This window comes from Platichthys flesus, chromosome 21 (assembly GCF_949316205.1).
Source record: "Platichthys flesus chromosome 21, fPlaFle2.1, whole genome shotgun sequence".
Taxonomy (NCBI): Eukaryota; Metazoa; Chordata; class Actinopteri; order Pleuronectiformes; family Pleuronectidae; genus Platichthys; species Platichthys flesus.
Window position 1 is genome coordinate 5,253,608 of NC_084965.1, and position 141,277 is coordinate 5,394,884.

The 141,277-nt window shown below is 42.8% G+C and overlaps 9 protein-coding genes across 14 annotated transcripts; 5 read left to right on the forward strand and 4 right to left on the reverse strand.

Moving 5' to 3' along the window:
- Positions 1–16,079: 16,079 nt before the first annotated feature.
- LOC133932399 (delta-type opioid receptor-like) lies at positions 16,080–21,563 on the forward strand. Its single transcript, XM_062379063.1, has 4 exons — positions 16,080–16,221; positions 16,414–16,681; positions 18,569–18,921; positions 19,286–21,563. Exons 2-4 carry the CDS (start codon positions 16,434–16,436, stop codon positions 19,813–19,815), a joined length of 1,131 nt encoding a protein of 376 aa, XP_062235047.1. The 5' UTR covers positions 16,080–16,221; positions 16,414–16,433; the 3' UTR covers positions 19,816–21,563.
- Positions 21,564–22,694: 1,131 nt separating this feature from the next.
- Positions 22,695–25,643, forward strand: chmp5b (charged multivesicular body protein 5b). Its single transcript, XM_062379608.1, has 8 exons — positions 22,695–22,854; positions 23,397–23,501; positions 23,988–24,034; positions 24,119–24,212; positions 24,304–24,375; positions 24,552–24,660; positions 25,065–25,180; positions 25,270–25,643. Exons 1-8 carry the CDS (start codon positions 22,786–22,788, stop codon positions 25,318–25,320), a joined length of 663 nt encoding a protein of 220 aa, XP_062235592.1. The 5' UTR covers positions 22,695–22,785; the 3' UTR covers positions 25,321–25,643.
- Positions 25,644–25,685: 42 nt separating this feature from the next.
- Positions 25,686–29,068, reverse strand: fastkd3 (FAST kinase domains 3). The gene is made up of 7 exons (XM_062379607.1): positions 28,978–29,068; positions 27,221–28,662; positions 27,050–27,135; positions 26,512–26,686; positions 26,355–26,424; positions 26,135–26,249; positions 25,686–25,953 (listed from the first exon to the last, which is right to left on the reverse strand). The coding sequence occupies exons 2-7, from the start codon at positions 28,626–28,628 to the stop codon at positions 25,855–25,857; spliced, it is 1,953 nt and encodes a 650-aa protein (XP_062235591.1). The 5' UTR covers positions 28,629–28,662; positions 28,978–29,068; the 3' UTR covers positions 25,686–25,854.
- Positions 29,069–30,173: 1,105 nt separating this feature from the next.
- myl12.1 (myosin, light chain 12, genome duplicate 1) lies at positions 30,174–33,645 on the reverse strand. The gene is made up of 4 exons (XM_062379612.1): positions 33,524–33,645; positions 31,384–31,583; positions 31,033–31,194; positions 30,174–30,739 (listed from the first exon to the last, which is right to left on the reverse strand). The coding sequence occupies exons 2-4, from the start codon at positions 31,565–31,567 to the stop codon at positions 30,567–30,569; spliced, it is 519 nt and encodes a 172-aa protein (XP_062235596.1). The 5' UTR covers positions 31,568–31,583; positions 33,524–33,645; the 3' UTR covers positions 30,174–30,566.
- A 3,887-nt stretch (positions 33,646–37,532) lies between these two features.
- Positions 37,533–60,707, forward strand: myom1b (myomesin 1b). 3 transcript variants are annotated; one of them, XM_062379458.1, is made up of 40 exons: positions 37,559–37,674; positions 37,991–38,200; positions 40,347–40,472; positions 40,589–40,751; positions 41,690–41,847; positions 42,028–42,120; positions 42,978–43,066; positions 43,263–43,304; positions 44,090–44,104; positions 44,844–45,005; positions 45,208–45,369; positions 46,900–47,041; positions 47,131–47,330; positions 47,561–47,614; positions 47,699–47,823; positions 47,953–48,136; positions 48,345–48,519; positions 48,602–48,723; positions 51,667–51,863; positions 51,947–52,073; positions 52,165–52,349; positions 52,441–52,555; positions 52,636–52,792; positions 52,869–52,975; positions 53,057–53,101; positions 53,200–53,336; positions 53,435–53,579; positions 53,977–54,036; positions 54,357–54,424; positions 54,524–54,637; positions 55,509–55,596; positions 55,683–55,721; positions 55,820–55,925; positions 56,073–56,236; positions 56,449–56,485; positions 56,651–56,673; positions 57,045–57,100; positions 57,224–57,439; positions 60,140–60,260; positions 60,348–60,707. In XM_062379458.1, the coding sequence occupies exons 2-40, from the start codon at positions 38,034–38,036 to the stop codon at positions 60,506–60,508; spliced, it is 4,647 nt and encodes a 1,548-aa protein (XP_062235442.1). In that variant the 5' UTR covers positions 37,559–37,674; positions 37,991–38,033; the 3' UTR covers positions 60,509–60,707. The 3 variants fall into 3 exon arrangements, with proteins under 3 accessions (XP_062235445.1, XP_062235442.1, XP_062235443.1); XM_062379459.1 differs by lacking the exon at positions 44,090–44,104; XM_062379461.1 differs by lacking the exons at positions 37,991–38,200; positions 40,347–40,472; positions 40,589–40,751 and having other exon boundaries at positions 37,533–37,674.
- A 1,665-nt stretch (positions 60,708–62,372) lies between these two features.
- LOC133932676 (phosphatidate phosphatase LPIN2-like) lies at positions 62,373–74,076 on the forward strand. 3 transcript variants are annotated; one of them, XM_062379463.1, is made up of 20 exons: positions 62,373–62,433; positions 65,783–65,983; positions 67,392–67,478; positions 67,566–67,858; positions 68,186–68,299; positions 68,498–68,624; positions 68,725–69,178; positions 69,487–69,610; positions 69,794–69,981; positions 70,277–70,370; positions 70,456–70,525; positions 70,602–70,685; positions 70,964–71,043; positions 71,375–71,525; positions 71,625–71,773; positions 71,873–71,959; positions 72,050–72,202; positions 72,720–72,834; positions 72,956–73,059; positions 73,140–74,076. In XM_062379463.1, the coding sequence occupies exons 2-20, from the start codon at positions 65,792–65,794 to the stop codon at positions 73,282–73,284; spliced, it is 2,811 nt and encodes a 936-aa protein (XP_062235447.1). In that variant the 5' UTR covers positions 62,373–62,433; positions 65,783–65,791; the 3' UTR covers positions 73,285–74,076. The 3 variants fall into 3 exon arrangements, with proteins under 3 accessions (XP_062235447.1, XP_062235449.1, XP_062235448.1); XM_062379465.1 differs by having other exon boundaries at positions 69,511–69,610; XM_062379464.1 differs by lacking the exon at positions 62,373–62,433 and having other exon boundaries at positions 65,117–65,983; positions 69,490–69,610.
- A 180-nt stretch (positions 74,077–74,256) lies between these two features.
- LOC133932675 (EMILIN-2-like) lies at positions 74,257–83,767 on the reverse strand. Its single transcript, XM_062379462.1, has 9 exons — positions 83,585–83,767; positions 83,320–83,445; positions 82,609–82,787; positions 80,706–82,493; positions 75,488–75,697; positions 75,347–75,400; positions 75,215–75,265; positions 75,021–75,134; positions 74,257–74,794 (listed from the first exon to the last, which is right to left on the reverse strand). The coding sequence occupies exons 1-9, from the start codon at positions 83,710–83,712 to the stop codon at positions 74,457–74,459; spliced, it is 2,988 nt and encodes a 995-aa protein (XP_062235446.1). The 5' UTR covers positions 83,713–83,767; the 3' UTR covers positions 74,257–74,456.
- A 357-nt stretch (positions 83,768–84,124) lies between these two features.
- Positions 84,125–101,863, reverse strand: smchd1 (structural maintenance of chromosomes flexible hinge domain containing 1). Its single transcript, XM_062379311.1, has 46 exons — positions 101,622–101,863; positions 100,035–100,110; positions 99,725–99,883; positions 99,523–99,605; positions 98,821–99,048; positions 98,577–98,696; positions 98,294–98,460; positions 98,103–98,193; positions 97,808–98,024; positions 97,601–97,721; positions 97,185–97,368; positions 96,890–97,078; positions 96,687–96,800; positions 96,083–96,189; positions 95,825–95,907; positions 95,623–95,736; positions 95,317–95,394; positions 95,103–95,222; positions 94,870–95,014; positions 94,098–94,200; positions 93,836–93,908; positions 92,848–92,987; positions 92,528–92,662; positions 92,212–92,436; positions 91,778–91,920; positions 91,536–91,621; positions 91,338–91,456; positions 90,541–90,702; positions 89,959–90,087; positions 89,773–89,852; positions 89,497–89,654; positions 89,287–89,402; positions 89,131–89,192; positions 88,873–88,960; positions 88,618–88,749; positions 88,375–88,530; positions 87,790–87,916; positions 87,335–87,454; positions 87,085–87,164; positions 86,866–86,988; positions 86,601–86,782; positions 85,827–85,936; positions 85,199–85,269; positions 84,945–85,113; positions 84,533–84,691; positions 84,125–84,437 (listed from the first exon to the last, which is right to left on the reverse strand). The coding sequence occupies exons 1-46, from the start codon at positions 101,778–101,780 to the stop codon at positions 84,346–84,348; spliced, it is 5,895 nt and encodes a 1,964-aa protein (XP_062235295.1). The 5' UTR covers positions 101,781–101,863; the 3' UTR covers positions 84,125–84,345.
- A 291-nt stretch (positions 101,864–102,154) lies between these two features.
- mettl4 (methyltransferase 4, N6-adenosine) lies at positions 102,155–112,372 on the forward strand. 2 transcript variants are annotated; one of them, XM_062379312.1, is made up of 8 exons: positions 102,156–102,540; positions 103,142–103,207; positions 106,109–106,466; positions 106,704–106,773; positions 107,518–107,692; positions 107,774–107,880; positions 107,966–108,057; positions 112,038–112,372. In XM_062379312.1, exons 1-8 carry the CDS (start codon positions 102,322–102,324, stop codon positions 112,226–112,228), a joined length of 1,278 nt encoding a protein of 425 aa, XP_062235296.1. In that variant the 5' UTR covers positions 102,156–102,321; the 3' UTR covers positions 112,229–112,372. The 2 variants fall into 2 exon arrangements, with proteins under 2 accessions (XP_062235297.1, XP_062235296.1); XM_062379313.1 differs by lacking the exon at positions 103,142–103,207 and having other exon boundaries at positions 102,155–102,540.
- Positions 112,373–141,277: the final 28,905 nt, after the last annotated feature.

Below are 141,277 nucleotides of genomic sequence, written 5' to 3' on the forward strand. Positions count from 1 at the left end.
TTGATGATACATTAAGTAAATCTTCAATATCTCTTGTGTTTGGTGTCACTGAGCTACAAGACATCAGCGCTGACGTTTCCTGTGATCCTCGATGTCCTGAACACACCGCCGTTTCTTTATTTTCATGCTGTTTTTTTAACATGGACATCTTATGATAATTTGTTTTGATGGTTAAGCTATACATTTGAAGGCCTGAATGGATGATGAAAGAGATGATGGAGGATTCAAATGCAAATGTGTGCACACAATGTGTTTTGTACAGATTTGCATATTTGCAATGCACTAATCATGTTTTGATAGAAGGACTGTAATTTATTTTAAGTATATTGCTTTGGAATACGATTTATTCTTTATTTTCAAGTTATTATCAATCAATCAATCAATCAAATTTTGTTGTGAGACATCATCTGTCCTTATCCCTCAATAAGAGTAAGGAAAAACTATTAAAAGACTCTAAATATTAGTATTAAGATTGTTCTGCTGGTGTAACATGAGAAATCAGAAACACCATTTTCTACATCTCAAGTGTCCTTTTACACTTAGAACTCCAATCCATCTCCTTTCAGGCCCTAACTGAGAGAAACTTTATTCCTCAAAGGTCCATTTATTTTACCTGAGTGGTGATAAACAGCGATCGCTCTGTGTGTGTGCAGACGTTCAGGGGATAGTTTTGTTATTGGCTGATTGATGGGCGGCGTGTTCCGCTCTGACGGGGCTCATTAGTGAGATTAACGCCTGCTGTCTGGACGCCTCCTCTGGCCTGCGACTGATTATTGCCGTGTGGACGTCCTGGTCTTTGGTTTGGTCGTCACTGTCTCGCCTGCGGGAAGACGTGGGAACACATGAGAAGAACGTCTGGTGGCTCCTCAGCTGGAACACTTATAAAATGACAAGGAGACTAATTGCGTTGGCATTAAAATAGAAATCCTCATCTATAATTATCGTAAAAAAGACAAAAGGAACAGATTTTCAAGACGTCGCAGGAACAGATCTTGAGTCTTTCAAGTTTAATCTCAAGATCCCATCTGCTCTACCGCCTGGAAATCAGTGATACAGCTTTTATTGGACCAAACAAACCCAGTGAATCGTCTCAGATCACAGAACAAGCCAAAGCATCTGCCCTCCTCTCCCTCCACTAGAGTTAGGTTCAATCTGTGCCATGTTTGAGCTTGATTCTCTGCAGGGATCCAGTTATTAGAGGAAGACCTTTAAATTAAATAATTTGAGACAGGTTCGAGGTTTTGAAACAAACACACAACCAACTCAGTCAAAACTCACAAGAGCAATGTCTTTTTTTTTTTACAGTTGTCATGTCATCAAGTGAATTATCAACGCAAAATGAAACCTCTGTCTAACAACACAAACTGAGTCACCATAGATTCACCAGGTGTGTGACGTGTCATCCAACCGCCGGCGCACCTGGCACACAGCTCTGTCAAACACACACATACAAACACACACACACACAGCGTTAGAGATCCACACATTATCTCAGATAAAAACTTTATAACGCTTTGGTTCTGACATTGTGTTGATGTTGTGCTCATTAGTTTAGATGCTGTTTGCATTGTGTATCCTCCTGTAGCTTTGTTAGAGGACCGGTGATGATGGCGTCGGCACAAACTGATACACAATCTGATACACAATCTGATACAACTTTAATATTTGAAACGAGTCCGCTCCTCGTTGCTTTTTTTAGCATAAAACTTTCAGCTCGGTGGAACGGACGCTGCATGGATTCAAGGAAAAGTGACATTAATGATTAATTATGTGAAAGACACATGTTTCTGTGAAGAACAGAAAGATGTTCACTGTCACTGTCCCCCCCCCCCCCCCCCCCCCGGAGCTGCCATCAATCCAAACAACAAGGAGGGGATAATGGCCACTGTGGGATTGTTCTGCTGATGACTGATGACTAATGAGCTCCAATCATCTCGTCCTCACAGTCAGCTGCTGCCTCTTCTCTCTGCTGAGAGCGGAGAGCCTCCTGCTGTCATAGTCACCAGGTGCGATGGATTTCATTTTGAATTCAGCTGCAACACGAACGACCATTTCAACGGTTTTCATTGGATCCAGTTACTGTTAATTTCCCAGTTGTTACACCATATTAAATCAACGTGTAATGTTTTTGCAGGTTAAACTGGTTCAGGAGTTTCTCTACTGGTACTGAATTAGCTGTGATAAAAGAAGTTATTTTGGACGAGTGCAATTTGGTTAAAGTGGTCCAAATAACAAAAAGTTTAGTTTATAGCATCGACTCAATTATCCTCGACCAGATCCGGGGATTAGAATAAGAGGCAGGAGTTGATTCCGATGTGTTACGACAGGGTGGGAAGAAAATAAAACAGAAAAGAGTATAAAATAAAAAACGAGTCCGAGACGACACCACTTAATTGCACCCAGCAGCAACTTAACTTTGTTTATAAACCCAGGCTTCAGTAGTTTATTAGCTGCTTTATTTGGTACCACCTTGATGACAGCGGGGGGGGGGGGGGGGGGGGGCGTTCATCAGCGCACTCGAGCTCAGCGGGGGGGTCTGGGCCAATCTTTGATGATGATCTCAACTGTGGCCTTAATGAGAAGTGACCGGCAGAGGAGGGTGTGGAGGCCTCGGGGGTTTAAACTGAGACCTTCAACTGGGACAGGACGACCAGAACAATATGTCAGGGTGCACGGTTTATACCTCACAATCTGGATCGCCCCCTGGTGTCTGGCCGCAGTACTGGTCAAAACCCCGGCTCCCTCCGTGTTAGTGGATGGGATATGGATCACACTTTCATGTCAAAGTACATGTTAGATGGTTTCTACCATTTTAGGTGTGATTATTTTCAAACTGATTAGTTCAAGTGATCATTTTTGTAGCAGGTCTGGTTTTAATTGGTTATTTGATGTTATGAAAACAGGGTTTGACAGCTGAGACTGAGAGTTTCCAGACGACTTAATTCGTTAATGGCTTTTCGGAACGTGGAGGATTCCAACAAATAACTCCACCACTAACACATGAAAATCAATATAAAGTCTCCGTAATACGATAGAAGCATAAATGCCACCTCACCGGGATACATTTTTTATACTTTGAACATTTTATCTTTTTATGGTTTTAAGGTCAAGTGTTAATGTCACATCTTTTGATTGACCCCCCACATACACACACACACACACACACACACACACACACACACACACACACACGCCCCACCCAGCCTCTGATGAATTCAGATTCTCAAATGCGTGCACACTGGCTCAGTACCCTCTCAGGTCATTTATGGCTCCCAGCAGCCTTTCAGATGAGAGCCAGAGTACTCAGCGCTCCGTGGCAGATGCAGCTGACGTGTCAAATCCGTGTTTAGATCTAATTGTCGCAGCAGCTGGGCTTTTAGCAAGACGCATTGTGCAGAAAGTGACTCCAAATATTCCAGACTTGATTGGAACGAACGCTGCGGAGCCTCCAAACAGCCGCTCTGCCTGGACGCGTTCCAGAGAGAGAGAGGGACGGGGATCAGGATCTGATTCATCACATCACGACTGTCCACCGTGATCTGATTGAAAGTTTCCCTTCAGGAGTAAGAAGAGCACTTCAACTTTAAAAACCTAGAGGGGGTAAAAAATGAGCAGGGTGGAATTTGGTGATGTGTCGCCCGTGCTCCCAGATGAAAAGTGAAATAGAGAAACGTGTGGGACACTGCAGGAGATTCTCAGGAGGCCTGGGCTTCATCCTTTTGTTGCAACATCAAAGAACATTTCCCACGGGAATGTCCTTTCCTCTCTCCTCCTCCTCCCCTCCTGAGATCAGTCGAGTTCTCCTGCCGAGTGTTGCATTCAGGCACTGATGTTATTCTGCGGCTGATTCAAGAATTGACCTGTTTAGGAGTTGGAATGTGGACGGAAATCGAACCGTAGATATTAGGATTGTGTTGGCAGTTTAAGTTGATAGTTTGATTCACAGACCACTTTTAATTCCAAACATACTGAGCAAACCTATGAATAGTATCATCAAAAGTACAAATCTTTAAATCAAAATGAGTATTAACAAGTCTGAGTCTCAGTTGAGCAGATACCTCAGAACAGGTCCTTCAGATTCACTCAAAGCTACACACACTCATAGATACCAGTCTCCTAAATGTGCCTGATTTATTTAATCAAGATTCATGAATTATTCTCTATTCTGCACATGTGAAGAAAGTTCACTCATATTGCTGAAGAAAGGGGAAAAGAAAGTTATGTGGAAATCCGTTTGCTAGTTTTTTGTGTAACCCTGCTGACAGACGAACAAACAAGAAAACACAACCTCAATTAGCGCAGGTAAATATCCTTAATTCCTACTATGGGTTAATTCGAATTCTCATCGGACTGCACATGATGTATGTGACCGAAGTGGCTGATCAGATGGATCCATGACCCTTAAGTCAAACAAAAGCCATCTTGAAATCTTGAAATTTCAGAAAACCTTCCCCTCAATGCTTCGCCCTGTGAAGCATCAGTCTGGTCTGATTAATTCATTTCATATTGAGGGCTCAGAAGCAGGATAACCAGGATGTGGTGGAGGTAACAAATTACAGAAACTGGGCTCTAATTAGGTTTTGGCGATGACAGGCCTGCAGGGTTGTTTCAAAAGCAGCAGGTTGAATCACTCCTCGGTTCAGCTCCGGTTCAAGTGCCGCCGATGTGCCCTGGAGCAAGACACTGAGCGCCTGAAATCTCCTTCGTGCACTGAGGAAAGATTCAAAACAAGAAGAACATGATGACACGATTAAAGAAATGTGCTCAACTATGTTCAACGTTCAACCACCGGCCTGGTCACAATCTCTCCCGGTTGTTTTTGTCCTACACGAGCAGTGGTTTTAATTGGCTCGTCTTTTTTTTCCTGATTTTACGATCAAAGTATTCAGGTGCTGCTTGTTCCTGCTGTTCAACAGAACAACTCCACGCTACACAGGCTATGAGACTCGGACGGCACTTCATTAAACTGTAGCTGTTGGCGAGAAAGCTTCCTCCAACTCTCCACTTACAATCCACCATTTAAACCAACTGCATCTCTCTCTCTCTCTCTCTCTCTCTCTCTCTCTCTCTCTTTCTCTCTTTCTTTCTCTTTCCATATTGCAATCAATGAACTTACATCTCTCTGCTCTGATTTTAGTGGTGTGTGGATCTATTGCGAGACACCAAACCAGCCGCCTAGCGCTCATCTTTACGCTCTGATAATTTATGTGCCGCTGACAGGACTTAATAGAAATGCATTTCCAGCACCTTAAACATCCTCCTCTGTGTAGCTGATGTATTTATTATGTTCTGTTCCCTGCAGCTTCCCCAGACGCAGCCATAAAAATCACATTCAGATACGTCTGCTTCCCGCCACGTTTCCCTTTCATAGAAATCACGTCAATCATTAGAGGGAATGGATCGTTAGGTTTCTTCATTATGTGGTTAAATTAACAGCAAGTTGGAAGCAACTTTGCAGAGTTACTAGGAAGCAGCATTAAAGAGAGAGGTTGTTTTTGATTGTCAAAGTTTCAGTCAAAGTTTGACTAAGTTTCTGCTACAACGAATTCCAGGGTGGGAAAGAATAATCTTTATAAACAGATTCTGAATTTGAGATTTTGTGGACGGTGGCCCTCTGGTTTCTGTTTGGCCAGTCACGTTCAAACAGATAAAAATGTCGTCTGGACCTCTAACACCAACAGAAAGTGCTGCTGTTTGTGTTTTATGTTGAATACTTTTTGGTGAGATAGAAAACTAGCCGGACTGTAAACCGTGTACAGCAGAATGAAGATTCTTGGCCTCAGATATTCGCTGTCTACACCAGAAGCCAGAAAATATTGGCCGTTGCCCCCAGAGGATAATTCGATATCAGACTATAACCAATGGGCACCAAGATTGGGGAAGGACCGATCGAATGTTGGTGTGAATTGTGAGGTAGGGTGTTTTTCCACGATTTTCAGAAAATAATTGATGAATCTCGATGCTGGCACATTTGAGGGGACTGATATTTAAGGGGCCTGCTTGGGCTTGGCAGAGGTATACGCCTGACTGACTTCCATTCCAGTTCTATTAAACAACTGGAAAATAAGCAAAACCCCACAAAAAAAGGCTCAGAGGAACAGAGTGTGGTGTAGTGACAGTGTCATTAAATCAAAAGTTCTCATCTCGGTTTTATAATGAGAAAATGTCCCTCAAACTTTGCACCGAGTTGAAGGAACAGTCCTGACATCAGTAACACATCGTATTGTAGAAATCAAATCAACACAACAATGGAGCAGCAGTAGAAATCCTCACAGCGTCAGACGTGCTCCCACTTCTCAATGATACTCGCTCTTTAAACCCCTCTGACATCATGTGGCCGGTATGGAAGCTCCCTGCGGACACAGTTAACACACACGTCCACGAAGCCTTTGTGCATAATCCTGATCTATTCTCCGCTGTTGACTCGTGTGTGTGTGTGTGTGTGTGTGTGTTTTTCTTTTAAGTGCAAGGTGCCCCGGCCCCCTCCGCACGTCACCCAGGGGTAAATGTAGCCTTCTCGCTGTGATCCTCCACCAAGTTGCACCATGGGAACTGTTTGACGGATGCCTGCGACTTAATGAGAAGTGAGACCCGTCAATACACACGATCAATGGGCGCACACTTCCACTGTAGATTCCCCCGACCCCTCCACCCTAAAGAAACAGGGGGGGCTCTTGACCTTGATTGCTGTGAGACACAAGTGAGCAGCGTAATCACATGCAATAGATTGGAAACAAAAACTCATCGCCAGTATTCAACGCTGCGTATATCAGGAGTTCTGCTTTTGAAGCAGGTAGTGATTTCCTAACTTTTCAATAGGTGACACTTAAAATCGATATAGCGTGCGTTGTGTCCGGGCATGAATATGTAAACAAATCGACGTTTTAACAACCTGTTGTCATGTTGTTGTCTCCGGGCAGAGCCGGGTTCAGTCATTTGACACTGATACAAAGTGGCACCTCGAGAAAATACACATTATTATCAATATATAATTATTGTCTTGAATAAACTCTTGTGTCTTATCAACAGAAATCAGAGATCACAACCATAATTAAATGGTCAAATATGTATAGAAGTATATATGTTTATATCTCTTGCTGCTGTGGTTTGTATGTGATTGACTGTATGTTTTCAGATTCAGGTAAATGGATTTTTCACGTGATAAGAATATAAAGTACGTGTTTTTCTCTCATCTGTATTCTTCTGTGAAAGCAGGAACTATCTGGACGTGTTTCATGTAAACATCAAATCCCAGCAGACGTCAGGCTTTGTATGTATTTGTATGTATTGTGTTCTTATCAGGCAGTTGTATCACAGGTCCAGATGTGGTTATAGAAAATATTCCAATCGTAAAACCTCACAGCAAATGTTGAAAAAGCTTGGAAGAGTATAAATAAATAAATAATAAATAAAAAGACAAATAAATTACAATCCCATCATCAGCAGAGGAGAAAGTGTCTCTGCAGAAAAATACGATTTGTAAACGTGGGACATGCTGTAACACACACTGTGAAGTTTGCATCGGGCATCAGGTGTGTATCTGTGCTATATGTTCTGATCAAAGACAGATGGTTAAAACATCGGTCACCTACTTTGTGCACAGAGTCCTCCCCCACACCACATGAAACAACCCCCTCTGCATTCGTCACATTAATCGGATAATCGCTCCGACAAACAACGTGGAAACATGACGGCGATTACCAATCTCCCGTCTCGACCGGTAATATATGAGGAAAAAAGTCAAACGTGTTTCTGCAAGAAGGACGGAATTAATTAGATCTCGCTCCCTGCGGATTGTACAACGGATTTTAATTACTGGTTTACAAGACTCTTTAATGGTTTAACAGGTGATTTGTCTTTTCTTTTAATGCAACTTCAGCCTAATGCATTATTTGATGTTGTTAAATTGTAAAGTCAAGACAGAGAAGAGAGGAAGTTATTAGGTTCATGGACCAAACACATGTATAAGCACATTATCATTCATAGTAATAATGGTAAATGGTTGGTTCTGGCCTAATAGTATGAATGAGCATGTGATATCTGGTGCTTATTGATTTAGTTTAAGAGAACTGTCGGGCCTTGGCTTCTCAATGATATATATCAATTTATCACAACATGGATCTGTCGACAGAGATAAAAGCTAAAAAGCTGAAAGTACAATGGAAGCATGTCAGTGTTAAATCAAATGGGATGGAACAGATAATAAGTCGAGGTCACGATCAGGTCACGACGCCCATTATCCTCATCAGAGTGCAGCTTCTCAATGTCTCTCTTATCACAGCACCAGAAACAGGGAGGTGACAACCAACACAAAACCTGTGACATCTTATTTAAACCAGGTCAACCATGAGTGAAACATTATTTTGAGTCAGGCATAATATGTCATACACAATATTAAAGGTATTAAAGGTATTAGAAGTCAGAGGTTCCATGACAAGGACATTTCCATCACCAGGAGCAGAGCCGACTCCAGCAGAAACTGAAACTACGAGTCTGCCTTTGGAAGATGAAATAATAAAACAAACTTATTCTTCATTTCATTTCATGGATGTTTCTCGGCAGTAATATCACAACTTTTAATTTATGTCTCGTATTCAGCTTCATTTCTGAGTGAAAACTGATTCAATCTCAGGATTTCATTAAAATGTGTCTCATTACTTTTTCCGGCGTCAAAAAAACCTGTAAATGAATCCCTGTGAACCAACAGTGCACCACACTGCTCTCTGTAATGAGCCGGTTCCACACTCAGACCACAGACAGTCGGTGAGATGTCGCGATGGTTTTTCTTTTAAAAGCCCGATGATCCAGTGTTGCATGTGGATCCCTGCAGAAGCACACGGACGGACAGACGAACAGATAATGAGTTGAAGGAGCCCTCCGCATATCATTCATGTCGGCCCTGTGGTTCCTGTGATAAAACAGAAGCCTCGTGAGCATCAGACCTGCTCGCTGCCTCGCCTGCAGATGGATGCTCTCGGCCGGTGACACACACCAGACAGATGGAGGTGAAGTGAGGGAGTTCTGCCGAGTGCCGAATGAATCGCTCGCTGCTCAGTCGCGTTCCACGTCGCCACAGTTACCATAAGCGGCGGTCACACCTGGAGAGAGCGGTGACCTTTGGATGGGATTCACTCTATAAACATTTGGAGGAGCTCATGAGGGAAGTGTGTGAACTGTGAAGGATGAAAGAGAAACACAGAAACAGTCGAGAGGCCTCAGCGAGTCGTAAATCACAGACTAACTTGTCGAAACTCAAATATGAAAATGGGATTCGCACAATTTATGACAGCTTCACCATAATTGTTACTCTATAATGTGGTTCTGCTGAATAATTAATTCTCTGTTACTTGTGCTTTATAAAGTAACATCGGGTTTGTCGCTGGTGGTTCTCGGTTCTTCATAAAAGCAATTGCGGATTGCATTAAAGTGATTAATCACTCTGACGCCTGCTGAGAGGCTGCAGGCTGTTTCTCCAATCTGCACATAATAACACACAGCTGGAATAACACTGATTTGACTTCACGTTTTATAATAGAGGCACAGAGGCTAATGCCGCTGCATCAGGCCAAGAGAATAAGTGATTAGTCCGAAAAAGCTTTTGTGCTGCGACGTTATTAACACGGTTTAATCAACGCTGCTGATGCACCGAGGCCTCCAGGGCATTCTCAGGTGCACATATTAATACGAGTCTGCCACACTGTGCTGCAGAGTATATTCTAATGGTCCCATTTTATCAGTCAGATCAATTACCTCAGGGAAAATGAGTGCAATGATAATAGCTGTCCTGAAATGTCCTCCAGAGAACGAGCTTGATCGGGAAATAAATTATAAAATGCATCCTTTGTTTTTGTGAAAGAGCTTTTGGATTGATCTGTGCAGATCTCCCCTGAGTCATACAGGAGGAATCAGAAGGAGTGAAGTTTAGTGCACGAACTTAATTCGTCCAACAGAGTAGTGAAGTGAGAGCGATGCCAAAACTGTTCACTAAACAAAAGCCCTATTTATAATGTGTTGTGACTCACTGATGGAGCTACAGCTTGGATCAGCACGAAACTCCTGTGGTTGGATGGTCGGTACAACACGATCACGTGACTCCGGGTACGACTGTGACTCATGAGTAGTGTAGTCCCAGTGAGACCATCTGCCATGCCAGACTGAAACAACAACTTCTTCAGCCCATCAGGAAAATGTTCAGACTCAAATCTGTTCTGGAGAATACTGCAAATTTCTGCTAAAATGTGTCTCTGCTGTCACCAAATGACTGTGTAGTCAATCTTCACCATTATTTGGCGTTTTTATATTTCTGTGGATGTTCTAACTGTGTCGGCTGCAGATGTTTTAGTCACTGCAGATGTTCTGGTAGCTTCTGTCAAAATGAAAGCTAGTCAAAAATAAAACAAAATGTCTGCTTCTGGAGGGCGAGTGATAGTTAGTTTAACTATGACATTAAACATGATCAGGATTAGATCCTTTTGACATATGTTTAAAAATCAGCTGTTAAAGTTAAACTTTTCAGCAACATCATTAAATATAGTTTGTTAACAGCAGGACAGATGAATCATGGGTAAAGGTTTGAAGTCTCTTGTCCTCACCTGCCTCATCATTTCTGGCCTCCGTCCTCACCCTCCATCACCGCTGCCTCCTTCTCCAACCCCCCCCCCCCCCACACACACACACATCAACCCCTAGATTTTACAACTTTCCTCGCTCCCTGTGTGATGTAGAGGACCGTCTGTGTGCCGCCCAATCCCTCGGCCATTGATTGTAAATGTCCCTCTGTGCACATTCAGCATTTTTTCGAAGATGATCAGCTGTTCCTGCGACTCATAGATCAAGTACAGTGTTCCCTGCTGGCTCCGCAGCTCAAGGTGCAGCACATAAACAGCCACAGTATGGATGTGCATCAGGGGGACTTTTTCCTAGCAAGTTATATATCTGTGTATGAAAGTGTTAGTTAGAAAATAGGATACGTTTTTAGTTTAATGTTTGATCGCAGCCCTTAAGTTTTGACGGTAAAAACATTCCTCTAATTACGATAATCAGAGTCTTGAGTCCGCAGCATATTCAAAAGATATCAAAGAAGATTTATCAAACACAAACTAAGTTACCCTCATGTAGCCATGAAATAGTAAAGCAGAAAATCCTCATATTTAAAAAACCCGAAACCAGCAAATGTTTGGTGTTGTTCCTGAAAGATCGTGACTCATTGATGAAGTGAAGTGAAGAGTCTCGTCCATTCTGTGGATGTGTAGCCGGTTTTTAATGTTCATCATTTAATATCATCATGTGTCATCCCAGTGTTTAATAAGAGCAGATTCTCACCACATCTCAACCAAAGCATGAGGTAGAATTTACTCACATCGTGTCAATGAGCCACATTCATACATTCATCATTCTTTTTTATCACCACACACAAGTTTCAAGTTGTAACAATATAGGAATTTATCACGTTATAACTTAAAGATGTCAAATGTCCCCAATTCTACCTTTTTGTAACATTTAGTAAGTTTATAAGTTGTAAAAACATGGAAATATCTTTTTTTTGCGTATATTACAATACACTTTTCAGGTTATAACATGACACTGATCGTTTTTTCTTTTTCTGACGTAGCAGTAATATGCTTTCTTAGCATTGAGCTCATGGACTTTTCATTCGTTTTAATCAGATGTTTGACTCCAAAAAGAAACAGGGTGAGAGCGTCTGATGTGTCTGAGCATGAAGAAACATTATTGAAACGTTTTGTCACCACCGACTCTCGAACAACCAGCCAATAACAACATTTTCCACGTCAGTCCACTCAAAGACAAATCCCTGAGGTTCATCCCACACATCCCTCCTCGGTGAGAATTATATCAGCCTCAGTTACTCACAGAGTCTTTCTACCTGTTTTTTTTTCAATGTCACAAAAATGCAATACCACTGTGCACACACATCGCGCTGGGAGGAAGTCGACCGACTCCCCACAGCAGAACAACACACTCAATATCCCACACAGCGCCGTGAGTATCCAGCAGGGACCGCCTCCAGCTGCTCCTCTGAACCTACACATTTTCCATCTCTGCTTCATGCCTCGCGTTACCTGGTGCAGCTCGGACACCTCCTCAAAACAATACAACTCACAACACCCAACACTGTACACACGGCAGACACACACAGAGGTGATTTATTGCCTGGCATCACAGCGATGACCTCTGCTACTGCTCCTGGCGATAGCAGGGAGAGAAAAGGAATCAACAGTTGAAGGTGCTGAAGCTCGAGGAGTTTAAAAATATGAGATGAAAAGGACATTATGGTTTTATCACCTTTGTCTGAGACATGACCCAAAGGAAAACAGACAAATGGGCTGATTCAGAAATGGTTTTCTCATCCTTTATAAAGCAAGATTGGATATTAGCCTTGGGGGAGCTTGGTTTTCTAAATTACTCTTTGATCTAATCTTGATTCGAAATTAGGAGGGGTCAGCAATTTTATGTTCATGTCATTTGGTTTGGTTTGGAGATAATTGATATAATTGGTGATGACGATGGGGATGAACAGGAACTTGGATGTCCCTGAAGGAGGCGCTGGAGGAAATGTCAGGAGATCTCTCGAGTACATCTGGTGCATCCTCTGGAAAGTGAACCAAATTGGTGGATAGATTGACAGATTGTGAATAAAAATGTTAAACCTCAGACAATTGCTGTAGAACAAGATCTTTGTTTTAATCCACTGTAGACCCCCGCTGTAATCCTCTGTCCGCAGATATGGATCTCCTTTGTGTCACAAGAGATTCAAACAAATCCGGTTCAAGCCGCGCTCGCAAAAGTCTCCCTGGAGTAAAACCATTAAATCTGCATCGCCTCTAGGACTCTGCTCCTGGCCATGACCCCTTGACCCCCGATGAGATGGAGCAGGCCTTGTTCAGGATGAATATGAAAAGCTTATCATCAACCACGTTTATCCTCTAATAAGCATCACAGCTTTGACTTATTTATTTTAGCCCAATTACCAGAAGGTGGTGAGAAGGCACATTGATCCTCTCCTGGTTAGCAGATGACTAATGTGCATCAGCGATGATGACATTCACAGTTTACTCATAGTTTGCAGCTCTGGTGACGACGTGTGGGAAGCGGGGGAACATCTTTCACAGCTTTGTCTTTATTCAGAGCCCGGAGAGGACAGATGGATGACATCGCGTGTTTGTGATGTTAGGGAATCTTGGATCTAACTTGAGCTCTTGGAATTACGTAAGCGCAGTGACGACTCGCTCAGTTTTCCTTTTGGTCATAAAGGATTTCCGAGTAAGTCTGTTCAAAACCCAGAAAGACACTGAAATTCAACTTGAAACCTGACTGTTTTTAAAGATGGACGACATGACCGCTCCCTGAAAGTGAAGCCAAAATATTTCAATCAACCCCTGGTGGCTGCCTGCAGTATAGCTCATGAACCCGGCCTCCTCCATGTTATTAGCAGGAAATCAAACTAAAAAGTGAAAGTACACATCAAATCAAATGTTTTTTCATGTATCACACTGATCTTTGTTCAAATGTTCAATTCATTGATAAGTTTGGTTTGAATTAGTTGATTGATGCACGAAAAACAAGGTGAATCGTCAGGATTGACAGCTGATACTGACTCCTGATTGGTCGAGCCTATATAAGGGAGTATTGACTTGTCGAGTCTGAACATTTCTTTAAAAATAAAGACAAAAAGATACAAGATTTGACAGAAAAATAAGGTTATTGACTGAATTAAAAGTCAGTGTGGATGAATAAGAGAATAAATCTTTGAAAACTTTTCAATCTCTTTAACTCAAATAACCTTAAGAGCTCTAAGTCATTGACCTTAAAACCATTCAGAGAAAATCCTGATTTCAAAGAAACATAATGAAAGCAGATAGTGAGCCGAATCATTACTTCATTCGAGTCAGCAGCTAGACTGTTTAAATCATTTTCTTGCTGCTGTAATGGCTCTTGACTTTTCATTGGTTTTTCCTCCTTATATTTCCCATGATTCCCGACTCACAGTTCTGCGGCTGCTCCTGAGCCCTGGGGACGTTTTAATATCCTCAGACGTCAGCTGCTCTGGATACTTCACCGACCGATGTCATGCTGAGTATAACTCACATCATGATAACATTCGGAAAAAGCATCGGCCTAATGCATCTAATGTAAACATGTGTACGTTTTCATATGATCCACGAGTAAGAGCAGCCTGCATGTTAGGCATAGCTGAATAACACGATATGTGGTGTAATGCATATATCTGATTGTATTCCTTTATATAGTTTCTCCTATTTATGACCTTATCATAAGCAGTTTTGTACAATAGTAAAAGATAGTATTCTTCCCTTCAACATAAATTGAGCATGTGTGTTTCTTTTGAAGGGGATAAAATCCATAAAGATCTTTTTTAATGTCACAAAACATTATTAAATACTTAATGTTATATGTTATTTATTTAATGACTCTATAAAGAGGTTATGTTTTGACCCGTATCTCAACAAGATTACACAAAAAGCGCTGATTTGTAGAAAACGTGGTGGAGGGATGAGAGATGTACTGAAGAAGAACCCATTTAAATTCAAGGTTAGTTCTGAGTCATTACCTCTGCTGAGGATTGTATGCCTCCACTGCTTTTGGTAATTCTATTAATTCATCCACTGAATTTGTCGTGGTCTCTAATCTTAATACTGTTAGTTATTATAACACTTTTGTGTGCATCTGCCTCAAGTTATTGCAAAATTCATATTTGTATTTGTCAGACACACATTTTGTGCAACTCTGTCATCTAACACACTTCAGCAGCTTTCATCAGACTATGTTTAATAATGGCGTGTGATGCTGGTCTTGCAAAATAAAGGAGAGCTTTACATCATGGCTTCTGGGTTCAAAACAACGCGTCACAGTGTGCTATTAAAAAATCTCTGCACTTATTAGAGTAGAATATAACTCCTGCACTGCATGTGGCTCCTCGGACCCTGACAAGTCGGGACAATTTGCATTTTTCACTCTTGAACTCCTTTTTAAAAAGCAACAATACAACCTACATTTGCTCTTAAGAATTTGTTGATTTTAAGTGACGTTAATAAATCATAATCTTGAGATCAATGACTTTAATGATCCAGGGTTTGGTTTTTAAGGTTAACTTCAATAGTGAAATTGTGGGTCATTCTGCTGTGAATGTGTTGAATCCCATCTGTGTTGGAGCGTGGTCATACATCATCTCCCTCTCCCGTCCCTGAACTTCTCTCTGTCCACTAAAGAAATGTCCTGAACTGTGCAGCGCTGAGAGTTGTTATGACTCTTAACTGCGACCACCCAGGGCTGAATGTCTCCAGATTCATGTGAGACATCCCTCCAACCCTCTGTCCTTCATTTATTTTTAATATGGAGTAAATTGGGACGTCCACAAATGAGGGATGTCTCTGTCAATGATGCTCAACACTTGTTACTCCGCTGTGTCATATGACTGTGGGAAACCCAGGGTCTGCCTGAAGGTGACTGTCATTGCTCTGTCGTCTCATATTTTGGGTGAAGCTTGACAGTCGTGTACATGTGCATGTGAATGTGTGTATGTGTGTGTGTGGAGTGTTACCTGTTTGTGCAGGAGCAGGGGCGCTAATGGGGACCAAAGCCTGTTTGAGACCAAATATAATTTCAGGGATGTGAATCGTGGTTAGGTTAAGTGTTGCCATGATCTGTCATAGTTAAGGTAAGGGGTTAAGGCTGTCCGTAATGAATAGGAGTCAAAGCAAAGGATAACTGCACATATCTGTGTGTATGATGCAGGTATTACTCATGTTGTGAGGACCTGTATGTCTATGATTATGTTAAGGTAATGGGTTAGTGTTTTAGCTTTAGGTTAGGGTTAGGGTAAGGGTTTAGGTTAGGCATTTAGTTGTGATGGTTACGGTTACGGAAAGGGGCCAGGGAATGCGTAATGTGTCCTCACAACTATGAAAAGACAAATGTGTGTGTGTGTGTGGGTGCATGCGTGCGTTTCTATCCTGATTGCGCGCCCCCACCTCTTCGCCATCAGTGCGAGTGCACGAGTGTCCGCAAAGCTGTTGGCTGCTCCTCTCCAGGCGCGCAGAGCCGTCCACAAACTTTGATGAGCTGTTACCTTCAGCAGGACAACAAAAACAACCCGGGCTGAATATCAACTCCGGGGATACATTATTAAATATTACATATTGTGGTTAATTTAACGGGAGCGTGCGCTGATTCCTGTTGATAAAGGTGAGTAACCTGCGAGCTTCACATCACAGTGATATATGATTTATTCCTGATTTGTTCCGGACTGTGTTTGGCATCATCCACAAAGTGTCTCCTGCTGCAAAGTGAAGTTTGTCCCTCGTCTTTCTCCATTTTCACCATCAAACATATTTTTACGCATCTAGTTTTTACGCATGTCTCCTCTTTTTTACGCAGCCGGACAAACAAGTGCGACGATGGAAAACACCCCGGTGGAAATTTTCAAAGAAGACAGCAAGTGCCTCCCCACGCTGCTGGAGGACTGTCCGCTCAATTCCTCCTCCGCCTGGGTGTCCGGGTCCTCAGAGAGCCGCAACGTGAGCCACGACGATGGATGGGAGTCGGAGAGCATGTCCCCCATCATTCCCATCATCACCGCGGTCTACTCCGTGGTGTTTGTGGTGGGTTTGCTGGGCAACTGCCTCGTCATGTATGTCATCATTAGGTAAGGTCTGATTTAAATGAATATAATATGCCTCATGAGAAATTAGAAATATGTATCTAACAGAGATTTCAAATGATAATAATTGTAAGGGACGATATCTCTGTTGGCACGTGCAGAGAAGTAGAATTCATATGTAGGTGATAAAAAACAGAGGTCCAGGTGTTTTATTGTTTATACAGAAGCCACTGGCCACAGTCTATGGGCGGTCTGGTTTGTGTCAGAGTTCTTTTAGTGCTTGTATTTTGTTCCTGAACGCTCTCCAGAGACAAGTCCTACACAGGATCAAACGATATTGCTCATATGTCCACTTATGCTGCGAGTTTATTAGAAGAGTGAGTATGTAATGTACTTTCAAATGACTGACCACAGCATCTAAAGTTGAAAAATCGTTTTATCTATAAGTCACAAAACTGGGGTTCAAATTAATGCTGCCATTTCACACCCAGCTTTAAAAGTGTGAAACACTGCAATATATACAGAATTGATTTCTGCCTCCTCCAGTGCCGGAAACCTTCAGATTGGCCCATTTTATGAGTCTAATAGCCCTCAAGACCTCCAAGGTATAATAACAATATACAATAAATCAGACCCATAGTGGGGTGACCATGATATTAATTATAGTTGAAACCAGCGGCGCTCTATCAAGCTGATAGTCGCCCTGCACCTCATTGGGGGATATTTATGGCGTATGAGAGCCACAAATCTCCTGTGATGTAATGTGAAAAGCAGCAGTGCCATCCAGAATGCCGCGGTCCATGGACGACAATTACCTCAGATCAGACTGATGGCGTCGCCCTCTCGGCAGCAGCTGATGCTATCACAACGGATTGAGAAAATAATGATAATATTTTACTGTTCGGTTGCTCAGTTAACTGAAGGAGGAAGAGGTTTATGTTGACTTAGGTTAAACAAATTACTCTCACCCAAAGTCAACATAGGCCATGTAAACACTGAACCTCAAGCCATTAGTGGAAGTAATGGAAGTGCACGTTGTAGGTCTTTAAAAATGCTCTAATGGATATTTTGTATTGACAATGAATCGAAACACAATGGGTGTCAAAGATAGTTCCTCAGCCCCACAGAGTGTTTAGGATCTTTCAGCTCATTGTTTCAGTTTGAGGACAGACAAACTTTACAACTTTATTTAGTCTCATTGCCCTTATTAGCGGTCCACACTTTTTACACACTTTTTTTTCCAACTGAAAATCTCTGATAAACCAATTGTACATTAAATCCAACACTGAACCAATCTGCAGCAAACTAGCCCTGGTGTAAACATGCTGTGAAGCACTGAGCCACTGAAAAGCCAAAGTGTTTTCTCCAGTAGATGGTGGAGACCAAAACAGAGCATTGATACAAGAGTCAAGACTATACGCTCCATTATGCTAAGCTAAGCTAATGGCCTGTAGCTTCGTATTTAATGTTCAAACAATGGGTGCATATATCCAGTTATACTTTATACTGCAAGAATGACATTCATTGATTGGATCTGTGAGTCATGACTGTTTAATGTGGCAGAGCAACTTCAAATGAGAATATTTTAATTCTAAAGGATTAACCTCAGTGTTATAGGTGCTTGTTAAAACTTTAAATTAGACTTAGTCAAAGTCATCACACAGAGCTCTAATGCTTTGACAATTTAATGAGGTGAAAACGAGTTGATTACACATTGGCCTCCAATCGGCAGTCAATATACATAACAATGAAGCTTGAGTCTGAAAAATAACATTACAGATTCAAGGGAAGCCGTGTGGACTAATGATCGATGTTTAATTCATAATGAGCGAGGTCCGCCACAGAGGCAGGAAGTCTGGATGGATGTTTGGCTCTGGTCACCTCTCTCTCCTCACTAATTAAGGACAACCTGGTGTTGTGCATGTTGAGCAGGTACACCAAGATGAAGACGGCCACCAACATCTACATCTTCAACCTGGCCCTGGCCGACGCCCTCGTTACCACCACCATGCCCTTCCAGAGCACCGACTACCTGCTGAACACCTGGCCCTTCGGCGAGGTTGTGTGCAAGGTCTTCATCTCCATCGACTACTACAACATGTTCATCAGCATCTTCACCCTCACCATGATGAGCGTGGATCGCTACGTGGCCGTGTGCCACCCTGTAAAAGCCCTGGACTTCCGCACTCCCATTAAAGCCAAGATGATCAACGTGTGCATCTGGCTCCTGTCGTCGGCCGCAGGGATTCCTGCGTTTGTTCTCGGTGGCACCCAAACAAACAGCGGTGAGGAAGCGCTTTCACCATCCACCCGATTAAAGCCTCGAGGTTTCTTCCTGTATTCTTAGGCTCTTGACATTCAATTCAAGCATGTGTTAATAGCAGTGGTTTAAAAGCAGTAATATATTCTATCTAGTCAATCCATCAGATTTCCATTAGCCACACATCACTGCGCCGCCCTTCCTGAATATAGATGGTTTTAGAAAAATTAAGTTGTCTCGAGCAAAATGTTCCCTGTAGATTAAGAACATCTGTACCAGCTTGTTAACTTGATAATAGAAAGGCACAGAGTGGAATGTATTTATGGTGAAGCACAAGTGCACTTCATCACTTAGTTCTCATTTTCCTCCTCCCTCCCCCCCTCCTGCAGACATAACGGAGTGTGCCCTCCAGTTCCCGGAGCCGTATGTGTACTGGGACACTGTGATGAAGGTCTGCGTGTTTGTCTTCGCCTTCGTCGTGCCTGTGCTCATCATCACCGTGTGCTACTCCCTGATGGTGCTGCGGCTGAAGAGCGTCCGAATGTTGTCCGGCTCGCGCGAGAAGGATCGCAACCTGCGCCGGATCACCAGGCTGGTGGTGGTGGTGGTGGCCGTGTTCGTGGTCTGCTGGACGCCCATTCACATCTTCATCCTGATCAAGGCGCTCGTCAGCGTGCCGGAGACCACCGCCATCATGGCCGCCTACTTCTTCTGCGTGGCTCTGGGCTACACCAACAGCAGCCTCAACCCGGTGCTCTATGCCTTCCTGGACGAGAACTTCAAGAGGTGTTTCAAAGACTTCTGCCTCTCGGCCAAACTGAAAGGGGAGAGGGTGTCCGGGGGCAGAAAGGCCCCGAGCACAGTGAGGGAGGCCTCCGTTCCCCGGGAGAACCAAGGTGGGACTAGTAAACCGGCATGACTAGCAGTGGAACTGTCTACAATTTCGCACATCGGAAAAGAAGACTCACAAGACCTGGGCTTAACCCACATCACGTCAGCCATGTAGAATCTATGACTCTATTGCCAAGGTTGACTGTTTACTCAGTGATTTCAAATCATACATTGTATATAATCTTTTCCATCAAACCACATAGAATCAAAAACACTGACCGGCTCTGCATGAAAACAATCTGATCGTCCCCCTCTGCTCTGACTTCAGCCTCTCGAAGCAAATTACTTCCTCCTGGACGATTGTGTGTATTTATTATCTCAACGTTCAGGTGGATTTAAAGTGGTGGAGGGTTTGTTTATGCTTGAAAAGAAAACCTGATGGGATGAAACATTTTTCTTTCTTAAGATTAATATTAGGATTTATTGAACTACAATGATAAACTTTATAAAAGATTAAATCTTCAACTAGTTACATTTATTGGTTCAAGTTTAAGATGGGTAATTGACTAACTTTGTTCTTTTGATTGGACGGAGAAGACGGTTTTTAAGGCATCGTTTCGGGCCGAGGGAAGTGATTAGAGGCTTTTTCACTATTTTCGACCGCCAAAAAGTAGCATGTCCCAAACATACTGCATAAGAGGTCAGAAGAATATAATTTGATATACATTTATTTTGGTTGCATTTTCTTCACACCTCTCTCCTCCTCCTGTCAATTCCGCCTATATTCTTTTTCTATGACCAAATGTGCCTTTAATAGTCCAGGAGAAGATGTTTGTAGCAGCGGGAAATGATTTCAGGGATGATTACTGAATAGCACGTTTTCAGATCTGTGCCAAAAGCTTCTGAAATCATTGGGGGAAAAAATGTTGAGCAGGTGAATCCTGGACTTGAATGTGCATTTACAATTTGACAGAGGGCTCTCTATCCGCTTTGACTCTGGAGTTGTGTCCAGATGGATAAGTTGTTAAATTATACATATATATATATACATATATATTTCAATCAAGTGTGCTGTGTATGGCTTTTACCATGATACACATAGTCCTGTTGAAATGCTCATGCTTTTATTGTCGAGACCTATTCAATGAGTGCAATCTGAAAACATGAATATCTCTTAACCAAGTTGAAACAGTTTATCTGTCCAATGTACAGCATTGTAATTACGTATGTATTATTATGTATAGATGAGAAAAGAAAATCTTTGCACAAGCATTATTGAGATCAACTGTATTTGTAGCATGTCAGTAACCATTGCTATGATAGTAAATGCAACATCAGCTGCCTATATGCTCAATGGACCGTGCTGTTATTTTGAATGTATTTGCAAATAGACTATGTATTATACAAACATGATATTTAATCATGGGATGAACTCATCTCTCTCATTAGAAAGAAAGACGACAATATTTAAGAAATGAATTAACACAAACACTTTCAGTTTCTCTTGTTATGCTTGAGATAAAAACGTTTTTCAAATAGTTAATCAATCTTTCGCCACAAGGTGTCCACTGGCATAAAGATGGATAAAGCACAGTAGACCAGAGCATCATTTTAATATTTCTTTTCAGTCTGTTTTCCTGGTTCATCCTGCGACTATACATAGGCTTCGTCTGCTGTCGGCCGAGCAGGAGATATATTGATCAAAACATCCTGCCTGTGAAGAACTCAATATTAAAACCAGTTAAAACAAATCCACATCGATTGTCTTCTCTCGCTGTGACACAATCAGCTGGTTGACGGTTGGAATCTATCATGTGGCAGCAGTGATATTCACCTTTCGCCTCATGCTCACTACCATTAAATATGTGATTAAAAAACAACAACTTTGCACAACGGACTGTTTTATTTGAAGAAGAGCCTTTTTTGTTGTCAATACATTTCCAGCACGGGATGAGTTTTAATGACGATTCTTTGGTTTTAGTGTGAGTTCCTCTCCAGGTTTAGATTTGATTTTATACTCTATGACAGCAGCTCCCTCCAGAGGACAGTAAAAGACATAACTATAGATGAGGTCCAATTAAAAAAATAAAAACAGTGATTGATAGTTTCATACACAAAACGTGTCCTGTGCAGAAGCTTCAGATTCTTTATTAGCCGATTACATGATTCCCTATAGGGAGTTTATGATTCCCTGTGTACTGGACATATATCAGATGTTGAAATCGATTGGTCAGCTCAATTTGTACCCATTTCTTTACCACTTTAGTACTTTCATTTGTATTCCTAGTTGAGTGAATGTTTTTTCATTGTGTAGTTTTCAATGGAATGGCGTCTTTTGTTTCAAAGGTTCTTTTAAATGTGCAAATGACATTATGCTACTTCAGTATTATCTCAGGCAAGAAAAAAACAAATATCACAAATTAAATACACCTGAACAGCCACAAATAGAGCAACAAATAACATAGTATGGTTCTCAGTAAGATACAAGTATTACATAGGATTAAGCTTTTCAGTGACAATAGAAAAGATAGAAAGAGCCTTTAATCCAGTATATAGGAACTCTTCATCATCGTTTAAAGATCTAATGAGCTTTGATGGATCAATCTTTTCCTACATTACTTAACCTCTGGCTCGCTGCACCCTGGTCACCTCCTGCTAACTCAGGGTAGTATTTTAATCAGTTTGTATTACTAGTCTAAGGCAATCACACCAAAACACTATATATCAAGTCAATAACAAAAAAAACAGGCACATTATTAATAATTTTACAAAGTACAGGGCCCTGGTACCAACAGGTGAGGTGAGGAATTAATAGAAATATAAACAGAAACAGTAAAACTTCACAGACAAAAAACTTGAGGCTGAAGCAGATAAAAAATTAAAAAATCCATCAACTCTGAACACAGAGGAGGGCGGGGTTGAGCGAGGAATTAACATGTGACTCTCGTGACGTCACACAGAAGGCTCTTCCGGGTGTTTTCCCCTCCCCAGTTGGACTGTGACGGCGAGCGAGCGAGCGCCGCAGTTTTTCTACTTCTGAAGCCTCAACTCCGCCGACATGAACCGCATCTTCGGCCGAGGAACCCCGAAGGCGCCGCCGCCGAACCTCTCCGACTGCATCGGAAGCGTGAGTGTCGCGTTTCTGACGAGTTCTAACCGCTGTCTCGAGCAAAGTAAACAAAAGATGGAGCCCTGCTGCTAGCTGCTAGCTAACCTGCTAGCCGTGTTTATGAGCAGGAACAAGGCCAGCGTTTGTTTTGTTTAACACCGTTTTCTCAAAATAACCGAGTTTAATATCTTACAAATTGATAAATACAAACAATAACTCGATTGTGTAAAGTAGGACGTTCCCTTTACACTCTGTATCTCACCTGAGGTTTCCATAAAACAATGTGTATCAGCTCAGATTAGGAATCCGCGTTATGCAACTGAGCAGGAATTTGAGTCACACAGCTGAGACTGTTTTATTCTCTCGGTGAGGTGGCACACACATCAACCAGTTATACAGGTTACCAGTCACAGCTATTGTCAGCTGTCTGGAGTTTACTGGGAAGGAAGAAACCTGATCAATTAGCTTTCATACCAGCCTACAGAAATAGCAAAGTCATCGATGAGGTCATCTCTTTCTCACAAAAAGCTGATGCCTGACGTTCTGTTTTCTACTTTAAGGTTGATTCCCGGGCGGACTCCGTGGAGAAGAAGATTGCCAAACTAGATGCCGAACTTGTCAAGTACAAGGACCAGATGAAGAAGATGAGGGACGGGCCCTCGAAGGTGAGAGTTCACGTGGGAATGTTACTTCCTGGTACCGAATACAATACATGGACTATGTGTATTGTCAATTACTGAGTATTTATCTGATGCCTGTGAATTTAATAAAACATAACATAAAACATAGTTTAACACATGTATGCTTCTATCACTGTATGATGTGACGATTGCCATCATCGTTGTGTGGCCTTGCTCAGGGTAAACCTTTTGAAAAACAAATTCATACAGAGAATAAAGGCCAAAGAACTTATCTAGTTTCAGAGTCGTAACTGAAATAAAATAGAAGAATTATTCTGTTAAATTTACATGTTTTGTCATTATTATGACCTCTGAAATTATAAATACTGTCGAAAACATCTCATAGAAAAGTAATTCTGTGAATAGGACATCTTCGGGGGTTTTTTTGTGCTAGGCAAAGATTTTTGGCTGTATTCTCTTGTTTGGTATTTACATGTTTACTAAGTACTTTCATTCCTTTTCCTCTATTAGAACATGGTGAAGCAGAAAGCATTGAGAGTTCTGAAGCAGAAGAGGATGTAAGTACCTCCGGGTTTCATTATTGACCATGTCAAATGCATTTTAAACTCGTCAAGGCCTAACTTTATCTTTGTCTCCTCCAGGTATGAGGGTCAGAAAGATAACCTGATGCAGCAGTCGTTCAATATGGAACAAACAAACTACACAATATCGAGCCTTAAAGACACTAAAACCACAGTAAGAAGAATTATATTTGAATCCAGAAAACTTAATATTGTGTTGAAAAGTAATGAGTTTAATTTCTGCTAACATCTGTTTTTATTTGTAGGTTGATGCCATGAAACTCGGCCTCAAAGACATGAAGAAAGCTTACAAGAAAGTGAACATTGATCAGATTGAGGTAATTCATTTTTTTTGGGACCTCAAAATAATTGTTTGAAGCGTTGTTTGTGGCTAATAACCAGATCATTTTATTATTAAGTGAGCTCGTGGACTTAAATTTGGTAAACTTTCCGCACAGTTTTCACAGGGAATGTGAATGAAAGAGAATCATGAACTCTGTTATTTTGTATACAGGATGTCCAAGATCAGCTGGAGGACATGATGGAGGACGCCAATGACATCCAGGAGGCACTGGGCAGAAGCTATGGCACACCCGACATCGATGAAGATGACTTGGAAGCAGGTTAGGAAAAAATCTTTCTCTTCATCGGTATAACTATAGTATTCAGTCCAAAGCTGCGCTGGTTCTAACAAATGGAACTTTGTTATATTTGCATTGTTTATAAGGTGTTTAAGGAGTTTATTGATACTGCTGTCCCCATGTTGAATTATAGTCTTTTTTGACTTATTAACAGATTTAATTGAAAAAAATTATGAAAGTGGTTTGGCTAATATATAGATAGATATAGACTATAGGACATATTTGTTAAAGAGTGACAAAGAGGAAGTGATTTCCAGTTACCTGGCTTTGTTAGAGGCCGTGCAGGACTAGACAATGGTTTTGCAGTAATGCAGATGTTGGCATCATGATATCATTGCTGAGTGATAGACATTTTGTGATGGTACCTTACACTGCTGTGTCCACAGAGCTGGATGCTTTGGGAGACGAGCTCCTGATGGACGAGGACAGCTCCTACCTGGATGACGCTGCGACAGCTCCTTCCATCCCAGAGGGTATGCCTGGCGACAAGTCAACCAACCGGGTACGTCACAGCTTTGGGATTTTTCAGTTTCACATCTTCCAAATTATTCATTGGCTTGATTAACGAATATTCTTTTCATTTTCTGACAGGATGGTGTTCTGGTGGACGAGTTTGGCCTTCCTCAGATTCCTGCTACATAAAGAAGTTATCGCTGCACTCATGCTGGTTTTATATGTATCATAGCCTTTTTTTGTATTTATCCAAATGACACTCCCAGCCTTTAGAGGGAAGCCTTGAAAATCAGAGCATCTACTGTACAAGGAATGATGGAAAATTACATCAAATCAGGTTTCTTGAATAAAAGTGGATTATTAATTACTAGTATGCTTCTTTCATATGTATCTAAGGTGATTGGTGGAACTGGGATTCTCTCTCGCTCTCTTTCTCTCTCGCTTCTCTCTTTGTACAGTCTCTGCAGTTTGTGTTTACCAACAACCAAATAAATTATATTTTTCAATCCATACTTCAATTGTCGTGATGCATTCGAGTCAATCAAAAGTCAATATATACTCAAAGTAAATTTATTCAAAAGATAAATATGTGGATGTACAGAATCAATAACTTAAACACCTTCATTTGGCAACGACTTATTAGCAAAAATAAATATTGATTTATTTTAATCAAAAGAAGCCACAATTCATGATGTCACATCTTCAGCAAAGTCCTTTGTGTCATCACCAGCTCAGCCTGTACGTGTGAGGGAAGATCTTCTGGTGCAGGTACTCGACCACATTGGTCATGCTTTGGAGTTCTTCAAATTCATAGTAAGGAATCTATAAGAAAAAAAAAGATATAGCAGGTTCAGGTTTAACTGATAATTGTGTTTTTTTGCCACTTAGCATTATACAAAATGCACAGATGTTACATTTGGGCGGATAGAAATGTGGCAGAACTCTCCCTGAGGAAAACAAACTGATGACTCTAAAACATAAAAAGGGAAAGTGAGGGTCTAACCTGAACAACTTCATATCCCAGGAGCCTCAGGTGGCGCTGCTTGATGGCCTCTTTTCCCAGCAGGTGCCTCTTGTTTGTAGTGAACCTCTTTGATCCATCGATACAAAGAGCTACCCTGCAATCACATGTCAGCTCTAAAAGATTAACTCCAGAACTCTCACAACTAATTCATGAAAAATCTTGTGCATCGTGACCATACGCAATAAATAACACAATTTACCTTTTGTACACCTCGTCAGTTTGACTGGCAGTCAGCACATATCCCTCCTCATCAAGTTTGATCTCCACGTCTACAAGAACAGAACCAACCTTAAGTTATTTGTAGATATAACTGTGGGAAACATTGAGACGATTAACAGCTGTTTTGTGTATGTTACCGAGTGTGTAGCAGTAGGGCGTGAGGACATTGGATCCAAAGAATGCACGAGCCCCGAGCAACTCGATCAGTCCATTTTTCACAGAGTTGTACAGATGTACATCCACCGGTGTCTCCAGGGAGCGCCCAGACGTGAGGAAAGACTTAACACAGAACTTTGGAAGCAGCTTGGGACCCTGATGAAGGAAGAATAAACACATACAATCATTCACATGAGAATGAGATATCAGATTTAAATGTCTATTTATGACCCAGCCAAGAGAAAAGGAGACAGTGGGGATCTTATGTCTGAGAAAACTTTACTTGATTAGTTGTACCTCTGCATCTCAAATCCAAAAGAAATCATTATGGGCTTAGAGATGTTTACAATAAAAGCAAAGACACAAATTTCTTGTCTTGCTGTCAGTTTGTTTTTATCACAGGTAACGTGGATCGCACTGAACCTCACGTATTGACTGCATGTTACTAGAGGGTTTGTTTAAAGGCTTCTGCTCATCCATTGGTCACATTAACCCTTCACATAGTTTAAAATACTTTACCTGATAGAAAGGACACTCCAGCTTCACTGTCATGTAGAGCTGAGTCAGCTGTGCCAGAACGATCCGATCCATCCCTGTGCCTTGCTCTGCGGCACAGAAATAAACAATCATACATGTCAACAATGTTTTTAATCTCTTATCATGTGTCAGCTGCCTGTTGAGGTGTTTTACCTTGTAGTTGCTGCAGGAAGTAACTGCTGAAGACCTTGGAGACAAAATTAACGGGGAACCTCTCCACCAGGACGCAGGCATGGAGCAGGTTGAGCAGTGTTCGAGGTTGGAAGTGGGAAAAGCGCGTGTGCAGGATGGATTCAACCTTCCTGAACACCTCGCCTGCGTTTGGCGGGAGGTACCCCAGCTTCCCAAAAGCCATGATCTGCCTGGCCACCTGGCTGGTGGTGTAGTCGTCTGCTCGGTACACAAAGCTCTCCGCGATGGCGTCAAACACCGTTGGGGAGAGGATGTTCCTCCGGCTGAAGAACTGCATTACTGTGGTAACCGTTTCTGGGTTGGAGGCGAATGCCATGGTGGGGACATTCTTCTCCATCGCCTCCACAAAATAATGATCGCTGTGACCAAAGTATATTAGCGCCCTTACCACAAGGGTGAGCTCCTCATCAGTGAAGTGAGGTACATGCCGCACAGCCTGTTTACACAGACCGATAACCAGAGGCATGGCCTGGGTCTGGTTCAACGTCACAAGAGCACTGAGCATCCCGCTGACAGCAGCAGGGTCCATACGGGAGGTGAGTCTCAGAGCCGGCGTGTGCATGGCATTCAACAGGTCTCTGTATTTCCCATCTTCACCCACACCACCCTGCAGAAGCCTGTAAACTGCACTGAGGTCTGAGAGGCTCCACTGGGCAGGCTCCAGCTTCTGGATGTCCTCCATCACCTGCTCCAGCATCACACAGCCAGGGCCCTCCACGGCGAGCATTGCCTGGCCCAAGGTACACAGCTCAGCTACAGTCATCTTCCCACTGTCGAGCCTCTCCTGGCTCTCAGACACCAGCCGAACCATCAGAGTGCTCCAGGGATCCAGGAAGAGGCGAGTGCATGCCAGGAGAGCTGATACCAACCCGGCATCCGTCAGCCGTCCGGAGTCCTGCTCCAGCTGGAAGCACAGGGCCCTGATGGTGTCGTTCTCCAGCACGGCGGGGTCCTTCAGTGACTTTCCCCCCTGCTCCAGGTCGGCCACTCGATGAAGCGCTGCAGCAGCCATGGTGTCAGACAAGATCTCCACCGAGCGCAGCAGTCTGAGGACCTGCCGTGAGGAGGAGCAGCTGGCCAGACCCTGCTGGAAAGCCTGCTCCTCTGCAGAGGTGGGTCGGTGCAGCTGGGTCAGACGGAGCCGGGGGATGTCCGCATCCTTGTGGAGTCCGACAGAGCTGCTGGCGACAAATGACGGCTCCCTGATGATGGTGGTGAGGCCCCTGGTCCCACAGCCCGGCTTGAGCTGTCTGCTGCCCGGGCCGGTTGCACACGAGGGCCGACCCGCACTGCTGGTTCTCAGGAGCCGGGTGCAGGGGCAGACGGAGGGGAAACGCTGAATCCCGAGCTGGCCAAGTCTCCGGATCATCTTGAGACCCTGGTCCAGGACCCCTCAAGACCAGCTTATTCAGAAACAACAACAACAACAAACACGTTCATAAATAAAACAAAACGTTTACACAACCAAGTTAGAAGATAGTATATCAGTAAATCAGAGAATAGAACAAGCAGCAATGACAGAACTCAGCCTCCTCCTCCTGTTAACTAACCAACCTTGAGGGATGCTGTTAGCTAACGTTAGCCTTAGCCGCTAGCGCCCTGGTTAGCACAGGAGACTCGCACTTTTCCCGGTTATTAGCGCTTTCTATGACTGAAGCTTGAGCTTCGTGTGATAAACAGAATAGAGAAGGACAACATGGAGTCAGTCAAGTTCATACCTGGTCCTGTCCAGCAGCGGGAACGTGTCACAGAACCTGCGGCAGAGAGGAAGTCAAACTAGCGTGGTTCCGTAAGGAGGGAGAGACGTTCAGGGGCATGTCGGTAGTTTGTATACCGTAGGTACACTAAATCAAACCTGGTGTGAAATCTTTTTTTATAAATCAATAACAAATTGGATATTAACAGATAAATCGCTTCTAGAGAAACAGACAATGTTTAACCTTCACTGCAGTAGGGTGAATGCTTGATTAATGCAATATTTAGCTATAAAACATATTTTCAGGTCAAGTCATATTTCCCCACAGCACCTGAAGGCATCACCCCCTGTTTTCCTTAAGCCCGTAAAGAAAGTTCACGTGAGGAGAGTCTTCCATAAAAAGATTATGTCATGATTATACACAAGTTTATTGTGATTGCCGTGTACTCATGTATGAATTTTTTGACCCCTGTCCTTTGATTTGTATGTTTGCTTTATTTTATGATTACTGAAAAAATACTGGCTGGATGACTACAAAACATGGTGGAAGGATGTGTCATGGTCAGAGAACAACCATTACATTTTAATGCAGATCCAGGATCACTTTCCTTAGCATTTTGAGATAGGGAATTTTTTTTTCTGATTCCCAGGGGGAAAACGTATGGATCTTGATGAAAAAAACTGAATCTATTGTACTTAATTGTGACCTCATAAGAGGAATGTGGGGCTGTACTTATTCAAGTTATTTGATAATGCCTTCTGTAGAGAGCAATATGATAATGCAGGACTATATAGTAACATTTCTATTATGAACCGAAAAAGCCTCTTGGATGAGAGGTGAGTTGTCTTCAAGAAAGTTGTACATCCCCTGTAGGTAGAACTTGTATTTGCAGAATTTTTTATATCCTGTATGAATTAGCCGAGTCACCACCACATACAGCCAATCATAACATAGGGACACTTTCCTTTCCTCTCCAAGAGGTTCATTTTAAATATGCCGCAATAATACTCCTGTTTTCTGTGCAAGCCGTATCCATTTAAAGCCTGAACTTTCCCTTTCAGAGAAGGAATTCAGCTGATGCTCGTCTGCACACGCTCAATGAATTTTAGGAGGAGGGCGAGTGGACTTGTCAGGACTTGACAAGCTCCTGAAAAAGTTGGCCTGAGCATTTGAGATCAGTAGCCCCAGGAAAAATAAAGACAGAGAAATGCAACACGTATTTTAGTTGTCGTTTATGGAAGGGAAACAGTCAGCAGAATATAACTTGATAAAGGGCTTTATTTAAAAAGTTTTATTTTATAAAATGTAAAAATTCAGCTATACCCGATCACATGAATTGCAAAGACTTATCCCCCAAAGAGCTTCCAAAGTGCTGCCACATCTTTAAATGACAGAAGAAAAAACACTTTAGACGCATGTTAGAATATTTTCTTCCAATTAGAGACGTGCAAATTTGGCAGTACTTGAAGTTCACTACAAAGAGATTGGATAGTTATTGCTTTGGTTTGGTTGAAAGGATTCTATACTGGAGAGTTGAGACATGCAGCATGGTCATCTAGCTGATGGTAAGAGGCAAAGAGGGCGAGGAGGTCAATGCAGGGGGTGGCTCTTCAATCGTCCTTATCCTTGGCACCGTGCTTTAGGATGCGTGTGAACTCCACGTAGTTGAAGTTGTTTTTCTTGTCAATGGGAGCCTCCCTGAAGAGCTCGTCCACCTCCTCGTCTGTAAACCGGTCACCCATTGTTGTCAGCAGCTCTCTGAGGTACTCATCCTGGATGAAACCTGACGAGGAAGAACAGAGAGAACAGATAAGACTGAGAAAGAACTCAACAGAATCGTCTCCTGGAGAGATTACCTTTGTTGTCAAAGATTTAATTACACTTCATTTGTATTGATACAGCTGGATTGTTTTAGGCAAGCAGTCTGCATTACACCTTCCAAAATACACCTCAAATTAAAAAAACAAGTGGGCTACTTTCCTTTAAAACATATCTATCATCTATATATTAGCCTACGCCACTTGAACAACACAGGATACACCAATTGGAGAAAAGAATCATTTCATATATAGTTACCTGTGCCCTCCTCATCGAAGCAGGCGAATGCATTTCTGATCACATCCTCGGGGTCTGTGCCATTGAGCTTCTCTCCAAACATGGTGAGGAACATGGTGAAGTTAATGGGTCCAGGAGCTTCATTCATCATGGCCTCCAGGTAGTCATCAGTTGGATTTTTTCCTGTAAAAAAGTAAAGTGCACGCAATTAAGTTTGCGCCTTTACAAATGCATGGCTGGCTCTACACTAATGATGGATGAAAAACTAAATCAGTATGCCTCAATAACTACTTTTCTAACAGCTTACAGCTTAACACCGATATGTTTGATCTTATTTTCATTCTTGAGGTTTCGTAAGACTCCCCCACTCACCCAGTGAGGCCAGCATGTCGTGCAGGTCCTCCTTGTCGACAAACCCGTCACGGTTCTGGTCGATCATGTTGAAGGCCTCCTTGAACTCCTGGATCTGAGACTGGTCAAACATGGCGAAGACATTGGAGGTGGCGCGCTGAGGGCGCTTCTTGGTGGTCTTTCCCTTTGCTCTTTTGCTCGACATGTTGACGGTTTTGTGTCTGTAAAAAAAAAAAAAAATCAACAACACATGATTATTGCAGACAACTAGGGAAGTACTCCTTAAGTGTCAGGAGACTCCTGAAGAGAACAGCTGTAGCTGGGACTTTAAAAAAGGCGGTTCCTTTCTTTTGAGTTCCTGATCAGGTGTGTTGTGTTGAATGTGCGCGCATGTCTGTCTGTGGAAAGATTTTAATCACTGTAATGGTGGCTGTTGTCCAACCCATGAATACCAAGCAGTCATGCAGTAATGTTTTATTAACTCCAGAGTAATCATGGGTCAAATAAAATCCAGTTGAGGGACGTTGCAGCTGGTGTGAGTCTATCACAAGATTGTCTCCAATTTAATTTCCCTAAATAATGATTGAGCCTCATTTTAAAAGGAATTAGTGGCTCATGAAGAAAATAAATCAGTCGACAAATTGACTATTAGTTAAGCAACAGAAACAATATGGAAAACTACGTTTTAGTTGCCAAAGCAAAAGTTACAATGAAGAACACAACTGAGCTGCAGCCCTATTTTGTCTCAATGACGTTAACATATTTCACACAATATAATCCTATATATAATATTTCGTCACCCGTGCCCACAACTCGGTGGCAGTCATTTCATTCTCTGGCAGTGATTCCCCAGTGTGGTGTCCCTCTCACTGAGCTATAAATGGGAATGTTCCTCATCTTTCTAGGTTGATCAGCTCACTGGCTTCACAGAGGGCGAGAAAATTACCTCACAGAGGGCAGGAAAGCTAGTGATGTGAGGACACATGTCCTTATCAGGCAATGTCTCGAATGTAGACTTTTAACTTTCCAACTGTCACAAATTTAAGTTGACAGACACGTATGATTTAGCTACACAGCACTGATGGAAAAAAGACTCCACCATCTCGGATAGCAGGGATTACGCAGAGCCGGGTCATGTGTTAATGCCATGATATTATCTGACACGTTGATGAGTATATTGAGTGATACAAATCTGAATTTGGGATTAAACACTGTTTTAACTACACTCATATTTTAATACTCAATTGGCTATGAAAAGGAGAGCAGCGAATAATTTTGATGAAAAAATGACAAAGAACGGACGTATTAAAACAATTATTGTTGAATACTACTGTGTCTACTGATCATTAGATAAGGATAAAAAAACAGGACTATATTTCTAAGATCTTTGAAGCTATAAAGGCTCTTTAGTTCATGCTATATTTTATTAATAACATTAATAAGCTTATAACTCTAATTTTGCTGATGATTAGTTTTAAGAATTAAAAAAAAAGATGCTGTTTTCCAGCTTCTCAGATCTCAGGATATTTTATTTGCCTTGAAGCAATACATTGAATTTAACACCAAAACGAATACTCGAGTAGCATGTTTACATTTATTTCTTTAACCACTTTATTGATAATCGATTAATCGAGGACACTAATTGTTATTCCCTATACTAATTTACTACCATTTACTATAATGATTATTACTTTTGGACTTTGCTGACAGTTCAAGTCTAGAATCAGCTTTTCCCTAAACCGATTGATCTCCATGTTAAAATGTTTGAAGAAATAACTTTAGCACGATACTTTATAAAGTACGTACACAGTCCTGGGGTTTCACGGCCTGGTTAAAGCTTCCTGACACAGTTCATGTTCATCCATTTGTGAACCGCAGCTCATTATTAAAAATATTACACGGTTTAAATTTACTGAAAAATGCCACTATACAGGTCTAAAACCTACGAGTTGAAAATACCTACGCTAGCTCCTGAGGTGTTAGCCGCGCAGCTAACAGTTAGCCGTGTTTTCAACGCTATCAAGCGAACACTCAAAATGGCAGGGGAGCATCTAATCTACGTAAATAGCTTTAATGCCACAGCTATATGTTAGAGAAGTTTTAATAACTCAACTAACTGTTTTGTAAAGACCCGGAAACATAGATCAAAACACGGTCTTACCTGACTACGAGGAGAAATGTTAGTTAGCCCTGTGCTGCTCGTCTTCTCAACCACCGCCCTTCACTTCCTCATCCTCATGTTGGCTTCCGCACAGAGCAACCGACCTTACCAAAGCAGGAGAATAGGGGGGTTCACCATACATGAAAACCCTTATTACTTGTTTTAAAAGCACGTCAATCCTTACCATTATCTTACTTTTACAATTAAAGATCATCTACTACACTATATTTGAAGAAACTGGTCTTAATATGTCAGTATTAACGGTAATAAAACACACAGTGTAGATTCAACTCCCCCGCGCGAGTAAATGTACATTCCACAAACGCTCCCTTGACATTCCTGGATTTGTCCTTTTAAGGAGTGAAAGAACACATCCTGCTTCGTATTGTGCAATTAAAGGGAAGGGAAAGTTTAAATAATGGGAATGAATGGAGTTACTTTCAATAAGACAATATATTTATAATTTTATTGTGTAGTATTGACCCATTTAATCATGTTGTTAAATATTCCAGTCAGATGCAAATAATCACACTCTCTCTGATAAATGTGTAAAGGGATATTACTATATACAAGAATTATGGTATTAATGTTTTTTTTCTTACTATTAATAAATACATGTGCAAAAGGTGACGTCAGAATTTGGCTTGGATCTGATACAAGCTATTATGAGGACCAGCATCACAGATGTCAATACCAATATCAATAACTCTAAATATTGTTAAAGATAGTGCTAATATATAAGAGTGGTTAAATATAAATGTTGTTTATGTTCGTTAATCTGCATCCGTATTCCTGACAGGTCTAAAAGTGATAAATTATGACAACCCTCACGTACTAAAGCAAAACAATAAGTTAAAAATGTTGATAGGATGGGTAATAATAGACAGTGACGATCCAGCGTGGTTCAGACAACAGTTGGCGTCCAGTTCGTTACTGTGAAGAGAGGCTTACTGCTGCAGGGCTTCAACAGTAAGATGTGGAACCGTTGACTCACAGGTTAAAACAAGCCACATCTGTCTTTCTGTCCAGCGCCCATATCGCTTTCAGAGTCGATAAGAAAATTGTTGAACATAAGCCACGAGCCATTTATAGTTAAGCAAACATATTAGGTCAAAAGCGGCATATTCAGAAAACATCATGACTGGTATTTCTGACCGAAATCAATAGAAGTTGACAGTTTGAAAAAAAGACTTTGGAACTAAACATTGTTATTGATATTTTTCTGGTCTCTCAAAGGCCTAAATTAAATCCATTTCCTTACATAGTGTTGTTTTTAACAGACAAAATTAAAGATCCTTTTTGAAAAACCAACACAAGTCAGGTACTTTAACCATTTCTGGTTTATATGATCGATTTTAAAAGATCCATGAATTATTCCCTGAAAAATCCCTTAAAATATTGAAACATGCTCTGTGTTGATATGCTAAATAGTGAAATTGGTTAAATCGTTTGTGTGTAATCCAGCTGAAAAATAGACCAACACACAAATACAGAGGAAAACAGATCCTCCTTGGCAGAGGTAAACATCATTTGATATTGTACTGCTGCATTAAACCACTAGAGTGTACTAGTTTATATGAAACATTTAATTTCCTCAGTGTCATAGTGACTTTCTTGAGCTAATGAATAGATTGTTTCTCCTGTGTGTGCGCTGAATGAATTTCTCTATGTCTACAGTTATTATCTTAAATGTGCATACAGCAACTGTGTAAGGAAATGATTCCAAACAATACTTAAAATAGTCCTATAAATCCCTTGAGGAGGCCACATAGTTGGGATTTCCTGGACAGCTGAACTCAGACACATAACTGGGACCATGAAAAAGATTCATTACATGGACTTGGAGAAGATTTGGAGGGAACCAAACCACTTGTGTATGTGCATGGGATTGAAGAGAATAGTAGAAAAACCTCTCATGCAGTTTATTACATTACCATTACCATCTATCTAATACACCTTTTTGTCCAAGCGTCAACCAAATTGATCATTACAGGCCTTTACAGTTTCAGGGTTCCTTAGATTGAACTGATGCATTTGATGTTATAAAACAATAACTGAGTTTAGGTGATGATATTCTCCTATTAAGCTGCAGACATTGTTAGAGCGCTACCGCTAAAATAGATTTATACTCCTCAAATACCCTGGGATACAAGTGGATAAGGTCATTAGGTGTCTGTGTTGTCACATTACAGTGGAAATATTTGGGCTACCTCAGGTTTTCTTATGAACTGCAGAGTTTCATGGAAGGGACTTTTCTATACGAGCTGCTATTGGCAGCCTTTTTGTTATTTGGACTTAAAATTGGTTCAGTCAAAAGCCAAAGATGTTTGTAATAAAAGCTACAGAGGCCGTGTGGGATTCTTTGACACTCAGTCATTAATCCTGTTGGTAACTGTACCTTTGTGCCAGACAGGGTACTACAATATGAATGTATCTAATGTGATTAACTTTTTTATTACGTCAATTTCTCTTTCACTGCATTTAGAAACAATTTATATACAGCTAATACGTGAAGGAATTTAACTCCTAATTTTAATAAAAATTAAAGGAGGCTATTTATTGGCATCCATTGTATGACTGTCCTTGCCAGCGAACAATGGAAAGGTATTTATTTGGTTTTATGCATTTGAATTTCATATACAAGCTTTTAAAGAGTCAACTGAACACATATGTTTATCACTCTCACTTTTTTGGGCTGCGGTCCATGTGGCGAATTATGTAGCATTAGATTCCATTTCTTATCAGCCAGCACGTAGTGTTGTAACCCTGCTCACTGTCTCGTTTTAGCTCCCCTCACTCACTGTTGATCTCTTGTAACGAGCTTACACTTCAGACTAATGCCAGAACATTTTAAACATGTTGTCGTGCCGACCATCATGTGGGATGGTGACGGTGGGTGAAGACCAAAAAGGTTCAGCATCTCTTTGGCTTGGAAAATGCAACGTGTTTGTGTTCCAGACAATTTCCAGAACGATAGGCAAAACATCTTTAGTGATTTGAATTATATCTTACTGCCAAACAACCTTTTAACATGTACGTGTTCTCAAGAATGTGCTTTTATAACAACTGGAATCAAACACCAGCCACTGGATCACGAGTCTTTCATCTATTTCCACTTTTGCTTTCAGTAGCTGTCAATGAGCCCAGGCCACAGGAGGGGGCTTTTGTGTACCTCCACAAATGAGCGAGACATAAAGAGAGAGTGACAAAGAAACTGTAACTGGCATTTGTTGAATGTGAAGCAAGTAACAATAGCATAGCTAAAGTTAGGAACAGCCACAGCTGAGACTGCTGCGAATAAACCTCCGTCTGTATGTCAGTGAGGCTTTTACGGACAATAACATTCAATTAAATATAAGTGAAATAAAATGTATCACTAACCCTTAGAAGGTTGGATATTGAGGTATTTGTATTCTGATCCAACCCTTTGTCATCTTCTTTCTGTCTATGGTCATATTCATAAATGGTGGATGAATATTTATGTCTGTGATACAAAAAAGTATGCAAAGGGCGGCTGTGGCTGTGGGTTAGAGCGGTCCGATCCCCAGTCTGACCCATCTGCATGCCGAAGTCTCCTTGGGCAAGATGCTGAACCCTGAATGGCCCCCCCATACAATAACAAAGTTCTGTGAATAGATGCACTGTATGAATGGGTGAATGTAAAACTGTACTGTAAAGTTTTCTGAGTGGTCATCAAGACTAGAAAAGCGCTATATAAATAAAAAAATACAAAATTCCAATAAAATTAATATATACAATATATTTTTTCCATACAGGTAGCAACAGGAGGCCAAAAGGGAGATTAAAAGATTAAATGCTAATACAAAAACGAACCCTGTGTTTACCTGCATATCAGTCATTGCTGTTCAGAGGCAGAGACCCTCACCCAAAAATGCACTGCACTACAGGAGCTGACTTGCCCCCCCCCCCCCCCCCCCGCTCTGCTCCCAGCTATATATATATCTCCACCCTCACCATAAAAGGATGCGACTGCTGCTGGACACTCTGGCAAGGGCCAATATTATTTTTGTTGTGTAGACCACAGCCCTGTACGCACCTACCTGTGGGACTGCTGGGATATTGACCTCGAAGTGTGGAGTTGGACCATATTTTCCTTTAAAGCTTTTTGAGTCCGAGGGGTTTCGTCTGGGGTAAGTGCGACACATGCTGTGCAGGGATAAAATGTGATAAGGCTGGTTGTGTTGTTTCATATGTCTGTGTAAGCATGAGGAGAATGTGCCTGATCGCCTGGATCTTAAATCATGTCTTGCAAAAACTCTTTGCAAGTAAATTTAATTTCTCTTGCTGTTTTCTTTTTTGATCAAGGGGATATTATACATTTTTCGCTGGAATGTTTTCATTACGCTTATGGCACGTGTAATGGAGCCAGTTTTTAAAAAGTCATGATGAGCCAACAGTGTAATAACGATAAATCAACCTGCTCTTGAACATCAACTCACCGGACAGATAAACAAATAGGTGAAACTCGTTACCAAGAGCGGCCTGCAGCATGTCTGGATCTTTACCGTTCTACCAGAAGCACCACCGCCACTATGACCGTGGCTACCGCAACAAGGAGACGGCATCTAAAATGAGCCAGTACCAGTCCAGCAGCAGCATCAGCAGCAGCAGATACTTTGCGGGCAGCAGTACCTCCGCCACCAGCAGCAGCAGAGGGTAAGGAGCAGGAGGAAGACGATGAGGAGGAGGATGGAGGGGCCTTCATCAACCCATGTCTTTGTCACAGGAAAGCTCTACCTCCCCACCACCACCGCCATCCTGTTAACACCATCACCCCAAATCCAACTGATCAAGTTCACCTCCATCACAGTCACACGGTCGTCTTTCCTGCTCTGCTGACTCATTGACAACCAGTAACCTTCATCGTCTTTTCACTTTCTTCAACCCTCAGTTACACCTGAGGATCCCTCACCTGAATCCTGCACGACCATTGCATGTGGGCTGATATGAGTCCAGTCTGCTCTCATGCATGCCGACCAACTAATACAACCACAACTCAATGGAGTTGGGCAACATAACAGCTCTGAGCAGGATACCCTTGTTAGATACACTGTATGGAAAGTTATGGTATAGGGCATAGACCGAAATAGACTGTTGACCGGTGAATACCAATGATGTAGGGAGCCGTGTCCTCTTGAAGACAGGTCACAATCTTTCTTAAAAGATCTCAAAACAACGAGACACACATTGTTTATTTTTTTTTACCAGTGAACTTAAGTTATCCAAAGTGTTTTCAACAAAAAACAAAACAATCCCCAGTTTTATTGAAGGATACAGAAGCAGCAGGTTTCCTTTGCTCGTGGTTTGGCAAAAGAAAAGACACACTGCTAGCCTGTTAGCCAGTTGTTTTTATTGGTCACACGTAATGGATCAAAATTATTCATCGACGTTTGCTACGTAAAATTAATAAAACTTTTATATGTTTCATTTTGAGAACATGATTTGCACTCGGGTTGCATCAGACAGATTTTCATTGGCAATGGTGTGAAGACAGAAACTCCCATGATCCAACGCTTCTTCACCACATCACCAAACTGAGTCTTTTGAAGGTCTTCACTTTCTTTAAAACCTGATGGTATTCACATTGATTATCAGGTCTTAAAAACTTGATTGCTTTCTGTAAATATCCAATAAGCAAGAAGACAGTTGTTGGCAGTTGGGTTTGAGATTTGTTCGCTCCCTGCTGAATGCACAGTCAGCTGCCTTCTGTTTACATGTACCTGGTTAAAATCTGTTGATAGAAGGAAGATATGTATTTTCAGATTTCCTGATATTTAAAGGAGGACGTGTACTGAGCTTTATCTTTTACACCAGGATTCTGGTCGGTTTACATGTAACAGTGTCTTTAAATACTCTGGCCTGGAAAGTGTGAACAGGTCAGAAGGCTTAGGTTCTACTAACATCTGATCTTTACTCTGATACTGTGGAGTGCTGGGCAACACACCAGGAATCTGTGCTGCAGTGAGGAGAGGAGGATTATGATGTGACGATGATTTAACAGGCAGGGTGGTTATAATAATGTGGTCACTGCAGAGAATCATGAACGTTTCATTGGCTTCACCCGTACATAATAACACATCGTCACAGCCCTGGTCCTGGAGAGTCAAGTGGATGTACACGGTGTGAGCTAAATGGACACTGACCCCTCCTGCCCCCGCCTCCTTATCGTGTTCATGTTATCTCACACCATGAGCTCCTACCCCCGACTCTCCAGTACGACAGATAGTGTTTCCCCTTCCTGCAAAACGACAAAGTGAGAGGAGTCTGACCTACATTCTACATGCTATGAATATTTCATAGCATTTTTCTAGCTTAAACACAAATTGATTGCCAAGTGAAAAGTACAGAGTAGAAATTAAGATCAGAAGCCTATCTCTTAAAATCCATTAGGACAGGTGAAATTTCCATAAAGTAATAAATTGTCTTCATTTATCTTGGGGCAGTCGTACATTGAGTTGGATTGATGCAACATTACTTTGAATGTAGACTAAAGTAATGTTATAAACGTCGCATTAAGAGGATGAAGCTCAGTATCAGTTGTATTGAGGATCTGGAATCCTAATGGACTATTGAAGGCAGTTGCAGCAGTGTTGTCAGGGTGTTTTAATGATTCAGTAATACTCGTTTTCAGTTGTCTTTGATATTACAATCATGACTAAACCATCCACACCTCCCTCCCATTGAACACTAATCCACCACTCATCTACACCTGACCCGAGTGGCACCTCCCACATGTTGATGCCATGTTATTTGTTGCTCTGGCTGGCTGTGAGCCAGGCTGATGGTATTCTGTGTGTCTCAGACTTAGACTGTCTGGGCTGGAAGAGAGCCGACTGAGCCCCATACCCAAGAGAACCAAGCCAACTTACTTGGCTGTGGATAGAGAGAACCAAATCATCGGCTATGTAGTGCCTATCTTCAGGGGCAGGTAACAAAGTTCTCGCCGTCTGAAAGTGGAACACTGAAAATGCTGCTCTCTTGAAGTTATTTCAGTTTTAATATTATTCCTTACTCCCCTTCAACATCGATCCACGCGACTCCCAGTCAAGAGTTTGCTACAGGATATTCGGATACAGAGGAATCAAGGGTGAGGGACATGGCCCGCAGGGATTTGTTCAGCAGTGGCCTGGAGATGGAGAGGTCAGAGCTGATCTCCAGGAAGGAGGCCATGCGCGAGTCAGCTGATCGCATCTGTCTGAACAAAAGGGTCAGTGAAGGGGTTTCAAGCTGTTTCAAGGTGCTAGAGGAAGACACAGTCTTTTATAAAAATTGAAAACACATCTATGACACTGTCGTGACATCATTGTTTGATCTTGATTTGCTCTGCGACATTAAAAGTTAGCTTTTCTTGCCTATGACATCATCGTAAAGAATTATTATGGGAACAACACAAACCGACGGACATGACGAACATCAATGTGACATCACTGATGTTGTTCTCCTTAATGACATCACAGAGGACATCGTCCTTCACGACAGCATCAGTTAATTTATTACAGAAGTAGATCATCTAGCCCATCACAAAATGTATTTTCTTTACGACTCCATTCTCAAGCATTTCAAATGTATTCAGCTACGTAACCCAGTCAGGTTATCTGCATGGTTGTGTATCTGAACAACTAATTGATTGCAGCATGTCTCAGGAACGCCAAGTGCCTGTGGCTGAGTGGTCGGGTTTACTATTCCTTACACAAGGGAGTTATTTAAGACTGAGTGATTATGTGAAGTACACAACCATTCACTGATCATCATAAAAGCCACAGTGAGCTCCTCACTGTATTTATCTGTCTGCCCTCTGCCAGATATCTGGGTGACAAATAACTCAGGAGATTGTGTATCTTGAGAAAGAGGGGAGGAGTTGTCCCGTGGGTGTCATCACATTATGTGCTGAGTTACTGGTCGCACAACTAGACAAGACCTCAACTCCACTAGCTATTCATAGAACAAAATGAACAACACTTTGTCACACTGGTACTGTGACACATGTAAAATGTGCATGTGTCATTTGTAAACAAGTGAGGATATGATGGGAAAGCTTTGATTTTGCTTCAAGCATGCGTTCTGAATTCTGAATTTTTTGATGTTCAACAGTTTATGCTCTGGAAACGTCCAGTAGCCCTGAGTGACTTACTCTGCTGTCTCTAGATCCATGATAAAGAGGAACACTCCAAGCGTATGAACGAAGACAGCCTGATGCATCCCCCGGAGTTTTTGATTAAACCTCGCTCCCACACTGTGTGGGAGAGGCAGTGTGTGCGGCTGCACTGCACCGTGACTGGTTGGCCTGACCCCCGGGTCGTCTGGTAGGTCACCAACACACAGCGGACTAACACACAACCTCAAGTCTGTCCTCTGTTCTCTCAACAACATGCTTCTTTCTTAGGCTCATTCTGTTTTCCATTGCTTTCCTTTTTTTTTGTTATCCTTTTCAAGCTTCTTCCCTTTGTCTTTCCTCTATCGTGTTTTCTGCCTCCCTCCAAAAGGTACAAAAACAATGTGGCCATTGAATCGATTGCAAACCCTGGCAAGTATAAAGTTGAGAGCAGATACAGCGTCCATTCACTGGATATTAACAGGTGGGTGTAGCATTACCTAAAGTAAAGGCATCTTGTAACATCCCTCACATTTAACCACCTTGACTGTGTCTTTTGTAGCTAGTCTGGATCACTCTCCTGGATCATAATTCTTTACCACTGATTATTTTAAAAAGGCCTCTGGCATAATATCTTTTTATTTCTTTCAATTATCGAATGAACAATGAATCTCAGATATTTATTTCGGGTAGTTAGCTGCAGCATTAGCGACATTGTCAACCCGAATACTGTCCAAAGCAAGAAACAACGCAAAAAACAACTAGAACTGGATGCCCCGATGTTACTCCTAATATAAAGAGTAGAACATCCGATTTTGTTATGTTCTGATTTGTATTAATATGACTAGATGTCCATCTCTCTACTATCATTTGAGACTACGGCGAGGCAGTGGATGGTAAAAAAATCCATAATGATTTTACCATCCTTACCAACCCTCTCTGCCTGTCTCTTAAAAAACAACAAAAGAAAGAAAAAGCATCTACTGCCTCTTTAAAATGTCCTTTTAATTTTAAATGTATGAAAATATACTTTAGAGTACAATGCTTTGGGGATATTTATTGTGGTTCCCATCATGTACAGCACACATTAGAAACTTCAATGTTCAGATATTCATACCCAGTGGTACAAATGACATCACCAGTCGTGTCTATTTATTGCTGCAGTATTCCTGGCCAGGAGCTATGGAACACTTCAGAGTCAGGCCTCACATAGTCGGTATTATTTACATGGTTCAGAGGGCTGAGGTGTGTGTGTGTGTGGGGGGGGGGGCTCCGTGCACACAAATCCTTGAAGAATGTGTGCATCATGGACATTGATCACCTGATCCTCTGCTCTTTCAGATGCGATTTTGATGACACAGCTCAGTATCACGTCTCTGCCATGAACTCCAAGGGGGAGCTCTCTGCGTTCGCCTCCGTTGTTGTTAAAAGTAGGTTTTGATGAGCCCCAACTTCAGACCTTAGTTTTCCCACAATCACCCTTATACTTAAATCACGATAAAAAAACAGATCTATACCCAAATTTTGATATTTTGTTAAACATTGTACATGCCGTCCATCAGTAGAGTTATATGTTAATATATATTTGTTAAATGTATTAAAAGCAGCCTCTGCTATTCTCCACAGGGTTCAAAGGTGAAGTTGATGAGTACCTGCCAGCTCCCAGACGTAAGTGTTTATTCACTGTATTCATTGTTCTTATGTATATTTAACAATGAATTTTCCAGTAGGGTGTAAAAATTCTCCGAAACAAGTTGAAAGACACATACATTGTAATTGTATTATTTTGCTACTATTAAAATTCTAGCATTTGGCAATCACCTAGTTCAATCTTTTGTCTTCTGATCAAGAGACGTCCACAATTCATTCCCCTTATAGCTCTGGTTTGTTGTCCACCAGTTCTTTAGCTCAACTGCTCAACTTTCGTCCCCAGCTAAATGTGCTAACTGTTGTCTGTCTCCTGTTATCGCAGCAACAAACCCTGCAGACAGTAAAACCAAATGAATGAGCTCAAAGAAGCTGTGTGATCTGTTTGTTATTACAAGTGATCACTTTTGCTCTAATTTGGTTCAGTGTTAAAATTATGCCACTTTTACTTTGTCTTTATGTATATTTTTGTTCATCTTAAAGGTCCAGTTTGTAAGATTTAGATCTATGGGCAGAAATTGAATTTCAAATAACTCTAGAGATGTTATCACTAGTGCGTTTCATCTAAATTGTACAAATTGTGGTGTTTCATTTACACCATAATGAGCCCTTTACATTTACATCTAGAGCAGGTCCTCTCTACGGAGGCTGATGTCACTAAATTCTACAAACTGAACCTATAAAACATATATCTAATCTTTCAGTATCTAAGAAGATGTATCTGTTTTTAACATTTAACGGAGATCAGTGGGAGCTTCTGCACTAACAACCTTTTGTCTCTCTGATGCTGCGGGGCGACAATGCAGGGGCCAGTACTCAAGGTAACAGGTTCAGAGGAATCTGGTTTGTTGAAGTTGATGCTTCCTGCATGGCCACTCACTGTAAAGTCCACAGTGTTCTCCAGGAACTGTGAAGTTTGATCTGAGGGTTCTTTCAGTGTTTCTGGTAGAGAAACAGCCTGTGTTCCTCATCAATGTTGCTAGTGGGCAACATTGTAAGATTAAGTTGTCCTAGTTTATACGCAGAGAGTTCCTAATGAAGCATTTTGCAAACCCTGGCTTCAGGGTGAGAATAGATTTTAGTGCCATTTGAGATTGTTTGCTATAATTAATGAACGGAGCCGTGGAGTTGGCTCAGTAAGCTCCTCCAGGTAAACCAGGGGGAGGTGACTGGCACAGCTGACACTGGTCACACCCCCATTGCCACTGGAGCCATGGAAGAATGTAGCAAACTTTTAAAAGATAATATTACTTTTCATTTTAAAGTATTCATCCTGTATACTCTGTGGAATGTTTTTATTTTTTATTTCAGCATTTTTCACTTGCATTTGTTGTGCTTCACTGTTTTTGGCATGTAGGTTGTCCCACACACTTTTTATGAGCACTGTGTTGCACACCTCTGATCCACGTTTTTTTCTTCTTCCTCCGTCTTCTTCTTTTGGATGTGATTTGATCTGCTCCCTCTTTTTTATTTAAGAGACTGTTTGGTCTTTTCACTTTTTCTTTGACTTTAGTGCACCAGTGCAAACTCTGACTCTGCTGTGTCTCGCTTCCTCTGTAGATGGCCCAGTGTCTGAGTATGGCATCAACTTCCAGACTCACATTGTTGATAAGTTTGGTGTGTCGTTTGGAAGAGAGGGGGAGACCATGAGCCTGGGGTGCACAGTCGTCATCTACCCGGCCCTGCACCGCTACCAGCCAGAGGTCCAGTGGTACAAAGACGGTGAGTAGACAATTAAGGGTTGTTTGTCTTTTGACTCCAGCAGCATGATGTAATTTAGACTCACATGTTAAAGCCCTTTCAAACCTGCTTCCTATATTATGGGCTCTAGAAAATTGGTTTAAAACTCTTGTTTTATATAAGACTTAATTTCTGTCTTTGGTGTTATTTTAACCTTCCTAACATTCACTGGTGTGTTTTCCAGATGTTCTGCTGTCTCCATCTAAATGGTACCAAATGCACTGGAGCGGAGAAAGAGCCACACTGACGCTCGCGCACCTCAACAAGGAGGACGAGGGTCTCTACACCCTGCGAGTCACCACCAAGTCGGGATATGAAACCTACTCCTCCTATGTCTTCGTCAGAGGTGAAGGAACCTTAATTACACCCTAAATGAGGCATTATGATCTATTCGTATGATTCTACATGTAAAATCTGAGGGATAACATTCTTTATGCTGTGTGTTCAATGCATAGTTTCAACGCACCTACATTTCACATCATGAATATTCCCCAATTTGTCTGTGACTTGCCCAGGACCCTAAGGACTTTGACCTCTTACCCTTGTTTATTCAGCGGCATGCTAAATATCAAGCCACCAACAATGCCTGTTCCAAAATCCTTCTCCAGTGCCCACTCAAGCCCTTAATTCCTGAAAATGTTGTGTATCTAAGAAATCTCCCCTCAGACATTTTAACTGCAACCATCAGGCAACACAAGATAAATACAACCCCGTGGCCCCGGCTTTGTTTTGGTCAAGTGATGTTATCAGACCGAGGTCGAAGTCACAAGAGGAAGTCCCCTGGTACCTCGTGACCGAACGGCATTTAACGGTCAAAGTGTTGTGAATGTGAGTGGCTGGTTTTAAATAGGATGTCTCCAATAGAGACTCTGCAAAGTGGCAGCTCCCTGGCATCAGTTTGAATGTCGTGGAAAAACAGCGAAGCTTATCTCTGCTGCCTTCAGAGACAATCTGACCTTTCAGGCTCCGAGGAGCCATGTTCAGTATGAACATGCTAGGAACTAGACCCCAGTTAAGAAGAAGCCTGCACAGAAAAAAAACACTGCATGATCCTGGCTATTCTCAGAGAGCTCAGCTGAGGAATGACTGTGGGCACAGAGAGATACTGTGAATATCTGCTTCAAGGAGAAACAATAGGCTGCCCACTTTCCTTCCTGCGCACTTGTTCCTTCAATGAGCCAAAAACATCTCTATAATTACTCTTTCTTGAATTGTCCAATCTCTTCCACCTTCCAGGGAGCATGTTAGATAAAAATAGAATATAATGTTGCTGTTTTTGCCTTAAAGGCTGTAACAAAGGCTACACTCTCACACACACACACACACACACACACACTGTTTATACGTGCTTTTCGGTTATGATGCAACTCATGCCTGCAGTGACGCCTCTTGTAGACGGCCTCACTTTACCTTGATGCTGCTCATAAGAGTCTCCGCTCTGATCCCCTTTCACTCGGGGCTGGGCTGCTGCTAATTCGGTCCCCCTGCCACCGACTGCTCTAGGCTTGTGTTTGACTCCAGGACCCAGAGACATTCCTGGCATAGAGCCCTGCAGCTACACAGATAAACTCAGGGCAAAACGAAGCACACTTAACAACTAGAATGTTTAAGTGTAAACTGTTTTGTAGTTGCATCTTTGGGTCAAAGTTGAATAAATGTAAAAACTAGAATGAAACTCATATTCAAAGAAAGTACTCCCCATCCCTCCATCAAGTTTGGTTGAAATCAGTTCAGTAATTTTAACATAGTCTCGCAAACAAATGAACAAACAAAACCAAACACAGGTGGAAACCTCCTTGCTGAAAAGACACCTTAACACAAAGGCTAAGCATGTAAATGAGAGAAGGCAGATCTTTAATAATCAGGTTTGTTTCAGATTCTGATGCTGAGATGGAAGGCGCTCCAGGAGCCCCTCTGGACGTTCGCTGTCTCGACGCCAACAAGGACTACATCATTGTCACTTGGAAACAGCCGGCTGTCGATGGGGGCAACTCCATCCTGGGCTACTTCGTGGACAGGTCAGTCAGGGCGTTGCTGCCTGAGCTGTGCGTAAGTCGTTGATTTGAAAAGCTGTTATATGTGATTTAAATGGTTAATATGCATTTAGGTGTGAGGTTGGAACCAACCACTGGATCCAGTGCAATGACACTCCGGTCAAGTTCGCCCGTTTCCCTGTGACCGGTTTGGTGGAGGGTCGCTCTTACGTCTTCCGCGTGCGTGCTATCAACAACAGCGGCATGAGTCACCCGTCCAGAGTGTCCGAACCAGTGGCCGCCATGGACCCGGCTGACCGCGCCCGCTTGAGAAGTACAACTGAACTGCATGTGTGATAGACGCTATCCTCCAACTGTCCAACAGCTTTGTTACTTGAAAACCGTAGAATAACAGCAGTAAAATATTATATATCTTATAACATTTAAGGTTTTACAACTACAATGGCAACAAATACAATTCTCTGCAGAATTACTGATTTGAAAATGCACAAAGTAAAGACAATATATTTAACATGACAATGATAATGATGTCTTTGCTGACAGGTACTTCTGCTCCCTGGACCGGCCAAATCATTGTCACAGAGGAGGAACCTGCAGGTAGGATATGAACATATTTATAGCCATAAAACCCAGTGACAAGACTGCTATGTTACCTTATCCTTTATATCTTGTGACCAACAGAGGGCATTGTTCCTGGCAGACCTCTTGAACTCCAGGTGACGGAGGCGACCAAGAATTACGTGGTGCTGAGCTGGAAGCCGCCAGGAGAGAAAGGCCTGGAGGGAGTCATGTACTACGTGGAGAAGGTAAATTATATTCTTACGTGTTACGGTAAAATCTGAAGTAAATAGTCTAAACTACTCACTTTTGCTGTTTGGATCAGTGTCTGTATGTATAATGGCTGACGGATTGATTCTTGTGACCATGTTTGTCAGTGTGTGTCGGGCACAGACAGCTGGCAGAGGGTGAACACAGAGATCCCAGTCAAGTCCCCTCGCTTTGCGTTGTTCGATCTGGCCGAGGGGAAGTCCTACAGCTTCCGTGTCAGGTGCTGCAACCCTGCCGGGGTCGGTGAACCCTCCGACCCGACGGAGGCCACCACAGTTGGCGACAAGCTTGGTGAGAATCCGTACATAGACCATAAATAAAGATGGATGACGCATCTTGTCTTCCTCCCATTGAACAAGCAAAAAACTACTGAAAAGAACAATTAAGCGGGAAAAATGTACCTTTTGATCAGTGCTCAATGTCCTAACCGCTAACGTGGAGGAGGTGAGGCTTAGTTTCATTCTCAGTTCAAGTATCTGAAACATACTTTGATCTGCAGATATCCCATCAGCCCCAAGCAAAGTAGTCCCCATCAGAAACACAGACACATCAGTCGTCGTGTCTTGGGTAGCGTCCAGTGATGCCAAAGAGTTAGTTGGGTACTACATCGAGGGGAGCATCGTGGGCAGCAACGTGTGGGAGCCGTGCAACAACAAGCCCGTAAATGTGACCAGGTAAAACGTCACCTCGAATTATTGTTTTTAATCCGGTTATCGGCCTTTAAGATTAACTAAACATTTACATCTATGTTCACAGGTTCATCTGCCACGGTCTGACGACGGGAGAGAAGTACGTGTTTAGGGTGAGGGCAGTGAACGCAGCAGGGCTCAGCCAGTTCTCCCCAGAGTCTGAGCCTGTGGAGGTGAAGGCTGCTATTGGTGAGTGAGATGTCGGGTTCATAGCACAGACATGGTCATTTCATTTTGAATTAAACTTAACTTTGGTTAGAAAGGGATGTAAGATTCAATATTTTTCTTGGTATTTTGCTGCTGTTGTTCTCTGAGACATGTCTTCAGCTGTTTTTATCATCAGCATCTACTGTACACCCCCCCCCACACAATTTTTCCCATCATGGTCCCACCCCTTCACCCTGTCACCTTATTTTGAGTGATCCCCCCTACCCCCCCACCCTGTTCAGCCGCACCTCCACCCTCCTCCCACCTCCTCCACCTCCTCCACCTCCCTGCTCAGCCTGAGTCAGGACTTGTAGACTTCAATGTCACACACCACCCACCCCACCTCCATTACCCTGGTTCCCTCATCCGTCCTGGGCACAAAACGTGTCGGCAACCCCACGTGGTGCTAAAGGTATCAAGGCACACTCTCTCCCACCCTCACCGGCACCTTTAAAAGAAGTAAACTCTCTCCTAACCTCTTTCTAAGCAGCTAACCTGGCAGTGGTATTGTTCTGTTGAGTAATTATCTGAGTTATGAGATGATAAATTATTTATTAAATCAGTAAGAAATAGTCTGACAGTGAGAAGCTATATTTTTTCTTCTAAATCAGAATTAATGGCTCAGACACAGAGCAATTACTCACGTGTGTGGCTGTAGAGGGCGCTGCTGCACAGTTAAAGTTATATAGTGTCCACTTTAAAGAACAGTGTTTTGCACAAGTTGGGATAGAATTAATGTAATCAACAGAATTCAGTAAAAGAAGAGTAACTAAACATCTTCATGTTATCAAGATATGATTGTACTGAAAGTCGATCAATGATTATATTGATCTGGAGCCTGATTCCAAAACAAACAATGCAAAACAGAACAAAGCTGCCTTTGTAGTAATTGTCTCTTTCTAATCTCCTGCACGTGTTCCCTAAGTTCTCTTTGCATTAAAATTAACACAACTCTCAAGCTTTGGATCTCACTCATTCACTGGTCGACTTTGTGCCACATGATCTGTTTCCATGCACTTCGGCTGTTCTTCTTCACGCAACTGCATGCTCTCATAAACCTACCTGTCACATGGATGTCACTTTTTGATCATCTTGTCTTCATTTTTCACTTCCAGTCAGATGAAGACATTTTACTGAACGTGATGTAATGACTATAGATGTTTTTAGTGTTTAAAGCCTGTTTCTATCTTGTGGGACTGAGATAAGAGCTGTGATTTCTTGCCTGTTGTTAAAGAAGCCTCTTCTGCTTTAACTCCTGTAGGGGGCGGCATCCGTCATGGTGTGTTGCCGGAGACTGGGCCGGGGGGTAACGTTGGCCAACTAACTGAGCACAGGCCACGCTGGACGGGCGCGCATGAAACTGTCCAGTCCTCCCCTGACACTAAGCAAAAGTGCAATAAAAAAGCTCAGACTGACACCGGAGCCAGGGAGGGGGCCGGGGCGGCTGGGCCCGACCCCTCTGAGGGTAAAAACAAGGGGGCAAAGAGAGGCAGTGTGTCCCAGGCCCCTGACCTGGCAAAAGACCCGGTCCCAGAGTCCGTGTCAGGCTCGGTTTCTAACCCAAACACTGACAAAGACACAGCTACATGCTTAAAGCCAGTCACTGCTGAGATTCAGGATGTAGAGACAGCCGACGGGCCTGAGGCAGCACAGGCACGTAAGTTCTCTGTAGAGGCTGACCCGGAGCCAGCGAGGCCGAGGAGGGAGTCGACAGGTGAGCACCTGTCACAGATGGAAACCCTCAAATACAACAACACCCCCCCCCCCATAACCCCCCCCCTACAATCCAATAAATACTCTACTCTGACTTTCACAATAAGAGTTTCCGATGTTCCATCAATTCTACAAGGCCAAATAATCAATAAACAGAAGGTGTTCAGCTCTACTGGTATCCTCCAATCACAGGTAAGTCTTTGTAAAAAGCAGCAAACCGTAACTGGTCACTACAGTCACGCTTGTCAATGCTGGACGCCCACTTTCCCACCACCTCCTGCACTCGGTGGTCTGGCGTCAGTCAAGTGGCGCCTGGGATCTGCCACCACTTTGAGCACTTTAACACGTGAACACACATGTATGTCACATGGAGCACAAGTGGTTTATCCAGTGAACTCAAGAGCAGGACACATGTGATATGAGACCTTTAATGCGTTTACGCGTTCAATTGTATAGATGGAATTATCAACCTATTTCTTAATGTCCCTCCTTCAACCTACTTTCTTTCTATTTTAAATTATTAAGAAATATATAACATTTTGGAGCACATATGCCGCTTTTATTTGTTGCCGGGAATTGGTTGAGGTAATCTTTTCTTCTTCTAAGTTCTTATGAAGTGTCATTTTACATGTTGCTTTTGACAAATAATTGGAATTTGGAAATTTCAAGTGGTTATACTGGGGTTATTTCTCAGATCTTTTACCAGCTAAACGTAGGGACTCCCTGGTTGTCACATGTTTCTTGTGCAGAGCGTTTATGAGAAGGTTATTAAATGTGTGTTTGTTGGATTTGTCATTTTCCGTTTTCATGCTAGGCTAGCTACACATTTAGCATACAAAAATCTCGTCTAACTCTTGGCAAGAAGGATAATTTCCAATATCTTAAATGTTCAATTATGTTGAGGGTTTGACGATATTCTATTAAAGCAGATGTTTGTCTACCACTGTCTGTGAAATTATGAATAACCCAGATAATGAAAAGAAACTGTGTTGTAGTGTAAACTGAATCATTTCGATAAGACGTTGAGGCCAAATGGCATCTGCATGTAAAACTCACCAAATACATGAATTCAATACACCGAGGGTTTTAAATTGCTGAAAGCAGCTGGACTGAGGTGTGATCACAGATGGGATTTAAAAGTGACTGTAATGTTATACTTTCCCATGACATCATCGTGTTTGTGGTGTTAATTTGAGATTTCTGTCCTCTCAGCCTCCCCTGCTCCGCCCTTTGGCATCAGCGTCCTGGAGTGTGTGCGTGACTCCATGGTGCTGGCCTGGAAACAGCCGAGCTTCATCGGCGGTGCTGACATCTCCGGCTACTTCGTGGATTACCGTGATGTCATCGATGGCGTGCCGGGGAAGTGGCACGAGGCCAACATCAAGGCCATCAGTGAGAGGGCCTACAGAGTGAGTATGGAACACCGGTCTCAAGTTTAAAACCAATATGGATGTGGATCTTAATGGAAAACAAAATGTGTCTTTTTCTTCAGGTGTCCGACCTGATGGAGAACAGGAAGTACCAGTTCCAGGTGCGAGCAGCCAACATGGCCGGTGTTGGCATCCCGTCACTGCCCAGTGACACCTTCCTGTGTGAGGAGTGGACCATCGCTGTGCCAGGTTGGTTCCACCGGCTGTTTCTCCTCCTGACAGAAGGTGTACTCTGCTGATCTGCAGATCGTTATCACATTTTCCCATGTGTTTCCCACAGGACCTCCTCACGACCTGCAGGTGAGAGAGGTGCGCAACGACTCTATGGTGCTGCTCTGGAAACCACCTGTGTACCAGGGCCGCGATCCGGTCAATGGGTTCTACATCGACATCAAGGAGGAGGACGCCCCGGTGGAGGCGTGGAGAAGCGTCAACAACAAGGCCACGGAGAAGACGTACATGAAGGTCGCCATCACCTGGAGTCCCTCTCATCATTCATGGTCACGTGTCTCTGAAGCTGGTGTGTAATCTGGTTATTTGTTATGTAATTTCACAGATCAAGAACCTGAAGGAGGGAGAGGTGTTCGTGTTCCGGGTTCGTGCTCAGAATAAAGCCGGTGTCGGAAAAACGTCTGAAGTGACAGAGCCGGTTTCAGCTGTGACCAAACCTGGTAGGAGGAAATACAGGCGATATGATGAAATGATATATAAATCTCTACAGCATTTCAATAACATTTCTTTGTGGTTTCAGGCACTAATGAGATCGTCGTGGCTGTGGATGATGACGGCATCATCTCCCTGAACTTCGAATGCTGTGACCTGACCCCTGACTCCAAATTCGTGTGGTCCAAGAATTACGAGGAGATCACAGACCCCTCCCGCTTGACTATGGAGACCAAGGGAAACAAGTGAGACGTCCGAAGCCGAGAGACCCTTTGATTTACACACGGTTGTTCAAATTTATAATACTGTGTTTTCCTGCAGATCTAAAGCTGTCTTCAACACACCTGGAGAGGAGGACATTGGCCTCTACTCCTGTATCGTCACCCACACTGATGGAGCTTCATCCAGCTATGATCTCTCTGAGCAAGGTAGGAACACGTACAAACAATCATTTCAGTTTTTATCTTTTCCTAAATCTCTTTTTATTAACTTTCTCTTGTCTCTGACAGAGTTGAAGAGGCTGCTGGAGGTCAGTCACGACCATAAATTCCCCAGTGAGTACTTCAGCCTCACATCCTCTCACTGCTGTGTTTAGGACTGGATTGGTTTCTCTGAGCTTCTTCATTCCCCCCCTTCTCTTCTATATATTTAGTTATTCCCCTGAAGTCAGAGTTGGCTGTGGAGCTGCTGGAGAAAGGCAGAGTTCGCTTTTGGCTGCAAGCCGAGAAGATTTCCGCCGATGGCAAAGTCGATTACGTGTTCAATGAGAACCTTATCTCTCAGGGGGAGGTCAGTGAGCAGCAAAGGAAACTCATCTTCATCAACAACTGGTTTTCTTTTCTGTGCTAAATCCACACTCCTGAAGTTGTCCTCCTTGTTTTTTGCAGAAATACAAGATGAACTTTGACAAGAGCACCGGCGTGATCGAGATGATCATGGATTCTCTGACCCCGGCGGACGAGGGCACCTTCACCTTCCAGCTGAAGGACGGGAAAGCCACCAACCAGTCCAGCTTGGTGCTGATAGGAGACGGTATGTTCGGCAAAAGAAAACATCTCGGAAAGGTTTCTGGTCCAAAGTAGTATACAACCAGACTCCAGCAAGACTTCTGTGCTTCATGATAATGAAACTACATCAGGGGCTTGAAACTATGGGAAAGTCAGTGGGTATTTACTCACTTCTCCGGCATTAATATATAATATATAGAAATGACTGAAGCCCAAATGATGGTTTACGTGTAGCTGGCAGAGATTCAAATCTCAGTCCAGAAGATCCATACTCTCTGGACACTAGAGGGCAGTAAAACACTTAAGAAGGCACATTGTCACCCAGGATCCCAAACTATAGCTGGATAATGTAACCTGGATTGAAACCGATTCACCAGAATCAAGAATAAAATATCAATGTTTTAAACTTTTTTTATTTGCAGTGTTCAAGGGGCTGCAGAAGGAATCAGAGTTCCAGATGAAAGAGTGGATCAGAAAGCAAGGTACGTTCACAGTCACTGGAAATTAGAGCTTTAACTCACTAAAATTATGGTTTTCTCTTTATCATTTTAATGTGCTTATTATTTGATTGATTAAACAAATTGAAAATAAATGATTTCTCCTGTCAACAGTTCATGACCCCAAATTCCCTTTACAATCACTATTTAGAGAAAATAAAAAAAATGGTAATTTTGGAAAAACTGGAACCAGCAAACATTTGGAATTAAAATACTAAACACTTCGGCTCTACTGAATGGTTCTTAGTCTATATTTGCATTTAAGTGTATGATTTCCATCCTCATAACTGCCGTGTTTGTTCCAGGTCCTCACTTTATCGAGTATCTGAGTTACGAGGTGACGCCCGAGTGCTGTGTTGTGCTGAAGTGCAAGGTGAGACAGACAGAACTTTCAAAGAGTTTCCACGTCTAATATCTTGAATAAAACCCCATGAGACGTTCCCTCACATCCTGCTGCTGTGCTGCGTTTCAGGTCGGCAACGTGAAGAAGGAGACCTCGGCCCTGTGGTACAAAGACGGACAAGAGATCAAGGCAGACGAGCATCTTGGCTTCACAGAGGGAGTGCTCAAACTGGAAATAGCTCAGGTGAGGATGTGAGAGAAAAGACGGCTGCTTGAAGTGTGAACTGATGTGTGTATATATATTTATACATGTGGATTGTAAAGGGTGATATCCTCTGTTTGTATCTTTACTTCTTTAATGTAACGGTTTTCTTCTTCAACAACTGAGTAAGAGGACGTAAGTTATAAGATAAAAACTAATAAAAACATTTACTTTACTAATTTCCTTCTTCAGCATTAACTTTGATCGACATTAATAAATGTAACATACCCATATCCCATAATGCCATTTCACTTTCTCTCTCTAACTGCTCTGTTGTCCTCCCTCAGCTCTTTCCTCTCAACCTTGATTCAAACCCTGTCCTCTGTCTCCTCTCTCTCTCTCTCTCTCTCTCTCTCTCTCTCTCTCTATCTCTCTCTCTCTCTCTCTCTCTCTCTCTCTCTCTCTCTCTCTCTCTCTCAGCTCTCTCTCATCCTCTGTGTCGTCTCTAAGCGTCTGTCTGTCTCTCCATCTCAGTTTAACCCATTAACATGATGTAATGTGTCCCATTTCAGTGTGACTGCCCGGCAAACACAGCCGACAGCGACGTAATCTGGAGAGAGATAAAAGTTGGGATCAGTTTTCTGTTGTCGCCATCGCTCATTTCTGGTTTTGCCTGAGAATGCTTTTTGTATTTTTTATATATATATATATATATATATCTGTTTGTTTGTTTGTCTGTTGGCTTTTTTGCTTTTGCGTCGTATATATGTGTTTTCTGCAGCATCCAGAGCAGAAGAGAAAAAACTTGTCTTTTCTCATGAATACAAACATTTTCCTGCACAAAGTCTCTGTGACGCTCAGTGTTGTTTTTTTTTACGACTGAGGTTAACTTCATTGTTTTTCTCTCTGTCAGATTTCCAAGAAGGATTCCGGTGTGTACGAGGTCGTTCTGAAGGACGACAGAGGAAAGGACACGTCCACGTTGAATTTGACGGATCAAGGTGACCTTCAGTGGAGAACACACTCACACAGATGTGACTTAACCCTTCTATATCACTTCAAATGATCAAACCCTCTTGTTTTAAAGGTTTCAAGGACTTGATGAATGAAGTTTTCAGTTTTATTGGTAAGAAGAAACCTTTTGTCGCTTCATAATGTTTCAGCCGATTTAAAACTTGTTCTTTTACCGAAAATAAAAACTTATGGTGTTTTCTATACCTGCAGCCAATTCCTCCACTCCACTGAAGATCACAAGCACGGACGAGGGCATCCGACTCTACACCTTCGTCAACTTCTATAACGATTTACTCCAAGTGACATGGCACTACAAGTTAGTCCTCCATGCACTATTATATATATAAAAGCAAACACATTCACACCTGTGTTGAAATGGATTAGCTGTAAGCGACTCTAGCAACTAGAATTTCACATGGACATGTTTGTCACTGTCCTCTCGTCTGTGTCGTCTCCCTGACAGAGATTCAGCCATCTCCTTCTCTGACCGTATAAAGAGTGGCGTGGTGGGGGAGCAGCTGTGGCTGCAGATCACTGAGCCCACAGAGAAAGACACAGGCAAATACGCCATCGAGTTCAACGATGGAAAGGGAGGCCTGAGGAGGACCGTGGAGTTGTCTGGTCAAGGTGAGAGTGAGAGTGTATTTATAACCTCCTGCTCCACAGTGATGTCATACATTTACTGAGTTTACTTTTTAATCTCTCTTTCACATAAGTCTGAATTTAAAAGTTTTAGCTTTTTAATTTGTTTTTATGAACATTCACTGACTTTTTATGCTTATACTACATCTCATTTAGCCAATAAATAAATATTAAGATTCCTGACGTTTGTTTTGCAGCATTTGATGACGCTTTTGCGGAATTCCAGAGACTCAAGTAAGTTATTATCCACTTGATAACCAACACATTATGATGGGTGGTTTGTTTTTCTTATTTGAGGAAATAAATGAATTGGTTCTGTATGGTGCAGGTTAAGTCTTAAGTTTCACTTCTAAGCAGCTTTGATGTAATTTGTTGTTCCCTCTTCTTTTACCTCCTCAGGTCCGCTGCTGTTGCAGAGAAAGGTAAGAAACACGGTGTTCACAGCAGCTGTTGGTTTGTTTCTAGGCCTGATGATGAACCATCATCAAGACCTCGCTGTTGTCCACTTTTATATTAACAATATAATGTTTTATATGGTTTTTAAAAGCTATGTTTTTATTGTGACTTAGACTGAAAAATATGAGAAAACAACTTATGGATCCAGGGCGTTGATTTATCAGAAGTCTTGAAATATCACTACCGTCACAGAACAGGAGCTTTTAAGTGTGCACATCTTTTCAGACTATAATTAAAAACACATTTCATATTACTCTGATTCATTCTAACATATTAAAGCTATCAGAGAAATTAAAATGTTTATTCCGTGTATTAAAATCCATGTTGTTTCTTTCAGGTCGTGCTCGAGTAGCAGGAGGTTTGCCTGATGTGGTCACCATCCAGGAGGGCAAGGTGCTGAAATAGCAAGCAAATTCATATGTGTCTTATAAACTGATCAGCTGACAGTTTTTCCAAATGCTTTAATATATTTGTAATAACTCTAATGTTCGGTATTGTTTATTATCTGTGCCTCAGGCCCTGAATCTAACCTGCAACATTTCGGGCGACCCCGTGCCAAAGGTCACCTGGCTGAAGAACGACAGGGAGATCACGTCCGACGACCACTGCATCCTGAAGTTCGAGTCCGGCAAGTTCGCCAGCTTCACCATCACGGCCGTGAACACGTCGGACACCGGCAAATACAGCATCCTGGTGAAGAACAAGTACGGCACAGAGAGCGGGGACTTCACCGTAAGTGTCTTCATCCCCGAAGCGGCGGCCAGCAAGAAAAAATAGAAGCGGTCCAAATCTCGTCGTAAATATGTATAAAAGAAAAAAAAACACTGGAAAAAAAATATTTAAGGAGAAACAAAGGTGTGAGGATGTTGTGAGGTGTTTGTGTAGAATTTAAATTTAACTCTAGAGGTGCTAAAATACAAAATGTCCAACAGTTTGGACAGTACTACGAAGATTTGATCCAAAGAATCTGATTGAACATGAAGAGGTATTAGTGAGAAATGTCACTCTTGCAATTTTAGTTCTTGTTTGTGTAAAGTTGTGTTTGTGCAGAGAGGCACGTGTTGGCTTCTGTTTGCTGTAGAATAGTAGACGACACATTAGTTGAAGATAATGTCGTGTTGGTCGGACGCAATCTGGAAATCTGGAAAACAAATCCTGAAGTCAGTGTTGAGTGAATTTTAAACCCATGTTTTATCCCATTTGCCTCAAATTAAGTCGACTTACTTGCTAAAGCACATGAAAACTTAAATAAGCGGAGCTACTACTTTTTGTTCATGTCCTTGATATCAGTCTATCAAGGACAAGTCTTTACAGTAGGTTTTTTGTAATCCTGAGAATGAACCGACAAAGGGACGGGGGTGAAAACATCACCTCCTTGGCGAAGTTAAAAATGAAAGAAGAAGACAGTGTTTACAGACAACTTTATCTAAATCTCAAAATCACAAATGGCTTTTCTTTAATCCCTGTCCCCTCTAATGGGATTCACTGTCACAAAGAACAATCCACGATTCACCTCTATTGGCTCGAGCTTGTTGGCTAATCGGGTACAGATCATCTCTACAAGTTCCTCACACTTCTTGTGTTTTGGGCTTTTGGAGAACAACCTTTTAAAATGAAGCAATTTAAAGTCGGCCGTGACTCCAGAGTCACTGCTGGAGAAAAGGTTGGCTCCTAACAAATTTGTTGCAAATGGACTAAAACGTGGTTCTTTAATGAAACGTGTCATTTCATCCGCCCTGTTTTCTGTTTGTTCCATTTGATTCACAGTCACTTGAATGTTGTCATCATGACGTCACTTCCCTTGTTTCATGTCTGTAACAAACACGTCAGCCCCCCCGTCAGCTCATCAGCATCATTATTATTATTATTATTCACCGCTGTGATGAGTTCCCCTTCACTGTGCACCATGTCTCCTTTACTCATAATGATGATGATGATGATGCGATGAAGATCATCATGCTGATTATTTCCTGTTCTACCTGTTTCTTGATGAGACTAATAAAAAATGAGCATGTTCTCCCCCACTTCCTCCTCCTGCTCCTCCTCTTCCTTCTTTCTGAGTCGTCTCACTTTGGTCTGAACCCTCCGCCCTTCACCTTCTCACTATTCACTCTCTTGTTTCAGTAGATTCCACCCTTTTCTCCCCCCCACCCCACACCACCATTTCTGTACACTCGGACTCCCTGAGGATCAACCACAAGCATGGAGTCACCAACCCCCCCCCCCCCCCCCCACTGTAATCCAAACCCAAACCCCATATTAGTTTATTGTTCATGGTGCACTTCACTGATGGTGCGTTGGAAACTCGAATAATGTGACATTCACGTCACTCTACAAATAAACGGTAGAAATATACATGAAAAATATAGTAAACTTTATTATATAGCATTTCCAATGCTTAAAATGCAGCTCAAGGTCCTTTACATTAAACAGAAGCTTAAAAATAAAACGTTCTAAGACCAGAAAAGACAGAAAAAGGGTTAATATGTGGAAATATGTTCTATCAGATATTATCTGAAACTTTGTCTTTGTCTCGGCCTCTTCATCCAGACGAGTTACAAATCTTTTTTGGTTTCCTCCTGTCAGAGAACATGTGGATTAGCAGATCCATGTCTCTATTTAAGTTCACTGACTGGAAGTTATAGACGATGTAAAGCAACAGTGTTTTCACAGCAGCTCTAATAACACACAGAGTTAAAGGGGCACGGGTTCTCACGACAAAGTTCTTCTTCTATAGACGACAAATCTCTGCAGGAAGTCTGTGCAACTGGGGTCATTTGGTGTGGAACATGTGGGAATTTCCCAGACAGTGTAGATGAAACAAATACATTCTCAGATTGCATTATGTATTGTTTATTCATCTTATTTGTCTTATCATGTAACTATTGTCATGATGGAGGCCTCACTGTCTAAATCTGCTTCTGGTTGAAATTGTATTAGGGACCCAGATACGATTACATTTAACGTAAACTGAGGAACACTTTCTTTAGCATAATAATATAAAATAATGATTATAATATAGTCTTTTAAACAGTAAATGGTCTAAAAGTCGGTGTGGGCTAACTGACTTTTTGAATTTGATTATTTAGGTCAAAATAAAAAAAAAATCCCAGGGGGCTTCTTAAATGTATACAACGTAAAATACATTGTATTCCAAGACCCTTCATTTGGAATATTAAGAAAATCTGTTTCAAAGAGAAATCGTGTGAAAAATATGATTCCCTACAACACACTTTTAAAAATGAAATGAAGTCACATGGCTAGATGACTTGTTTTATGCAAGATTCTTGTATTTACTGTGATCAAGTGGATTATTTTGACAATGGTAGATCTGCCCTCATTGCACTTCATGGGTAAGTAGTGGACCACAATTCTATGGCTGATGGTTGAGTTTGCTTATTTGTTTATGATCTCACGTTTGCCTCCTTCCAGCTGGAGACCACAGAGGGGACGCCTGACCAGGGCGTGACGTCGTACTGGACCGACCCAGTGGGAAATGTGGTGTTTGGCCCAAACACTCCCCAGGAAAAGATAGAGATGCAAAAGCGAAAGGGTGAGGGGGAATGAATCAGGTTCATAAATGTGTGTGTGTGTGTGTGTGACATGTTTACTAATGATTGTTCACCTGCATAATCTATAGCTAAGACGCCCCCTGTGAAAATGAAGGAAGACAAAAAGGAGAGAAAAAGTGAGGAACCGGAGGGGGAGCAGAAGAATAAGATGAAAGTCGATGACGCTGCAGAAACAAAAGCTTCAGATTCAGCCGACCAACCAGAGGCTGAGAGGACACAGCCGGAGTGAATGAGAAAAGCATTAATTACTCATACATATAAGCATTATCTACAAGTTTGATGTGGAGTTGTGTTGTGTTTTCAGTGATCTCAACTTTGATCAGGTCACAGACTGTTTCTACTGTTTTTCAAATCTTTTTGATCTGGATTTAGTATCTGTCAGTTTTATCCTTTTCCTATTTGTTTGAATAAAGAAGCTGTTAAAAATATGTCTGGACTGAACTCATCTCACTTGCTGGTATAAGGTGTTTATAATGAGATTTGAGAATGCACAGGGTTACACAGGCTCAGAGGATTAAAGAGGCACAACACTCTCCTGTCGGAGAGAAGAACAAAGCAAACAGGAGAAATTCTTCAGGTGAAACAGAGCAGAATTGATTCAAATCAACAAGTGTAAAAAGTTTCATGGGTTCAGTTAAGATCATGGAGCTGCAAGAGGAACTGCTGCCCCTCAAACACTTAGACGTGTGTATGCAGATATGGTGTTTTACAGTTTATACAAATTCTTCTGCTTTAATGAAGATTATTTTAATTCCAAATTAGCTTCATTAAACATTTTACTGGATCAGAGCAAATCAAATGATACTTGTGGTGTATTCTAGCAAGAAAGGGGAAGATAAAAATAGGAAGTAAAAAACAATAATTTGGAATTACATTAACAAACAGGATTTGTTACGTCATCGTGACCTTAAACTTCACAGTTTGTGACTTTCCCCTCGAGGTGTTCGCTGGTTGTCACCTGCGCTGAGGCATAAAAAGTAAACATGCAATATAAAAACAGAAATATAAAATAATTTATGCAGGGTCATAATGTTTAATAAAGCGTAAACAGGATTGCAGGTGGGAAGATGTTGACATTGCACAGACATATTGAAACTGAACAGATAAGATGTGTTAAGGTCACACACGTCAATGAGCCTATCCCCTGTGACTCAGCTGCTCATGAAGAAATTATACTTCCCCTTCCAGAGGCAGTGGCCGGTTCACTTCCTTTCTTCCTCTTCAGAGGGTTTGTCTGGTGACCCTCTGTCCTCGAGCTGACGTCTCAGGCTCAGCCAAAACCTGTGTTGTGGAAACGTTCCGCCCTGTTGAGCTGTGCAGGAGCGATTCCCTGGAAATCCTCCACCGTCTGCAGGGCCGCTGCTGCTCTGCTGCTGGAGCCGAGAAGGTGGCAAATTAACTTTTTCCCAGTAAATGGGTATAATAATTAACTGAAAGAAATGAATATATATATACGTTATTTTACACTTGATTTATATTTTATCTCTTGACCATAGACCGTAAATAAATAAAGAAAGATTCTCACACAATCAACAAGTGAAGCCAAAATATCTAATAATATAATAATTGTAATAATATAATGATTTTGGGCCAATGGCATTCACCATAGCAATTGGAGGTTTGAACTGTGGAGATCTCCCCCCTACATATGCTCAACCAAGTCTTTCATGATGCCCCCCCCCCCCCCCCCATCCTTTTTACAGCAACAAATAACTAATAAAATAAAAAACACAGTGTGATGAGAACTATTTAAAATGTTTGAAACCATTAATTTAATACGTGGGCTACTTTGACCTTTTTAATCTGGCCCATGTCCAAAGTGCTGACAAGGTGACAACAATAAAACAAGCTCAATGATCAGCACACAAACTATAACAAGTGGCAGTGCGTTGTAAAACTATATAATAACGATATACATTTACATTGTAACTCTGATAATGAACTTACTTGTCCTCGTGCGGGGGGTGCAGGATGATCACGTGCAGGCTGAGCTGTGCGCGGTCACGTGGTCCGGCTGCTTCAGCAGTAGCAGCCGAGAGAGAGAGAGAGGGAGGGAGAGAGAGAGTGAGGGAGAGAGAGGGAGAGAGAGAGAGAGAGAGGGCAGACAGAGAGATAGAGAGACTACTCCTGCTGCTGCTGCTGCTGCTGTTGCAGGTACGGTCATTTCACCTCTCATTATCCTCTATATACATGTGTACAATAATAATAATAACTTAGACTCTGAGTTGGTGCTTGTTAAAGTTTCCTGTGTGATCGTGAACATCGCATGTAAGGGGCGAGAGCGGAAATTAGCGGTGAGCACGAGAGAGGAAACATAGTTTTTTACAACAGCAAATTATGAATGTGCATTGTTTCTCTTTCTATTTCAATGAAAAGATTGTTCTGTGTCCCTGAACGCATCATATCTGAGGAAACCTGAAGGTTCTAATGTCCAATCTTAAGATGAAAGTCACATTAACATCATCTACAGGTGCACGTGAGGCTGTGGAGCACAGTTTAAATATATCATGAACCTCAGATCCTGTGGGGCTGATTGTTGCTTGATTGTGTTTAACAGTAGCCTGGACTCGGATTTAAGAGAGGTACACATCAACGTACTGCCTCAGATATGATCTGGGATATGAGAGTCAAATATTTACTGAGATTTATGGTGTTGTATCTCTGTTGTTATAATTTAATGATTCACTGTATGAGATATTTTAATTTTAATTTTAAGTGGTGAGGATTTGCTGCTTCACTTTAGCTGCAGCTAAATGATATGAATACAAATAATTTATCAAGATAATTATTTTCATATATATCTATAAATGTCAAATTCAAATTTCTGATAATTTGTCGTTGTTGCCCCTGAGAGAAGCTTTTGGTTTTATATTCTTCTTTATTAGCAGAGAATTCAAAACTTTATAAACAGAAAAACAATTTGCTGTATTTTATTTGATTAATATTATATTGGGATAATTGATTCTGTTGTTTTATTGACCCGCCTCCCTTTATATTTACCACATTTTCCAGATGTGGTGTGTTGAGAAACTTTGATCAATAAAATAATTAAAACTGAAATTATTCATTAGTTACTTCCTTATCTGGATCCTAAACCTACAGTTGAGTCAAAACCCTGTGGTACTAATTTGATATGTTTGGTATTTATGTCTGAAATTAAAACATCAGTGATACAAAGCCCTGGCTGACGCAGGCTCACGTTGGACACTAGGACGCATTGAGCAGGAGAAACGTGCAGAGACAGGGAAAGCTAGATTAGTCCTAATCCAGTGAACAGGATTAACACCTCTTTAAGGTCCCCTCGTTCCAAACAGGGAGTGTCATGGGTCGTGAGGATGAGAACTGGTTGTGCTTTATTCATCCTCAATCTCTGGCTTGAGAAGGAACCTGTAACTGTAAAGTTTAGGAGCTTGGTCAGCTCATTATCATTTTATTATAATTGTACTGTATCCATGGAGATCAAATTGATGTGTTGAAGCTTTAAACTCTTGCAACATCAAGCTCAACCAATCACAAGTCAGTCTCAGCTGTCAATCATGACAGCTCACCCGACTTCTATAGCCTCAAATAACCAATTAAAACCAAACTCATCAGAAAACACCTGAACAAAGATGCGTGTGATAATAATTACCTAAAATGACACAAACCAAATTAGAAAATTCCTTTGACGTGTATTTTGACCCTTTCGTGTGTTCCGTGTCCCATCAACTAACATGGAGGCGACAGGGTTAATGACTCATACTGCAGACAGCCACCAGGGGGCGACACATAGAAGATTTGGCTTCACTTATAGGGAGCAGTCATGTCATCCTACTTAATTTACAGATTGAGCCACATACATCCAAACTGCTCCAGTCTGACTCCCTCAGTGGGTTTGAGTTGCAGTGGTCCCCACCTCAGAGTGAGGGGTTAAGTAAGGGCTCAGGCTTGGGGGTAGTCCTGTGGCTGTGGGGCTCGAGAGGTTGTGGGACGTGTGGAGCAGGAGCAGGGAGGCTGAGGACGGTCCATGCAGACCAGATCCAGGGCTCCTGTTAGATCTTGTTTGGGACACATGGAGCTCTCGGAGTTGTTTCCCATAGAGCAGCAGGGCCAGCAGCCGCACCGCAAGTCCTCCTGGACTCTGGTGAGTTTGGGTCTTTTTAGGTCTGGGCCATTATTATCCTTTGCGCTTTATAAAGATAAATGTCTGACTGGACTTTTTAGTAGGAATCTATTTGAAGCGTTCACAGTTTTCCTCTAACAATCTGGTGATAACAGTATCTGATAAAACTGCTAATAGGGATTTTAATCATTGATTAATCTGCAGATTATTGTTTGATAATCGAATATGTTTTAGTATAAACAAATGTGAAAAAACGAGTGTCACAGTTTCCCAGAATCCAATGTGACATGTTTGACATTCAAATCCATAAATATGAAACCAATCAGTTTCTAACGCTGTCACCCAAACACTGAACCTGCGCTGAACCTATTAAATTATGTGAAATGCTATTATGGGATGTTTTTTATAGTCTCATCCAATGAATGAAATACCTGGAAATGTTTTACAAATCAAACTACTTAACCACACACACCAATTATGTTACCATAGAGCTGTTACCCTGATTTATTTGCAACTAGACACGGTGACGTCAAATGAAAATGAAACCTTTAGATGAGCTGAACAACATGTTGTGGTAGAAACTTCTCCATCATGGTATCCGTTGCCATAATAACCAGTATTACTGTACATAGTCATATTGTGGTTGATATAATTTAGTGGTGTTTACTTTCAACAGACGGTTTATTTTAGGATTTTCTCTTTGCCGTCCTGTAAGTTCATTCGAGTTTAGCTGGTGCAGAAGCTGCCAGTCATAGAAACTGAATGGTGTCAAAGTCCATCAGCTGGTATGCAGCTCCGATTTAGTCCATTGTGTTCAATACTGAAACACACACACACACACACACACACACACACACACACACAGGGCAGTAAAGAACTCACCTAGAAACCAATGCTACTGAACATTAAAATGCCTGTGACATAACATGAAAATGTAAGTGACATCCTGGATAGACGCTGAGAACGATTCTGAAAGTCGAGGTTGACGAGGATCAGGTTCAACCACATCCGTCCCCGTGCACTGATCACAGCTGTGTGGAGAGAAGCCCTGTGACATCGTGTCGATGCCGAGTTCAGATGCACAGATTTTTTTTTATATCAGCATTCAGTCGACCTGGACTCAAACTTCTAAGTCGTTGTCCATTATAGATTTTCCTTGGCTTTATGTTTTAGAAATCCCCCACACTGACATTGCCCTAAGTCCTTGTAGCCTCATTAGCCAGAGAATCATAAATAAACAAAAAAGTACATTCAAATCCTTTTAACCTATTTGCTAAACAAAAAAGATTAAAATGTGCCTCTTCTGATGTGTTCAAAGCCAGAAGATATAAAGACAAAATTTGGGCTTCTCCCTGGACAGATGTTTTATTCTGCAGGTAATTCAGGTGTGTTTGTGGACAGGTGGACACCATGAACTACGTGGGGCAGCTGGCGGGCCAGGTGCTGGTGACAGTGAAGGAGCTGTACAAGGGGATTAATCAGGCGACTCTGTCCGGCTGCATCGACGTGATCGTGGTGCGACAGCCTGACGGGACCTTCCAGTGCTCCCCGTTCCACGTCCGCTTCGGTAAACTGGGAGTGCTGCGCTCCAGGGAGAAAGTGGTGAGCCAACATTTCATAGAAGGGAAAACAATAACATTTTATTATTTGTTATCAACATCAACAATTATTGCTTTTTCTTACAACCAGTTTTACATAAACAATCAGAACATGTTGTCTCTGTGCAAATCTGGCCTTCTGCAGATTAGGGAGGGTTAACTGGAGATAAGACGTAATACCTAATTAATTGGGCAACCACTAAAATCTAAAAAAGCTCCTTTATTTATTTATATATCAATAGCTGCACACTGTCAGATTGCAGTCCTCCGGGCAAAACAGACTCAGGTGCCTGAGGACATGAAGTAAAACTGTGACGCTTGAAGTACTTCCGTCACTCGGCTTCTCACTGGAGCAGGTCGCCCTCTCGCTCTATTTATAGCCTCTGTGTGTAGTCGTCCCTGCGGTGGTGGGACAAACAGGCTAAATCTCAACTTACCCTCTTACTGTGTCCTCCCACCTTGTTAAGATTCATCCCATTGAGGACGAGTGTCTCACAGAAGAGTCTTATCTGCCACAGACGAGCACGGAGACAGAGCGAGCAGCAAACAGTCACAGATAAGACTCTGAAAAGCCTGTGGGCTCAAAAACATCCTGTGTCACTGTGAGGAACCAACCAGGAAGAGTTAAACCTTATCTTTACCTCTTATTAAATGTCAATTGTGATTAATTTCACAAACTTCCTGATAATTAAAAGGTTGAAGGAGACTTTTCTGTGCACTACAGAGCGAGAAGAATTATATAAGCTGATGCAAATTGTAAATATATATCTATTATGAATGGATTAACCAATATATCGTTTGGGCTTCACAAATGAATCTGAAATATAAAATTAAAACGTAAATTAATTAAGGTTGTTCAAATTTAAGTTGAGACTTTTGATTTGAAAGAACTAAAATCCTGTGTGTGTCACCTATTTTTTTCAAGCTGGTGAACAATTCTCTTTTTTCAATAATACGTCGACTTGTTTTCAAACCAATTCAGAGAAAACCCCAGTTTGTTAAATCCAGGGACAGAAGTTGTGGTACAAGCTGTTCCCTGTTTTTCTCTGTGGATTAACTCTAATTCTTCCGGTAAATCTGTGGCACAGTTTGGTCCACGAAACCGTATTGTACACATTCCTGTGGTGCTTTAACACCTCATACATGCTTGTTTAAAAACCTGAGGCCAACTGAGGAGAACATGGTGACCTGGCGAGTATCAACTTATTTTCAGACGTGAACTCAGGAGAAAAATTGGGGTCTGGATATTTTCCAGAGTCTGTTTCAGATAAATGGAACGTAGCAGGAGATTGTCGGATCAAACACATTCACAACAACCGGAAAACGGATAGAGCAAACGGAAATCACGTGTTTTTGTTTGCGGCACATCGACATCAGCTGTTATCACCAAGTGTTTCTGTTTGACTCTGCAGATTGACATAGAAATCAATGGAGAACCTGTGGAGCTCCAAATGAAGCTTGGAGACAACGGAGAGGCCTTTTTTGTTCAGGAGCACAATGTGAGTTCTGACCATTGTGTGGTTAAAATGAAGCTGTTCACTTGTAGAAATCCATGACACTGATTCACCTCTCCTCCCCCGACACAGGACATCGTCCCGGCCCACCTGGTGACCTCGCCCATCCCCACGGAGGAGCTTCCGTTCCGGAGCAGAGAGCCTAGGGGCGGGGGATCAGCGGCAGAGATCGGTCTGAGTCCGGAAGACCCGGCCTCTGGAAACCTCCAGCCCTTCTCCAGCTCAGGAGGCAAGAAGAAGAAGAGGCGCCGGAGGAAGCACAAAGCTGAGCCACGCAAGGAGGAGCAAGCGGCCACAGCTGCAGGCACAGAGCTGGAGCTGTGTGAGCTCAGTTCAGACGAGGAGCTCAATGCACACAACGGACGGTGAGTGGAGACGTTAGGTTGGCTGCTTAGAATCTCCTGTAAAGATGGACGACACGAAAGCCCCCCAATGGTGAAGCCAAAACACCTGGATCGCCCCCTGGTGGAAAACAGTTACTGTAATCAGGGAAAACATCAGGCTTAGTTCAGCCTCGGACACAAAAAACGGAATTCTTGTCCGGTTTGGTTAGATTTGTCTCAGACTCGGGCCGGTTCAGACAGATTTTTGCACGACAAGTGGAGACGCGTCATCCATCTTTAATTACGGTCTGTTGTTTATTGTTCTCTGTTGTGGACCTTTTGTTGATGGTCATCGTCTCCCGTCTCCAGGCCCTCTTCTCTCTCCACGATGACCAGCAATGACCACAAACAACCCTCCCCCGTCACCGCCCTCGAATGGGACAGCTACCCCTTCTCCGACGGCGACTGGTCCCCCTGCTCCACGTACGACCCCCCCCCCCCACACACACACACACACACAAACACACACGCTGTCTGCTTACACATTTACACTGTTTGTACAAGCAGAGAAAAGCAGCAACATTTCAAAATCACTTCATCAAAACAGACAGGGCCGAGTAAAACAACTCACTCCCACCCGGCCGTTACAGCCGACTCAGTGAAAATGTGTTTGTCCTGCAGCAGGGACATGTCCGAGCCCACGTCGCCCAAGAGCGACTCCGAGCTGATGGTGAAGTCGACAGGGAGCGCGCTCAGGGCCGAGTCCCACATGCAGTGGACGTGGGGGGAGTTTCCAGAATCTACCAGGGTAACGGCTCAGATCTAGACTCGTAGACTCGGCTCTAATCATACATATTGTATCTAAGTATATTAAAGCTTTACTTTGTGCCACACTGTCTTTCATTCAGGTCAACAAGAAGGACAAACCCGTGCCAAAGGTGTTGACCATCACTCCCGTGGGGAAAACACATTTCAGGGTTATCTTGAGCTCCGAAGAGATGGAGGAGGGGTCGAGGGAAAGAGCGAGGGACACGTATCCCATTTGCAGTATTGTCAAACCGGAGCCTCGCACCATCAAACCGCAGCCGGCCGGAGCTCCGCAGCCCGACACAAACCTCGAACAGCACCAACCCGACCTCTCAAATTCAGTGTGCAGCAGTTTCACCTCTGAGCCGTCTCCGAATAACTCCGACCCCAACACGAAAAAAGAGCGGAAGACCCGGTGGACGTCCTCGCCGCCCAGCCGCAGGGACAGCCGCTCTCCTGCCAGCGGAGGCAGCACAGCAGCCGGAGACGCTGCGGCTGTTTGTGTCGAGACAGAAGCTTCGTCCAAACCCACAGACTCCCCGTCCAGCAGGAGAGGTAACATAGCTCACTTCGGTTTATAGAAACAATGAGGTATGCAAACCAAAAGATGACCTTTAATGAAAAGACACTTAAGGACAAGTGTCCATATAAGGACCATATGGACACTTGTTGGACTTGGGGAAAACGCTGCAATACCCTCGTCCTAAATTGGTCCAAAGAAGTGAAGAAGCATTGTTATTTTAAGGTCTAGGACTACATGATGAGTCTTTGTGTGAGTGAATGTTAACAGGAAGGATGTGGTTTCTCTGTGTGGGCCTGATTCGAAAAGGGAAGTGAAACTAATGCAATCAGCGTTTTCTCAGCAGACTCGTCTTCGTTTCAATCAGGTGTGAGGAAGAGGAGTCAGCATCAGGGCCCTGAAGACATTTACCTGGATGACCTGAATGCACTAGAGCCGGATGTGGTCGCCCGCTACTTCCCCAAGAGGTACAAACCAATAAAGTCGTATTCACTTCCTCAATCTATGACCTTAAAATAGCTGCTTCAAATTGAGTTTGATGAAAATCCGCTCCAGCGGGTTGAAGATTAAAGCTGAACTGTGAAACTAAGTAATATCATTGAGACTGAGGGACTTCAATGTGTTAAACTGGAGCATGTGTGTGTTTCCAGTGAGTCCGGGCAGGTTCCTAAACACTGGGTGGAGATGGGGCGGCGCTCCGGGTCGCAGTCGCCACAGTCGGTGGGCAGCGCCGCGGCAGACAGCGGCACCGAGTGTCTGTCCGACTCGGCCGGCGACCTCCCTGACGTCACGCTGTCGCTGTGCGGAGGCGTGGGCGAGAACTCTGAGATCCCTAAAGGTAATTCCTCATGTGTATTATAAGCTATTATTATATTGATTTCTCATACAGGAAGTTCAAAGTTATTTTGTATTTCAGGGCACGTTACATTCTAGTGACATATGTTAATTTTACTTTTTATCTACATGTGTACATTTCTATTTCTTTATTTCAATGTGACAAATTAAGCTTTAAATCTTTGAAAATGTGTGAATTAAATTAGTCTGAATTACATATTGAATTGTATTGGACTGTTTGCAATCTGCTGACTGACTTTCTAGTTCATATTGAGGCTTTTATGTTTAATTTATTCCAGAAAAATTCATGGAGCACATCATCACCTACAACGAATTCGTAGAGAATCCAGGGATCATTGATAATCCTAATCTGGTGGTGAGGATTGCAAACAGGTGAAGCTACCTCCTCTCTAATCCACACTCTCTGTTGTTTATATTTGAGTGCACACCAGGGCTGACAAGCTTTCTCTCCCTCCAGGTATTACAACTGGACTCTGGCAGCACCGTTGATACTCAGCATGCAGGCCTTCCAGAAGAGCTTGCCCAAGGTATCCTCTGGTGTGATGTGTTTTTTATCCGGAGTCGGCACATGACGTCTGTTTACACAACATATTTATCCTGCAGGCGACAGAGGAGGCCTGGGTGAAGGAGAAGATGCCAAAAAAGTCCGGACGCTGGTGGTTCTGGAGGAAGAGCAGCGTGAAGCAGGTATCAAACATGTGACTCGGCCAATAATCTGCAGCCGACCTAATGAGTCTCGTGTCCGTCTGTGTGTGTGTGTTTGTGTTTGAGATCAGTGGGGATCCCACACTGTTATTTGCATTGTAAATATGAGACAAATGAGTCGGTACAACAAATTCCTCCTCCTGATTTGCATCATTATGTAAAGACTAATTTATACCTGGCATTTCACTGCCCAGTGATTTAAACGATAGATTCTTACGTCACGTCACTAAAAGGACGATAACATCTCCTCCTCTCCTCAGTCGTCAACAGAGACAAAGCTAGAGAGACAGGAGTCACTGACCAGGGAGAGTCCAGCCCTGCACCAGGCCCCAGAAACACAGTGAGTCAGCAGCACACACACACACACACACACACACACACACACATATAGACACACACAGTGTTGGGTAAACATGTGCCACAGAGGCTGAAATAACATAAATATTTTAAACAATTTACACATAAGCAGCTATTCAGATTCTTCTTTTTGCCTGCAGCTCAATATCTTTGAGGATTTCATTTTTTTAGAGTATAGTAATGAGATAACACAAATGTTTTACCTAAAAAGGCCTCAGTCACTTGCAGGCGTTGAGCTCTGCTGCCCCCTGCTGACTGTAAATCACTCTTCTGCTCTACTCGTCCTGCTTCAGACTGCGTTCTCTCTCCCGCAGGCACAAAACATCCGAGTGGTCGAGCGATGACGAGACTAAAGAGCTCAGCGCCGCGGCACCGGTTCTGATGCCTATTGAGCGTGAGCAGACAGAGGACCCGGCTCCTTGTCCCTCCTACAAGAAATCCCTCCGCCTCTCCTCTGACCAGATAGTGAGACCACCCAGTAATCATTTACTTCGGCTAAAACTGGCCACAGGCAGAAACTGTGGTGATGTGGTTTTTTTAAACTCTGAGTATTTTCTCTCACAGTCCAGCCTGAAGCTCAGAGACGGGCTTAATGATGTCAGCTTCAGCATCACCACTCAGTACCAGGGCACGTGCCGCTGCGTGGGAACCATCTACCTGTGGAACTGGGACGACAAGGTCATCATCTCCGACATCGACGGCACCATCACCAAGTACGGGAACATCCAACACTTGTTTCGTGTCTATTCCGAGGCAGTGAAATCCCCCTGGGTGAGATGATGTTTACCACCCAGATCATTTCCTTCCCACAGATCCGACGTGTTTGGTCAAATTCTGCCTCAGCTTGGCAAAGACTGGACGCACCAAGGCATCGCTAAGCTCTACCACTCAGTGCACGAGTAAGATCGACGACCGTCAACAAAAAATGATAATGATGACAAATCTGATCTAATAAATCGAATCTATCAATGACTATCTTCCCTCTCCAGGAACGGGTACAAGTTCCTGTACTGTTCGGCCCGAGCCATCGGCATGGCTGACATGACGCGGGGATATCTGCACTGGGTGAACGACAGGGGGACCCTCCTGCCTCAGGGGCCCCTCATGCTGTCCCCCAGCAGCCTCTTCTCCGCCTTCCACAGGTGAGAAACCTGGTCCCTGAGCAGCATCATCGTCTGGATGAGACACAGTACAGATGAAATGATTCATGACAGGATCCTCTGGTCTCTGGAGATAACAGTAGTTTTATTAAAGCCAGAAGCAGGCGGTGTGTGTCTGTGTGTGTGTGTGTACAAAATAACTCAACAATGCACAGTGGGATTTACACCAAACCTGGTGTGAACATTATGAGGGTGTTTATCTCAAGGCGATTAACTTTCGGAGCATAAAGGTCAAAGGTTAAGGTCAACAAAAAAATAATCACATTTTACAAGATATCTCTGGAAATAATCGAGCTGTCGAGACAATATCAAGCTTTTATGTCATCAAATAAGTTAAGTCTAAACTACTCAGACTTTAATGCAACATATGATTTATTCTCTCAGATTTTCAAAGTGTAATATTTGGTTATTATGGTTATTTTGTGGATGATTTTAATGCCCACCCACTCAAATGAAGCCGTCAGAGTCTGTAACACCTTATCTGTAATTCTCTTGTCAGAGAGGTCATAGAGAAGAAGCCTGAGAAGTTCAAGATCGAATGTCTCACCGACATCAAGAACCTGTTCTTCCCAAACACGCATCCCTTCTACGCGGCCTTCGGAAACAGAGACAGTGTAAATGTTCAATCATTTTTTCCTCTTTCCCTCTACGGATTATATTTTATTAAAAGTGAAGGATTTGCTGACCACAATGAAAAATGATCCTTATTGTCTTTTTTCTTCTTCTTGTTTTTAGGACGTCTTTGCCTACAAGCAGGTGGGTGTGCCCGTGTGCCGGATATTCACCGTGAATCCCAGAGGGGAGTTAATCCTCGAGCAAGCCAAAGGAAATAAAACATCGTAAGTACCGAATCCCCACTGGAGTCTGTGTTTTTGTTTCAGTATTTATTCATTTTGACTTTGTTGTTGTTTCCGTGTAGTTACAGTCGGCTGAGCGAGCTGGTGGAGCACGTGTTTCCTCTGCGGAGCTCCGAGCACAGCGCCACCTTCAGCTGCCCAGAGTTCAGCTCCTTCTGCTACTGGAGGCAGCCGATCGGCGAGCTGCGTTTAGAGGAGCTGCTGTAACTCAGACTGGTGCTAATAGGATTGATTCGTTACTTGAAATCAACAGAACTTAGCTGTGATCTATTTTACACATCTGTATGCACTGACTTCAGACTGACTGCCTCCCGACTCCAGTCTCTCCTCTGCACACCGACTCAAGCACTTATTTGTCAGTGGAGGTTAAACTTTACTTAAAATGTAATCAGTATGAAATTGAAGTACTTGACTGAAGTGGAACATTTTCTGCCTGACTTATGAACCAAATATACAGTACATGAAGTATTTATTGCCCTAGACGTCTCATTAAAAGGCCTTATTTGCTCTGTGATGGTTATTTACTGTATATGAATCATATATCTCTGCTCCAGAGCTTTAGGATTTTGCAATATGATGCTTAAGGAGACATGTGAAATTATTTTTCACAGGTGAGATTTTGTAGAATCTGGAGGAAAAGGCACTTTCTGAACTGTAGATGCTTCTGCTGCTAGTTGAAGTTTTACATCAAGAAAAACTGTTTTGGACAAACTCTGGAACTGATCTTTGAGAAGTTTTTGCCGGACTTGTGAGAGCTGCAGTTTGATATTAATGTTCTGCCAATTTGCTTTCCATGCCCGGTCACAGCTGCTGGTTAAATTGAATGCCTTCTTTCCATGAAAGTGATAAACCTTGTGTAACAGGAACACACAGTATTGACTATTTAGTTTTACTTCGTGAAACTTTACAATTAATTACTTTTGCTGCTGCTGCTGGATGTGTTTCCTGCTGATGTTTCTACCTTGTGTTGATCCAACGTGTCAAACTTATAGATTATTGTGTGTGTAAAGTCTTGTCACTGTAAAAGTGTTCAATAAAAAGTATTTTGTTTAATTATTCTTTCAGAAAAGATGTCTGAACTCTGTTTTATAACTTTGAGGAACTTTTACATTCATAAAAAAAACTTTAAAGAAGAAGTTAACACGTATTGTGTTCGTTTAAATATATTTATTTGGTTGGTTTAGGTTGTAAACAAATCTTTACAATAAAAAATACAATTTCAATTTAATATAAATGCACTATATATTAGTACTCACGATAGAAATAATCTCTCACTTCAGTTGTTGCTAAATAATTTTTCTTTCTGTTGATAATACACACCCCACTGTGTTTATGGCTTATATAAGGTTTCAGCTGTCTCTTCTCTGGAAGTGGCGGGGCTACCGTTTTGACGGGCTGGGGTAAAGAAGCACGGCGCTGAAAGACGACAGGATCTCAGAGGAGGAGGAGGCCGAGGTGGCGAGCTTCCCGGCCGTCAGGACGAGTCCCGCTCGGTCTCCTCTCTTCAGGGAGAGGACCAGACTCAGCGAGGTCGCACTGCTGCAGTTACACTGTTGGTGGGACGTTGGCACGGCCGCTCCGGACAGGAAACCCGTGGAGTCCAACCTCTGGATGCTGCGATTGGACACAGAAAGGACGGCCTCGACCTTCTCACCTCGCTGGGCTGCGAGCACGGCACTGACCAGGTAGCGGCCGTCTGTGGGAGCGGTGAAGACGCCTGAGGACACAGGGGGAGACATTATTACTATTATTACTTCATCATGTCGACTGGAGGAGCTGGGGATTCAAACCATTGACCTTCTGGTTAATGGACGAAACGCTCTAGCTCCTGCCACATTTTCCTAAACAATGAAATATTCCCTAGGCTGCTTGCCGCTGTTCTCTGGATCATCTATTCATAGTATATTGAATATGTTGACGTTTGACTGAGATATAAAAGTTACCTGTGTGAGGGTCGTAGTGTCCTCCGTCATTGACCAACACCTTGTTGAATCGAATGACTCCGACCTCTCCTTGGAACGATGGAAGAGTCAGACCGGCTGAGAACGACACCTCACCTGAGCACGGGAGAGGAAACGTCACAAACCAATAATCATTACAGTGACAGAAGCAGAATCGATAATCAATCAACTCTGACCTGATCTCGTGGCAGGTTCCTGTGGTGAGGGTCCGTGAGGCAGGTTCACTTCTGATGATCCAAACAAAAATATTGTAATCCACCCTTTAGAGGCTATATTGTAATGTAGTGTATTAAAATGAACGTATTTACCCGGGAGGTGTGGCAAGCTGGTCAATACCGAGTCAGTGGATTTGACTGCAGAAGCTGGGAATTTAACAAAACGATGAGAAAACATTAACCAGTGTGGGAAACATGCAGGTCAGAGTTAATGCACATGTGGGCGTCTCACACCTGGAGCTCCAGCAAAGCCCTGAACAGGCATCAGGCTGCCGCTGGTCCCCGGGGGCAACTTGGACGAGGTCATCTTGCCGGGGGGACCTGCCTCTCCGGTCTCCATCACAGGTGGCTGAGGGAGAGAGGCGTCCACGGGGACCACAGGCACCGTGAGGCCTTCACTTGAACCCTGGGAAAGTCCAGCATCGTCTACTGCGACCTGAACACCTGACAGGGACAGATACGATGTGAGCGATGGGGTCAGGGCTGCAGGTCAGACCGAGACAGATGTGCGGAGGTCAGACGAGTTAAGGGAGCAGCTGGTTTCTTAGAGGCCCAGACCTCCTCACTCTGTAATATCTCCCCCATAAAGCCAGACGAGGAGCCTTCAATTACGAGCGGAGAAGACAAATCACTGTCAGGTTTATGAACTCATGACTTTCTGAGGGCTGCTCCTCCTCCAAGGGACTGATGAATGTGACCTTTTAAAAGAACTGTAGTTATCTGTAGTTGTGATTTTTAAATCCTGTGAACTAAGAACATTTAAAGGGAACTTGGCAATGTGTTTGGGGCAAGGACTTGATTAAGTTTCAAGATTATGAATTTTAACCAGAATGGCCAGCTGTGGTTTAGGGAGGGGGGGCCGGGCATCCACTAAACAGAAGGTTACTGGTTTGAGCCCTGCCTCCTCTTGTCCACATGCCAAAGTCTTGGGTGTCCTTGGGCAAGACACTTTACTCTGAATCGCCCCCGACCGATGTGACAGCATGTGGATGATGTGCGATAGAAAAATGTATGGGGGAGTGCAACTTGTACTGTAAAGTACTGAGTGGTAGATAAGACCGGAAAATGTCTGAATAAATACTATTAATTTACAATTACACCCGACTTTGTAAAGTAGTGAAACTTATCTGAACATGTAGATGTTTAAATGCAGGTGATTTAACTCAACTAAACTTAATAAATAGTCCAAGATATGAAAGAATCTGATGTCTGCACTCACTATAAATCAATCCTTGGCCCGAGGTATCATCTCTCAAAGGGAAAACCTGTAATTACATGTGATGTTATCACTGTCACTTTGTGAAATGCAAGAAACAAGCATTTATGTTCATGGTCGACTCTCATTAACAAACACAGTGATTATCTGAGCCTGTGTTTTGGACACAAAGAGAGAAAATGACAGACCTCTGCCCTCATTGTTCCACGACCAACTCTAAGTGCCACAGCATTCCTGAGAACCACGGCAGAGACCAACCCTGGAGTTTATCAACAAATCAAACCTCCTGGCTCGAGGGCACCTAGTTGCTGTTGCTCTCTAAGCCAACAGGCCCCAGATCTGCTGCTCCGAGAGGGAACAGCAGCACATAAAAGACATACCAGCAGCATACCTGGGCCCGGCCACATGTTCAATCACCAGAAGGCCTGTTCCCTCACCCCAAGGAAAAGGGTCATTTAGTGCAGAAGCCAGAAGCGGCTGCCTGTTAAACACAACATGTAGAGCGGGACGGGTGGGTAACCATATAAAAAGAGCACAGGGGGAACGTCTGTGCATAGCCACCCATGTGCATGTGTTTCATTGGTCTGCGTTTGTTAGCTGTGTTGCTCCTCGTATTAAAGCACGTGCTCCAGTGAGTGGGCTTTGATGGGAGCCAATCAAAACTGATTTCGGGACCTGGTGAAGAATTAAGAAGAGGCGAGCGCGCGATGCATGTGAGGGAGTTTGTCGTGATGAAAGAGGTGACCGGTAAACAACTGCAGCTGGATCTGCTGTGGACCATAAAGCCTCAGCACAGAGCAGCAGGGGAAACCCTCGATCTGTCGTTAGTCACTTACCCCCTCCTCCTCCCACACCCTCCCCCCGGGGAAGCAACAGCTCCCTGTGCCACAATAAAGGCTATTTTCCGCATTACATACCACATTATGATGACTGCAGGGCAAGACTTGGTGTGGTTTGACTTGATGAGTCACTGTGACCGAAAACACATTAAACGCCTCAGACTTTAATTCAGGAAACAATAAATCCAGCATTTATTGCCAAAAGCAGAAAAAGGAAACGAGTCGAACATCAGATAATGTGACACCTACACTGTCGCGTTGAATGAGCAGAGGCCGACAAACTTCTGGCTTTTCATTGTTTCTCGAGCGTGTTCTGTCAGGCCCCATCTTGTTTTGGGCTCCTGAGGGTTATTATGGTTGACCGCTGAGCAGATTGTGTCACCCGACAAGTCTCCTTATCTGTCGCAGGTCGTTGACCTACGAGCTGAAACCACTGAGCTCTGTCAAAAGCAGGAAAGCGTCTCGAGACGTCCCCATAATGGAGCCCGGCTGAGCTGTGGGAAGAAGATAGATGCCGCCCTGTCAAACACAATGAGAGCGATGTCCTTTAACACAAGTGCAGGGATCAGGAGAAACATACGTTTTACATGTGGAGGCTGACACACAGAGGAAGTGATCGACTATGTGTATGTAAAAACTTGTATACATGTGTATATAATGAGTGTCCAGAGTGGGCATGTGTTTACATTCAGTGATTCTCACAGAAACACAGTGTGAATCCTTCACGTTCCTTGTAAAGCATTTATGAGCTAAAGATGTTTTCTTTAGAATAATTAAAATTGTTATAGACTGTATAAACATGGACGGCATGATGGTGAAGTGAAGCCAAACCATCTTGATGGCCCCCTAGTGGCTGACTCCAGGATAGGTCATAACCCTGCCTCCTCCATGTAGGTATATGGGACCGTAGATGGACGACATGAATGCTCAGTAAAAAACAATCTCGGTCACCCCCTAGTGGCTGGCTGTGGCATCGGTCATAAAACCATCCTCGTCCATGTTTGTGGATTGGGCATAGGCCAAGATGAAAAGTCATGAATACATGTAAAATAATGTTTCCTCAATTTTGTTTCTATCATTTTAAGTACACTGATGTCTCGTGATTGACTCATGATTGGTCAAGATCATGATCGGCTCCATCCCCCGATCGCTACTGCGCTCACTCGGCTCTAAATGCGCTAGATGCCAGCATTTGTATCCAGAAAGTTTTGGCTTGATCTCTGGATACTGGGAGGAAATTGGGTAACGTCATGTTTATTCACAGTCTTTTGATCGACCAAAGTAAAACGTCAAACGCTAAATAAAGCAACGAAATCAGTTCCAGGATGACATATTGCATCTCTCCTCACCCCTTTCCTGACCCTCTCGTCTGAGGTTAATGAAGGGTATGACATCATGGTGAACACACTGACATGTTGCCCTGGGGACCCCAGAGCAGCTCTGGCTGTTTACACAATTTGTTTAAACAGAAAAAGGAACTCAACCGTGCAAGTTTTAAAATGTGAGAAAGCTGCAGATGGGACTGAGGAAACGGGAGAGAAGACGTGACTGTGGACTGGGAGGATAAGCAGTCGCTTAAATGTGTGTGTTGTCGCACCACTAAAAGAACCACAGAAGCATTTGGCTCCGAAATAAAGACGCCCACGAGTGGTTCGTTGATAAGCTGTGAGCAGAGGTCCCTGTAAGGACCCCTCCGAGCAGTGTTTTCCACCCTCTTCAGATAAGCAGGGCGGGAGACGTTAGGATGAGGTAGCAGAGACGGAGAGCCAAGCACTCAGTGGCCCCTAGCATCGCAGAGAGAGAGTGGAAATCATGAATAATGGTGCAGAACTTCCCAATGACAGAATGATTAATTTAATGCAAAAGTATGACAAGAACCACTGGGTGGAGTGGCAACATTTCTCCACCAGTGCTGATTCATTATTTGGCAAGAATGAGTAAACTGGCATCTGCAAAGCACAGAGAGGAATCAGGGGAAAAAGCTGAAACATATCTTAATGCAAAGCCTCTAGCTTTACTTGTAATGGGACCAGAAGAGGGACTAGTTCTTTCCAGCTCAGACCCTGGACCGGATCGCAGGATGCATCACCTGCCCCATAAACCAGCATCTGAAAACTAGCAGGTCCCAGAGGAAGAGACTTGGCTTGTAAACATCATGTGTGAGCTTCCAGTTCGCATCTACAACAATGAGGCTCCGAGGTCCAGCTCGGTCTCAGAGGTGGTGTCATTAATGAACAGGCTCATACAAGAAGTATGCAACACATGGTCTGATAGGGAGAACTATCGAATATGCTCACAGCCATATGTCCAGCCTCAGTGATACTCAGATTGCAACATATGCACTTGATGACGCTGAGGCTGGTCAACCTGATGTCCACGCTCAAAGCAACACAATTATTTTACACCCCCGCCCATTAAAAACTACACATTGTGGGCGAACGAGGAAACGAATCCAACCTTGGATGCACAAAAAAGCCAAGCTAACACCAGGTCGTTGAGCCAAGGTATTGCTCAACACAAGTGGGCTCTATTAAATCGAGCATGTGTCTTCAATCAACCCGGCCTCCTTACACCGAGAACACTGTTTAATGAAACTCCAACCTCATCTCACTCTCCAACACACAACGATTCTGAAACCTCTCCAACAACACAGTCAGCCCCGGGATGAATAAACGGGCTCCAGTTCGAGCTATGATCTAAAAGTAAAGGACGTGTTGCAGCTATTTGAAGTTCTACAATGGAAAGTTTAGTGGATAATAAATCAGATTTAGCTGGTATTTATAATAAACTGGCAGGATATGGCAGCGGCAGTAAACACAAGTAACGTTTATAGGAGAGTAGTAAATGCTTACATGTTGTACAACAGTAGCACGAGTAGAGTCAGGAATGTCTGCTTTAAATTAGCTAGCATTAGCCAAGAAAATATATAGTGTTGATACCAACAGGGAGTACAGATGCAAAACTATTGAAAAGAATGTGTTTTAGTGTTAAAGTATTTAACTTTTCATTTGCAAGATTAAAGACATGTCCTTCTGTATGTCCGTGGCTCGAAAACTGTTTGTCCTGTAGGCTTCACACTCGGCCACACAAGACATTCAATATTTTGAAACGGCAATGACAAGTGCTTCGGATTCAATAATTCAGGGTTCTTTGTACTGAATCTCCTTGTACTACATTGGTGTCGTGGCTTCAGGGTTCTGTGGACTGAGTCCCACAGCCACTGTTTATTTTCCTTTGCTCTATTAGTGCATGCTACTTTTGCAGTTTCAGAAGGATATGATCAGAACGGGCACTGCGCTAATTCAATGTTAGATGGTGCTGCTATAAAACCTTAATCATGGGAACAAAGTGATGGACCACACCATTAGGTGAGGATTGTTTTGAGTTTGCAGCTTACCTGTCTTCTCAGAGTCGTTGTCCGTTAGCGTCTGAAGGTCTCTGGCTATGTTTGCGATGTGGCTCTGGAGATTCAAGCACGTTCCCCTCATTCCTCCAATATCTTTTGTCTGAGCTCTGACTGTGCCGTTCAGCTGGTGGACACAGGTCCACAACGCAGTGACGTGCTTATTCAGCCCCTCTTTGATTCTCTGCAGGCTAGCCGAGATCGGATCCAGCTTGCCGCATAAATCCTCCATGCTAACGATGCGGGTGTCCATGTGGGCAATCTCCTTACCGACGTCTTCAGTTTTTCCCCTGCACTCTTCGGCCTCTGCTTTTACCTCCATGCTCAGCACATCCAGCCGCTCTCTGAGCTCCTGATGCTGTGTTCTGTGGAGCTCGGAAAGGTCCTTGAGCTCCTGCTCAGCTCCTGTTTTAACTTGACCCCAGGTGGAGTTGAGGCTCTGCGAGGTCAGGGACTGCTGATTGACTACATCTGATAAGGAGTCCTCCAATATGCCCATGCGGCTTCTCATTGAGCTCAGCTCATTGTGCGCATTCTCAATGTGAGAGCTGTAGTTGACGAGTTGTCCCTCAATTGCTCCGAGGCCATTTAACTTGACATCTAGACTCATCTCCATAGCATCAATAGCAGCTTTGCAGCTCTGGAAATCTTGCTGAAGGTTTTCTGTAACAGCTAAATTAGCCTTGTGCTCATTGGACTGTAACTGGTCCAAGATGTTGAGTCTATCCTCCAGAGTCTGAACAGAGCTCTTTAGAGAGTTCATGTCCCTCTGCTGTGCGTCCTGACTCACTGGCTGAATCCCTGAATGGGAGTTGGTGCTTATATCTACCAACAGTGTGGTGAGTTGATCTTCCATAGTGGCCAGCTTGTCCTCCAGAGTCCCCCTCAAGTCTTTAATGGCCTCTGCCCGCTCTTCCCTCTGCTTTTCCTCAACCGAGAGGCACTGCTCTGTCACAGTCTTCTGAGAGGAGTTCAGATGGATCTCAAGGTTTTCTACACGAGCGAGAACAGAGTCAGATACACGAGTGCCTTCTTTTTCTGGATATTCCAGCTTGGTTTTAAGGTCCGTGATCTCCTGTCGAAGGTCAGTTTCCTTCGAGTCCATGAGCTCAGCCAGGCTCAGGTAATTGGCCTCTGTTCCCTCACACTGCTCCCGAACCGACATGATTTTATAATCACAAGCATTCTTCATGTCTGCAAGTTTGATTTCCATGCCTTCCATCAACTCCTCTCTCAGAGCATGGATCTTAGAGTCCAGGTAGGCACGCAGGTCTGGATCACTGGCTGGGGGAGGAGGAGGAGGTGAAGACGATGGATTCTGACCTGCCTCCATCAGCAGACGAATCTGTCCATCATGGCGGTCGACGCGGCCCAGCACGTCATCCAGGGTATTGGTCTTTGACGCTAGATCGTCTGTGACCTGGGTGATCTTGTTCATAACTTCATCCATAGGCGTTATCTCTTGGTAGGATATGTCCTGCAACTGGAAGGCTTGGGTTCCGGCGCCTCGTGCACCTGCAGGCTGTCGGTGGTTATTCAGCAGCGTGATGAGCATTTTACTGGCGTCCTCCTGGAAATCCAGCCTCAGATTGGAGGTCATGTCTGTCATTCTTGCCTGCATGTCAAGGACCATCTGGGACAGTTGCTGCACCTCCTCCTCCAGGTGTTGAGCACTTTGAGATCCTCCGTGACCCCCGAGTGGTCTCTGAACTGTCTGACCTCCAAAGTGCCCCTCCCCTACCCATGGATGATTTCTCTGTCCGTCTGTCGGATGTTCTGGAGCTACAGGGAGGAATCCCAGAGGGTTAGGAGAGAGCAAAGTCGATTATCTCGCATGTTAATTTGTGCAACGGTGAATTTCATGCTGCGTTTTCTCATATATAATCATGTATTTCACCTTGTGGCACTGGAATATGTCCAGTGGAGGGTGCATGAGGCAAATTCTCTACTTGGAGCATCCTGAAGTCTTTCACCTCCATACAGTCATGGCCCTGGTACGCCGGGCAGCACCTCCACTCCAGCTCGGTGACAGCCTTGTATGCAATCTTATACGTGGGCCTGAAGTGCGTCCGGTATCTGGAAGCATTTAAACGGTAACACAACGTACTCTGGTTTCACCAAATGTAACCTTGGAACAACAAAGTAGTAAATAATGTTTGTTGACAACTGAGTCTCAACAAACAGAGTCACATTTGCAGTTAATTAACCGTGAAGTTGGCAGGAAGCTGTTTCAGACTTTCCACCATGGGGACACTGGTAGCTCACATGGCTCCTGCCATCCAGTGATTGAGTGCATCTCAGTGTTTGTTGCTCAATGCACACTCAAGCAAAACAAAGACAACCCAATGTTTGCCATTTCTTAAATTTAACACAGATGCCTGAATATTTCTCTGCTTTAAAAGTAAAAGACTCTTCTAAGAGTAAATCTCTTCCACATTAGTCAAAAATTAAGAGACATTCGTTTCATATTCATGCGTAAACATCAATGTTAATGGTGGATCAAAAAACATCACTTGTGATTGTTCAGACCCACAATGTTTAATAGTAGCATGAAGAATTCCAATACTAAAGAATATCCACCCAGAGTGCACCACTCCGGGGAACTTACATCACTTGTTGCGCACAGTCTGGCATCTCCGGAGGACACGGGAACATCTCCGGCTGCACGAAGCTCCCTGTGCCTCCCACGACGGCACAGCTCACGTTCCTGTGCACAACGTAGGCGCACCAGTTTCTGCAGAAAACCCGGATTAATCACTCAGTTGCTGTTTCCTCAGACTAACACGAAGTAGAACTGGAGCTCATGAACACATACTTTTTTTCCACCCACGAGTTTTATTCATATGCAGTGTGTAATTATCCAGTTTACTCACTTGTTTCTCTGTCGTGCGTCTGTGCCAGAATACGCGTTGCCCTGGAACCTGCCGTGTTGGAAAGGTGTCCCGGTGGTGAGAGGGATTAAAATGAGAATAAGTGTAAATCCACAGAATCCGTGCGTCATGGTTGAACTGTTGAAAAAGCTCCTCAGGTAGAGATCAGTAGTCGTGAAAGTCTGAGGGAGCAGTGGACGCACCGCGGGTACTTCCCCCTCTCGCTGGTGCGCACAAGCTCTTCCAGCGACTTTGGATGTGACGTTATGCAGACCCCCTCCAACACTGACGGACGTTTTCCTTGTTCTCACATCACACATACACACAAACACAAGGGATCTCGTTGCCTTCCAGCATAAAATAAACCACCATCATCCACCTACATGGTTTCCGGACGCCTACGTTTGGATAATGATGTTTTTTGTTCACAAAATCCTTTGCAATTATCCCGTGCATAAAATGCGTGCCCAGATTTGATATTTACAACGTGCGTTTCACCCTATTTATTATTGAGCAGAAATAAGGACACAGAAAAAGAGAGAGCTTAGTAAATACAGAACTTCTTTAATATAAAAAGATTTTCCCAAGACACACAATATGCTTTTGTAAATCAAGTTTTGTCCAAACAAACAAACATAAGAAGACAAATAAGCATATTTAAAAACAGTAACTTAACTGACCCCAAGTAAAAAGATAAAGGTCCTAATAAAACTATTATAAAAAATTCAAGTCAGGTTCAATTTATCCATTTCTTGTGTGAGTCTTCATTTAGCTCTTTTTGCGATGCTGTCCAGAGGCCTGGCAGCGTCCTCCAGAACCCGTTTCAATGACCTCCTGGGTCCCATGGCTGTAGAGCCTAGAAGATGAATCAAAGAGCAATGAAAAATCATCATTAACCGATCAAATCCTGTAATTTACTCTCTTTATTTTCTCCCAGGCGGACAAACATACTTAGTTGTCTTTCAATCTCCTCCAGCTGCATCTCTTTCGTCTCCTTGTCCTGTTGCTTCTTTATCATGACAGGGGACCTCATCTCGTTCGAGTGGTCGTCTCGTTCCTTTTCTGCCTTCTCTTTCTTTTCCACAGCTGTCCGGTACTGACGGAGCAGCTCTATCAGTTAAAGAAATTTAAAAAAAAAACGGGAAAGAGAAATTGAAGCACAAGCCGAGTGAACACAGCCAAAAAAATAAAAGGCATAACATGACTATAGACATGCACTGAACTCCGGAGGGTTCTGTGACGTTGTGAATCTGCGGCTTTGTTGTTCACGTGTTAAACGACAAACTACAGAAAATGTCCAGATCCAATTTTTCCGGACTTTCTCTAAAGTTCACGTCTGAAAAGGACACATGAGAGATGTCACCTATTTGTTCTTGAAGAGTGTAGAATAGCTCTGGGATTGGAGCTCCGAACACTTTGAATGAGGTAACCGGTGGGGCTCTGTTCTGTGCGCCGCCGAACTTGCCCCCGGCGTTGATCCTGTCCCCCTGCCTGGTCAGAATGGTGGGACAAGGGATCTTTTTCTGCACCAGCTGAAAGCAGAAGCACATTTGAAAAGGATCAATAACCAGCGGCCGGTTCTATTCTGCTGCCGCTCTGTCAGTGGGCGTCACTCACCGCCCGTCTGTAGTTGTTTGCAGAATCCAGGTCGTCCATCAGAATCGTCTCCCTCAGGATGTTAGCAAACACTGAAAAGTGAGCAGGAAACTTTATTTAACCACTCAGAATATCAATTGTTTACAGGGGGAAGTGGAGACGTGTCGTCCATCTTTATTCACAGTCCATGACCACTCTTTATACGACAAGAACAATGTACACTCATTGTAATCTGAAACAAAATAGGACTTTTTATGTTTCCCAGTAAACAAGCTGGACAATTTTGGTGCATTAAACAATGAATAATACAAAATCTATTTGATTTGGCGGAACCCACTTTTATCTACTCAAAAGAAAATCATCACTTCATAAAAACATTATAATATGAATGTGTTGCAAGAGGCCCAGTTTCTGCTCCAGTGGAAGGGCCCCTAACGAGGGACCCCTCAAACCCCACAACGCTGGACCTCAGGTGGAAACATTTACCCAAAGCTCAACAGGGGCATGAAGGAAACACCCCAACTACAGCAAAGAGACCTGGGAACCTCGAAGAGAAACCATGTACTCTGTTAATATGTCTGCACTGAAAAAAACTAAAACTGTTAGTCACGTTTCACTGAGCAGCAGAAAACTACAACAGAAAACTCACCGATGGCACAGCTCTCCCGGTCCCGCGGGAAAATCAGGAGGTCTCTGGCAAACACCGGGTTCCCAGAGGGCTCAAAGAGGCTGCGTCCGTTTCTCATGTGTGGCAGCAGTCTGCAGGAAATTCAGATTTTAGAGGAAGATTACGGCAGTAACTCCGGGCTTAAAACATCTAAACCTGGTTTGATAAATGGCTGGTTGTGTTGTAAAGTATTTCATTCATTGGAATGGACTGAAACAGTAAACACTGACGGGATGATCCCTTAAGTACAGCAACTGTCATCAGAAGCAGGAAACTGCACTTCCTCCTGTTTGATAATAATCATCACCATTATTTGTATAGTGAAATAGAAAGAAATAACTTTATTCATGAAGTCTTGTATCATAAAACACTAAACTTTATATTGCTCTTTATTTATTTATATTGAGGTAAATGAATGAAAGCAGGAATATACTATATGTGGGTTGTTGCAGTTGGTTACAGAACAAGCTGCACAATATCTTTAAATTACTGTTTTGGAAGCCTCATGTTGGACTATAATCACACACACTCACACACAAACGAACACACACACACACACACACACACACACACGGAAGTTACTCAGACACCAACGACAAAACTCAAACAACTGATGAAGGGGTTGGGACTTGATAGAAAACCACAGGAGATGCAGAATTAAATCTCTGCAACCAAACCGTCAAACTGGACTTTTTCAGCGTCGGATAAACGACCTTCAACTTTACTTGTTAAGAAAAGAACCTGACAGAAGTTTACCTGTTTGTTTGTGGCACGAGCACGCTGTCGAGGGGCAGGACCTGCTGCCGGCCCTGGGTGTCGTCGAAGATCCTCCGAGCTGCCTCTGTCGACATGGTGACCACACAGTCCATGTCACCACGGATGTGCCAGGAGATGACTCTGGCTGCCGCGTCGTCCTGCACGTAGGCCAAGTGACCGACCTGCAAAGAGTACGAATGAAAAAACCACACTAGCCTCTAAACACTTGATAAGTTTTCTAAAGATACAAAAGAAAAAACACTACCATTCCCAAAACATCCTGCTGCCCCATGAAGTCGTCACGAATGGAGCAGACTCTTTGGACGGAAGTCTGAACCTCATCAGCTGCCGTGGTCTTCTCCCTCAGGAGTTGGTCGATAGCAGGAATCTGCAAAAAATACAAACGTGTAGAAATATCATCTCAGGATAAATGTATGTAGAAGGGATCCGAAGGAAAAGTGTGCGACTGGAACGGACATCTTACAGATTCTGTTACTGTCACGTTCTTCCTCATCAGAACTTGTCTCTGGTCGGCCACTTTGGCACTCGCCGTCTGGAGTTTAACTGGTTTCAGAAAAGGACTTTCAATTAGAGACAAAATAATAGAGACAAACCGACAACCAGGGGATGATAAAGGTGATTTGGCTTCACTTTCAGGGAATGTCGTCCATCTTTATCAACAGTCTTTGATTTGAACAAACAAATAAAACAAACTGAGGAAGTAGAAATCGTACCCTTGTACATATTACTGAGTTCAGAGTAACCATCGAACAATTGTTTTTGAACAGAAATGGCAGAACTGAGACGGTCTTTCTTCTTCAGCAGGTCACACACTCTCTGCTGGTTCACTGCATCTGAAATGAAAACAAAAACAAAAAGGTTAAATTGAGCAAATTAGAAATTTGTTTTGTTTGCCCAGACTTCAGATATTTGTCTTCTTCTTTCTTAAAATAAAATCTGCTCTTGAATTACAAATAAGCAGCATTTAGAAAACTTTAACAGCACTGTGTCTATGGAGAATAACAGCTTTTGAATCATGCAATCATCAACCACTGCATTAAAAAAGGTATTGATGTTTAATTAAGAGACTTTAATCACAGAACCTCAGCAGATACAAAAGTGAGTTAAATCAAATCACATGTGAAGTATCCGATTTCATTTATCTGTTAATGAATGAAGTTTGTTATACCGTCGTAAAAGTGGAAGGTGAGCTCAAACGGAGCGAGGGGCGTGGGAACCTGCGGCACGTCCGGCTGGAAGCGGAGGGTGTATTCACTGCCGTCCTCACCCGGGCTGTTCTCCATGATGGCCAACCTCTGTGGACAGTAAGAGCACAGTGAGACCTGGAAGACGCCAAAATAATCTCATCACAGGATTAACGCCTAAGAGTTTGAACCTGATCTTCCAATCACCAATAAGACAAAAGCTTGGATGGGCGGTCGCCGAATAGATTTCTAACAGGCTAAATATCCTACTCCAGTTAATCAGAGCCGACACTGGTTAAAGCTGGTGCCGGTAAATATGGTTTCAGTGTCTCCCTGATTTTTTACGCTGCACACGTCTAATCTGGGAAAACAAGCAACAACGGTGAGAGAGAGTAACACAAACCCAGTGCAGCTTACATTAATTGCATGGAGTGAGGTTGGGGTCGGGATCAGAGGGCTTTTTTTCAGATAAGCTTAAATACGATAATCCCAGTTGGTGATTTCTCCTGGTGGAAGAGTGTGAACTGGTGACTGAGCCAGTTGTGCAGTGGGAACGTGGCTTTACTCACGGTGATGTGGACCTGTCCCTCCGCCAGGCTAATCTCGCATCTGCTCAATCTGCCTTGAAACAGAGGAGTGGGTTTTGCTCCATCACCGCTACAGTTGGTTATGGAAACCACCAGTTTGCCGACCAGGTCCTTCCCTGCTGGGTTTCCATAGGAGTCCTGAAAACCATTAAGTCAACATTTTAGTGGTTTATCAGCTGGTATTTGTTGCCTAACTGAAATTCTTAGGCTCTTCTTTTTTTTTACCATGATCCTCAGAGTCATATCCTGCACCAGGGTTCGGTTTTTAACGTCCCTGCAGCAGGAAACGACCGGAGCTGGAGGCTGGGATTCGGGCGCCAGTTTGACGGGCTGATTGGCCACCACGTTTAAAGTGATCTACGAGACAGAACTGAAGTCAGTGTCCTCTCACAGGGTCAGGGACGATGGCCAGGGACATGCCTGAATTGTTTGAGAAGTGTCAGGAAGAAACAGATTTGATCGATTTTGGGTTCAACCGACCTGTTTGCTGAGCAGGAAGTTTGTTTGGTCGATGAGCAGAGAGAACTGGATGGTGTGATTTCCAGCGGTTTCTGGGATTTTTTTATCCCTGCAGTTAAACACAAATATACATATTTACCCCTCAGACATCACATCTGTTTGAATCTTGTCAGTTCCAGAGCCTGAACGATAGATATGTTGGATGATAGACGTCAAAGGTAGAGTTCGTTTTATTTTATATTTGACATAAAAAATATAAATACATAAAAGATACCTTACCTAAAGTGAAAACAGTCTTTCCTTTCATTCTCCATGGGTTTGCTACACTTCAGCTCAGTGGGCTACAGAGGAGAAGTACCAGAGTGTATTTCACGTATTTGTTGATGGAAAGTAAAAATCAGTGTCAGTCCCTGAGTATGTTAGTAAAAGACTGACTGTGTGTGGAGGTCTTCTGTCTGAGGCCTCTCCCTCCCACAGCAACAGGGTCACAGCAGCTGGGTTAAAAGTCGTCATCGGGCTTCCTTCATCGGACACCACAGTCACTGAGAACACTGGAGACACACACAGACACACACTAAGCTTGTTGCACCCCACTGAAACCGGTCACATTGTGTCAGAACACAAACCACAGATACCAACACAAACCTGGGAAAGTTCCTCCGGCAGCAAACCTGGCGTCGGTGCTGTAATCCACTGTCAGACACACAGGTTTGTTGGGATTAGGTAAAACAGTGAGGTTCACTGTCGGACCAGGGATGTGTCTGTTGTTAAGGGATCCGTCAAAGTCCAGCTGATAGCACCCCCTGGTGGAACAACAGGGTAGCAACAAGTGACTGATGAACAAATTCATTCTGTTATTGTAATAATATGATAATAACCATAATAATACCGTTTTCTATTATATTAAAAGGTGACCCTCACCTTTGACCGCTCACACTATTAACAGTGAAAGAGGCTTTCCCGTCTGAATCCACTGGTTGTGAAACAACATCTGACGACACCTAAAACAACAACAGGATCTCGTGACATTTCTCCAGTTAGATTACTCATAAGAGACGTTTTATAAAAGTGTAAATGGCCTGCTTGTATTCCTCTTGTCACGCTAACCTTCAGTCCTGGTGGGGAAGATTTAATTACCACGACGACCCTCTTGTCAGTGGAGACGTTTCCCCACTCGTCGACGAGTTGGATGAGGAACGGTGTGGGGATGCTGTGATCGTTAATCACCTGCAGAGGCTTGTGCATAGAGAAGAGCTGTGATTGTAATGTTTAATCGAGGTCTCGTTGGGTCTCAGAGCCTGAATATCTAAAAACTGCCACTTCAGTAACTTCGAGAGACGGAGAAAGACTCAACAACGTTTACTTTATTTTATTCTATTTCTATTAAATTTTTTGGTTGTAATTACTTGAGCATTGCTAGAAGAGAGCCTGTGACTCAAACATTTCATTGCCAGCGACTGCTGAATGTTATTGTTGTGCATTTGAATGGAGCAAAGTTTACTGCAGAAGAAACTTTGAAATTCTCACGTTTTAATCCAACCGCGAGTAGTTGTGAACACAGAATCAACAAGTTTTACAAATCATGTTATATAGTTTTTAACACACAGAGTCAAAATAAGCAGATTTGCTAGATTTAAGATAAAACAACCTGCAAAGCAAAAAAAGCTATGAACAAAAACCTGTTCTTACCTGCAAAGGTCCACTGACTAGTTTGAGCAGTGCAGGGTCTCCAGCCGTCACATTAACGATCTGATACGTGGTGTAGGTCTGGTACGTGAAAAGCAGGTTCTTGATGCCGGGCGTCCCACGGATGAAACAGATTCCCGTCACATCCACAGACCTGCTGCTCTCCTGATAGCAACACACAGAGTGAGAGTGTTTACGTCACTGCTCCCACACACTGTCCCTTTTCAAACGAGAGTCAAACACCCACTCAAAAGTCTGAAGTCGTTTGCCTCAAGATCCTGCAGAGGGGGCTCACTTGCAGCTTAATTTATGAGTGCTGGGCCTCTTGCCACATCAGTAAAGTAAGCCACTAATGTGATGTTGTTTTGAGCAGGAAGAGCCGCAGGGTTTGTATTTGAATATGTTCAAACAAATCATGCTTCATTCAAATAGTTTTGAATAAATATTTGATTATTATCATCACGTAAACAGTAATGTTGACAGATTAAGAAAAAAATAAAAAATAAAATACTTAGTTATTTTGATGTCGTGTTTTAACTATTTTTATAATTTTCTTTTTCCTTTATTTTATTGTCATATTACTTAATTTGATCATCACCTTGTTTCCGACCACATAAATGTGGTTGCCTGGTCTCCTTTGCGCTTCTTGTTGATTGTTATTTCTTATATTTACTTTTGTCGCTTTGCTGTCAAAGTAAACCCTTGGTTTAAAAAGGGCTATATAAATAATGTTTGTTTTCATTATTATTATTATTTTATAAAGGAAAGCTCTTCGGTGAACAAATCCTTGAATCTCCTACCTGCCACTGAAAGGCGACGGCTTCTTTGTCCAGACCCTCGGCTTTCACATTCAAGTTGTTCACACATGTGGCCGTCAGCGTCTTGGTTGCATTGTCGTACTTGTCCACAAGCTCCAAGACTGTGTCAGGTAGAACAAAAGCAGGGTGAAACCATATCTGAGACAAATCTGATCTTTGTGAGATAAGGTTCATACTCACTGATGTTTCCAGACAGAGTTTCCCCAAGCTTCACTGTGTTGTTGAGCAGAGTCGTCTTTAATTTGACTGGTTCATCCGGACGAGGTCTACAAACGAAAAACATGCAAAGGATGAGGCGATAACGCTATCTTAGCTTAGCATCAAGACTGGAATCAGAGGGGATCTGAAAACAGCTTGAGGGAGCTTCAGAGTTTGAATTCACTTTGTGCAAACAGTTAGTCCTGAATTGGGTTCGTACTTACACGATGGTAAAGGAGACAGACACGCTCTGGTCTTGGTAAGAGACCTGGTAAAAACGCTCCTCATGCACCTGTGTGGGCACCGGAATGGCTGGCAGCTTCCCCAGCACCAGGTCATTGACATCAACTTCTTTTGTCCAGTTAACCTGAAATAAATAAACACAAAACGATGACGATTATTGATAAATACAAGGCAGATCATCTTGATCATCGCCCCCTGGTGGGTGGCTGGCTGCAGCATTATTCATAAATCCCCCCCTCCTCAGTGTTAGTGGATGGGACATGGACCAAACTAATAACTCAAAGTTAACGTTAAATAATCCATCTGAAGGACAGAATCGCTAGATGGTTTCTGTCATTCTGAGCAGCTCTTATCCCGATGACGTTCCTTCAAGTGTTTCCTTAAGTTTGGTTTAAATTTGTCATTTGATACACACCTTGATCATAGAAGCTATTTCCTCTGTGATGGGCACAGCTCTGCCCGCCTCATCATACAGCTTATAGGACAGGTTCTCAAGGGAGCCTCCAGCCGGCCAGCTGATCTTCTCATCGCTCCTCAGCACCAGACTCTCACCGTCCTGTCTGCAGACCATGATCTGGGAGACTCTGGTGCTGGGTATCACAGTCAGTTCCCTCACGACCGACTCTACATTCCTCCGACTCTGGCAAAAAAACAAAGAGGTGGGTGTATTATGAGTAGTTTTTTGTTTTAGAGGAAAAATTAGGGTGTTGTTGTTGTTTTTTTAAACTTACTGGCATTTCAAATTTAACTTTCAGCTTCTGAGGTTCGCCCCCGACTATTTTCAGGTTGATGGGCTTTGTCACCAGCTGACCTGCTCCTGTTCTGCTGCAGTCCACCGAGGTCGGCGTGAGCCCTGGAACCTGGACCTTCAAAAAGGGAGGGATGAGGATGAATCTAAATGCACACTGAACAATCCATGTTTAATCAAATGGTATTATTCAATCAAGAGAGAGAGGTCAAGATACGGCTTTTCACTATGAGCACAACCTGAGTCTTAACACACAAACACAAACACACACACTTTCCCAACAACAACAGCGCACACACGCACCTGGCAGTGAACTATCTGCCTGGGGTGAGCGGTGACGTTTCCAGCCTCGTCGTGAACTTCCACGTTAAACCTGGCAGCGGTTCTATTCTGTATCACGACTGGATTGTCGTCTGTCTTCACATGGAGAGAATGCGGATTACCTGAAAAACATTATGATGCATCTCAAGAAAGTTGCTTGTATAAAGTATAGTTTAAGGTTTGTAGTTAAAAAGCTTTGACTGGTGACAACCCAACAGTAAAAGAGGTCTTTCTAAAACCCTTTGCACACCAGCCATGTTTTTAAATTTCTCTTCTGTTGTTTATGAACAATTAGTTTTGTTTGAAAAGATACAGTTTTACAAGTTTCATAAGATATAAAATAAATGTGTAGATTAAGAAGAAAATCATGTTTAACAAATATAACATGGATTGTATCATTGTTATATCCTAGAAACAGTTACGATTATAATGGAAAAATTATAGCATGTGTGAAACCTATGTTACTTGAAAATTAAGTTTTATGACCTAGATCTTCTTACATATACAACCTGTCTAAATTACTTATGATTTGGCCTGTTCTAATGGTCTGAACTGTGTATGACCTGAAAACTGTCAACTGACTCCCCAAAGAACTGAATGTATGTGTTCTTATCTCCAAAGGTAAACACATGTATATCTGTTGTCTGTGTTTAGCGAGCTCTCGCCTACAAAACCTGTCTGGATTGGTTGAGAGAGATAGCATTAGACAGTCAAATCATTGTATTTGACTGACTAATGTTAGTCAGTCAAATACTGCATCTTCACTCTGAGATCCTTGTGGTTTCTCTTTGTTGATCCTTTCTGCAGAAAGCCCCTTATTAAATACACGTAGATAACTTTGGTGTTTCCAGCCTCTTGTATTTCCAGATTTCCACCACACCATCTCTAGCATCAAAATGATTCCTGCACACGGATTCTTATAATGAACAGCTGACTTCAGATCTAACTGAATTAATAAATGCATTCGTACCAGGGAGGAGACTGATCTTGATGGTCTGGGTGGGTTTATTCAGGCCGGTCAGGGTCACTCTCAGGTCGTATTTCTGCAAAATAAGAAGCAGGATGGAGGAAGTCAGCAGGAAAAGACCCGGGCTTGAGAAATGATGTTTTAGTTGTGTTGTAATAGGAGCTGCGATTTTAATGCATGAGCAAAATGGAGGTTCTCTTTTCTATCAACCCCTGTGACAGAGTGTGGTTATATTAAAAAAAGAGCATGTGGGTTTTGTTCTCACCTTGGCTGGTTGGTTATTCAGGACCTTCCCTCTTGCTTTGACACCTTTGATGATGAACTTGCTCCCACTGCAGTCCACTGTCGCATAACTCACCTCCAGGTCCCTGAAGGATAACAATGGTAATGTCACGGCAAGGGCCACATAATGAGATTATTCATAAACCATGTCAAGTTTATCATAAAAGATTCATGTGCACGTAATCTTATATACACATAAATATGCAGAAGGTTCGTCTTTCTTATGAGTCATTTCCTAAAAAGAAAGGAAACACAAAAAACTGGGGATTTACAAACAAGAGTACATAAATACATGATATATTCCCTGAACAAAACTGGACAATGCAGATTAAACGGTGCAATCACAGTAGGAACATTTCTGACAATATAAAAAAAATGACTGGAGACATGTTGGCCGAGGCATACAACTACATAGAGTTCTAGAACGTCTCTCTAGTTGTATGCCTCGGCCAACAAGTGCAATTCAAGTCCTGACACACCTGTTTTTTACAGATTCACATTTAAGTTGAAGCTGATAAGATGTTTGTGGAAGCTGAGAAAACGCCTCTGGCCACTGTGGCGTAAAAAAAATTGGCTGAACGAACCAATCAGATGGCAGCGCTGTCACAAAGCTGAACAGCAGCAACGACTTTCCAAGAAGAATTACAGAAACAGTTTGAGTTCTGTTCCAGAAAGAACACAATGTACTACAGACAAAACAACAGACTGACAAACATACTGATCACTACCCCGCCCTCTGGGATATCATGACCCACCTGCATTCAAGCTCAGGCAGGAGACCGGGAAGAGGCTTTGTGGAGTTGCCATAACCATCTGTTAACTGCAGGGGAATGTCAAATGGCACGCCGACATGAAGAGTGGGGCTCGTCTCGCCCAAAACAAACGCCTCAGCTGTCCCCGCTGAGAAGGAGACAAGCAGCGGAGGTGCGTGAGATCAGGGCTCACACTCAGGATTACAACATGGCAGTAAATGCTCTGCCCTCCTTACCCGTGATGGTGAACCAGATTTTGGAGATTGGAAGGTCATGGCCTCCGAAGACTGTGTCACCGGTGTCATGTATCAGGGTGTTGAGGCACAGCGTGTAACTCCCAGGGTCATTCAATCGCTCTGCCAAAAGGTGAAATGTTTGCAACAATGACAAATGATACTTTCATTGCATCTTCCTATTCGTTTTATAACAACAGATCAAAAACACATGTACCAATTTTTTTGAACCAGAAACTCCACTTCGCTGTGTGCTGGGCAACCAAACTGAGAACCTCATCAGCCTTTTCAGGACCTACGTGGGAAAGAGAAAACAAACATGGTTACAAGCTCCACACGAAGAGGCTGGACAACGAATCAAAAGAAAAGAAGAAAAGGAGCTGTTTAAGAGAAATGAAGGTTAGGTTTATTTAGAGTTTGATGTTTGACGCTTTGTGTTTGTTATGGGATCTGTGTGATGGAGGTTCTCAACTCATCAGGCGTGATGGAACATTTCTCTCATTCGCAACCCGGACGATCTTACCGTTCTTGACCACTGTTAGCTTGACGCTCAGTTTGATCCCTGTCCCCTGGCGTGTTGCGGGCATCCTCGACATCTCCTCTCCCTTCTTGTTCATGATCTTGACTCTGAGTGGCCCTGAAATATTAAAGTAAAACACAAAACAAACGAATGAAGTTTTGTCGGTGTTGTAACTGTGTGTGGGAGGAGGCAACACAATATTTACCTAACGGAGTCCCAGCTGGACAAACACCATTCTGTGACCATTCGTTAGATTCCTGCCAGATCACTTTCAGCTCATGTGGAAGCCTGGAACCAAGCAATCATTTAATTGAGCTGATAAGTGCAATCAGGCATACAATACAACATGAAGGCAATGAAATAGAAACGGTAACTAGAGCAGACAGAATAATTGAATCGGACTGAATAAAATCTATCGCTGTGAGCTTTCGTGAACGTTTCGGTGTCAGTGCAGCTCACTCACCTGCAGAGGTCATTTTCAATGTTTTTCTTGATGCTTTCGTCTGTGGCGTTCCTGTCGATCTTGAAAATGGGTATGATCTTGTTCTTGTTGTAAAGTGCTTTGGGTTCCTGGGAAGCAGAATTTGTTTTGTTTGTCTCGTGTTAAATAGTAAAACTCAAATAAGAGTCAAAATGAAAACAAGGCTTTATTAAAACGTCTTCCGAAATGGAGATTTTTCTAAAACTCTGTATTCTGTGCAACAAGTTTGGGAAACAATGACGTCGCAGCTCACTGAGCAAATTCCCACCCTTCCATTGTGTGTATGCACCAGAATGATGAACAACAACAAAACACTGGTTCTTCCACACGTGTACCAGCTAGGACTCATAACTGCACCAATGGGGAATAAAGGAGCCTCGCCCACTGTAACCTGGACCACAATGTTCTTCTCAGGTATTTGATGGCTCTTTTAATGAAGACTTAATTTACACCTCCAGGCGTGTTCCCGTTTGGGTGGATGTAAAAACTTTCAAATAATATCTGCAGTAGTGTAGACAGGGGGATAAATGATTTGCAAGAAAACCTCCTGAGGCTGTAATACGTCGCAGACATTTTCCTTCCTTACCAGACGAACTTCAACCAGTCCTCCTGTGGCAAAGACGTCTTTGTTATGCTCTCCTTGCAGCAAAAACTGGAGCACGGTGCCATGGATGATCGGCTGCGTTCTCTGAGACTTCACCTGTGTGAAAATGTGAGTAAGCATTGATACAAGGTAGAGTGCAGAACAATCAGAATACACTTTCAATATCTAAAGAAAAAACGGCTCACCAGTTGACCTGTTCTGTAAATTTTGCCGTCCAATTCGATGGTGGAGAACGCTGCCCATATTTTCTTCGAGCCCATATCTGATCGAGTCTCGATCTTCCTGAAGCCGAGGAACTTCACCTGCTTGTCCAAATTCTCGTGACAGTTTTTTAGCCACTGCGTGAACTCCCTCTGTATGTTAGTTCTTTGTTCCTGTGGAAGGTTTCACCACTTTATCTCAAAGAAGCTGCACCAAGAGATCTTTGACCACAAACTCATTGTCTTTCCGATAGAAAAGAAAATATGTGTGTATGATCACCTGTCCGTCAACAACCCGCGTGAAGATAGTTTCCCTGCCCTTCACTCTCTGCTCCAGGTCCATGAAGGTGAGCTTGTTCGTCGTGACCTGGAATTTGTCGTCAGTGAAGAGCACCCCTGAAAAGCGACCGTAGCAATCTTCGGGCACCTTTGCTCCTTTGACTTTCCACGCACACCAGTCAAACCTGCAACAACGAGACATGACAGAAACCAGTAAACATATACACAAGGCAGCGAGGGGCCCCAGTGGCAGAAAAGGATCTAATCAGCATAAAGGTCCTGCATCCCTGTACCAAGATGCATGGTAACGCATCTAGGAGTTTCTGCATAATGCTGCATTTTCTGCCGGGAAAATCCATGTTGTACAACAGTTCTCTAAAAAAAAAAGTAATGAAAGATAATAATGAATGTATTTACTCATGTACTGTGGTGTAGGGTATGAGGCGTCCATTCCAGAAACACTCAAAGATCGGCCTCTTGCCTCTTGCCTGATGCAGGACCCCAGACTCACCATCGCAATCTTCTTCATCGTGAAGTGCTGAAGAAACAAAGAAAAACATCTTCAATTTGATCCAAAGTTGTCATGCATCAAAGTATGTTGACTATTTAACAATGTTGTAATACCTTCCGCCACCTCCGGGCCTATTGGGTATGTCTCCTTGTCGTAGAGGAAGGGATGATAGCGAATGATTCCCTCCACTCTGCCGGTGTCGACTCCGGTGGCGGCCTTAAACTCAAACGTGTCTGCAGCCGCTTTTATGTACAGAGTCTGCATGTCGTCATCGATTTCCCGGAGGTTCACCACACGGGGGAATTTAGGTGGCTTTTCACGCAAGGTGACCTGATTCATAGACAAAAGGCAAATGGTAAGAATTCCCCTAAACAGGCTGCTTAAACTGTTTAAGACCAACAGCCTTACCTGAATGTCAATTTTGGAATGATCGGAGTTTGTGAAGATGCTGCTTTGGTCATTTCCATTGACTCCATGTACGTAATAATGATACGTGTGACTGAAACAAAGGACAAAAACGTTTTTAAATGAAACAATGAAAATCAGAGCAGTAAAGACTTTGGATTATCGTTGTGGAGGATGCGGGGGAAATAACTCACGCTAGCTGTCTGGTCAACAACTTGAAATCTTGTTTCAGAAAGGCTACATGCTCCGGCCTGATCCCCGTGATGACCACGGCTGTGAAGCTGTCCTTCCCCGGCTCCTCAGCGATTAAAGAATGGAGGAAGCGCTCCTCGTCTTTGATCACGTGTGACCGGTCGCCGGGCTGCAGGAGGAGGACGAGGCGTCACAGATGTTACCACAGAGAACTGCAAGTCATGATCCTCTTCATCTTCAATCAAAGTACGAAACGCTTAAAAAAAGAAAAGGTTTGTTGTTTACCTTCCTGTTTTTGATGACGCTTTTGTAAATATCCTCCTTGTTTTCTTCTTTCCTCTTGAAATCTTCTTTTGACAAGATCAGCTCATGGACATCTGGGCAGCCGACTGATTTGGTGATCATCTGGTGAAAGACCGGAAGAACGCAACATATAAATCCCGCTGCAAAGACCACATACTTCTCTTTTGTTACTAGCTTTACAAATGTAGTAAAGCTGCATTCTCAGCTATTATCACGAAGGACTCACCCTGACCGAGTCTCCGATGTAGAAAATAGCCTGTTTTCCTCCAACTCCAAAGTAGGATATATCACTGTTGAGACTCCGGGGGGCGGGATCAGGCCGAACGTACTTTTCACTGGGCCTGTTGAATTTAGAGCATCTGTATACGGCCCAATCTCTGAGCTTCTGTGAGGTCATCCCACACCCGTTGTCTAAGGCAATGATGGCGGCTTTCCCCATACTTTCATCAAAAAGCTGGAAAATAAAGAGAAGATATAATTTTGCCAATATAATGGTCTGCCTCCGAGATTTCATCCAGCAGTATGATTGACATTAATATAAAACAAGTTAAAGGAGACATATTATGCTCATATTAAGGGTCATAATTAATAGATTATAGAGAAACATTGTTTATCATGCCGCTACCACGCCATCAAACCCAGCAACTGGGGTGATCCTTTAAGTCCCGCCCCTCAACCAATGAGAAGTGGGCATGTCGTGTTGACGTTCACAAAAAGACCAATAGAACTTACTCAAGGTAAGTTTGTGTAGCACTTTTGTTCATTATTCTTCATTAAATCACTGTTTAATTACAGGCTGCTTTGCCACGATGCCCTCAGCGCTGAGTCACTCACCTTTCCAGATAGACAGGTTCTAGGTTCTAACAAGGACAGAAAGCATCATATGTCTCCTTTAAGATAAAAAGTGACATGCAACTCCACAACCAACCATTCGTATCTCTATTGTCCTCCTCTCTGTGTTTTTAGATGTGGCCCACAGAGAGTTGTCGATCAGCTCAGCAAGTGTGTACGCTAGAAAAATGAACAGAGGAATCAAGTGAGGAAACATGCAGTGCAGCTTAATCTCTCTGTCAATCTCTAGCATGCTTGTTAGAACAGCCAATGACTGTTTGAACCAGGTAGGTGCTTACATAAGGATTTCTGGCCCTCACTATCGTAGTACTCATAAAGGCCGCTCTGGATCAACGTGTCATAATGTGGTATAAACGTGATGTGCTCCTCCATCGCCGCGGGGAGATCTTGGTCCAGCTTATGAAGCAAGTAGAGGGTACAGCCATCCTGAAGCTCCTCTACAAGGAACAGAAATAATCACAGCAAGTTCAGAACAGAGTCGGTCCAACCCGGGTTAACGACAAGGACCAGATTACTAAAGTTTAAAATGTATTAGTTTCATTTTCTCGTCTGTAATTTGTGGAAACCCCTGAAGGCCGATTTACTCACCAAATGTGTTAGAGTCCAGAGCTTTTCTATCTGTAGTGGCCACCACAAACATTTCATCGGAATGGACTGGAAATTTCTGTACAAAAAAAAGGACAATGTATAGAAGTACTTATCATCAGATTAATACACATAAAAAAAGTTGCCCGATAATATTTATAATATTTAAGTAGAGGGAGCAGGGAAATGAGTTAAAAAAAACAGGTTCCACTGGTTCCTCATACAACCAAATCAGCATTAACAATGCCATTACAGTCTGTGTCTGTGGTGTTGTGGAAAACCTGCTGGCCAAAGGTCAGCTCATCAGTGAAGGAAGTGCTCAGGAGGCCTATGATGAAATATTTATTGAAGCTTGGCCAGGGAGGAATACAGAGTTAAAAGAGATTTAAGAGAAGAGAGTGACTCTTGACAGACCAGATGGATGGGCCTGTGGCTGGATCAGTAACGGGCACACAGGTCCACTTCGACTCAGATGCCAGCAAGGTGGAGGAGGGTACTGGTATAGGCTGTTATTATTAAAGATGAGCTAGTTGGACCTTTTTCGGGTTGAAGATTGACTCTAAATCAATTCCAAAACCTACTGCCAGTATAAGACATTTTCTTCAAGCAGTGGTACAGGAAGAAGTCTGCATCTTTCAAGAAGACCATGATTTTTATGCAGGACAATCTCCATCGCATGCATCAAAGTGCTCCACTGCGTGGCTAGCCAGTAAAGGCTGTAAAGATGAAAGAATAATAACATGGCCCCCTTCCTCACCTGACATGTGGGCCCTTCTTAGACGGGTTATTAATGGGAGATTTACAATGAAGGAAAACAGTACACCTCTCTGAACAGTGTCTGGGAGGCTGTGGTTAGTGCTGCACTAAAAGATGATCATCAACAGATCAAGAAACTGACAGAATCCATGAATGGAAGGCTTATTACTGTTACTGAAAAGAAGGGTGGCTATATTGCCCAATGTGTTATTTCTTTGAAATGTCAGAAATGTTTTTTTGTAAATTTTTAGTTGTTTGTTTATTATTCCCACTTTAACAGATGAAAATAAACAAGTGAGATGGGAACATTTTCTTTTTTCATTTAGTTGCATAATAATTCTGCACACTAATAGTTGCCCAGTAATTCTGGACACATAGATATTCTCCTAAGAAAGCCAAAACCTCACTTTTACTTTCTTAAATATTCAGGTTTGAGGTTTATTAACATTATGGATTGACCGAGAACACTGTAGTTGTTCAATAATAAAACTAATCCTCAAAAATACAAATTGCCCAATAATTGTGCACACAGTGTACCTATCTATCTATTCATCCCTCTATGAATCTATCTATCTCTACGTCCATCTATCTATCTATCTATCCATCCATTCATCCCTCTATCCATCTATCTAGACATTTGTCTACCTATTCATCCCTCTATCTGTCTATCTATCTATCCATCTATCCATCTATCCATCTATCCATCTATTCATCCATCTATCCACTCACCCCTCCATCTATCGATTGTAAATAACTAGTTAGGCTTTATGATAACAACCTGATATTTACAAAAGTGACATAGCCGGTGAGTAGAGTAAAGTAAGGAGCCGTTACTTTGACCAGGAGTCCCAGGAAGCTATGGAAGTTCATCCCGGAGGTTTCCAGCTCCTGGCCGGAGGAGCGCGCGGAAGTTTGGAGGCGACAGTCGCAGACACGGATCCTTCTCTTCGGCCGCTGGACGCCGCGGCTCATCGGCGCCGGGGACGAGAACATGTTGGAGTCAATGTGTCGTTAGAAAGTTTCAGCGCGACGCCAACGATGTTGTGTCTATGTTTACCACCTCCAAACTGAAGCATTTGTTGACACTCCCTAGAGTACCTCCTTACTGCGTTCAAGTACGCACACACAGGTAAAGAAGCACGTCCATTTCCCGAACTCTTAAAATACAGTACAGCTGTGAATTGCAAACAAAAACGCTAATTATAAATATACAAAAATAAAATCTGACAGAAGGTGTTGGAGAAAAGCATCAACACTCCCAAATTGGATTGTTACTAAAGCCGATCATCAGTTTTACGAGGTTTACTTGAACGCAGCAAGCTTTCTACGGAAGTCCGTTAGGGACCAACGTCATAAATCTCTCTTTGCGCAAATACACGCGAGAGTCTGTTTACTTTCGGAATCGATTCCGAGATCTCGAGTCATTCAGGGACATCTCTGTTGAAATGAAACCGGGGGCAGTAGAGGTGGAGGCGGGGCAGATCCAGCTGCATGAGACACCGGGGCGTTGTTAGTGGAACCGAGCAGCTTCTCCATGTCCGTACTGGTGCAGAGCGAACACGGCTGCGTGTTGGACTCACGCTCCCTCATCGACCAGGGGTTCACGCGATGCCTCCGCTGGAAAGATGGACAACGGAGTCACGTGCAGTGTCGTTTTAAGGGCCAGTGGTTCCAGATGTGCAGGAGCCACGAGGCCCCGGCTGTGGACGGGGGACAAGTGGAGGTGTTGCAGAAAGCAAACAAACCAGCGAAGGTAAAATGGCTGATGGTCGTGAACCCACAACATGACCTTACATCAGACCTGGAAAGTGATCGAGTTAAGAATGTGATCCCAGTTCAGCTTACCATGGCCACCTGAGTATAACAGGGCCGGATGTAGGCTGCTGAGATTCGGGGGGGAGGGGGGGGCAATTTGAAATTTTGGGGGGGCCACCTTTTCCCACAGAGAGTGTCACAAAGTTTTAAAGAACTTGTCCCAATAGGAAATCCAACCACGTCTCAGTATAACAATAACAATTATACCAATTAATTTCGAAATAGTAAGAATCAGAACCAGAATTCTTTTTAATTTATATATAATTATATATAGTGTATATTTTACACATACAGGAAGTTGACTTGGTGTGGTTGGTGCATCGGACATAAAACAACAATATATACAAGTAGAAGGATCAAAAAGTGGTTGGTTACGTGCTGTACTAAGGTGCAGTGATTTATAATCATACTGTAGCATTTTGTTGATTAGCATATTACAGTATTGTTATATTAGATTATTTTTCAGTAAAGAAGAAATTAATTTATTGCTCTTTTCTTGTTCTTCCCATTCCTCTGTGTAAACACATTTTCATTTACAGAAAAGAAAAAGAAAACACAGCGAACTCAACCAGGGGGAAATTGATTCACAAATCTTCCACGAGAAGGTAGGTCGCCTCTCGTGCTTTAAATGAAGTCCGAGCTGCACGTGTCCTCTTCGAAATGAAGCAGCTACCAGTAGAATAACTTTCCTTGAGAAAATCCAACTTTTCAGTACAGGTTATGTTTCTATGTAAAGCTCCAACTGAGCTGTGAGCAGTTGCACTCTGGGTAATGTAGGCTGCCGGGTCCATTGTGCAACAGTTTATAGGGTTCCAGTTTATTGAAGGCAGCATCTGTTTCATGAACGCTGCGATATTATGCAATATTTGCCCCTAGATGTTGCATAGTAGAAATATAAAGTAAACCAAATTAATCAAATACCCAAGGCCTGCATATAAGTACAAGACTCTGAGTTTAATTTCATGCTTTTCAAACACCCCCTAGCAAAAACTTTAAAATCTTGATTTTATATATATAATATATACTGTTTTTTCAGTTTCTCACCACCCAAACTGAATCATATCTATCAGAATCAGAATCAGAATCAGAATTCTTTTTATTGCCTTGTATATTTTCACATACAGGAAATTGCCTTGGTGTGGTTGGTGCACTTTACAAACAACAATATAAAAACAACAATATAGAGCAATATAAACATCAATATAAAAAACAACAATATCGAAAAAATAATATATACAGTAAATGTGTTGTGTGCGGTTTTAAGGTGCAAAGATTGGTGGTAGTGCCAATAATGTAGTGTTATAAATTATGTGCGAGGGTGGGGGGGGGGGGGGGTCAGCAGAGTCAGTGTGATGGGGGGGGCTTGTTTGTGAGCCCCACTGCCATGGGGAAAAAGCTGTTCAGGTGACGCGAGGTTTTAGTCCTGACGGCCCGGAACCTTTTCCCAGATGGAAGTCTCTGGAACAGGTGGTGACCGGGATGGGAAGGATCAGCGATGATCTTGCCTGCTCTCTTTCTGGTCCTGGAGTGGAACAGGTCTAGGAGAGCCGGCAGGTCACAGCCGATGACCTTCTCAGCTGACCGAATGATCCGCTGCAGTCTGCCCTTGTCCTTGGCAGTGGAGGCAGCGAACCAAACGGTGATGGATGAGGTGAGGATGGACTCAATGATGGCTGTGTAGAACTCAACCATCACTTTCCGCGGCATGCTGAATTTCCTCAGTTGCCGCAGGAAGAACATCCTCTGCTGGGCCTTCTTGGTGATGGAGGTGATGTTCTCCGTCCACCTCAGGTCCTGTGCTATGATCGTCCCCAGGAATCTGAATGACTCCACTGTTTTAACTGGGGAGTCGCACATGGTGAGGGGGGCGGTTTGGGCTGGGCTCCTCCTGAAGTCTGCCACCATCTCTACAGTTTTTGAAGCGTTCAGCTCCAGGTGGTTCTGGCTGCACCAGGAAGCCAGGCTGTTAACTTCCTCTCTGTAGGCGGCCTCGTCCCCATTGGAAATTAATCCAATAAGGGTGGTGTCGTCGGCAAACTTCAGGAGTTTGACAGAGGGATGGCTGGAGGTGCAGTTGTTGGTGTAGAGGGAGAAGAGGAGAGGAGAGAGCACACAACCTTGAGGGGCTCCAGTGCTGATGGTCCGGGTGTCAGAGACAAGCTTCCCCAGCCTCACGCGCTGCTTCCTGTCGGTCAGGAAGTTGGTGATCCACCTGCAGGTGGGGTCAGGCACGCTCAGCTGGGTCAGCTTGTCCCGGAGAAGAGCTGGAGAGATGGTGTTGAATGCGGAGCTGAAGTCCACAAACAAGATCCTGGCGTAGGTGCTGGGGGAGTCGAGGTGCTGGAGGATGAAGTGGAGTCCCATGTTGACTGCATCGTCTACGGACCTGTTGGCTCTGTAGGCAAACTGCAGCGGGTCGAGGAGGTGGTTGGTTATAGTTTTGAGGTGGGTCAGCACGAGTCGCTCGAAGGTCTTCATTACTACAGAGGTCAGGGCGACTGGTCTGTAGTCATTAAGGCCTGTGATCCTCTGCTTCTTGGGAACGGGGATGATGGTGGATGTTTTCAGGCAGGCGGGTACAACACATTCAGCCAGTGAGGTGTTGAAAATGTCCGTGAACAATGGAGAAAGCTGATCCGCACAGTGCCTCAGTGTAGAGGGGGAGACAGCGTCTGGTCCAGCTGCCTTGCGGGGGTTCAGTTTCTTCAGGAGCTTATTTACATCTCTCTCCTGAATTGAGAGAGGTGTGAAGGGGGGGATGGAGGTGATGGGGCAGTCTGGGGCCATTTTGTGGGGGGGGCTAGTGTCTTTGTCCAGGCTGGGGAGAAGAGGTGTGATAGATGCGGGGGGGGTTTGAGAGGGTCTATCGAATCTACAATAAAAGTCATTCAGATCGTTGGCAAGTCTCAAGTCTTCCACAGAGTGGGGGGATTTGGTCTTGCAGCCGGTGATCACCCGAAGGCCTTTCCAGACTGACGAGGAGTCGTTGGCTGCAAACTGTTGTTCCAGCTTCTTTGAATACAGTCGTTTGGCCTCCTTAATCTCCTTGCCAAACGAGTATTTAATTAGTCTGAACCTATCCATGTCCCCACTCTTGAAGGCCACCTCTTTCTCCAAACGAAGCTGTTTGAGTTTTGCTGTGAACCAGGGCTTGTCGTTGTTATAACACACCCTGGTGCGTGTTGGAATACATCGGTCTTCACAGAAGCTGATGTAGGACGTCACAGCATCTGTATATTCGTCCAGGCTGTAAGTGGCAGTTCTAAAAATGTCCCAGTCTGTGTTTTCAAGGCAGTCACGCAGCTCCTCCACAGCTTCTCTGCTGCTCCAGTTCTTTGATCTCAGCACAGCAGGTTTAGAAATCTTGAGTTTCTGTCTGTAAGCCGGGATCAGGTGAATGAGAGCGTGGTCGGACAGACCCAGGGCAGCGCGGGAGACTGCATGATAAGCCTTGCTGATGGTGCTGTAGCAGTGATCCATATATTGTATATTGTGTTCCGATGCAGATCAGGTCCATCGTCTCCGAGGGAACCAAGTCCTTGCTGGATTCTTCCCGATCCCTTGGTTTTCAGAACGGAGCCACTGACACCGTTAAAGAGCCACTTCCTGTCCAGGAGTGCAGGCTGGCCGCCCTTTGTGAAATGGCTAAAGAGCTACCTCTGGTGGACGAGGAGGAGCAGGAACATGTCCAGGCACTGGTCACTGACGGTGGCTGCACGTCACATGTGGACTTGTTCTCTCGGGTGACGGAGAATAGGGCGGACGGGGCCACGGTGGTTACGCTGATGGGAGAGGAGTACGTGATACCGCCGCACGCATCCTTCCTGCTGTCTGACTTCACACGAATACAACCGCTGGTCCACTGTGAGTACGACTTCAGAGACAGTTCTGAGAAAAACTAAATGCCTTCCAGCTGAAGTCACTGCATGCTTGTGGTAAAATCATTTAAATGAGGGGTAGAAGCCAGTGTGGCACAAACATGTCCACCCCTCCCTCAATTCAATACAAGTTTCACTCTGTGGTTCCTATCATCACGAGTGACACCATATTCTGTTGTTCTCTTTATTTATTTTTTTAAAAAGCTGCTTGTGTCTCACACAGATGGAAGAAAGTTTGACTTAATCGTCATGGATCCACCTTGGGAAAACAAGTCTGTGAAAAGGAGCCGCAGGTAATCTGACTGAAGGAGTGAAGCAGAAAGGACGATCAGATCAAACACCTGATTTATCTCCAGGAATCAAATTCACACGTTAACACAGCGAAAGAATCAGTTCTGAAAGTGATGGAGGAGGAAACGTTCAATTCAATACAACAGTGTACTCTGTTATACTACAGAACATTGAAGCTGTGCCGCCAAGTATATTCTATTATCTGTTAGCTTGGTGTGTTAACAAGTCAACATTTGTTTATTAACGGAAATGTTTTGCAGACAGTTGCTCATGACACAAAGTAACAGGCAAATATTTGAGCTGATGAAAGTGCAGCAAATTTCAACCCTAACCCTTATAAAATCCCTTATATTTGAAAATGATTTTCACAGCAAGGGCAAATGTTAGGGGATCACTAAAGTCACAACTAAGCACCATGATTATTTTGGAGATTTTGTTCTAATCCACCAAAGATATTGAGCCATTTCCTCAAAGTTGTGCACATTTTAATCTGCCGGTGTCTCTAGAGGCAAAGCAGTTAAAATAGCGTTCATTTAAGTTCAATTTAGTTTCCTTGTTCACCTTGAGAGCTAGGGTCAGATTTATATTTGGAAACATGGAGGCACCCGGACAGACCTTTTAAATTAGTCCAATAGATCAGTAATTCATTAAATAGAGACTTGTTAAGAGTCATGTTGAAGTGGTGAAGGATATGATGAATCCGTTTGCTATCTTATCTAATGTAATCCTGTTTTTTCCCGCTGCAGATACAGCTCTCTCCCCTCATCCCAGCTGAAACGTCTCCCCATCCCTTTACTGGCGTCTACGAACTGTTTGGTGGTCACCTGGGTCACAAACCGGCCCAGCCACCTGCGCTTCGTCCGGGAGGAGCTGTATCCACACTGGGGGTTAGAGGTCATGGCCCAATGGCTCTGGGTCAAGGTACGGATAGATGGACAGATTCAGCTGTCCACCTGTTGCTGGGATTCCAGAGGTTTTAAAGGGGTCGCTCTTTTCCTTCAGGTGACCACATCTGGACAGTTTGTGTTTCCGCTGGATTCACCGCACAAGAAGCCGTATGAAGTGCTGATTCTGGGCCGATACCGCCCCTCTGCCGGTCACTCCCCGAGGTGAGTTCCCTCTGTCAGTTTTATTAACAGTTATAGTAGGATAACCCTTAATGTCTCTTAATAATATCGGTTTGACCACTTTCAGCTCCTCGGAGACGTCAGAGGTTCCTGTAGAAGACTCGCGTTTGATTGTCAGCGTCCCGTCAGCTCTCCACTCCCAGAAGCCCTCACTCTCAGGTGCCATTTCTTCCACTGCATCTATCACTACAGTAATGTTCTACTGTGCCACCAGAGGGCAATGCTGCAACATCACTGATCGTTATCTCACTGTGCAGCTTCAGTGATGAGCTCTAAATCCCACTACAGCCTGCTACCACACGTGCAAATCAATGGTTTTAAGGCAGAGTCAGTCACTCAGGTTTTTAAAATGCACCATCTTGATTTTCTTCCAGTTTAAAATTCGAAATGGTCAAAATTATGAAGGCGATATGCTTTTGTTTGAGGAATGAACAGACTCAAGTGAAAAGTACTGATTTATCTTGTTATATAAGTCAAAAAACATCTGATGTGCTTTCTGCAGAAAGTTTGAATTTCCTTTTGAGAACCTTATTAGACGACCAGATGTTGTAGGAGAGAGGGGTCTCTACTCTATCCATAATAACTGTGTGACAGGTTGGATTTGTCAGAGCTTGAACTCCTGCTGCTCAGATATGTCCAATTCCTTCTGTTTGCCATTATCCTGGTGTTGTGGCAAGATGAGCGTCCAAAGCGGACTCTGCTACTTGGAATCAACGTAAGACCTTGACGATGAATATGCAGGGACTGTGAACAAGCGAGGCTTGACGTCATTTCCCCCCCTCTCCGGGGAATGCAATTTATTGTGCAGTACGGAGAGTGAAAAACACAGCTAGTGTCGGCCGATGCCCTTTCAGGAGCACAGAAAAGCCTTCGCCTGACACTTTGGACGGGTTATTGTTGAAATGCATTGATTTGCAACATAAAGATTCTGTTGTGGAGCTGTGATACCGTGGAGAGTAAGTGGATCAGTAAACAGATGTGTGTGCGGTAGCCATATGTGATTCTTCGCTCAGTGCAAAGGCTCTCAGCAGGTTTCCTCCCAGCAACATTTTTATTTAGGTGCACTCGGCTCCACTAGTGATTCAAGGTTTATTTGTGTCTGCACTACCAAACGGCTTGAATGAGTAGCAGCTATAATTGTGTTTCATCTCCAGCTCTACTATGCCTCTTCTGTTGTTCTACGAGAGGCAAGAAAGCTCAGACGGCAGTGGGTGCGGCTCAGATCTGCGAGTGTAGTAGATGATAATTCCACTGAGGCAAATATTAGAAGAGCTTGACCCAGATCTGCCAATAAAATCAAATATCTGAGATGAAAATGAACACCTAGTTGCTTGATGGGGGATTTGTCTCTTCTGTTCGCTCCTGCAATCGATTAGAAACTGCTAGTAATTCCAGAACATCTAATTCCAAAGGCTCTCGACCTCTTAAAGATTTAGCTCCCTGAACTTTCTTATCCTCATCTCCGGCTTTCGTCCTTTAAAACCGCACTTTGTGTTGGAGTCCAGCTCGCTGGGTCTGCTTGGAGCCAGCGGGCAGCCCGGTCGGTGTGACGCCACTGCCCTCGTGTCCGCCACCGCCGCCTCGATAAACTCTGACCCACTTCTGTCCCGCTACTGTCACTGACATCCTCGGTTGCCATGGAGCGATAGGGGACACCAGTACCCCGCTACAGACACAACACATCCTTGCCAGATGGTCAAGCTGAGAAAAGAGAGCACGGGGGGTATTGCACTTTGATGCCCCCCCTTCCGCATCTTCAGAAATTGTGAAAAAATGAAAAAAATGACTCCATCACACTGCCAGGGTCTGTGGGTTGGGAAACGGACTGCGCCTGTAATCACTGTAATCTATGCACCAGTCTGTTTCATTGGAAGCCGCAGCATTAAGCTTTTTCTCGGTCGCCTGTCCCCGTTTTTCACTTCACCCCTTGTCTTGAAACCCTGATTCCAATGATCCGATTGTCTTTTGTTTCCTACACGTGTGAGACTGTGACACTGTCAGATGTCAGATGGTTCAAAATCCCTCTGGCTCTTATGGGTGTAGGGAGCAGCTTGCCCACCAGGGTTTGCTTGTAGAGCATTTTTGACTTCCCAATATTGATCTGCTTTTTTGGGATCCTCTGAGGAAGAAGTAATTGATTCAGTCCCCTCTTTGTTGTATATTTGATCCGTGTAATCCTTTAAGCCAAAATTAGGTTAGATAATATGCTTCTTTTTCCCCCCAGAATAACTCAGACTCCCTTGGCCACATGGGGGCAGCAGAACAAGCTTTGATGTATCATCACCTCATAGGGTTGATATAGCGAATTTAAGACCAACATTCTCTCTCCTTTTCTGCTCTCAACCAATCCTCAGGGAAATATCGGACTTTGGTATGTGCAAAATGCTCCACCACGTCTGAACAGGTTGTGTACAGTCAGTTTTCAGTGCTTGTCCATTGAAAACAATTCCAGGCTCGAGTTTTAAGAGTATGTGAAGATTAACATGGGACCAAGAATTTAATACTGAGGGACTCCAAATTTGAACTGCAGTTCGTGGCCTTTACATCCTTTAATAGTTATGATTAATGCTGTGGTTGTGTTGCAGATATTTTATTCTAAAAATGATACTGAGATGTACAAATTAAATGAGAAGTATATAAAGGAAAAGTATGATATATAACCTGAAGTTAATACTGTACTTCTACTGTATTGTATAAACTGTTATACAACAGTTCTTGGTTTCACAATTAAAAGACAACTTAGGACTTGTTGTGTTACTCGTCCAGAGAACAGTCGAGTAACACCCTCCTCTGCCACAAGCCTTCTCTTGGCAGAGGTTTCACCCGATGTCCCATTTCAGAGTTAAGAGGATAATTAGACCTTTTTATTCTCCGTTCAACTTTGAGAGCTGAGTCACCGCTTCGGGACGAATTAGTCGGAGAGCTGCATGTTTGGCCTTTCCGTTCGGTGACTCTGTCTCCCTGACATACATCGGATGAGAAAGCTGGAGGCAGGACACCACATTGTGCAGGTTGGATGGGTTTAGGGGACGAGGCTTTTGAGCTCATTAACTCCCTGAGTGTTGGCTGAGTCGAGTGTCAGGGCGGGTTTGAGCGTGCACAAGAGCAGGCAGAGTAACACCGGGGCTGAGGAAGGGAAACGTATCTGTCAGGTGTGCTGCTGGAATATCATCACTTAAAGACTCAAGGTCACTTCCAGTCCAGAGAGAAAAAAAACATTCAATGGTGTGATGGAGCTGGACGGTCGCTGGTGCTGTTCTATTACAGAGTAACAAGAATAGTATATGAATTGGATGCACTGCAGGAATTTTACAAGCCCAACTTTCAATTTATTCAAATTTTCAATTGGAGGTTTTACCTCTTTTGTCCTGCTCAAGGCTCGACTACCAAGTGGACAAAAAGAGCGACCCCCCCCCCCCCCCCCCCCCCTGCACCTGAACGCATCAGGGTCACTGCATTGTGTGCATCCTAGTTGAATGCATGTCCTTTCTCATAAAAATAAATTGCAAAGCCACTTTTCTGTCTTCTTGTAAAATTGCTCTTGTGGAGTTTGCACTTCGAGATCTGCGTTTTTTGTGTTGTTTATGAACAATTTACTGATAAATTCTGTATCAACGGAATTAAAACTTGTCAAATACACAAATGAACCTTTATGTTATCAAGGTCCCTTATAGAAAACATTCGCATACACGCTCATACAGCTCATCCATCCACCCATGATGGAAAATCTGAGTTTCCAATTAAAAGAAGTTGTGAGCTGGCAGTGCTAACAACCAGACATAGTTTAGTTCTATATAAATGTAATTTTTCCACGAAACAAGTTGCCTCTTGAATTTGTATGAAAATAGTCAGACCAGGGACCCACTCATAAGAACGCTGCTCCATACTTCGACTAATGGTTAAAAGAAAGTATTTCATGGATGTGATTATTCCTGCAACGTCCGCGTAATGTATGTACTTGAGAATCGCTTGAAATAGCTTTTATTGTTACCGGCGTATTCACATGACACAATGCCTGTACATACTGAATGTGACACAGAAGATAAAGAGCAGTGCATGCACCCATTGGTTGAAACTTGTATACCTGATACTTAATCTAGTCGTTATCATGAATCTTCCTGGTTTCTTACGGTCCACAGAGGTGTTGAAGCGGTACGTCGGAGCGGACGCCTCGTGCCTGGAGCTGTTTGCTCGTAGCCTGCAGCCCGGATGGACCAGCTGGGGCAACGAGGTGCTCAAGTTTCAACACACAAGCTATTTCACTCTGACACCCGCAGACGATCGGGCAGACATTCCTAAAGATGAGGACAAACCCACAGTCACACTGTAGACACCAACTCCCCTGGTGAACCGTCTCCTCCTCCTCTCCTCTTCATCCCTGGCCCACCACTGTGGACTCAGGATGGATCTTAAACAACTTGTCACATCAGTATTTCTCTGTTTTTAATAAAGTTTCAACACCAAAATGCTCATATACCAGCTTCCTTTTGATCTGCACTTCTCCTCATGCATTCGGGACCTTTGATTTCTTTTTGGGTTGGGGTACATTTTTTATGTAGTTAACCACAGGGCTGCCTTTGGAGAGATGAAAGTGCATTTCTGTTTTTACTTCCCAAATCGCAATCAGATAAACAGAGTTTTTTTTATTTTAATATTTGCCTTTTGAGGAATCTTTGGCACAATATGTGTCTTAAGGATGATCAAAGTGTTTTTTGTTTTCTTACATTTCATGGTGTTTGAGCTGATTCTCAAAATGTTTACCAGAATTATACTGAATCGCCTAAAGATGTTTTTTTCTTTTTTCTTGAACAACTCTCTCGAGGACACTTAGTTCAATAGATCATTTGTCTGTGGATTTTCCTTGTTTCCTCTGAAAGATGCCATCTTCTCTGTCAGCAAAGGCCACAGCCTGTCTTCTCGGACAAGGCAGGGCCTCCCTAATGAGTCTGTGGTATCCAGAGGATGGAGCGGAGGTGTGGCAGCGTGTGGGGATGAATAGCTCTGTCTTAAAGGCAGATGAGGATGAGTTACGGCCACTGCAGCACAATATACATCACAGCTAATGAAGACAGAGTGTGAGTCCAGCAGGATCTTTTACACATTACCCTGTCATGCTCTCTCTCTCTGTCTCTCTCTCTCTCTCTCTCTCTCTCTCTAAAACACACACAATGCAGCAGCTTCCATTTCTCCTTATCGAGCCTGACGTGAGGTAATGATGAAACTAGAAAAGTACTTTGTTGAGGAATGTTTCAGTAAAGATTGATCAGAATATTAATTTGATCTCTCTTTTCTCACCTCCCACCACCTGTGCAACATCAAAAACGTCATACTCATGAATGATCAGGACTTTTGACTTCATGACGTCAGGTCCCACAGTGGTAAAGGAGAAACAGGAAGCATAATGTTGCCATGGATTTAATTAATTACAGTTGATGACAGTAACAAGGAAAGACTTTTTTCATTGTCTTTTTAGTGAAATATAAATTACTATCGCTAAAAGGATGCAAAACTCATTAGCAGCTCATGTTTGCTGTGTTTTCATGGACGTGCAATCACAATGAAGAAAACTATTCTTATTAAAGTTCTAAAGCATCTTGTAGGTGCATAATACATGTGGTTAAAGGTTACTCTTAATGTAATTATGACATAATTGAACTGATAATAAAGTGATAATGCGTCATTAGCGAGGTGGAGGTGGAGATGTACTCAACTATACAATCAGGTGGGCTCAGGACTTCACATCAGTGTTTCTGTTCCCGCAGATATGAAAAGTTGACTCAATGAAATCTTGTTTTTTATAACATGTTGGTGTTTCTACCTTAATTCTAAGTGGTAAGAAGTAAGAGGGAATATTGTCTGCAGAGGAAACCGATTGCAAAGTGAGATTTGTCATGTGATAGGAGCCTGATGGATTAGCTTGTGCCCGTCTGGAGTAAAAAGAGGTGCCCCAGTTATCAAACTTTCCAACCATCTCTGTTTTGCTGTTTTATGTGTGGACGCCCGTCAGATCCATAGCACAGTTGATGCGTTTTCAAATGAAAAGAGTACATCCTGGTAATGTATTATCAGACACCTGACTAATAAATCAACTTTGACAAGTAACAACTGGTTAAGTGGCACTTTAAAAACCATGCCCACTCCTCATTTTGCAGGAGTGCACTAAGATTTCAGTGAGTCACTTCTTCAGAAGCTGCTCCGGCACCCTTTGATCAGATCAATCGCTTTGCTAGTCATGCTTAAGTGCAGCGAGGAGGGGCTTTGTGCAGTTCCTCCACTGTGTAAACTATCACAAGAGAATCTCCAATATTGCCCGTGGTAAACAGGCAGACACTTTTCCCCTGTAATTCTGGGTAGGAGAGAGAGTCTGGGAAAATGTTGCTGTAAATAGTCAGAAGGTTTGTCAACAACCCGGCTCGCAGAGGGGCAAAACAAAGCCTTTGGTTTGGAGACAGCCGCGCAGCAAAGTGGCTCTCATCACAGCCAGATCCCCCAGAGGACGCGGGGGAGAGAGGGAAGATGACGAGTCTCCTCATCTGTCTCAATCCCAAGGCCCGGTCTCCGGCGCTGCCTGCGCTCGGCACACAGTCTCCACTTCTAAAAAAGTGGGAACCACAATGAACGAGCAGCAGCACATTAGCAGTTTCGTCAGTCAGCATCATCAGAGGGAATGTGAAATCTGAAGTTGAGCGAGCAGACGTGGGAACAACTCCCAAGGTGTAAATGTATTACCACAAACTCTTATGTTTATGGTAACAACTTCAGTATGTTGCTTGGATTCTGAAAGAAAGAAAAAAACGCCATAGATATTTTTAACTAAGTGGATTCTTGTTTTTTTTCCCTTCATAGTAAAAAAAAACGGCCATTAAAAAAGATAAAAATACAGATTTCTTCACAATTTCTGATTTATTTCTTGGTTTGTCACAGTCACTGGCTTCATGCTCTCTGACTCAGATTCCTTGATTCATCAACAGAAACCTTCTTATTTAATATAAGTGTTTTTTTAACACTCAGGTCCTCATACTGGCAATATGGTGAGCTTTGATTTCCTGTCTGATACACATTCACATTATAATTCCTTCTTCTCAAAGGATTCATTTACCTCTAAATTTGAGATGAGAGGAATCAAAGCAAGCGCTCCGCTGAATATCTTATCTTAAATGCATTTATGAGGATGTAGAATCTGGTAATATAATCTGATTTAACGTAGTGCCATGTATTTTGTGAAATGTTTCAAAGTCACCCAAGGGACAAGATATATCTGGCTGCCATTAAATATACAAACGGAGAGAAGAGGAAGAGTGACGAGGGTTTTAAGGAGCTAAATTGAGACGCTGCCGCTCCCACATCTCACACTTTCATCCTTTGGTGCTGAACAGCCACACTATCCGGACTTAACGTGTAACAGATACACAAGAGGAACACGGACACTGTTTCCAGTTGAAGTGAATGGAATAACACTTAGATCAAAGTTTATTTACACTTAAAGGGTAATTTAATGGAAGTTTTATGATGCTCTTAAAAACAATTTACAGACGAAAGGTCATTGTGATTTATCTTGTAGGAGGAGGATGTACTCAATGTGCATGTGAGGTATATTTGAGAATATCTCCTCTTATCGTGTACAATAACGAAGCCCAAATATTTGTTGTGTCTTTTAGCTCATTGTTTTGGATTCCAGTCATGGTGACCGAACTGCCCGACAAACAGGAAGTCCCGCCGCACACCACTGACCACCAAAAGCTAACAAGCACACACCACAACGTCAAGGGGGCCGAGGAACAACCAGACACTAGGTGCTTTTATTTGCTGCCATTATATTCCCACTGATCCCAGACGCTTCATTCTAATTATTTATTTACATCTGGTGTCATCAGTTTTACTTTGATTTACATTAATTAGTCCTCCTTGTCAATGTGTGGGTTTCGCTTCATGCGGTGGCGCCCCGTCTTGTATCCGGAGACGAGCTCGTCAGGTGAAATGGAGACTCCTAATTGGCCACTGGTCTGATTGCGAGCTTTAGCATGTTTGATCTTCTCACTGTGTTAGAGTCCAGGGTGCCATCGTGCATAGAAATACACGTATGCAAACATGCTTAGATCTGTGTCTCTTCCCTGTCAGGCAAACAAAAACCTCTCTCTCCTCATCTGCTAATTCTGACAGTCGCTCTCCTCATGTTCGCTGCTCGCTCAAAGCTAATAGATCAAACGTCACACCTCCTCACTCGGTTTTACGAGGGGGTATAAAACGCTAATGAAAATATCCCCCCCACCTCGGGCCGGCTGGAAAAATATTAGAGCCTCGTTCAAATCGGACTTTCTTCTGCCGTCTCGGCCTCTCGCTGGGGCCCTGCTCACCATTCAGTCTGTCCATCTGCCTGACGTGGCGGATGGACAGCTCCATCCATATTCATTCACAGGATACCTCATGTCTCTCATGTAGGGATCTGTCTGTCAGCGAGCGGCACGTGTCAGTGTGAGTCAATGAAAAGGTTTCAGAATAGTCACAGACAGAGATAAATTGGGGGATATTAGCAGCTTGGGTGTCAACATGGCTGACAGGTGGATGGCAGCAGGCAGGAAATCACTCTGTGCTGGATTTACAAATCTTTTGGCTTTGTTGAATAGAATAAATAGTCATGACAGCTCTGTTTCCATGTGTGTCCTGACTCCGCTTGCTGCTCTTGGGCTGATTAATGCATCTCTCCACTCACGACATGGTGCAGAAGGATTTTGGCAATAGTGAGTAGTAATAGTCAAAAAGTTATTTTGGGTCTTTCAGTCTTTAGAGCAGGACGATTCCTTTTAAAAGGTAAAACTCTGCCAAACCTCAGTAGAGACTCAAAAACGACTTCCTCATGTCGGCTCAGCGTCAAATGACACCTCATTATTTCACTCTTGCTGAATATTGTTTCTGTGTCAGTGGCGGGTCAGGTTGCATCACAGTGGATATGCATCGCTGCAGGCTGTATTCCACTGTGAGAGAAGTAAACAAAGAATATATCAATGCAAATGAAACAGGGTCCACAGGCTACGGTTAAATATAGATTACAGCCAAGAATCCCTTAGTGAAGTGGCATTTGGGTCGTTGTTAAGATTATCTTTGAATGATCCGTCGTCTGTCAGCACTCATATAACTTTAAAACAGTGACATTGAACTTCTCCAGGTGAGGACTAAAGACAAAAGGCTTAAAGACAAATACGATAGGTTTTGATGGTGGTGAGTCTGAGGTTGTTTTTCTTGCTCTAGAGAAAATGTTGATCATTATAGTTAAGATAAGAGTATGTTCAGGGAAGACACTTTATTGTATAGTGAATCTCCAGCTTAACTTTCACTTCTGGCAAAAGTTTCTAAAAATACCAGCTATGTCGGGGAGAATTTTCGTTAAATGTGTGTATGACATGATGCAAAGGACATTTAGAATATTTCCATTTTGTGCTGTCGTGGGCAGCCATTAAAAAAACGTTCAATTTTTCATGAGGCAAGTCAACGCTTATTTGTTTGGTCAGTTTTATACACCGTGACATTTCCCTTGGTTTGCATAAGGCATATAAAAACACAATAAAATTGAAATACACTTCCTAAGATAATGCAAAATATTGACCACCTGAATAATATTAACGAAATACCTAAAACTGGACATATTATCGTTGTAAGGGTAGAATTCATGGCTAAGTTATATTGGATTGCAATAGATTCCCTGGATGTACCAAATAAAGTGGTTACTGAATAATACAGCAGTTAAAGGGGTGGTCAGTATGTCATATCAGTCGATAACGATATTAATGTAAAAGATGTCTTCCAAGTTTACACAGATTTTTGCTCCTGAGTCTTGCCAAACAGCAAATCATGTCACAAGTATGAGGTAGAATATTAAAACACATTATGGGTACTGTGCAGACTGTTTATTCCAGATCACCCAGATGCAGGTTCATTCCAGGTGTACCGTGACATTGAGCGCCATCGGCCCCGCCCACTGTGTTGACATCCTGCAGCCGACCGATGCCCCTTACATACCGGCGGAGGAAACGCCAGATGAGACCACACCTGGCTTCTCTCTCCCAGTGGGTTAAAAATAGAGCGGATGTTAGATGAACTGCAGATGAGCGGAGAATTAGTTACAGCCATGAAGTATTAACAGGAAATCAGAGAAATGAGCGTAGCCGTCGCTGTGGAGCCAGAGGAGCAGAGTAGATCCTGGAGTGTGGGATGTGGGCTGGTGTTTGTGGCGGATTGCTGGCGGTAAGAGCCGCCAGCTCTACCGAGTCCTTCAGAGGGTTTTTCCATCAATCACACTCCCAGTGGTTTGTCCACACCTGTCTGAACCCCCACCTCTGCACTGCAGCGACAACAACCTCTATTTTTCCTGACTTGACCTTTAAGGACGCAGGGAAACAGGGACAGGATAAATGGCTTAAAGATAAGTTTTTCCCAAAGATGAAAGACTTTGCTTATAGCGGATTTAAGGTGTAATCAGCCATTTGGAAATAAACAGTGTCATGATTCTGCCTTCTGAACTTTAGTGAGCTATTAAAATACTGTTTTGATATTCTGTTGTATGGACTTTTTTTGATTCTGGATATTTACTGGATATTCAGTTTGTGTGTTCAACTTTGTCGTTGTCAGTTTGTCTGTAAGCGGATCATGCTCGCCTTAGTTTTCTTTTCCCTGACAGTGACAGGAACCAAACGCCAAAGTGGTTTATTTCAGTGCTTATTTGATTGCATAAACTCATACAGTACATGTTTCTGTTTCATTTGAAGAAATTTAACATTCATTAATGTTTTTCTGGAATTACCAAACAAACTTTTGAGTTTACGCTAACTTAAATCAACACATTTGCTAACATTTCTGTCTTTTCTGCCACAAAAAAAACACAAACATGATTCTTTTTCAAACCAGTTTTGTTATTAGTGAAAACCTTTAATCTTATATAACTTAAAAACTTGTGTAAATGTAACTTCTATATTTACTGAGCCTTGATATCAAATCCGCTATAATTCCATTGAATGTCATTGAGAGCAAGTTTTATCCTTTTCCTCGACAGGTTCTATATTTATCACACTGTGTGATCCGTCCTGTCCGAGGACCTTCTTCAACAAGGTGCAGAGGTTCTCACTAACGATTAATGAGTTTCACCTTCAATGCTGAGTGGTTGTGATGGAAACTGACTTAAGTATAATGAATCTCACGTCAAATAACAGCGCCCTGCAGAGGCACACCAAGGGGTCACATGTGTTTTTCTTCTTAATGTTAATTTCCTCTTGATCACAACAATATTTTTTTATATCTTTGTCATTTAAGCCCCGTTTTTGGCTTCGTGATTTCGCTTTGTCTTCGATAACAGTCAAGGCAAATCACTTAATACACTTTGAACTGTATGTAAGAGACTCTTCTACCTGGAAAACTAAATTAAATAAGAATTTCACAGTTTAAAGGACACTTACCAAAGCAGATAAAGATATACTGGAGAAAAATCACTCGAAAGATGAATTCAATTTCCTTTTTCTTCAAACATGCCCTGCTCTATAATATATTATCTATCTGTGGTTTGAAGATTTCCATTAGTACACATCAGCGTCACAGACATGCAGCCCACAAATTACAATTTTGAATATTTTGCTTGGATGTTAGGGACCGGATGCTACGAAGCACCTGCCAAACCACATTAAGCCTTTATTTGTAATCACATTTCCAAGTCCACACTATATCACTTCCCTCGTTATTCTCCTTCTTCCTGACGGCTCGCAAATCTAGTGCTATATGTGTTTCCTTTAATGACGTAACACAGCGTTTCCAATAGTCAATGGTAATTATTCTTCCCTCTGGCACAAGGGAAGACTGTGGCTGTGAACCAAATTGACCAGCAGTGGAAATCATTCAGGTCTCCCAGAACGCTCTCTTGTATTACCCTATAGTATAAGGTTTGCCGGGAGAGAGACGGGTAGTTTAGAGGCTTCTTCCTCTCGCGAAAACTCTTGTGAAACTGTACATTGGGCGAGGAGGGGGATTTCTGAGGCTGGTGTTAACAGCGACAAGGTGATGAGACATCGTGCTACCGACCGGCCCAAGCAAGAGAGAGCGACAGGCTGGTGACAGGCCGGGGCACACAGGCCTCAGTGAGTCACTGACATGGGACAGCGATGACATGCCGTCACTTCAGCTCCTGCTCTCCAGGGCTCTGCAGCTCTATTTTAGCGAGGAGGGACATATGTGGAGGAACCGACTGCAAGAGCAAGACTAAGTCAGAGAGGGACAACGGAGGGCAAAAGGATAAAGAAATATACCAACCCTCCTTTTTTTTTTTGTCTACGAGCTTCAGAAAAAAGGTTGATGTGCAATGAAAAAAAGTCGAAATGCGTCATCATGGACAAACAGGAGACTTTCCCTCTGAGAAAAGAAACTAAGTCCTTCTTTCCTCCAAACAAACGTCATATGCTTACGTCGAAGGGTCGAAGCCAGAGCTGCTATAGTAATAAAGACTCCTGTCCTTTGAGAGCACGGGGGGATGTGATGTTATTACAGATCCACAAAGTGTACGAAGGGATAAAACAGGAGTTTCCCACCAACAACAGTGTTTACTTTTAATTATGACGGTAAACTTTCCTTATCCCCAAGGTTATTATTAACTTTTTAACTTGCAAACGGATTTAAACCAACTTAATGAACTACTGCTGTGTAATACCCTGCCATCTACTCAGATGATGGTATTGTAGACATCTGCATCGTGGTTTCACTTCTCTAATACAAATTAACACGTTAAGGTAATGAGATCAATAGACGGTTCGAGACAACTGTTGATTTGGGAGAGACAAGAACAGAGTTTCATTATTCAGCTCCTATTATTTCTAAGAGCTCATTGTATTTAGTTTGATGTGATGATTCATGTGGCCACTAGAAACTCAAAATTATGGTGCTAAAATATATTTTTGCCTGACACCCTGGATCAAAAATTAACTTGATAAAATAATAACTGTAATTTCCTTCTAAAGTTTATTTTACTGACGAGCAAAAAAAACTTATTGTAATGCAGGAAACGGAGGTAAAAACACAACCACGCAACCTCTTCTCGTCTCCCGACAATCCGCTGAGTGAGACATTAATTTGTCCTCTTGTGTTTCATTGAGCTCAAGATTCGACAAAGGAGAAATAAGTGAGAACCAAGTGACTCAACCTACGCACACACGAATGAGCTGCACATCCACGCCCCGTAAAGCCAGGGAGGGAGACAGATCTCTTGACATCCCACAAACAGCTAGAACACGAGCTTCAACTGGAGGGCGCTCAGACGCCCCCTTTTAGGAAAGTCGTTGTTTCAGTGTGATAGAGAAAAGTAAAGTGACAGGTACCACGTCCGACTTAAAAAACACAGTCACTCCTGACAGCTTGTTATGAAGTTGAGACGGGGGGGGGGGGGGGGGGGGGGGGGCAGCCAGTCTGGCCCTAAACTTCACAGATATCCCGCTCACACTCTGAAGCCCTGCCCCCCTCCCTCTTCGGACACAGTCAGTCAATACATGATTGATGCTCATGCAAGCATGGCGGAGGATTTCCTCAAGGACTCATCCATACCATTTCATTAATGATTACGGGCCGGTTCTCTCGCCAGGGAGGACACGAAGTGAAGGCAGAGATAGAATACTTCACAGCCAACCGACAGCTTAATTAGGCAGCTTATGGCTGAATTTGGCATTTCATTCCCCTCCATCAGGAACAACCACACACGTGCACACACACACTTTTCTCTTTTTTCATAATTCATACAGCCAGGTCCAGTAAACCCACTTTGCCCCGATTATGCAAGCTGATGGGATGAAGCGCTTCAACTCCCCTCAGACCAGTGAGGGATCTGGGTGTAGTGTCCCTGCATTAATGTTAAACTAATTCCCCCACTCGTCTGTGACTATGTGCCGGTCGGCCGGGACCCTGAGCTGGTTTTAATTACCACCGTGGCTGCGGTCGGCACTTCATTAATGACCTTCAGACTCATTTTATGTTTTTAATCTATTGTGCATATTATGTTTTCATTCACAAACATATTAAAGAAATGTGTTATGGTTTTGAGCTCCACCATTTGGAGTTACTCAAGTAACTCAAGTAATGTACTTCAGTTCAGTGCTTAGGTGCTTTACTTGAGTTGTATTCCCAGTGTTACTTTATAAAAATGACTGAGGCACCAGCTGACCCCCTGTCAAAGTAGTAGAATGTTAACTGTTATCTTATTATTTAATTAAAATGTCTAATTCTAAAAGGGTGGCAACCTGAGACTGTCGGGATGTGACGTGACCTGTTAGGACCCATCGACTTTCATTGGGATCCGTCCGGGGGCCTGGTGAGTTAGGCCATGTTTGTTTATGTAAGAAAACAAAAATCTTTCTTACATAAACTATTTATGCAGAATTACTGTATGTGCTTTGATGCCTCCAAATTATAGCACATCCTCGTTCATCAAATGATGAGATGATCTGCCCAGAGGAAACACCACAGCCCTGCGTGGGATTTCGTAACATGTCGAGTTATCCTGAATCAGAAAACGTGGCATTCAACAAGCGAACACGCCAAAATCAATTTGTCCGAGGGAAAACAAGCTGTTTAGCGCAAAACCCGCTTTCAGACGACTTCCGGCCGAGTCCGCTGTCCTCCGTGATCTTCTGTGTACAGAACGAGAACCGTGACAACCTGACTTATCGGCCTTTAAGGAAAAGACCTCAAACAGATGTATCTGGTAATGTGAGTGAGCAGCCGGCCAGGACCTGCAGAGAGTCGTGTCTCGTGTCCTACTTTACCTGTCAGGGCCAGTCTGAGATCTACTCAATCAAGTCTGTATGGGTGTAAAAAAAACAGTCGGAGAGCAGAGGTGAATAAAACACTGAGGAGGTCCAAAGGCTTGTGTATATCTTTATTCTAAGGCATTTGCCAAATCTCGTCAGGATCACGTAGCTCAGCATCCATCCGGCTCCTCGCCTTGACCGTTTTTCTGACAAATAAATCTGATACTCAATCCACTTCTGTTGAGGCTGAAGATTGTGAGACTAAGAGAAGAAGGAAAGGAAGGTTTCTCAGAATAGCTGCACCCCCTGGGGAGTGTGTATGTCGGTGATGCTTGTGCCTGGCTGCGAAGTGGTTATTTATGGAAAACTGTTTATGATGTTCGGAGGGTATCCCTTAGATAACAAGTATATGCCCCTAAAGCTGTAACTTAAGCCTGCAACTCTAATGAGAGTGACATGTTACTGAGTGTAATATACCTCATTGCTTCCTCTTTTTTCTAATATCAAGTTAGAAAATATAAGTTTGAAAAACAAACACTGAGAGTAAAGAATGATTCCAGCTGAATGGATTAAATGCAGTTTTAGATCATTTATATTTTGGACTTAAAGGTTTCATGAAGTAAAAGTTGTGTTCTGTTGCTGTCATTGTGTAGTCAGGTTAGTTATACATTTCCACAAGAGACAACGGTCAAAGACGAAGCAGCAGTGGTGGAAATGTCCTGACCTTTAGTCCCTAAGTATCTATATCAAGCCTACTCTGAATCTTCTGAATCCTTTTAAATGGGAAGCAGTTTAATCGCTGTGGACATTATACCGCTGTTCAGGCTGAGAAGTACTCATGATAGTACACTAATCTCTGTGTGGTTGTAAAATTGATGGAGCTCTCCTTTAATACGAGGCAGCATCTGCAAGCGACAGGTTGCATAGTTATTGTCCATTAGGACGGTGAGAGTGGACACCTCTGTTGAGGGTATCAGACCAGTTTACCTACGTTCTATATATAACATTCGATTAGTTGTGTGCCATCTGAAGAGCAATATATATTTCCCCCACAAACCTTTAATAGTTGTCATTTCAATACTTTCTCGGACGTCAGATGAGGAAAACGACACAACTATTACACTGTTGCATTCTATCTCTATTTCATTTGCAATGTTTTGCTATATAGGCCTTAAGCCTACAATAGCATTAAAAGGTGTTCACTTACAATGTAAAAGAAACATTACAAGATCAGCATGACATTATTTTCTATTACTCACCAACAACTGTCATCGGCAGTGGAAAAATATGGGAATAGTACTTTGCGATATTGAGTCACATTAGCGTTCAGTTGGTATTCAGTGAAACGTAACAAGATGAAGACCAACTTCTCAACAAAGCAGAAGGTGGTTGTTGACATGTACTGTATGAGAGTGATGTTGCACAATAAATGCTTAAGACAAGTAAAACAGGAAAGCAACACAAGTATATTTATGTAGCAGCGTTCACAGACAAGAGTCACAACTGCTTCATAATTAAAGCGATAAGAGATCCAGATGAAAATAAGACAAAACACATAATCTCCAGGTTAAGATAGAAAGGGAACACTTCATCATTATTGACAAAACAGAAGATGATAAAGCCAGAAAAATTACCTTTATCTTACGATTGCTAATCAAATTTTTAAACCTTTCTATAACAACGGACAATGGGAGAATAACCCATGGGTATCATAGTGGGCAGCGACACAAGAATGACACTGGAATGCCGGCGGTGTAACCCTACACAGGGCTAGCAACACTCTGCGGGGGGGCTCCGGCTGACATTTGACTACAGCTCCAGGAGGCCCAGATGTGCCACTTTGATGGAAAAGAGACGTGTCAGCTCAGTATACCAGCCTTGACAGAGAAGACACATACAAGGAGAGACCAGTCTCACCGTTGGGAAGTCACTGTCCCCACCCAGAGTGGAGTTCAAATGAAACCACTCGCTGAAAACTCTTGATCGAGTTTCAAGAGGGCTCGAAGGATGCGTCCTCTGTGCGCCGATCAAGCTGCACTGGAGAATCATCGGCTGCGGGAGGCAAAATGAAAAAAAGAGGAAATAAATAAAGGCAGCTTTATCGCTTCCTCTGTGTCAATTACAGCGAGGTCTTATCAAAGCACTTCAGCTTTATTAAAATGCAGTGCACTGGCAGGCCAATAACCTCTGACAAATTAATTGAATTTTGACAGACAGCTTATAGCAGGAGGAGAGCAACGGAGATCATTAAACAGACCTCAGTGGAGATCAACAAGCAGACATCGATAAGCCCGGCTCTTTGATGGCAATAAACCACAGCGTACGACTTTATTATACAGCAAATATGTTTGCTCACATTTCGGCTTCATTATAAATACATCTAACAGCAGACTTTAGTGATTGGTGTCGTTTGCGGTAGCTGCTAGGCTGCAGGCACTATGGAAGGTGATTTTTTTAGATGACAAAATTACAACCGGATTTCACAACAACTACTGAACAGATTTTCTTAAAACCTGTAAGGTTGGGGTGTAGAGTGTTGATATACACAAAGCAACAGTAGGCTGTGACGCCATCATTTCACAAATGCCTCCCCTTTACATGTAGGTTACTGATGGATATACAGAGACCAGGGTTTTTGACGATCTACACTTTGAAAGGTGTTTGTAAAAATCGGTCCTGGTGATTTATGATGTTTTTCTAAAGAAATGCTGCAAAGAAATAAATCAAGGATTTGACTTTGAGATAATTGTAGATAAAGGATCAGGGACAGAGTTTTGCGGGTACGGGTTTGCAAAAATGTAGGCCGCTAGTAATTAAACAAGCTCAAACAGGCTCCAGCATTATGGACTTTATAGTTGGAGGAACAATGTGTCCTCACGTGGACAAACCAGGATCCGTGCAGATAAGTTCAGGTAGCTCCATATCTCAACTCAAACTATAACCTGTGAGTGCAGGAAACTTCACATTTCATTTTAGGTGTCTCATTTTCTCCTGCTCCTACAGCTCCTACTCCTCTTGATCATGAGAAGACTGTGAATTAAACCTCTCGTACCATTTCCCCGGGGACAACCGCGGCGATATCAATAGCCTCGATCACGATAATCTAATCTCTGCTGTCACCAAGGCTGCTCCCTCTATTTGAAGAAAATTTTACCACCTCAGTCTCAATCTAGATGCCTTCACACTCCTCTCAGAGACCCCAGGGACAAAACAATGATTCTTCATTGAGCATTAAAAATACCCTGTTCCTTTTTTAATTCCTTTTGCCCATAGACATGTGCAAATTACGCTTTCATCATTTTTTATTGTTTTGTTCTCACTTGAAGGTTTCCCAGTATGCACCAGGTCGGAGATACGTTTTGAGAAATATATGCTTCATATTAGTTTTGCAGTGTGAACTTGTGCAAAGATTAGTAACCTCAGGTGTTCGATTAAACCTTGTGTTCTCTTTGCGTTTCTCTTTGCATTAGGGTTGAAAAAACTCTCAAAAGTAGCATCTTAATATCCAGAGTTTTCTTTAAAACTCCCACCATTTAAACACAGAGATGAAAGATGCTCTTGGAGCAACCAACATTTCCATTTGTCCTCTGGATTGCTGTAGTACGGACGTTGGAGCACTTGACTGAAATGTCTTTTGTCATAAATTAGGTCATAATGAATAAAAAGAGACTTTATTTCAGGAATTTAACAATAAGAGCTCTGACACAGATCTGATTGAAAACACCTCCCCCTCCTTGATCAGTGTAGCAATTGTGGTGTTAACTCTAATTATGGTCCTTTATTACAGCTCCAGATGACAATGGGGTAGAATAGCAAATGATTAAAGTGTAGAAATGCAGTGTGAGTGCATTTGTAGCTCAGGAAAAGTGGAGACATTTCTTGTACATGGTAGATTTTACAATATATTATATTTAAAAGTTGCATATCATCTTCCCTGCACAGGATCAAGAAAGTCTTGATTTGGAGGATTTCATAGTTTGGTATAATTAAATATTATTTAACTAAACTATATTGAAATAGTTATTTGTGAATATAGGATTTTTTTTGGGACAGGTTACTTCATCATACAGTACAATTTCTCCTCATATTTTGAATAGAATACTCCACTTTCAATCAGTCCCACCCTGCAAAAGCTTTCACCCTAAAATCCTTTTGTAACCAGAAGTGGACTGAACCACAGAATAGCTTCCCAGCACCATTAGAGGAGCTGTTTGTGACGACACCTCCGCACTCACCCTGGCTACAATCCAGCTCTGTGTGAGGGCGGTGTTTTTGGTAAAACCCACGGAGATATGAAAGTAGGGTGGAGTGTCGCTGCAGCCATGTTTGTTTGGGACAAATCATCGTGAGTTACCTGCCTTGTGAGCTGTGATGTTACCTGGATTGACCTTTTCCCCTGCAGGTGACAGGATGCAGATCGGCAGGAGTGCGCGGCAGTGGGTCCATGATTAAACCAGATCGGAACTGCAGGGTGTGGTGTTCTCTGTACTGCTGTCACACACATCAAACAGTCAGGCGTCCCCATCAGGTACGCAGGATCAGCAGGAAACTGAGAGACTGGAGGTGGAGAGTGACTCAAAGCTTCAGTTGTCCTGTGTCGTCACTGCCCCTCTGACCTCTGGGCTGGTTTACACCCTTTGTATGGGTGTGTGGTCCTGGTGTTATCACCTTGTGGGGACACCAGCTACAAACCTGCATTACAAGGACACTTGCATTACAAGTTTATGACATGTCTTCCTTATGAGGACGTTAGTCACATGAAGTCATGTTTTAAGGTTCTAGGATAAAGTTAGGGTCCTGTAATGTCCTCTGAAATCATGGACAACAGTGTTTGTGTGTGTGTGTGTGTGTGTGTGTGTGTGTGTGTGTTTGTGTGTGTTTGTGTTGGTGAGTAAGCATATGCAGATGCAGGTGTGTGTGACAACCACGGGAAGTTGTTGGTGAAAAAATTAACGAGTGTAAATAAATTAACCCTGAGCAGCTCTAACACTCACAGGAAAAACAAATTTGCACCTCTTTCACACTCACCTGTCTGCGTTTATTCATGAACTTCTCACATATAAGAAAGGAACAAAGATGGTGAACATGGAGAGAGCTTTTTATGCTGCAATTTACATAACTGCAGACACTTTCTACAGATTGTAATATTCATTTTACAGGCGAGATTCATGGAGCACGATTAAAATGTGAACGGGAGGCTTTTACATGTCTTATTAAACACTGTAAAGGACAGATTTTATTGTTACACACTGAAAGGAATCTCTTTTAAATAACAGCAATACACCACTTGTTTCTGAGCTTTCAGGCAATACAATGTCAAAAGAGAAAATGTGGTAGAAACTTTCTACAGACTATGAATGTTATTAGCAAACTATTTATATCATAGTGTTGCACTTGGTTGTGTGTATGATTGTAGTGGAAGCGGACTTGTAGTTTAAAGAATTACATCTTGAGAAAATCCTTCTCCCTGCTTTCTGTGTTTCTATTTTATTAGTCTTTGAAAATGTCTAAATCAATCAATTTTGACAGAAATGAAAACATTCCCCACAATGTTAGTCAGGAATTTTGTGTTAATGTATCAGGTACTGGAAATGAATGACTATACAGCCGTGTTGGTATACCAGGTGTTTTCCCCCCTTTGGTGTCTGAATGTGTGAGCTACACGATTTCCGATGTGCAAATTAAAACTGAAATCCTGCTATGAACTCGCTCTTTTGTGTGAAATAATATCCTCAGAAGAATCTTGGTGCCAGGCTCACCTGAGTCCATTATCTGTCTGAATCAATATTCTAATAACCGTCTGACCTGGGTCCCAAAAGGACCACGTTGACGTGCTACATATTGTAATTTCAGAATGCCCTCGAGGAAAAAGCTGGGGTGTATTCTTGCTGCCTTGCCTTTTGTTTAATGGGATTATGGGCGGGAAAGCAATAAACCAAACTCTTTAAACATGAATGTTTAGCAGAACAGAGTGAGATATTGAAAAGTTAGACCAATGCATGACGTTTTTTTTGCAAAACTAATATTGCAGGGTGTTAAAGGAATGAGAATATAATATAACTGAGGTGTACGAGGGGAAAAGATTTGCATTCACACATGCAAATCTCAGCACATTGTGTTCTGCAGACAGAATGAGGGGAATCTCATATTCAGGCGGCGAGAGTTTTTCTTCTGCCTCGTGTGTGGGTGTGTCCCTGAGTACGTCTCAGCATCTTCTGTGCGATGCCAGACCTCATCTGTTACACAAAAAATACGTGACGGTCACCGGAACATCTGGTCACGCCGTTTAAGTTGTGCAGTTTTTGAAGCCTCCGGTCCCTGGCCAGTTCGCAGCGGGTGATATCCGTGCCCGACAATGAAGACTGTCACAAAGTGTTTGTTGTTACAGGCTGATATAAATTACCTAATGCTGAGTGGAACTCTGAATGAAGTATTAACATTTGTCCCCTCTCAGCGGGTCAAGAGGTGCAGGCGGGGATGCAATGAAAGACGTCATTCAGTCGGGGTGAAACACAAATCACCACGGCCTCTTTTAGTCTCAATTTAGGAATTGTTTACAGCTCCTCCAAGCTGCTCTCAGAGGAGAAATGATTGACTCTCGACAGAGAAGTGAGTTTGACATCTCTGCTCTGATTAACTGGCTCTGGAGAAGAGGGTAGAAATAACAAAACAACAAGTCCTCTTCCAGATTCCTCTTTTGATTAAATACGTTTAATTAGATATTTCAAGCTGGGCTTTGGCCTGGCTGCATTTGTTCAGCTTGTGAAAGAAGGAAGCGATCCAAAATACAAACGGTACTACAAGAGAGCTGCAACATTTTGCTATCACACTTCAAATAAGTTTATGAACATCTTTATTTATAAGGGTCAAATTTGCAGCAGACTTATTGTTTCGAAAATGCAAGAAAACGTGCAGCCGATGGATTATCTTGTCGGTTTTTAGGCCCATTTGATTTAAGGGAGAGCTCACCCAAATTCCAAAGGACATGAGCATTGCCATCAGCATCTTGGTCACTGAGACATGTGTCAAGCTGCTCATCTGCATTTGAGGAATTGTTCCAGGCTGCCCAGATTACACTTGACCAGCTGTGACCCAGTGTTGATAAGACAGAGGACGAGACGGGCTCTCAGACACAAATGTTACCCGGTGATGTGTGGCGCACCTTCTCCCCGTTCTCATTATCCTCTCTCTGGGTGTTGAGGAGGAGTGGAGAGGGGAAGGTGCTGGTGGAGACTGCCTGGCTGAGCCGACATCCCCTGTGGACAGGGAACAGATGGGACTGTCTCCCTCCACACAAATCACTGCCAAGGAGGCTTCAGCCTGCTCCCATGACCGGTGTAAATTGACAACTGTTTAGTCAAACAACAGGAGAGGTCAGGGGATGAAGGCAAAGTGGAGACAATACAATCAGACGGGGGAGAAATACTTGCAAATTGGATTTTGGCCAATGAGTGTATTTTAACGGAGAAACATCAGGCAGGGGAGGAGCAGCTATAGAATGCCTACATCCGCAATGTGTTGGCACTACGTAGAACCAATTTAATCCCATAAGACTCATCCAAATCGGCTCTATGTCGCTGTGCAGTCTGGGTGGGACAGCAATGGTCAAATCACAGTTGGGGGGAGCAGCTAATATCACCCCTATTCGCCTCCTAAGACATATAAAATAATTAAATTGTGAAGAGACCACGAAAGTGCAGCCTCTAGATGAAACTTACTCCCACTCACTTCCCTAATGGAATGAGTGAGGAAATGATTTATTAAGATTGTCACCCAGTTATGGTCTATCTCCAGTCCACCCACCCACCTGTCAAGAGGACTGGGGTACCTGGGTAATGTAGTCATCCACTGGGGACATAATTAGAGAGCTGCCACCTGTACTTCCTCTCCTCTCTACTCCCGCAGACCTAGACAGGCCTCATTAGAGAGACCAGAGCCTGTCTGTGTGCTTGGAAAAGGGAAGAGGAGTAAATTAATCTACAGTGGAAATCTGACACTAATTAGTGTTTTTGGCCAAAATGCTTTAAAGGTCCACAGAGACAATGGTATTGAATCACTGAATACATTTTAATTGTGCTCGTTAGCTGCAGAAAACAAAAACACATCAAAACATTGCAATTGGATCTTAATGAACATCTATTGACGGGACAAAACTGCCAGAACAGTGAAACCCCCCCCCCCCCCGGTCTCGGGAGGATTCAGAGAGGTGAGTGAAAGCATATACGCTTAGTCTCTAAATAACACCTCACTAATGAGTGTGCGTGTGTAGAGGCTGGAGGGGGAATGTAGGGTCCACAGTAAAAGTCATTTGACACTCAAAACATCTCAAACTGACACTGTACACAGTTAAATTGGTTGATGTAATGATGCTGAGTCATAAAAAATTCCAATATACTTTCTGGCCATTTATCAAAATGAGAATTGTCTGTTTTTCATATATTTGCATTTGTCTTTATAGGCCTTACATTTTAAAACATTTTGTGTGAAGTCGAAACATTTTCATTTGTTAGAAAACCACTCAAACTGCACTGTGCCACAAATCGAAATTATGTGGTTAAACAATGAAATTAATGAAAAAGAAATTATTGCCTTGACTTCCTGAAGATGTACGCAGGTGATTATATGAAAACCGGAATAACAACTTCTTAATCATAAAGGAAAAATTAGTGAAACCAAATCAGTTCTTAACCAGTAGATAAATAAAAATGATAGACTTCCCGATATCAGCAGCTGCAACAGAGCGGATTCATTTCCTGTGGAATCTCTGTGAAGATGAGTTGAACCTTTACTAACGTTTTAAAACCCCAGAGGCCACATGTGTTGAGTACAATTCATGAGGGAAATACAATAATCAAACATAATGGTGATATTCATGAATGTTCTGAGTTTAGCTCCAATAAACGTCACTGTATCTCCTGTTTTCATTAGGTGGGGCGGTTGAGGGGGGGATGTCGTGTTTTATAAATACCGTGGGGACATTACATTAAAGAAGCTGCTCGAAGGTTCATGGACAGGCAGCGGGGTGACGGATACTCATAACATTTCACTGTTGACAGATGAGAACAAGCGTCTTGGGATTCGGGGGATTTGTCACTGATATTGCACGGCCTAGACAAATCCGGTGATTGTTTGTTTATTCATCAACCAATAAAGCAGCGGAGAAGAAAACAGATGGAGGCTGACATTGCATCTATCTGCTCTGTATCTCCTGGGAGGAAGAGGAGATCAAATAGCAAGTCCGCTCAACCTGCAACTCACTGTAGTGCCATCAGAGGGACGGATCCACTGTCGAAAGGGTTTTGGCTGAAATAATTCTGAAAGTGCACAAGAAAAGGGTTTGACAGGAATCTTTTAATTGCAGGCGAGTAGAAGCTGCGAGGCATAAACAGCATCTATCCACTGAGAAAACGGAACCGGCCTTAAACCTGACGTTCCCACTTCCTTAAAGTGTAAATAAGCAGTGTGGCAGCCTGTGAATAGGTAATAGTACTGAACATCAACTGAAGCTAAGACTTTTTTTTGCAGTTTTTAAGACAAATTACACCTTGATCAGTGCAGTTCTGACTCATGCGATGGTTAGCACAGCGTAGAGTCAATCAGCAAGGACTAAATGAGGTGAGACGAGGTGGGAAAGATATTATACGAGTATTTATACAAGTATTTGTCACGCAAGGTTTCCACTGTATTTCTACACTGACATAATAAAGTCAAGTGAAAAGAATCTTGCAAAAAATATACAAAAAAAAATCTGTTAACGTAATCAATATAAACATCCTTGTGATGAGAACGACCCAAAAAATTACAGGAACCATCTTTATTATTTTTTGAGTGTGGTCCACATCTCATCCACTGACACGGAGTATAGACGTGATTTATGACCTAAACTGCAGCCAGCCACTTTGGCTTCACTTTTGGGCAGCCGTCAATTCATCCATCTTTATTTACAGCCTATGCTACAGACCCAGATTTTTTACCAATGACCCAAATATTTACACCCTTACAGTGAATGTCAGACCGTGAACCTTGATATCAACGTGGAGTATTTGGTCGCGTGTTCATTTGCGTTGTCCAGGCTTTAATGGGACAAAGCAAAGTGACACAGTCGTTAGCTACCAGATGGCTAGGACACAGTGTTGCTAGGTGACAATCAATTAACACATTGTTGTACCAAGGTGAAAAAAACTAAAACAGAATGATAATTCCTTCATTATGTGTCACAGAGGATATAAAAGCTAAACGAGTCCTCGATAGACATCGGACTTTGTGACAGATCCACTTTGACCTTAACACATTTAGATTTTTACACACTTAAATGCACAATGAGATCGCCGGCAGACGAAGAGGGAGGCGTCACAAACAAATCAAGCTGCAGGAACAACTAGCGCAGGAGTGAGAGCTTGGTTAATTAACACTCTATATTTAGCCTCTCCGCTCACACAATGCAGTTGTCAGCAAATGATATGAGTGCATCAATGCTGTGATTGACCCATAAGTGAAGAAGTGAATACAAAAAGGAAAAGAAGTGTGCCTGAACATTTATGTCACCAAAAACACTGGTACAGGGACGAGTGTGTTGATTCACAGCACATTGGGTTTGTTGTCAACACACGCCAACAGCTGTTTCCGTCTTTGTTGTGGCATCTGGAGGTGGACGAGGGTCATAATCAGTCAGTATGAAGCTGAATACATAAAATAATTAGTTGTATTAGAAATATTCTGTTTATGCCGCTAACAACTAAACAAGCACAACCTCCCCCTTAACTCAAATAAGAAATATTTACAGTAATATGTCGAACCACAAAATATCTCCACTTATGATCCTGGAAAACCTTTTCATGAAAATCTGTTACGCTTTCATGTGGATTAAATAAAAAATTATCTATTATATCAAATAATATAATTAAATCTTGAAGTGGCTGCAGGTTGTAGCCTTAGAGAAAGTTCAGTTTCCCACCACTGCTATCTAAACACACATACCTAAATATATCTGTACCATATTTTATCTGCTATTTATTAGCTCTCTACATCTGACTTTTCAAGAAAACAGTTTTTGTTTCTGCGTAATTCTGCTAACAGACATACAAACGGCAATGAAAACACCTTCTTAGTGGATGTAATAAAGACAATTCACACAAATATCAACTGCCTTTGAGAAACTATCAATATTTTTTTGCTTTCCGATCTGACTGTCCATCGGGTGGTTTTTCATTTCACATGTTCAGAATCTCAAGCTCCAGGTCAACACCCGGCTCAAAGCCTCAGTAATCCCATCTCCTCTCGGTCCCCCAGGTTCCTCCCTGTGCATTATCACAGCCCAACCAGAAGATACATTGGCAGGTGAATGGTTCTTTAAAGCTGCTCAGACCTCAAATCAGTAACACAAGACAAAGAACACTGTGTCAAGGGTGTATGGTAAATGCTGGGATGACTGGTGAGCAAGACACTGTAGAAACATAGAAATACTACGTCTCTTCTCGCATCGCTGCTTCAGTTGGAGTTATATCACAGCATATGAAAACATTCTGTGTGTGAGTGTGTGTATTCTGTATCTGCAGGTGTGTGTGTGTGTATGTGTGTGTGTGTGTGTTTAGTGCTATATGAGCCACACTGTGTCACTGGTGACATTTGCGTTTCCCACCTACACACTACCACATGGAGAGAAAGCAAACAAACGCGAGCAGGAGTGGGAAAGCGATATCAGCAATTAAAGCCAAGTTAAACCAACACGACACAGAAACAAGGTGTTGACTGGCTCCTCCACAATAAGCAGGATGTGAGGGAGACAAATGTTAAGAACCAGTTTGGGTCATTTCTGATCTGCTCCCATCGCGGTTAAGGGTTGATTAAGCGTTAAGGTGCTTTGTACGCCTTCCTTGTTCAGATAAAAATAGCAGCTGCGGAAGCTACCTGCTGCGACCAAAAGAATTCCTTTCATTCTGTACCGATGTCGTCAGAAACTCTGTGTCTGTCCTTGATGTTGTACATCATTGATTTCTCTTGGTTTTTAGTTTTGTGTTTGTTTGAATTATATTAGCGAATCCTTCAGTAGCTGTGGTGTAACAGCCTGAAGCAAGTTATAGATTTCAGCTGCATTAAATCTTTAAAGCTCTATAAATCCTCCAGGCGACCAATACATGTGCACATTCACACTAGCACGAGACCTAGGTGCTTGTCTAAAGGAAGAGCTTCCCGGCTAATGAAGTCACCACAGAGGACAAAGAACAGGAAGTGCAGCCAGGTCATTATCAAAAAACTTTAAGAATCTCATTGAACTGGCCCGATCTATCTTTATACTCACATAATCATGAATTCAATATCTTTTCATCAAAAATTCAAATTTCTCAACACACTTAATTCATTATGTTCCAGACTATCAAAGAACTAAATTGCTTTTTTCCTTGAGAGACTCGTGGACAATCATTGAGACGTGGCGAGCGCCAGCTCTCGCTCACGCTCGGCCATGGTCATGCTCATACATGCAAACAGTGGGATTATGAAATTTGAGACGGTCCGTCTCCGGAGAGATCACAGTTGAGAGGTTTGCTGAGAGGGACACTCCACATATGTGTGTAAATGTATACGAGCCTTGGTCGAAGGCTGACTCAGTACAAGAAAGTCCTAAAGGTTTAACCTGCTTCCCCGCTAGGGTTGGGTATCATTTGGCGTTTTGCCGATATTAATGCTGAATCAAACTAAACACTACTGCTCATGCAAGCAATTAAACACTATGCACCACTTTCTCAAACATTTGCTGCTCGTCCTGAAGTCAGCATCCTTTCCCGTGAAATACGGACACACTTTCGAATGATTAGCTTTAGGCATTTTGTTGTTGTGTCGACTCTGGTTTGAGGTAGCTACAAGCTAACTGCAGGCTAACAACACGTGCTCCCAGAGCGATGTGAGTATATTGCCACAAGAGTTAAGAGTAATGCTAACTTGAGATGTTTGGTGACATTTATGTTGCCTGTAAGCGGTTCAACTATATTATGACAAAGCTCAGGCCCACGCCATGTTGGAACCTTTTCACCACGTGCTCCTATGGCTACAGTGCAATAAAAATGCATCACTATTGTCCCACGTCTTCTGGATAACTGAGGCTGCAGAGTCGTACCCAAGTTTTTATTTCAAACCCCATGATGGCATTAGCATATCATTGAATCCAACACCTCTCGCTAAAAGATGAAGCAACAAACCAGCACAATGAGTTTCACAATTAAAGCTTCACTATGGCGGCGGGTGCAATTAAAAACCACCAGGCTGAGTTGCATCCCCCCGGGTGGTTTCGTGGCGTGAAAAAAAATAAAAATAACAAGCTCTCCCAGCGACGATCACGTTCTGCCGCTCCTCTGTTTCTGCAGGTTTCTCCGCTGTGAGGTCACATCCTCTCGCTGACAGCCCGAGCTCGCACCAGACCTCAGCTCCTTCTCCTTTGGACCGACTCTGCCCTCTGTTTGCACAACGTGTCAGCAATCAGTGACAGCTCTGATACGCTACACGTACACACACTGACACACTCATTATGGCTTCTGCTTTGCAAGGAGAGTGGGAATCTGTCTCCCTGGTTGCAAAACTCATACGGCAACATTCTAAACATCTGTGAAATAATTATGACGTGTTTTGGGGGGAAGTGAGAAATGATATAGCAGAAGTGTTGCCTGTCTAATAAAACATGTCAGATTCTATGTCTATGCAGACAAGTGGCCATAGATAAAAACATATTTAAATCAACTAATGTTTATCTTTTAACAATGGATTACATGAAAGATGAAGAGTCATATCCAGGCTAGCTGTTCTTCGACTGGTTGGTTGATTTATTTGATCTTTGAGCACGAGTGTAGCTCAAAGATCTTCACGGGAAAATAAAACATAAAATCCCCAAAATATAAAAAGCAGGAGAGAAGAGAGCAAAATCAGAGCCGACCACAGGCAGTCAAAATAGCAGAGTCTGAGAAACAAGTAAACAAAGGAGCGGCAGCCATTTAGATTCAGATGCAAACTGTCCTGGATTATTTTTATCAGTAAATTAATTTTTGTTTGTAAAAGGTTTGAAGTGCTTTATAATAAATCAGAGACAAGAAACTCCAATAAAGGCTTTACAGAAGGAGAGTTGCTAATGTAATCTGTGAGAAATCAAAAACAGTTTTTTCATTTACTGACACCTTGTAAGTAAGTGCCCGCTCTCTGTGATACAACTTATTATACACTTATATTGAAAATCAATACCTGTTGAATCTCCTGTTACTATTTGCGAGAATTGTTGAAAAACAATTACTGCTTTGATAACGTCTGAGCATCACTCAGCCAACAAGACCATTCAAAATCAATACCGTGGCGGTAATGCTTCACGATATATGATAAATAGGTCACTTAACCCCATTTATTAAGTATTTATAAAGCTTTCACTAAGTGACCGCACGCCATTAAATGGAGCCAGGCTCGGCCGACGACCGTTTTCAGTGACAGATATTAAAATCTCTATCGAAGTCCAAAGTTTCCATTTTTATGTTGCAGTGACTCAACAGTCAGCTCAGAGCAAGGCAACGTGTGCAGGGAGGAGGACAAGTGTTGGTCCGTGGACATGCATGTAGAAGGAAATGCATTTGTCGTGTTCTGGTACCTTGTCTTTAAATTTGTTAGATGCAGATAAAACTGCAGATCTCTTTACCTGGGAATTATTTTGTCTTTGCATCCCCAAAACAGCAGTTGTGCTTCTCTGCCACTGACAAATTCAGTTTTAAAGCTGCTATAAATAAGTGATTCACGGTAGTGTAGCATTAGCCGGAGCTAGCTAAAATCTGCAAAGTCCCACAAGTAAAAGTCCACCATATGAAATGGTTCAGAGTGGTAAAATCTCTTGTCTGGAACCGTGAACTATCCTTGGCCCATGTTCCATCCTTACACCAAGCTTCATGGAAATTTGTTCTGTAGTTTTTCGTCATTCTGCTGAGAAACAAACAAACAGGGTAAAAGAATATTCTTCATGGCTCACACCTGTCTCAAATATAGAGACAGGTGTGATCCCTGATGCTTTCCTCTTAACATAAAACCTGTTACATTCACAATTTTACCAAATGTCACAAGTTGGAGGTGAGGGGATGACAACTGTGTTTCAATTCATGTCCTCGCAGCTTAATCACACTGCATAGCAATCACTCAGAGATCAAACACACACACACGTACATTACACAATATCTCTTCCACTGTCTCCAAGCCCACACAAAGTCCTGAGCCGCGCAGCCACGACGGCTTTTGATATGGAAATACAAACTGCTAATTTGGTCGTACGTGTTACTCCTGAGATGTAAAACCCGCTCCATGACTATTCAGTGGTCCCATCAAGTAGATGAAATATTTAGTAAACATTGGCATTTCTGCCACGCCGCACTTTCATCTCCGTTGAAACGCCAGAGGCAAGACTGACAGGAAGCTTTTTTTTATTTTATTTTTTTATTTCTGAGTATGTGTAATCTATATTTGGACGAGAATGACGCATCTAAAGGTTTGGACTTGTCTTGCACTCGTGCATCATAGCAGACGTGTGATTTCAAAAAGAAGAGACGTGAGGATGAGTTTGCTTTTTAAAGACAAATAAGCCGCTGAGGCAGTTTTACCCCTTTTTTAGCTCAAACACTTCTCTTATTGTGGTGACGTATAGACCTAATTAACCTTATATAACAACCCACACTGACACTGTCATATTAATATAAGCAAACATGGGACGCTTTCAAATTTCCTGTTTGTAATAAAACAACAGCCTGAACATGTGTGGCTTGTTTGAGAGTCAATGAAAACTCAGATGACTAACAAGGAGATGTTTGTTTATCTGATCGCCTGGATGAGATGAGGAGAATAAACCATAATTAAAACTGCTCTGATACATTTTTTCATATTATATAGATGGAATTGCTATATGTGTAGTGAGCAAGGAGGCGCCAGTCATGATTCTTCTCAATTCTTTAAAGCTTTTCGGTCTTATTTAGTTTTTATGTCTGATAAAGAGGCGGTTAAGTGTCTCCCTCCCACCTCATTACCAACAAGTATCCATGTAATACACAGCACCATCACACAATTAGCAAGTAGCTGGACCATTTAGTGGCTTAAGATCCAGTTATTTCCCTGGAGTTGGTCAAAGAACAAGACTAAATCATTATTTACTTTCTATTTTTAACATATTCATTTAGAAACTAATTTTACGGATGATAAAAACCACAGCTGCATCCCAGTTCAAGGGCCCACTACTTCCATATGAAGAACGATCACAGCGGAGCAAATTGACCGTTTCCATTACGAAGGCTGTTCCTGCCGCCATCTCTCCTATGGTCACTCCGCCGCAAGCACAAGGCATGACGCTATACAATACTCGTTTAGTGACCCTCGGTTGCACATCATTTGTCATGATGCATTTTGGGAAGCAATGATTGCACTATATAGGGTATGGTGATTGGTGAGTGATTTCGGACACAGACACACACAAACAGGAACAACACACGAAAAACAAAGTACGGACAGCCTTAAGCGTCTACTGCCTTACAATGAAGTATTCTACTTAGTTTGTGACATGAAGTTTGAAGAATAAAAAAAACACCCAGCAGTACTCAGTATTCAATCAATATTTAAATTAGCTATATCTGAACTCGTTATAAAGTCTACAGAGTAATATACAATTATTCAATGATATCAAACACTGACTGAATATAAGAAACATTTTTTTTAACTTTAATATCTGATTACGAGCTACATTTTTTACTATGTGTAATGGAGAATTTTCTTTCTACCTAGGTGAAGTCTGAGTGCTTCCTTCACTTCTGACCGTCATCCACCTGCGTGAATAACGTGGTGACTGAATCTAAAATAAGTTAAATTACAGAGAACACGTTTTCACTCACTTGCCGGATTTAGTCTGAAAAGAAAACTAATCGATCGCAGCTTCCTCTTTAGAGTTTCTTCTGACTGCCGTGGTTTGACGGTGACCGCCTCACCCGGCTGCTGCTGATTGACATGTGAGTGTCATTAGCGGTGCGAGCACTCCCTCACTGCTCTGGGAGTGCCCCGGTAGTCAGACGGTCTTCTACCTTATTGGGGGTCATTATGGGCAAATAGACTCATTTTGATCTCATAACTACTGTCTGATATAAAATATTCAAGGAGCCAATTAGCCGAGCTGTGGGCGGTCGATGATGCTGTTATGACTTTGTTCCCTGTGTCGGGATGTGACCACCGTACTGTCATGGCCGACTGCCAGCTGCTGTCAGGGTCTATACATCCACATTTAGTCATATTCTGTATTTCCCAGATGGAGACGATGTATGGTGACCTTTGCCCCAACAATAAAATATATATTTAGGAGAAGAAGTATCGATGTCCTTCTCAAACTGTTACCATGAGATGCTCAAGTGTCCAGGGTCTTAAAGTCCTACTCGTTGCTGCTTGTTTCCAGCGTACCCCTGAACTCACCTCAGCTGGCGCTGGGCGAAGCGGGTAATTCCATGTGACAGCTGAAGCTGGGGGAGTAATGACGGTGACTTTGACGTGGGAAAATATCGTGACACCACTGAGATTAAACAGCAGCTGAATCAATGGGGAGCACGCCTCGTGTATAATGCATGAGGGGCGTTCCCCGGACAAATCTCTTCAAAGCCTTCGAAGAGGAAGCACAAACAAGTATGAAATATTCAGGTGGAGGTCAGATCATTGGCCTTTGGTCACGGGTATGAACAGGGAACCAGAGAAGGAACTGGTAGAGCGGCATCAATATTTACATGTTAGAGATGAATGTGCTGTGGCTACCTGACGACACAAGAAACTGAAACATATTAAACCAGAAGAGCATTTAGAGCGAGCCTTCCTCATGTGGTCTCAAAAGTCCCCTGATGAGACCACATTTAAATGAAATGGATCCGGCTTTTTGGGGTCTGCACCAAACAAGACTGATTAATATGAACACATCATCAATATCTACATCAATATATTCATTATAATCTGAGAAATAAATGAAAAGGTTGCAACACATCCTATCTTGCGATGTGAGAGGAAAGAAGTTCCTCGAACTGCCCCCTGATCCAGATCTGCAAAAAGATGAAAAGATTCTTTCCTGACCCACACCTCCTCCTTTCACTAAGTTTTATGGAAATCCATCCACAAGTTTTTGTGTTATCCTCCAAACTAACAGAAAAACTAACAAACGCAGGTAAAAACATCACCTTCTAGACGGAGATAATAAAGACATGTTTCCTCTCTCTTATTATTTTTGAGAAACAAATAAAAACCCGCTGAGCATCACACAGTGCACAATAAGGACAGCAGATGTTTTCCACAGCTGCACGGGCTGATGTCATCCACACTTAGATTTTGTCACAATCAGCAACTCTGAATCTTCAGATTTATGGCTGAACGTCGGTAAAACCGACTCCATCGAGGCACTTATCCAGGCTGGAGATGTGTGTGAGGAAACATGCATCAAGGGCCTGTGAAGATAATGAGGCCCACTAGGGCACAGACAGATTTCCCGAGCTGCCATAGAGCTTCTCTGAGAACAGCTGTTCTTCTTTTTTCTGAGTCTTAAATAAGTCTAAAGGCATTTTGATGTTCAGTCTTGATTAGAATCATCTGCA

Excerpts from the sequence above, each read along its gene's own strand:
- myl12.1 (XM_062379612.1), bottom strand. The coding sequence starts at position 31,567 with ATGTCGAGCAAAAGAGCAAAGGGAAAGACCACCAAGAAGCGCCCTCAG. Across the intron at positions 31,195-31,383 it reads CGACATGCTGGCCTCACTGG|GAAAAAATCCAACTGATGAC; the intron begins GTGAGTGGGGGA and ends ACTTTTTTACAG. Across the intron at positions 30,740-31,032 it reads CTTCGATGAGGAGGGCACAG|GTTTCATCCAGGATGAGTAC; the intron begins GTAACTATATAT and ends CTTCCTCGTCAG.
- myom1b (XM_062379458.1), top strand. The coding sequence starts at position 38,034 with ATGTCTGGATCTTTACCGTTCTACCAGAAGCACCACCGCCACTATGAC. Across the intron at positions 45,370-46,899 it reads CTCCTATGTCTTCGTCAGAG|ATTCTGATGCTGAGATGGAA; the intron begins GTGAAGGAACCT and ends GGTTTGTTTCAG. Across the intron at positions 55,926-56,072 it reads CAAGTGACATGGCACTACAA|AGATTCAGCCATCTCCTTCT; the intron begins GTTAGTCCTCCA and ends TCTCCCTGACAG.
- smchd1 (XM_062379311.1), bottom strand. The coding sequence starts at position 101,780 with ATGTTCTCGTCCCCGGCGCCGATGAGCCGCGGCGTCCAGCGGCCGAAG. Across the intron at positions 89,853-89,958 it reads CTTCCCCACCAGGACTGAAG|GTGTCGTCAGATGTTGTTTC; the intron begins GTTAGCGTGACA and ends TTGTTGTTTTAG. Across the intron at positions 85,937-86,600 it reads CTCGTGCCACAAACAAACAG|ACTGCTGCCACACATGAGAA; the intron begins GTAAACTTCTGT and ends AATTTCCTGCAG.
- mettl4 (XM_062379312.1), top strand. The coding sequence starts at position 102,322 with ATGTCCGTACTGGTGCAGAGCGAACACGGCTGCGTGTTGGACTCACGC. Across the intron at positions 102,541-103,141 it reads AAGCAAACAAACCAGCGAAG|AAAAGAAAAAGAAAACACAG; the intron begins GTAAAATGGCTG and ends TTTCATTTACAG. Across the intron at positions 103,208-106,108 it reads CACAAATCTTCCACGAGAAG|ATCAGGTCCATCGTCTCCGA; the intron begins GTAGGTCGCCTC and ends GTTCCGATGCAG.
- LOC133932399 (XM_062379063.1), top strand. The coding sequence starts at position 16,434 with ATGGAAAACACCCCGGTGGAAATTTTCAAAGAAGACAGCAAGTGCCTC. Across the intron at positions 16,682-18,568 it reads GTCATGTATGTCATCATTAG|GTACACCAAGATGAAGACGG; the intron begins GTAAGGTCTGAT and ends CATGTTGAGCAG. Across the intron at positions 18,922-19,285 it reads TGGCACCCAAACAAACAGCG|ACATAACGGAGTGTGCCCTC; the intron begins GTGAGGAAGCGC and ends CCCCTCCTGCAG.
- LOC133932676 (XM_062379463.1), top strand. The coding sequence starts at position 65,792 with ATGAACTACGTGGGGCAGCTGGCGGGCCAGGTGCTGGTGACAGTGAAG. Across the intron at positions 65,984-67,391 it reads TGCGCTCCAGGGAGAAAGTG|ATTGACATAGAAATCAATGG; the intron begins GTGAGCCAACAT and ends TTGACTCTGCAG. Across the intron at positions 69,982-70,276 it reads GAACTCTGAGATCCCTAAAG|AAAAATTCATGGAGCACATC; the intron begins GTAATTCCTCAT and ends AATTTATTCCAG.
- chmp5b (XM_062379608.1), top strand. The coding sequence starts at position 22,786 with ATGAACCGCATCTTCGGCCGAGGAACCCCGAAGGCGCCGCCGCCGAAC. Across the intron at positions 24,376-24,551 it reads TGAACATTGATCAGATTGAG|GATGTCCAAGATCAGCTGGA; the intron begins GTAATTCATTTT and ends TTTTGTATACAG. Across the intron at positions 24,661-25,064 it reads TGAAGATGACTTGGAAGCAG|AGCTGGATGCTTTGGGAGAC; the intron begins GTTAGGAAAAAA and ends CTGTGTCCACAG.
- LOC133932675 (XM_062379462.1), bottom strand. The coding sequence starts at position 83,712 with ATGACGCACGGATTCTGTGGATTTACACTTATTCTCATTTTAATCCCT. Across the intron at positions 82,788-83,319 it reads GACTGTGCGCAACAAGTGAT|ATACCGGACGCACTTCAGGC; the intron begins GTAAGTTCCCCG and ends AAATGCTTCCAG. Across the intron at positions 75,401-75,487 it reads GGGCTTTGCTGGAGCTCCAG|CTTCTGCAGTCAAATCCACT; the intron begins GTGTGAGACGCC and ends TTAAATTCCCAG.
- fastkd3 (XM_062379607.1), bottom strand. The coding sequence starts at position 28,628 with ATGATCCGGAGACTTGGCCAGCTCGGGATTCAGCGTTTCCCCTCCGTC. Across the intron at positions 27,136-27,220 it reads CTTCCTGCAGCAACTACAAG|AGCAAGGCACAGGGATGGAT; the intron begins GTAAAACACCTC and ends TCTGTGCCGCAG. Across the intron at positions 26,425-26,511 it reads GCCCTACTGCTACACACTCG|ACGTGGAGATCAAACTTGAT; the intron begins GTAACATACACA and ends CTGTTCTTGTAG.